The 125875-nt window shown below is 39.2% G+C and overlaps 5 protein-coding genes and 140 non-coding genes across 147 annotated transcripts; 142 read left to right on the top strand and 3 right to left on the bottom strand.

The window, feature by feature from the left end:
- Positions 1–17468: 17468 nt before the first annotated feature.
- On the top strand, positions 17469–17540 carry Trnaq-cug (transfer RNA glutamine (anticodon CUG)). The gene has a single exon. It is a non-coding gene; the product is annotated as a tRNA-Gln (tRNA).
- Positions 17541–21685: 4145 nt separating this feature from the next.
- Positions 21686–28408, bottom strand: LOC136814480 (uncharacterized). The gene is made up of 2 exons (XM_067071034.1): positions 28338–28408; positions 21686–28063 (listed from the first exon to the last, which is right to left on the bottom strand). The coding sequence occupies exon 2, from the start codon at positions 27761–27763 to the stop codon at positions 21707–21709; it is 6057 nt and encodes a 2018-aa protein (XP_066927135.1). The 5' UTR covers positions 27764–28063; positions 28338–28408; the 3' UTR covers positions 21686–21706.
- Positions 28409–29954: 1546 nt separating this feature from the next.
- On the top strand, positions 29955–30026 carry Trnaq-cug (transfer RNA glutamine (anticodon CUG)). The gene has a single exon. It is a non-coding gene; the product is annotated as a tRNA-Gln (tRNA).
- A 4876-nt stretch (positions 30027–34902) lies between these two features.
- On the top strand, positions 34903–34974 carry Trnap-cgg (transfer RNA proline (anticodon CGG)). The gene has a single exon. It is a non-coding gene; the product is annotated as a tRNA-Pro (tRNA).
- Positions 34975–35470: 496 nt separating this feature from the next.
- Trnap-cgg (transfer RNA proline (anticodon CGG)) lies at positions 35471–35542 on the top strand. The gene has a single exon. It is a non-coding gene; the product is annotated as a tRNA-Pro (tRNA).
- A 496-nt stretch (positions 35543–36038) lies between these two features.
- Trnap-cgg (transfer RNA proline (anticodon CGG)) lies at positions 36039–36110 on the top strand. The gene has a single exon. It is a non-coding gene; the product is annotated as a tRNA-Pro (tRNA).
- Positions 36111–36606: 496 nt separating this feature from the next.
- Positions 36607–36678, top strand: Trnap-cgg (transfer RNA proline (anticodon CGG)). Its single transcript has one exon. It is a non-coding gene; the product is annotated as a tRNA-Pro (tRNA).
- Positions 36679–37173: 495 nt separating this feature from the next.
- On the top strand, positions 37174–37245 carry Trnap-cgg (transfer RNA proline (anticodon CGG)). Its single transcript has one exon. It is a non-coding gene; the product is annotated as a tRNA-Pro (tRNA).
- Positions 37246–37741: 496 nt separating this feature from the next.
- Positions 37742–37813, top strand: Trnap-cgg (transfer RNA proline (anticodon CGG)). Its single transcript has one exon. It is a non-coding gene; the product is annotated as a tRNA-Pro (tRNA).
- Positions 37814–38309: 496 nt separating this feature from the next.
- Positions 38310–38381, top strand: Trnap-cgg (transfer RNA proline (anticodon CGG)). The gene has a single exon. It is a non-coding gene; the product is annotated as a tRNA-Pro (tRNA).
- A 496-nt stretch (positions 38382–38877) lies between these two features.
- On the top strand, positions 38878–38949 carry Trnap-cgg (transfer RNA proline (anticodon CGG)). The gene has a single exon. It is a non-coding gene; the product is annotated as a tRNA-Pro (tRNA).
- Positions 38950–39445: 496 nt separating this feature from the next.
- Trnap-cgg (transfer RNA proline (anticodon CGG)) lies at positions 39446–39517 on the top strand. Its single transcript has one exon. It is a non-coding gene; the product is annotated as a tRNA-Pro (tRNA).
- Positions 39518–40013: 496 nt separating this feature from the next.
- On the top strand, positions 40014–40085 carry Trnap-cgg (transfer RNA proline (anticodon CGG)). Its single transcript has one exon. It is a non-coding gene; the product is annotated as a tRNA-Pro (tRNA).
- A 496-nt stretch (positions 40086–40581) lies between these two features.
- Positions 40582–40653, top strand: Trnap-cgg (transfer RNA proline (anticodon CGG)). Its single transcript has one exon. It is a non-coding gene; the product is annotated as a tRNA-Pro (tRNA).
- Positions 40654–40991: 338 nt separating this feature from the next.
- On the top strand, positions 40992–41064 carry Trnak-cuu (transfer RNA lysine (anticodon CUU)). The gene has a single exon. It is a non-coding gene; the product is annotated as a tRNA-Lys (tRNA).
- An 85-nt stretch (positions 41065–41149) lies between these two features.
- On the top strand, positions 41150–41221 carry Trnap-cgg (transfer RNA proline (anticodon CGG)). The gene has a single exon. It is a non-coding gene; the product is annotated as a tRNA-Pro (tRNA).
- A 338-nt stretch (positions 41222–41559) lies between these two features.
- On the top strand, positions 41560–41632 carry Trnak-cuu (transfer RNA lysine (anticodon CUU)). The gene has a single exon. It is a non-coding gene; the product is annotated as a tRNA-Lys (tRNA).
- An 85-nt stretch (positions 41633–41717) lies between these two features.
- Positions 41718–41789, top strand: Trnap-cgg (transfer RNA proline (anticodon CGG)). Its single transcript has one exon. It is a non-coding gene; the product is annotated as a tRNA-Pro (tRNA).
- A 338-nt stretch (positions 41790–42127) lies between these two features.
- Positions 42128–42200, top strand: Trnak-cuu (transfer RNA lysine (anticodon CUU)). The gene has a single exon. It is a non-coding gene; the product is annotated as a tRNA-Lys (tRNA).
- A 73-nt stretch (positions 42201–42273) lies between these two features.
- On the top strand, positions 42274–42345 carry Trnap-cgg (transfer RNA proline (anticodon CGG)). Its single transcript has one exon. It is a non-coding gene; the product is annotated as a tRNA-Pro (tRNA).
- A 338-nt stretch (positions 42346–42683) lies between these two features.
- Trnak-cuu (transfer RNA lysine (anticodon CUU)) lies at positions 42684–42756 on the top strand. The gene has a single exon. It is a non-coding gene; the product is annotated as a tRNA-Lys (tRNA).
- Positions 42757–42841: 85 nt separating this feature from the next.
- Positions 42842–42913, top strand: Trnap-cgg (transfer RNA proline (anticodon CGG)). The gene has a single exon. It is a non-coding gene; the product is annotated as a tRNA-Pro (tRNA).
- A 92-nt stretch (positions 42914–43005) lies between these two features.
- Trnap-ugg (transfer RNA proline (anticodon UGG)) lies at positions 43006–43077 on the top strand. Its single transcript has one exon. It is a non-coding gene; the product is annotated as a tRNA-Pro (tRNA).
- A 174-nt stretch (positions 43078–43251) lies between these two features.
- Positions 43252–43324, top strand: Trnak-cuu (transfer RNA lysine (anticodon CUU)). The gene has a single exon. It is a non-coding gene; the product is annotated as a tRNA-Lys (tRNA).
- Positions 43325–43409: 85 nt separating this feature from the next.
- On the top strand, positions 43410–43481 carry Trnap-cgg (transfer RNA proline (anticodon CGG)). Its single transcript has one exon. It is a non-coding gene; the product is annotated as a tRNA-Pro (tRNA).
- A 92-nt stretch (positions 43482–43573) lies between these two features.
- Positions 43574–43645, top strand: Trnap-ugg (transfer RNA proline (anticodon UGG)). Its single transcript has one exon. It is a non-coding gene; the product is annotated as a tRNA-Pro (tRNA).
- A 174-nt stretch (positions 43646–43819) lies between these two features.
- Positions 43820–43892, top strand: Trnak-cuu (transfer RNA lysine (anticodon CUU)). The gene has a single exon. It is a non-coding gene; the product is annotated as a tRNA-Lys (tRNA).
- An 85-nt stretch (positions 43893–43977) lies between these two features.
- Trnap-cgg (transfer RNA proline (anticodon CGG)) lies at positions 43978–44049 on the top strand. Its single transcript has one exon. It is a non-coding gene; the product is annotated as a tRNA-Pro (tRNA).
- Positions 44050–44141: 92 nt separating this feature from the next.
- On the top strand, positions 44142–44213 carry Trnap-ugg (transfer RNA proline (anticodon UGG)). The gene has a single exon. It is a non-coding gene; the product is annotated as a tRNA-Pro (tRNA).
- A 174-nt stretch (positions 44214–44387) lies between these two features.
- Positions 44388–44460, top strand: Trnak-cuu (transfer RNA lysine (anticodon CUU)). Its single transcript has one exon. It is a non-coding gene; the product is annotated as a tRNA-Lys (tRNA).
- Positions 44461–44545: 85 nt separating this feature from the next.
- On the top strand, positions 44546–44617 carry Trnap-cgg (transfer RNA proline (anticodon CGG)). Its single transcript has one exon. It is a non-coding gene; the product is annotated as a tRNA-Pro (tRNA).
- Positions 44618–44709: 92 nt separating this feature from the next.
- Trnap-ugg (transfer RNA proline (anticodon UGG)) lies at positions 44710–44781 on the top strand. The gene has a single exon. It is a non-coding gene; the product is annotated as a tRNA-Pro (tRNA).
- A 174-nt stretch (positions 44782–44955) lies between these two features.
- Positions 44956–45028, top strand: Trnak-cuu (transfer RNA lysine (anticodon CUU)). Its single transcript has one exon. It is a non-coding gene; the product is annotated as a tRNA-Lys (tRNA).
- An 85-nt stretch (positions 45029–45113) lies between these two features.
- Positions 45114–45185, top strand: Trnap-cgg (transfer RNA proline (anticodon CGG)). The gene has a single exon. It is a non-coding gene; the product is annotated as a tRNA-Pro (tRNA).
- A 92-nt stretch (positions 45186–45277) lies between these two features.
- On the top strand, positions 45278–45349 carry Trnap-ugg (transfer RNA proline (anticodon UGG)). Its single transcript has one exon. It is a non-coding gene; the product is annotated as a tRNA-Pro (tRNA).
- Positions 45350–45523: 174 nt separating this feature from the next.
- On the top strand, positions 45524–45596 carry Trnak-cuu (transfer RNA lysine (anticodon CUU)). Its single transcript has one exon. It is a non-coding gene; the product is annotated as a tRNA-Lys (tRNA).
- Positions 45597–45681: 85 nt separating this feature from the next.
- Trnap-cgg (transfer RNA proline (anticodon CGG)) lies at positions 45682–45753 on the top strand. The gene has a single exon. It is a non-coding gene; the product is annotated as a tRNA-Pro (tRNA).
- Positions 45754–45845: 92 nt separating this feature from the next.
- On the top strand, positions 45846–45917 carry Trnap-ugg (transfer RNA proline (anticodon UGG)). The gene has a single exon. It is a non-coding gene; the product is annotated as a tRNA-Pro (tRNA).
- Positions 45918–46091: 174 nt separating this feature from the next.
- Positions 46092–46164, top strand: Trnak-cuu (transfer RNA lysine (anticodon CUU)). Its single transcript has one exon. It is a non-coding gene; the product is annotated as a tRNA-Lys (tRNA).
- Positions 46165–46249: 85 nt separating this feature from the next.
- Trnap-cgg (transfer RNA proline (anticodon CGG)) lies at positions 46250–46321 on the top strand. Its single transcript has one exon. It is a non-coding gene; the product is annotated as a tRNA-Pro (tRNA).
- A 92-nt stretch (positions 46322–46413) lies between these two features.
- Trnap-ugg (transfer RNA proline (anticodon UGG)) lies at positions 46414–46485 on the top strand. Its single transcript has one exon. It is a non-coding gene; the product is annotated as a tRNA-Pro (tRNA).
- Positions 46486–46659: 174 nt separating this feature from the next.
- On the top strand, positions 46660–46732 carry Trnak-cuu (transfer RNA lysine (anticodon CUU)). The gene has a single exon. It is a non-coding gene; the product is annotated as a tRNA-Lys (tRNA).
- An 85-nt stretch (positions 46733–46817) lies between these two features.
- Trnap-cgg (transfer RNA proline (anticodon CGG)) lies at positions 46818–46889 on the top strand. Its single transcript has one exon. It is a non-coding gene; the product is annotated as a tRNA-Pro (tRNA).
- Positions 46890–46981: 92 nt separating this feature from the next.
- Positions 46982–47053, top strand: Trnap-ugg (transfer RNA proline (anticodon UGG)). The gene has a single exon. It is a non-coding gene; the product is annotated as a tRNA-Pro (tRNA).
- A 174-nt stretch (positions 47054–47227) lies between these two features.
- Positions 47228–47300, top strand: Trnak-cuu (transfer RNA lysine (anticodon CUU)). Its single transcript has one exon. It is a non-coding gene; the product is annotated as a tRNA-Lys (tRNA).
- An 85-nt stretch (positions 47301–47385) lies between these two features.
- Positions 47386–47457, top strand: Trnap-cgg (transfer RNA proline (anticodon CGG)). Its single transcript has one exon. It is a non-coding gene; the product is annotated as a tRNA-Pro (tRNA).
- Positions 47458–47549: 92 nt separating this feature from the next.
- On the top strand, positions 47550–47621 carry Trnap-ugg (transfer RNA proline (anticodon UGG)). The gene has a single exon. It is a non-coding gene; the product is annotated as a tRNA-Pro (tRNA).
- Positions 47622–47795: 174 nt separating this feature from the next.
- Trnak-cuu (transfer RNA lysine (anticodon CUU)) lies at positions 47796–47868 on the top strand. Its single transcript has one exon. It is a non-coding gene; the product is annotated as a tRNA-Lys (tRNA).
- Positions 47869–47953: 85 nt separating this feature from the next.
- Positions 47954–48025, top strand: Trnap-cgg (transfer RNA proline (anticodon CGG)). The gene has a single exon. It is a non-coding gene; the product is annotated as a tRNA-Pro (tRNA).
- Positions 48026–48117: 92 nt separating this feature from the next.
- Positions 48118–48189, top strand: Trnap-ugg (transfer RNA proline (anticodon UGG)). The gene has a single exon. It is a non-coding gene; the product is annotated as a tRNA-Pro (tRNA).
- Positions 48190–48363: 174 nt separating this feature from the next.
- Trnak-cuu (transfer RNA lysine (anticodon CUU)) lies at positions 48364–48436 on the top strand. The gene has a single exon. It is a non-coding gene; the product is annotated as a tRNA-Lys (tRNA).
- Positions 48437–48521: 85 nt separating this feature from the next.
- Positions 48522–48593, top strand: Trnap-cgg (transfer RNA proline (anticodon CGG)). Its single transcript has one exon. It is a non-coding gene; the product is annotated as a tRNA-Pro (tRNA).
- A 92-nt stretch (positions 48594–48685) lies between these two features.
- On the top strand, positions 48686–48757 carry Trnap-ugg (transfer RNA proline (anticodon UGG)). The gene has a single exon. It is a non-coding gene; the product is annotated as a tRNA-Pro (tRNA).
- Positions 48758–48931: 174 nt separating this feature from the next.
- Positions 48932–49004, top strand: Trnak-cuu (transfer RNA lysine (anticodon CUU)). The gene has a single exon. It is a non-coding gene; the product is annotated as a tRNA-Lys (tRNA).
- Positions 49005–49089: 85 nt separating this feature from the next.
- Trnap-cgg (transfer RNA proline (anticodon CGG)) lies at positions 49090–49161 on the top strand. The gene has a single exon. It is a non-coding gene; the product is annotated as a tRNA-Pro (tRNA).
- Positions 49162–49253: 92 nt separating this feature from the next.
- On the top strand, positions 49254–49325 carry Trnap-ugg (transfer RNA proline (anticodon UGG)). The gene has a single exon. It is a non-coding gene; the product is annotated as a tRNA-Pro (tRNA).
- Positions 49326–49499: 174 nt separating this feature from the next.
- Positions 49500–49572, top strand: Trnak-cuu (transfer RNA lysine (anticodon CUU)). The gene has a single exon. It is a non-coding gene; the product is annotated as a tRNA-Lys (tRNA).
- An 85-nt stretch (positions 49573–49657) lies between these two features.
- Trnap-cgg (transfer RNA proline (anticodon CGG)) lies at positions 49658–49729 on the top strand. The gene has a single exon. It is a non-coding gene; the product is annotated as a tRNA-Pro (tRNA).
- Positions 49730–49821: 92 nt separating this feature from the next.
- Trnap-ugg (transfer RNA proline (anticodon UGG)) lies at positions 49822–49893 on the top strand. The gene has a single exon. It is a non-coding gene; the product is annotated as a tRNA-Pro (tRNA).
- Positions 49894–50067: 174 nt separating this feature from the next.
- Trnak-cuu (transfer RNA lysine (anticodon CUU)) lies at positions 50068–50140 on the top strand. The gene has a single exon. It is a non-coding gene; the product is annotated as a tRNA-Lys (tRNA).
- An 85-nt stretch (positions 50141–50225) lies between these two features.
- On the top strand, positions 50226–50297 carry Trnap-cgg (transfer RNA proline (anticodon CGG)). The gene has a single exon. It is a non-coding gene; the product is annotated as a tRNA-Pro (tRNA).
- Positions 50298–50389: 92 nt separating this feature from the next.
- On the top strand, positions 50390–50461 carry Trnap-ugg (transfer RNA proline (anticodon UGG)). Its single transcript has one exon. It is a non-coding gene; the product is annotated as a tRNA-Pro (tRNA).
- A 174-nt stretch (positions 50462–50635) lies between these two features.
- Trnak-cuu (transfer RNA lysine (anticodon CUU)) lies at positions 50636–50708 on the top strand. The gene has a single exon. It is a non-coding gene; the product is annotated as a tRNA-Lys (tRNA).
- An 85-nt stretch (positions 50709–50793) lies between these two features.
- Positions 50794–50865, top strand: Trnap-cgg (transfer RNA proline (anticodon CGG)). The gene has a single exon. It is a non-coding gene; the product is annotated as a tRNA-Pro (tRNA).
- A 92-nt stretch (positions 50866–50957) lies between these two features.
- On the top strand, positions 50958–51029 carry Trnap-ugg (transfer RNA proline (anticodon UGG)). The gene has a single exon. It is a non-coding gene; the product is annotated as a tRNA-Pro (tRNA).
- A 174-nt stretch (positions 51030–51203) lies between these two features.
- Trnak-cuu (transfer RNA lysine (anticodon CUU)) lies at positions 51204–51276 on the top strand. The gene has a single exon. It is a non-coding gene; the product is annotated as a tRNA-Lys (tRNA).
- An 85-nt stretch (positions 51277–51361) lies between these two features.
- On the top strand, positions 51362–51433 carry Trnap-cgg (transfer RNA proline (anticodon CGG)). Its single transcript has one exon. It is a non-coding gene; the product is annotated as a tRNA-Pro (tRNA).
- A 92-nt stretch (positions 51434–51525) lies between these two features.
- On the top strand, positions 51526–51597 carry Trnap-ugg (transfer RNA proline (anticodon UGG)). The gene has a single exon. It is a non-coding gene; the product is annotated as a tRNA-Pro (tRNA).
- Positions 51598–51771: 174 nt separating this feature from the next.
- Positions 51772–51844, top strand: Trnak-cuu (transfer RNA lysine (anticodon CUU)). Its single transcript has one exon. It is a non-coding gene; the product is annotated as a tRNA-Lys (tRNA).
- An 85-nt stretch (positions 51845–51929) lies between these two features.
- Trnap-cgg (transfer RNA proline (anticodon CGG)) lies at positions 51930–52001 on the top strand. Its single transcript has one exon. It is a non-coding gene; the product is annotated as a tRNA-Pro (tRNA).
- Positions 52002–52093: 92 nt separating this feature from the next.
- On the top strand, positions 52094–52165 carry Trnap-ugg (transfer RNA proline (anticodon UGG)). The gene has a single exon. It is a non-coding gene; the product is annotated as a tRNA-Pro (tRNA).
- Positions 52166–52339: 174 nt separating this feature from the next.
- Trnak-cuu (transfer RNA lysine (anticodon CUU)) lies at positions 52340–52412 on the top strand. The gene has a single exon. It is a non-coding gene; the product is annotated as a tRNA-Lys (tRNA).
- Positions 52413–52497: 85 nt separating this feature from the next.
- Trnap-cgg (transfer RNA proline (anticodon CGG)) lies at positions 52498–52569 on the top strand. The gene has a single exon. It is a non-coding gene; the product is annotated as a tRNA-Pro (tRNA).
- Positions 52570–52661: 92 nt separating this feature from the next.
- Trnap-ugg (transfer RNA proline (anticodon UGG)) lies at positions 52662–52733 on the top strand. Its single transcript has one exon. It is a non-coding gene; the product is annotated as a tRNA-Pro (tRNA).
- Positions 52734–52907: 174 nt separating this feature from the next.
- Positions 52908–52980, top strand: Trnak-cuu (transfer RNA lysine (anticodon CUU)). Its single transcript has one exon. It is a non-coding gene; the product is annotated as a tRNA-Lys (tRNA).
- An 85-nt stretch (positions 52981–53065) lies between these two features.
- On the top strand, positions 53066–53137 carry Trnap-cgg (transfer RNA proline (anticodon CGG)). Its single transcript has one exon. It is a non-coding gene; the product is annotated as a tRNA-Pro (tRNA).
- A 92-nt stretch (positions 53138–53229) lies between these two features.
- Trnap-ugg (transfer RNA proline (anticodon UGG)) lies at positions 53230–53301 on the top strand. The gene has a single exon. It is a non-coding gene; the product is annotated as a tRNA-Pro (tRNA).
- A 174-nt stretch (positions 53302–53475) lies between these two features.
- Positions 53476–53548, top strand: Trnak-cuu (transfer RNA lysine (anticodon CUU)). Its single transcript has one exon. It is a non-coding gene; the product is annotated as a tRNA-Lys (tRNA).
- Positions 53549–53633: 85 nt separating this feature from the next.
- On the top strand, positions 53634–53705 carry Trnap-cgg (transfer RNA proline (anticodon CGG)). The gene has a single exon. It is a non-coding gene; the product is annotated as a tRNA-Pro (tRNA).
- Positions 53706–53797: 92 nt separating this feature from the next.
- On the top strand, positions 53798–53869 carry Trnap-ugg (transfer RNA proline (anticodon UGG)). The gene has a single exon. It is a non-coding gene; the product is annotated as a tRNA-Pro (tRNA).
- A 174-nt stretch (positions 53870–54043) lies between these two features.
- Trnak-cuu (transfer RNA lysine (anticodon CUU)) lies at positions 54044–54116 on the top strand. Its single transcript has one exon. It is a non-coding gene; the product is annotated as a tRNA-Lys (tRNA).
- Positions 54117–54201: 85 nt separating this feature from the next.
- Positions 54202–54273, top strand: Trnap-cgg (transfer RNA proline (anticodon CGG)). Its single transcript has one exon. It is a non-coding gene; the product is annotated as a tRNA-Pro (tRNA).
- Positions 54274–54365: 92 nt separating this feature from the next.
- Positions 54366–54437, top strand: Trnap-ugg (transfer RNA proline (anticodon UGG)). Its single transcript has one exon. It is a non-coding gene; the product is annotated as a tRNA-Pro (tRNA).
- A 174-nt stretch (positions 54438–54611) lies between these two features.
- On the top strand, positions 54612–54684 carry Trnak-cuu (transfer RNA lysine (anticodon CUU)). The gene has a single exon. It is a non-coding gene; the product is annotated as a tRNA-Lys (tRNA).
- An 85-nt stretch (positions 54685–54769) lies between these two features.
- On the top strand, positions 54770–54841 carry Trnap-cgg (transfer RNA proline (anticodon CGG)). The gene has a single exon. It is a non-coding gene; the product is annotated as a tRNA-Pro (tRNA).
- Positions 54842–54933: 92 nt separating this feature from the next.
- Trnap-ugg (transfer RNA proline (anticodon UGG)) lies at positions 54934–55005 on the top strand. Its single transcript has one exon. It is a non-coding gene; the product is annotated as a tRNA-Pro (tRNA).
- A 174-nt stretch (positions 55006–55179) lies between these two features.
- Positions 55180–55252, top strand: Trnak-cuu (transfer RNA lysine (anticodon CUU)). Its single transcript has one exon. It is a non-coding gene; the product is annotated as a tRNA-Lys (tRNA).
- Positions 55253–55337: 85 nt separating this feature from the next.
- Positions 55338–55409, top strand: Trnap-cgg (transfer RNA proline (anticodon CGG)). Its single transcript has one exon. It is a non-coding gene; the product is annotated as a tRNA-Pro (tRNA).
- A 92-nt stretch (positions 55410–55501) lies between these two features.
- Trnap-ugg (transfer RNA proline (anticodon UGG)) lies at positions 55502–55573 on the top strand. Its single transcript has one exon. It is a non-coding gene; the product is annotated as a tRNA-Pro (tRNA).
- A 174-nt stretch (positions 55574–55747) lies between these two features.
- On the top strand, positions 55748–55820 carry Trnak-cuu (transfer RNA lysine (anticodon CUU)). Its single transcript has one exon. It is a non-coding gene; the product is annotated as a tRNA-Lys (tRNA).
- Positions 55821–55905: 85 nt separating this feature from the next.
- On the top strand, positions 55906–55977 carry Trnap-cgg (transfer RNA proline (anticodon CGG)). Its single transcript has one exon. It is a non-coding gene; the product is annotated as a tRNA-Pro (tRNA).
- A 92-nt stretch (positions 55978–56069) lies between these two features.
- Positions 56070–56141, top strand: Trnap-ugg (transfer RNA proline (anticodon UGG)). The gene has a single exon. It is a non-coding gene; the product is annotated as a tRNA-Pro (tRNA).
- Positions 56142–56315: 174 nt separating this feature from the next.
- On the top strand, positions 56316–56388 carry Trnak-cuu (transfer RNA lysine (anticodon CUU)). The gene has a single exon. It is a non-coding gene; the product is annotated as a tRNA-Lys (tRNA).
- An 85-nt stretch (positions 56389–56473) lies between these two features.
- Positions 56474–56545, top strand: Trnap-cgg (transfer RNA proline (anticodon CGG)). The gene has a single exon. It is a non-coding gene; the product is annotated as a tRNA-Pro (tRNA).
- A 92-nt stretch (positions 56546–56637) lies between these two features.
- Trnap-ugg (transfer RNA proline (anticodon UGG)) lies at positions 56638–56709 on the top strand. Its single transcript has one exon. It is a non-coding gene; the product is annotated as a tRNA-Pro (tRNA).
- Positions 56710–56883: 174 nt separating this feature from the next.
- Trnak-cuu (transfer RNA lysine (anticodon CUU)) lies at positions 56884–56956 on the top strand. The gene has a single exon. It is a non-coding gene; the product is annotated as a tRNA-Lys (tRNA).
- An 85-nt stretch (positions 56957–57041) lies between these two features.
- Trnap-cgg (transfer RNA proline (anticodon CGG)) lies at positions 57042–57113 on the top strand. The gene has a single exon. It is a non-coding gene; the product is annotated as a tRNA-Pro (tRNA).
- A 92-nt stretch (positions 57114–57205) lies between these two features.
- Trnap-ugg (transfer RNA proline (anticodon UGG)) lies at positions 57206–57277 on the top strand. Its single transcript has one exon. It is a non-coding gene; the product is annotated as a tRNA-Pro (tRNA).
- Positions 57278–57451: 174 nt separating this feature from the next.
- Trnak-cuu (transfer RNA lysine (anticodon CUU)) lies at positions 57452–57524 on the top strand. Its single transcript has one exon. It is a non-coding gene; the product is annotated as a tRNA-Lys (tRNA).
- Positions 57525–57609: 85 nt separating this feature from the next.
- Trnap-cgg (transfer RNA proline (anticodon CGG)) lies at positions 57610–57681 on the top strand. The gene has a single exon. It is a non-coding gene; the product is annotated as a tRNA-Pro (tRNA).
- A 92-nt stretch (positions 57682–57773) lies between these two features.
- On the top strand, positions 57774–57845 carry Trnap-ugg (transfer RNA proline (anticodon UGG)). Its single transcript has one exon. It is a non-coding gene; the product is annotated as a tRNA-Pro (tRNA).
- A 174-nt stretch (positions 57846–58019) lies between these two features.
- Positions 58020–58092, top strand: Trnak-cuu (transfer RNA lysine (anticodon CUU)). The gene has a single exon. It is a non-coding gene; the product is annotated as a tRNA-Lys (tRNA).
- Positions 58093–58177: 85 nt separating this feature from the next.
- On the top strand, positions 58178–58249 carry Trnap-cgg (transfer RNA proline (anticodon CGG)). The gene has a single exon. It is a non-coding gene; the product is annotated as a tRNA-Pro (tRNA).
- Positions 58250–58341: 92 nt separating this feature from the next.
- On the top strand, positions 58342–58413 carry Trnap-ugg (transfer RNA proline (anticodon UGG)). Its single transcript has one exon. It is a non-coding gene; the product is annotated as a tRNA-Pro (tRNA).
- A 174-nt stretch (positions 58414–58587) lies between these two features.
- On the top strand, positions 58588–58660 carry Trnak-cuu (transfer RNA lysine (anticodon CUU)). The gene has a single exon. It is a non-coding gene; the product is annotated as a tRNA-Lys (tRNA).
- An 85-nt stretch (positions 58661–58745) lies between these two features.
- Trnap-cgg (transfer RNA proline (anticodon CGG)) lies at positions 58746–58817 on the top strand. The gene has a single exon. It is a non-coding gene; the product is annotated as a tRNA-Pro (tRNA).
- A 92-nt stretch (positions 58818–58909) lies between these two features.
- Trnap-ugg (transfer RNA proline (anticodon UGG)) lies at positions 58910–58981 on the top strand. Its single transcript has one exon. It is a non-coding gene; the product is annotated as a tRNA-Pro (tRNA).
- Positions 58982–59155: 174 nt separating this feature from the next.
- Trnak-cuu (transfer RNA lysine (anticodon CUU)) lies at positions 59156–59228 on the top strand. The gene has a single exon. It is a non-coding gene; the product is annotated as a tRNA-Lys (tRNA).
- An 85-nt stretch (positions 59229–59313) lies between these two features.
- On the top strand, positions 59314–59385 carry Trnap-cgg (transfer RNA proline (anticodon CGG)). Its single transcript has one exon. It is a non-coding gene; the product is annotated as a tRNA-Pro (tRNA).
- A 92-nt stretch (positions 59386–59477) lies between these two features.
- Positions 59478–59549, top strand: Trnap-ugg (transfer RNA proline (anticodon UGG)). Its single transcript has one exon. It is a non-coding gene; the product is annotated as a tRNA-Pro (tRNA).
- A 174-nt stretch (positions 59550–59723) lies between these two features.
- On the top strand, positions 59724–59796 carry Trnak-cuu (transfer RNA lysine (anticodon CUU)). The gene has a single exon. It is a non-coding gene; the product is annotated as a tRNA-Lys (tRNA).
- Positions 59797–59881: 85 nt separating this feature from the next.
- Positions 59882–59953, top strand: Trnap-cgg (transfer RNA proline (anticodon CGG)). Its single transcript has one exon. It is a non-coding gene; the product is annotated as a tRNA-Pro (tRNA).
- A 92-nt stretch (positions 59954–60045) lies between these two features.
- Trnap-ugg (transfer RNA proline (anticodon UGG)) lies at positions 60046–60117 on the top strand. The gene has a single exon. It is a non-coding gene; the product is annotated as a tRNA-Pro (tRNA).
- A 174-nt stretch (positions 60118–60291) lies between these two features.
- Positions 60292–60364, top strand: Trnak-cuu (transfer RNA lysine (anticodon CUU)). The gene has a single exon. It is a non-coding gene; the product is annotated as a tRNA-Lys (tRNA).
- An 85-nt stretch (positions 60365–60449) lies between these two features.
- On the top strand, positions 60450–60521 carry Trnap-cgg (transfer RNA proline (anticodon CGG)). The gene has a single exon. It is a non-coding gene; the product is annotated as a tRNA-Pro (tRNA).
- A 92-nt stretch (positions 60522–60613) lies between these two features.
- On the top strand, positions 60614–60685 carry Trnap-ugg (transfer RNA proline (anticodon UGG)). The gene has a single exon. It is a non-coding gene; the product is annotated as a tRNA-Pro (tRNA).
- A 174-nt stretch (positions 60686–60859) lies between these two features.
- On the top strand, positions 60860–60932 carry Trnak-cuu (transfer RNA lysine (anticodon CUU)). The gene has a single exon. It is a non-coding gene; the product is annotated as a tRNA-Lys (tRNA).
- Positions 60933–61017: 85 nt separating this feature from the next.
- On the top strand, positions 61018–61089 carry Trnap-cgg (transfer RNA proline (anticodon CGG)). Its single transcript has one exon. It is a non-coding gene; the product is annotated as a tRNA-Pro (tRNA).
- A 92-nt stretch (positions 61090–61181) lies between these two features.
- Trnap-ugg (transfer RNA proline (anticodon UGG)) lies at positions 61182–61253 on the top strand. Its single transcript has one exon. It is a non-coding gene; the product is annotated as a tRNA-Pro (tRNA).
- A 174-nt stretch (positions 61254–61427) lies between these two features.
- Trnak-cuu (transfer RNA lysine (anticodon CUU)) lies at positions 61428–61500 on the top strand. Its single transcript has one exon. It is a non-coding gene; the product is annotated as a tRNA-Lys (tRNA).
- Positions 61501–61585: 85 nt separating this feature from the next.
- Positions 61586–61657, top strand: Trnap-cgg (transfer RNA proline (anticodon CGG)). Its single transcript has one exon. It is a non-coding gene; the product is annotated as a tRNA-Pro (tRNA).
- Positions 61658–61749: 92 nt separating this feature from the next.
- Positions 61750–61821, top strand: Trnap-ugg (transfer RNA proline (anticodon UGG)). The gene has a single exon. It is a non-coding gene; the product is annotated as a tRNA-Pro (tRNA).
- A 174-nt stretch (positions 61822–61995) lies between these two features.
- Positions 61996–62068, top strand: Trnak-cuu (transfer RNA lysine (anticodon CUU)). The gene has a single exon. It is a non-coding gene; the product is annotated as a tRNA-Lys (tRNA).
- Positions 62069–62153: 85 nt separating this feature from the next.
- Trnap-cgg (transfer RNA proline (anticodon CGG)) lies at positions 62154–62225 on the top strand. The gene has a single exon. It is a non-coding gene; the product is annotated as a tRNA-Pro (tRNA).
- A 91-nt stretch (positions 62226–62316) lies between these two features.
- Positions 62317–62388, top strand: Trnap-ugg (transfer RNA proline (anticodon UGG)). The gene has a single exon. It is a non-coding gene; the product is annotated as a tRNA-Pro (tRNA).
- A 174-nt stretch (positions 62389–62562) lies between these two features.
- Positions 62563–62635, top strand: Trnak-cuu (transfer RNA lysine (anticodon CUU)). The gene has a single exon. It is a non-coding gene; the product is annotated as a tRNA-Lys (tRNA).
- An 84-nt stretch (positions 62636–62719) lies between these two features.
- Positions 62720–62791, top strand: Trnap-cgg (transfer RNA proline (anticodon CGG)). Its single transcript has one exon. It is a non-coding gene; the product is annotated as a tRNA-Pro (tRNA).
- Positions 62792–62882: 91 nt separating this feature from the next.
- Positions 62883–62954, top strand: Trnap-ugg (transfer RNA proline (anticodon UGG)). Its single transcript has one exon. It is a non-coding gene; the product is annotated as a tRNA-Pro (tRNA).
- Positions 62955–63128: 174 nt separating this feature from the next.
- Positions 63129–63201, top strand: Trnak-cuu (transfer RNA lysine (anticodon CUU)). The gene has a single exon. It is a non-coding gene; the product is annotated as a tRNA-Lys (tRNA).
- Positions 63202–63286: 85 nt separating this feature from the next.
- Positions 63287–63358, top strand: Trnap-cgg (transfer RNA proline (anticodon CGG)). Its single transcript has one exon. It is a non-coding gene; the product is annotated as a tRNA-Pro (tRNA).
- Positions 63359–63692: 334 nt separating this feature from the next.
- On the top strand, positions 63693–63765 carry Trnak-cuu (transfer RNA lysine (anticodon CUU)). Its single transcript has one exon. It is a non-coding gene; the product is annotated as a tRNA-Lys (tRNA).
- An 85-nt stretch (positions 63766–63850) lies between these two features.
- Positions 63851–63922, top strand: Trnap-cgg (transfer RNA proline (anticodon CGG)). The gene has a single exon. It is a non-coding gene; the product is annotated as a tRNA-Pro (tRNA).
- A 92-nt stretch (positions 63923–64014) lies between these two features.
- On the top strand, positions 64015–64086 carry Trnap-ugg (transfer RNA proline (anticodon UGG)). The gene has a single exon. It is a non-coding gene; the product is annotated as a tRNA-Pro (tRNA).
- A 173-nt stretch (positions 64087–64259) lies between these two features.
- On the top strand, positions 64260–64332 carry Trnak-cuu (transfer RNA lysine (anticodon CUU)). The gene has a single exon. It is a non-coding gene; the product is annotated as a tRNA-Lys (tRNA).
- Positions 64333–64419: 87 nt separating this feature from the next.
- Positions 64420–64491, top strand: Trnap-cgg (transfer RNA proline (anticodon CGG)). The gene has a single exon. It is a non-coding gene; the product is annotated as a tRNA-Pro (tRNA).
- A 92-nt stretch (positions 64492–64583) lies between these two features.
- Trnap-ugg (transfer RNA proline (anticodon UGG)) lies at positions 64584–64655 on the top strand. The gene has a single exon. It is a non-coding gene; the product is annotated as a tRNA-Pro (tRNA).
- Positions 64656–64829: 174 nt separating this feature from the next.
- Trnak-cuu (transfer RNA lysine (anticodon CUU)) lies at positions 64830–64902 on the top strand. The gene has a single exon. It is a non-coding gene; the product is annotated as a tRNA-Lys (tRNA).
- Positions 64903–64987: 85 nt separating this feature from the next.
- Trnap-cgg (transfer RNA proline (anticodon CGG)) lies at positions 64988–65059 on the top strand. Its single transcript has one exon. It is a non-coding gene; the product is annotated as a tRNA-Pro (tRNA).
- Positions 65060–65152: 93 nt separating this feature from the next.
- Positions 65153–65224, top strand: Trnap-ugg (transfer RNA proline (anticodon UGG)). The gene has a single exon. It is a non-coding gene; the product is annotated as a tRNA-Pro (tRNA).
- Positions 65225–65398: 174 nt separating this feature from the next.
- Trnak-cuu (transfer RNA lysine (anticodon CUU)) lies at positions 65399–65471 on the top strand. The gene has a single exon. It is a non-coding gene; the product is annotated as a tRNA-Lys (tRNA).
- Positions 65472–65560: 89 nt separating this feature from the next.
- Positions 65561–65632, top strand: Trnap-cgg (transfer RNA proline (anticodon CGG)). Its single transcript has one exon. It is a non-coding gene; the product is annotated as a tRNA-Pro (tRNA).
- A 10785-nt stretch (positions 65633–76417) lies between these two features.
- Positions 76418–78655, top strand: LOC136814515 (uncharacterized). The gene has a single exon (XM_067071070.1). It carries the CDS (start codon positions 76418–76420, stop codon positions 78653–78655), a length of 2238 nt encoding a protein of 745 aa, XP_066927171.1.
- Positions 78656–94226: 15571 nt separating this feature from the next.
- LOC136814477 (uncharacterized) lies at positions 94227–98862 on the bottom strand. The gene is made up of 6 exons (XM_067071031.1): positions 98398–98862; positions 97898–98282; positions 97288–97405; positions 95945–96146; positions 95145–95624; positions 94227–94733 (listed from the first exon to the last, which is right to left on the bottom strand). The coding sequence occupies exons 1-5, from the start codon at positions 98418–98420 to the stop codon at positions 95408–95410; spliced, it is 945 nt and encodes a 314-aa protein (XP_066927132.1). The 5' UTR covers positions 98421–98862; the 3' UTR covers positions 94227–94733; positions 95145–95407.
- Positions 98863–102155: 3293 nt separating this feature from the next.
- On the top strand, positions 102156–112580 carry LOC136814475 (uncharacterized). Its single transcript, XM_067071028.1, has 8 exons — positions 102156–102233; positions 105076–105460; positions 105763–105880; positions 106954–107155; positions 109720–109878; positions 110891–111013; positions 111807–111985; positions 112354–112580. The coding sequence occupies exons 1-8, from the start codon at positions 102220–102222 to the stop codon at positions 112371–112373; spliced, it is 1200 nt and encodes a 399-aa protein (XP_066927129.1). The 5' UTR covers positions 102156–102219; the 3' UTR covers positions 112374–112580.
- Positions 112581–117773: 5193 nt separating this feature from the next.
- On the bottom strand, positions 117774–125651 carry LOC136814474 (forkhead box protein C2-B-like). 3 transcript variants are annotated; one of them, XM_067071026.1, is made up of 2 exons: positions 125164–125273; positions 117774–119701 (listed from the first exon to the last, which is right to left on the bottom strand). In XM_067071026.1, the coding sequence occupies exons 1-2, from the start codon at positions 125186–125188 to the stop codon at positions 118110–118112; spliced, it is 1617 nt and encodes a 538-aa protein (XP_066927127.1). In that variant the 5' UTR covers positions 125189–125273; the 3' UTR covers positions 117774–118109. The 3 variants fall into 3 exon arrangements, with proteins under 3 accessions (XP_066927127.1, XP_066927126.1, XP_066927128.1); XM_067071025.1 differs by lacking the exon at positions 125164–125273 and adding an exon at positions 125454–125651 and having other exon boundaries at positions 118023–119701; XM_067071027.1 differs by lacking the exon at positions 125164–125273 and adding an exon at positions 120227–120448 and having other exon boundaries at positions 118023–119701.
- Positions 125652–125875: the final 224 nt, after the last annotated feature.

The following is a 125875-nucleotide window of genomic DNA, read 5'->3' as shown; positions in this document are numbered from 1 at the left end:
GATAAGATTGCTCATTTAGAATTGCTCAAAACCGGCACGTTGTTCCGTATACACGATCCGCTCCTCGCCTCAAAATTATGCCTTGGCATATTGGCGTCGTGTACAAGCCTGGCTAGCTCAGTCGGTAGAGCATGAGACTCTTAATCTCAGGGTCATGGGTTCAAGCCCCATGTCGGGCGATTTTCTTTGATTGTAAGATGGTATATTATCAGTAAATGGTCAAAAAATCTTTTACTTTTAACTGTGCAGACAGGTGTTGTCATCGGCTCAATGGTCTAGTGGTATGATTCTTGCTTCGGGTGCGAGAGGTCCTGAGTTCGACTCTCAGTTGAGCCCTGCATTGAAAACATCACGCATTTTTTCAGTTCTAATTTAATAACTCACGGCAAAGTATGTTTATCTACGTACGCAAATATTAAGAATTTTATGGCTCAATGGTCTAGTGGTATGATTCTCGCTTTGGGTGCGAGAGGTCCTGAGTTCAATTCTCAGTTGAGCCCTGCTTTAGCAAAGTCAATCAATGAGATTTCATTTCCAAATGAATTCAACATGATCCCTCAAAACGGTGGATAAGATTGCTCATTTAGAATTGCTCAAAACCGGCACGTTGTTCCGTATACACGATCCGCTCCTCGCCTCAAAATTATGCCTTGGCATATTGGCGTCGTGTACAAGCCTGGCTAGCTCAGTCGGTAGAGCATGAGACTCTTAATCTCAGGGTCATGGGTTCAAGCCCCATGTCGGGCGATTTTCTTTGATTGTAAGATGGTATATTATCAGTAAATGGTCAAAAAATCTTTTACTTTTAACTGTGCAGACAGGTGTTGTCATCGGCTCAATGGTCTAGTGGTATGATTCTTGCTTCGGGTGCGAGAGGTCCTGAGTTCGACTCTCAGTTGAGCCCTGCATTGAAAACATCACGCATTTTTTCAGTTCTAATTTAATAACTCACGGCAAAGTATGTTTATCTACGTACGCAAATATTAAGAATTTTATGGCTCAATGGTCTAGTGGTATGATTCTCGCTTTGGGTGCGAGAGGTCCTGAGTTCAATTCTCAGTTGAGCCCTGCTTTAGCAAAGTCAATCAATGAGATTTCATTTCCAAATGAATTCAACATGATCCCTCAAAACGGTGGATAAGATTGCTCATTTAGAATTGCTCAAAACCGGCACGTTGTTCCGTATACACGATCCGCTCCTCGCCTCAAAATTATGCCTTGGCATATTGGCGTCGTGTACAAGCCTGGCTAGCTCAGTCGGTAGAGCATGAGACTCTTAATCTCAGGGTCATGGGTTCAAGCCCCATGTCGGGCGATTTTCTTTGATTGTAAGATGGTATATTATCAGTAAATGGTCAAAAAATCTTTTACTTTTAACTGTGCAGACAGGTGTTGTCATCGGCTCAATGGTCTAGTGGTATGATTCTTGCTTCGGGTGCGAGAGGTCCTGAGTTCGACTCTCAGTTGAGCCCTGCATTGAAAACATCACGCATTTTTTCAGTTCTAATTTAATAACTCACGGCAAAGTATGTTTATCTACGTACGCAAATATTAAGAATTTTATGGCTCAATGGTCTAGTGGTATGATTCTCGCTTTGGGTGCGAGAGGTCCTGAGTTCAATTCTCAGTTGAGCCCTGCTTTAGCAAAGTCAATCAATGAGATTTCATTTCCAAATGAATTCAACATGATCCCTCAAAACGGTGGATAAGATTGCTCATTTAGAATTGCTCAAAACCGGCACGTTGTTCCGTATACACGATCCGCTCCTCGCCTCAAAATTATGCCTTGGCATATTGGCGTCGTGTACAAGCCTGGCTAGCTCAGTCGGTAGAGCATGAGACTCTTAATCTCAGGGTCATGGGTTCAAGCCCCATGTCGGGCGATTTTCTTTGATTGTAAGATGGTATATTATCAGTAAATGGTCAAAAAATCTTTTACTTTTAACTGTGCAGACAGGTGTTGTCATCGGCTCAATGGTCTAGTGGTATGATTCTTGCTTCGGGTGCGAGAGGTCCTGAGTTCGACTCTCAGTTGAGCCCTGCATTGAAAACATCACGCATTTTTTCAGTTCTAATTTAATAACTCACGGCAAAGTATGTTTATCTACGTACGCAAATATTAAGAATTTTATGGCTCAATGGTCTAGTGGTATGATTCTCGCTTTGGGTGCGAGAGGTCCTGAGTTCAATTCTCAGTTGAGCCCTGCTTTAGCAAAGTCAATCAATGAGATTTCATTTCCAAATGAATTCAACATGATCCCTCAAAACGGTGGATAAGATTGCTCATTTAGAATTGCTCAAAACCGGCACGTTGTTCCGTATACACGATCCGCTCCTCGCCTCAAAATTATGCCTTGGCATATTGGCGTCGTGTACAAGCCTGGCTAGCTCAGTCGGTAGAGCATGAGACTCTTAATCTCAGGGTCATGGGTTCAAGCCCCATGTCGGGCGATTTTCTTTGATTGTAAGATGGTATATTATCAGTAAATGGTCAAAAAATCTTTTACTTTTAACTGTGCAGACAGGTGTTGTCATCGGCTCAATGGTCTAGTGGTATGATTCTTGCTTCGGGTGCGAGAGGTCCTGAGTTCGACTCTCAGTTGAGCCCTGCATTGAAAACATCACGCATTTTTTCAGTTCTAATTTAATAACTCACGGCAAAGTATGTTTATCTACGTACGCAAATATTAAGAATTTTATGGCTCAATGGTCTAGTGGTATGATTCTCGCTTTGGGTGCGAGAGGTCCTGAGTTCAATTCTCAGTTGAGCCCTGCTTTAGCAAAGTCAATCAATGAGATTTCATTTCCAAATGAATTCAACATGATCCCTCAAAACGGTGGATAAGATTGCTCATTTAGAATTGCTCAAAACCGGCACGTTGTTCCGTATACACGATCCGCTCCTCGCCTCAAAATTATGCCTTGGCATATTGGCGTCGTGTACAAGCCTGGCTAGCTCAGTCGGTAGAGCATGAGACTCTTAATCTCAGGGTCATGGGTTCAAGCCCCATGTCGGGCGATTTTCTTTGATTGTAAGATGGTATATTATCAGTAAATGGTCAAAAAATCTTTTACTTTTAACTGTGCAGACAGGTGTTGTCATCGGCTCAATGGTCTAGTGGTATGATTCTTGCTTCGGGTGCGAGAGGTCCTGAGTTCGACTCTCAGTTGAGCCCTGCATTGAAAACATCACGCATTTTTTCAGTTCTAATTTAATAACTCACGGCAAAGTATGTTTATCTACGTACGCAAATATTAAGAATTTTATGGCTCAATGGTCTAGTGGTATGATTCTCGCTTTGGGTGCGAGAGGTCCTGAGTTCAATTCTCAGTTGAGCCCTGCTTTAGCAAAGTCAATCAATGAGATTTCATTTCCAAATGAATTCAACATGATCCCTCAAAACGGTGGATAAGATTGCTCATTTAGAATTGCTCAAAACCGGCACGTTGTTCCGTATACACGATCCGCTCCTCGCCTCAAAATTATGCCTTGGCATATTGGCGTCGTGTACAAGCCTGGCTAGCTCAGTCGGTAGAGCATGAGACTCTTAATCTCAGGGTCATGGGTTCAAGCCCCATGTCGGGCGATTTTCTTTGATTGTAAGATGGTATATTATCAGTAAATGGTCAAAAAATCTTTTACTTTTAACTGTGCAGACAGGTGTTGTCATCGGCTCAATGGTCTAGTGGTATGATTCTTGCTTCGGGTGCGAGAGGTCCTGAGTTCGACTCTCAGTTGAGCCCTGCATTGAAAACATCACGCATTTTTTCAGTTCTAATTTAATAACTCACGGCAAAGTATGTTTATCTACGTACGCAAATATTAAGAATTTTATGGCTCAATGGTCTAGTGGTATGATTCTCGCTTTGGGTGCGAGAGGTCCTGAGTTCAATTCTCAGTTGAGCCCTGCTTTAGCAAAGTCAATCAATGAGATTTCATTTCCAAATGAATTCAACATGATCCCTCAAAACGGTGGATAAGATTGCTCATTTAGAATTGCTCAAAACCGGCACGTTGTTCCGTATACACGATCCGCTCCTCGCCTCAAAATTATGCCTTGGCATATTGGCGTCGTGTACAAGCCTGGCTAGCTCAGTCGGTAGAGCATGAGACTCTTAATCTCAGGGTCATGGGTTCAAGCCCCATGTCGGGCGATTTTCTTTGATTGTAAGATGGTATATTATCAGTAAATGGTCAAAAAATCTTTTACTTTTAACTGTGCAGACAGGTGTTGTCATCGGCTCAATGGTCTAGTGGTATGATTCTTGCTTCGGGTGCGAGAGGTCCTGAGTTCGACTCTCAGTTGAGCCCTGCATTGAAAACATCACGCATTTTTTCAGTTCTAATTTAATAACTCACGGCAAAGTATGTTTATCTACGTACGCAAATATTAAGAATTTTATGGCTCAATGGTCTAGTGGTATGATTCTCGCTTTGGGTGCGAGAGGTCCTGAGTTCAATTCTCAGTTGAGCCCTGCTTTAGCAAAGTCAATCAATGAGATTTCATTTCCAAATGAATTCAACATGATCCCTCAAAACGGTGGATAAGATTGCTCATTTAGAATTGCTCAAAACCGGCACGTTGTTCCGTATACACGATCCGCTCCTCGCCTCAAAATTATGCCTTGGCATATTGGCGTCGTGTACAAGCCTGGCTAGCTCAGTCGGTAGAGCATGAGACTCTTAATCTCAGGGTCATGGGTTCAAGCCCCATGTCGGGCGATTTTCTTTGATTGTAAGATGGTATATTATCAGTAAATGGTCAAAAAATCTTTTACTTTTAACTGTGCAGACAGGTGTTGTCATCGGCTCAATGGTCTAGTGGTATGATTCTTGCTTCGGGTGCGAGAGGTCCTGAGTTCGACTCTCAGTTGAGCCCTGCATTGAAAACATCACGCATTTTTTCAGTTCTAATTTAATAACTCACGGCAAAGTATGTTTATCTACGTACGCAAATATTAAGAATTTTATGGCTCAATGGTCTAGTGGTATGATTCTCGCTTTGGGTGCGAGAGGTCCTGAGTTCAATTCTCAGTTGAGCCCTGCTTTAGCAAAGTCAATCAATGAGATTTCATTTCCAAATGAATTCAACATGATCCCTCAAAACGGTGGATAAGATTGCTCATTTAGAATTGCTCAAAACCGGCACGTTGTTCCGTATACACGATCCGCTCCTCGCCTCAAAATTATGCCTTGGCATATTGGCGTCGTGTACAAGCCTGGCTAGCTCAGTCGGTAGAGCATGAGACTCTTAATCTCAGGGTCATGGGTTCAAGCCCCATGTCGGGCGATTTTCTTTGATTGTAAGATGGTATATTATCAGTAAATGGTCAAAAAATCTTTTACTTTTAACTGTGCAGACAGGTGTTGTCATCGGCTCAATGGTCTAGTGGTATGATTCTTGCTTCGGGTGCGAGAGGTCCTGAGTTCGACTCTCAGTTGAGCCCTGCATTGAAAACATCACGCATTTTTTCAGTTCTAATTTAATAACTCACGGCAAAGTATGTTTATCTACGTACGCAAATATTAAGAATTTTATGGCTCAATGGTCTAGTGGTATGATTCTCGCTTTGGGTGCGAGAGGTCCTGAGTTCAATTCTCAGTTGAGCCCTGCTTTAGCAAAGTCAATCAATGAGATTTCATTTCCAAATGAATTCAACATGATCCCTCAAAACGGTGGATAAGATTGCTCATTTAGAATTGCTCAAAACCGGCACGTTGTTCCGTATACACGATCCGCTCCTCGCCTCAAAATTATGCCTTGGCATATTGGCGTCGTGTACAAGCCTGGCTAGCTCAGTCGGTAGAGCATGAGACTCTTAATCTCAGGGTCATGGGTTCAAGCCCCATGTCGGGCGATTTTCTTTGATTGTAAGATGGTATATTATCAGTAAATGGTCAAAAAATCTTTTACTTTTAACTGTGCAGACAGGTGTTGTCATCGGCTCAATGGTCTAGTGGTATGATTCTTGCTTCGGGTGCGAGAGGTCCTGAGTTCGACTCTCAGTTGAGCCCTGCATTGAAAACATCACGCATTTTTTCAGTTCTAATTTAATAACTCACGGCAAAGTATGTTTATCTACGTACGCAAATATTAAGAATTTTATGGCTCAATGGTCTAGTGGTATGATTCTCGCTTTGGGTGCGAGAGGTCCTGAGTTCAATTCTCAGTTGAGCCCTGCTTTAGCAAAGTCAATCAATGAGATTTCATTTCCAAATGAATTCAACATGATCCCTCAAAACGGTGGATAAGATTGCTCATTTAGAATTGCTCAAAACCGGCACGTTGTTCCGTATACACGATCCGCTCCTCGCCTCAAAATTATGCCTTGGCATATTGGCGTCGTGTACAAGCCTGGCTAGCTCAGTCGGTAGAGCATGAGACTCTTAATCTCAGGGTCATGGGTTCAAGCCCCATGTCGGGCGATTTTCTTTGATTGTAAGATGGTATATTATCAGTAAATGGTCAAAAAATCTTTTACTTTTAACTGTGCAGACAGGTGTTGTCATCGGCTCAATGGTCTAGTGGTATGATTCTTGCTTCGGGTGCGAGAGGTCCTGAGTTCGACTCTCAGTTGAGCCCTGCATTGAAAACATCACGCATTTTTTCAGTTCTAATTTAATAACTCACGGCAAAGTATGTTTATCTACGTACGCAAATATTAAGAATTTTATGGCTCAATGGTCTAGTGGTATGATTCTCGCTTTGGGTGCGAGAGGTCCTGAGTTCAATTCTCAGTTGAGCCCTGCTTTAGCAAAGTCAATCAATGAGATTTCATTTCCAAATGAATTCAACATGATCCCTCAAAACGGTGGATAAGATTGCTCATTTAGAATTGCTCAAAACCGGCACGTTGTTCCGTATACACGATCCGCTCCTCGCCTCAAAATTATGCCTTGGCATATTGGCGTCGTGTACAAGCCTGGCTAGCTCAGTCGGTAGAGCATGAGACTCTTAATCTCAGGGTCATGGGTTCAAGCCCCATGTCGGGCGATTTTCTTTGATTGTAAGATGGTATATTATCAGTAAATGGTCAAAAAATCTTTTACTTTTAACTGTGCAGACAGGTGTTGTCATCGGCTCAATGGTCTAGTGGTATGATTCTTGCTTCGGGTGCGAGAGGTCCTGAGTTCGACTCTCAGTTGAGCCCTGCATTGAAAACATCACGCATTTTTTCAGTTCTAATTTAATAACTCACGGCAAAGTATGTTTATCTACGTACGCAAATATTAAGAATTTTATGGCTCAATGGTCTAGTGGTATGATTCTCGCTTTGGGTGCGAGAGGTCCTGAGTTCAATTCTCAGTTGAGCCCTGCTTTAGCAAAGTCAATCAATGAGATTTCATTTCCAAATGAATTCAACATGATCCCTCAAAACGGTGGATAAGATTGCTCATTTAGAATTGCTCAAAACCGGCACGTTGTTCCGTATACACGATCCGCTCCTCGCCTCAAAATTATGCCTTGGCATATTGGCGTCGTGTACAAGCCTGGCTAGCTCAGTCGGTAGAGCATGAGACTCTTAATCTCAGGGTCATGGGTTCAAGCCCCATGTCGGGCGATTTTCTTTGATTGTAAGATGGTATATTATCAGTAAATGGTCAAAAAATCTTTTACTTTTAACTGTGCAGACAGGTGTTGTCATCGGCTCAATGGTCTAGTGGTATGATTCTTGCTTCGGGTGCGAGAGGTCCTGAGTTCGACTCTCAGTTGAGCCCTGCATTGAAAACATCACGCATTTTTTCAGTTCTAATTTAATAACTCACGGCAAAGTATGTTTATCTACGTACGCAAATATTAAGAATTTTATGGCTCAATGGTCTAGTGGTATGATTCTCGCTTTGGGTGCGAGAGGTCCTGAGTTCAATTCTCAGTTGAGCCCTGCTTTAGCAAAGTCAATCAATGAGATTTCATTTCCAAATGAATTCAACATGATCCCTCAAAACGGTGGATAAGATTGCTCATTTAGAATTGCTCAAAACCGGCACGTTGTTCCGTATACACGATCCGCTCCTCGCCTCAAAATTATGCCTTGGCATATTGGCGTCGTGTACAAGCCTGGCTAGCTCAGTCGGTAGAGCATGAGACTCTTAATCTCAGGGTCATGGGTTCAAGCCCCATGTCGGGCGATTTTCTTTGATTGTAAGATGGTATATTATCAGTAAATGGTCAAAAAATCTTTTACTTTTAACTGTGCAGACAGGTGTTGTCATCGGCTCAATGGTCTAGTGGTATGATTCTTGCTTCGGGTGCGAGAGGTCCTGAGTTCGACTCTCAGTTGAGCCCTGCATTGAAAACATCACGCATTTTTTCAGTTCTAATTTAATAACTCACGGCAAAGTATGTTTATCTACGTACGCAAATATTAAGAATTTTATGGCTCAATGGTCTAGTGGTATGATTCTCGCTTTGGGTGCGAGAGGTCCTGAGTTCAATTCTCAGTTGAGCCCTGCTTTAGCAAAGTCAATCAATGAGATTTCATTTCCAAATGAATTCAACATGATCCCTCAAAACGGTGGATAAGATTGCTCATTTAGAATTGCTCAAAACCGGCACGTTGTTCCGTATACACGATCCGCTCCTCGCCTCAAAATTATGCCTTGGCATATTGGCGTCGTGTACAAGCCTGGCTAGCTCAGTCGGTAGAGCATGAGACTCTTAATCTCAGGGTCATGGGTTCAAGCCCCATGTCGGGCGATTTTCTTTGATTGTAAGATGGTATATTATCAGTAAATGGTCAAAAAATCTTTTACTTTTAACTGTGCAGACAGGTGTTGTCATCGGCTCAATGGTCTAGTGGTATGATTCTTGCTTCGGGTGCGAGAGGTCCTGAGTTCGACTCTCAGTTGAGCCCTGCATTGAAAACATCACGCATTTTTTCAGTTCTAATTTAATAACTCACGGCAAAGTATGTTTATCTACGTACGCAAATATTAAGAATTTTATGGCTCAATGGTCTAGTGGTATGATTCTCGCTTTGGGTGCGAGAGGTCCTGAGTTCAATTCTCAGTTGAGCCCTGCTTTAGCAAAGTCAATCAATGAGATTTCATTTCCAAATGAATTCAACATGATCCCTCAAAACGGTGGATAAGATTGCTCATTTAGAATTGCTCAAAACCGGCACGTTGTTCCGTATACACGATCCGCTCCTCGCCTCAAAATTATGCCTTGGCATATTGGCGTCGTGTACAAGCCTGGCTAGCTCAGTCGGTAGAGCATGAGACTCTTAATCTCAGGGTCATGGGTTCAAGCCCCATGTCGGGCGATTTTCTTTGATTGTAAGATGGTATATTATCAGTAAATGGTCAAAAAATCTTTTACTTTTAACTGTGCAGACAGGTGTTGTCATCGGCTCAATGGTCTAGTGGTATGATTCTTGCTTCGGGTGCGAGAGGTCCTGAGTTCGACTCTCAGTTGAGCCCTGCATTGAAAACATCACGCATTTTTTCAGTTCTAATTTAATAACTCACGGCAAAGTATGTTTATCTACGTACGCAAATATTAAGAATTTTATGGCTCAATGGTCTAGTGGTATGATTCTCGCTTTGGGTGCGAGAGGTCCTGAGTTCAATTCTCAGTTGAGCCCTGCTTTAGCAAAGTCAATCAATGAGATTTCATTTCCAAATGAATTCAACATGATCCCTCAAAACGGTGGATAAGATTGCTCATTTAGAATTGCTCAAAACCGGCACGTTGTTCCGTATACACGATCCGCTCCTCGCCTCAAAATTATGCCTTGGCATATTGGCGTCGTGTACAAGCCTGGCTAGCTCAGTCGGTAGAGCATGAGACTCTTAATCTCAGGGTCATGGGTTCAAGCCCCATGTCGGGCGATTTTCTTTGATTGTAAGATGGTATATTATCAGTAAATGGTCAAAAAATCTTTTACTTTTAACTGTGCAGACAGGTGTTGTCATCGGCTCAATGGTCTAGTGGTATGATTCTTGCTTCGGGTGCGAGAGGTCCTGAGTTCGACTCTCAGTTGAGCCCTGCATTGAAAACATCACGCATTTTTTCAGTTCTAATTTAATAACTCACGGCAAAGTATGTTTATCTACGTACGCAAATATTAAGAATTTTATGGCTCAATGGTCTAGTGGTATGATTCTCGCTTTGGGTGCGAGAGGTCCTGAGTTCAATTCTCAGTTGAGCCCTGCTTTAGCAAAGTCAATCAATGAGATTTCATTTCCAAATGAATTCAACATGATCCCTCAAAACGGTGGATAAGATTGCTCATTTAGAATTGCTCAAAACCGGCACGTTGTTCCGTATACACGATCCGCTCCTCGCCTCAAAATTATGCCTTGGCATATTGGCGTCGTGTACAAGCCTGGCTAGCTCAGTCGGTAGAGCATGAGACTCTTAATCTCAGGGTCATGGGTTCAAGCCCCATGTCGGGCGATTTTCTTTGATTGTAAGATGGTATATTATCAGTAAATGGTCAAAAAATCTTTTACTTTTAACTGTGCAGACAGGTGTTGTCATCGGCTCAATGGTCTAGTGGTATGATTCTTGCTTCGGGTGCGAGAGGTCCTGAGTTCGACTCTCAGTTGAGCCCTGCATTGAAAACATCACGCATTTTTTCAGTTCTAATTTAATAACTCACGGCAAAGTATGTTTATCTACGTACGCAAATATTAAGAATTTTATGGCTCAATGGTCTAGTGGTATGATTCTCGCTTTGGGTGCGAGAGGTCCTGAGTTCAATTCTCAGTTGAGCCCTGCTTTAGCAAAGTCAATCAATGAGATTTCATTTCCAAATGAATTCAACATGATCCCTCAAAACGGTGGATAAGATTGCTCATTTAGAATTGCTCAAAACCGGCACGTTGTTCCGTATACACGATCCGCTCCTCGCCTCAAAATTATGCCTTGGCATATTGGCGTCGTGTACAAGCCTGGCTAGCTCAGTCGGTAGAGCATGAGACTCTTAATCTCAGGGTCATGGGTTCAAGCCCCATGTCGGGCGATTTTCTTTGATTGTAAGATGGTATATTATCAGTAAATGGTCAAAAAATCTTTTACTTTTAACTGTGCAGACAGGTGTTGTCATCGGCTCAATGGTCTAGTGGTATGATTCTTGCTTCGGGTGCGAGAGGTCCTGAGTTCGACTCTCAGTTGAGCCCTGCATTGAAAACATCACGCATTTTTTCAGTTCTAATTTAATAACTCACGGCAAAGTATGTTTATCTACGTACGCAAATATTAAGAATTTTATGGCTCAATGGTCTAGTGGTATGATTCTCGCTTTGGGTGCGAGAGGTCCTGAGTTCAATTCTCAGTTGAGCCCTGCTTTAGCAAAGTCAATCAATGAGATTTCATTTCCAAATGAATTCAACATGATCCCTCAAAACGGTGGATAAGATTGCTCATTTAGAATTGCTCAAAACCGGCACGTTGTTCCGTATACACGATCCGCTCCTCGCCTCAAAATTATGCCTTGGCATATTGGCGTCGTGTACAAGCCTGGCTAGCTCAGTCGGTAGAGCATGAGACTCTTAATCTCAGGGTCATGGGTTCAAGCCCCATGTCGGGCGATTTTCTTTGATTGTAAGATGGTATATTATCAGTAAATGGTCAAAAAATCTTTTACTTTTAACTGTGCAGACAGGTGTTGTCATCGGCTCAATGGTCTAGTGGTATGATTCTTGCTTCGGGTGCGAGAGGTCCTGAGTTCGACTCTCAGTTGAGCCCTGCATTGAAAACATCACGCATTTTTTCAGTTCTAATTTAATAACTCACGGCAAAGTATGTTTATCTACGTACGCAAATATTAAGAATTTTATGGCTCAATGGTCTAGTGGTATGATTCTCGCTTTGGGTGCGAGAGGTCCTGAGTTCAATTCTCAGTTGAGCCCTGCTTTAGCAAAGTCAATCAATGAGATTTCATTTCCAAATGAATTCAACATGATCCCTCAAAACGGTGGATAAGATTGCTCATTTAGAATTGCTCAAAACCGGCACGTTGTTCCGTATACACGATCCGCTCCTCGCCTCAAAATTATGCCTTGGCATATTGGCGTCGTGTACAAGCCTGGCTAGCTCAGTCGGTAGAGCATGAGACTCTTAATCTCAGGGTCATGGGTTCAAGCCCCATGTCGGGCGATTTTCTTTGATTGTAAGATGGTATATTATCAGTAAATGGTCAAAAAATCTTTTACTTTTAACTGTGCAGACAGGTGTTGTCATCGGCTCAATGGTCTAGTGGTATGATTCTTGCTTCGGGTGCGAGAGGTCCTGAGTTCGACTCTCAGTTGAGCCCTGCATTGAAAACATCACGCATTTTTTCAGTTCTAATTTAATAACTCACGGCAAAGTATGTTTATCTACGTACGCAAATATTAAGAATTTTATGGCTCAATGGTCTAGTGGTATGATTCTCGCTTTGGGTGCGAGAGGTCCTGAGTTCAATTCTCAGTTGAGCCCTGCTTTAGCAAAGTCAATCAATGAGATTTCATTTCCAAATGAATTCAACATGATCCCTCAAAACGGTGGATAAGATTGCTCATTTAGAATTGCTCAAAACCGGCACGTTGTTCCGTATACACGATCCGCTCCTCGCCTCAAAATTATGCCTTGGCATATTGGCGTCGTGTACAAGCCTGGCTAGCTCAGTCGGTAGAGCATGAGACTCTTAATCTCAGGGTCATGGGTTCAAGCCCCATGTCGGGCGATTTTCTTTGATTGTAAGATGGTATATTATCAGTAAATGGTCAAAAAATCTTTTACTTTTAACTGTGCAGACAGGTGTTGTCATCGGCTCAATGGTCTAGTGGTATGATTCTTGCTTCGGGTGCGAGAGGTCCTGAGTTCGACTCTCAGTTGAGCCCTGCATTGAAAACATCACGCATTTTTTCAGTTCTAATTTAATAACTCACGGCAAAGTATGTTTATCTACGTACGCAAATATTAAGAATTTTATGGCTCAATGGTCTAGTGGTATGATTCTCGCTTTGGGTGCGAGAGGTCCTGAGTTCAATTCTCAGTTGAGCCCTGCTTTAGCAAAGTCAATCAATGAGATTTCATTTCCAAATGAATTCAACATGATCCCTCAAAACGGTGGATAAGATTGCTCATTTAGAATTGCTCAAAACCGGCACGTTGTTCCGTATACACGATCCGCTCCTCGCCTCAAAATTATGCCTTGGCATATTGGCGTCGTGTACAAGCCTGGCTAGCTCAGTCGGTAGAGCATGAGACTCTTAATCTCAGGGTCATGGGTTCAAGCCCCATGTCGGGCGATTTTCTTTGATTGTAAGATGGTATATTATCAGTAAATGGTCAAAAAATCTTTTACTTTTAACTGTGCAGACAGGTGTTGTCATCGGCTCAATGGTCTAGTGGTATGATTCTTGCTTCGGGTGCGAGAGGTCCTGAGTTCGACTCTCAGTTGAGCCCTGCATTGAAAACATCACGCATTTTTTCAGTTCTAATTTAATAACTCACGGCAAAGTATGTTTATCTACGTACGCAAATATTAAGAATTTTATGGCTCAATGGTCTAGTGGTATGATTCTCGCTTTGGGTGCGAGAGGTCCTGAGTTCAATTCTCAGTTGAGCCCTGCTTTAGCAAAGTCAATCAATGAGATTTCATTTCCAAATGAATTCAACATGATCCCTCAAAACGGTGGATAAGATTGCTCATTTAGAATTGCTCAAAACCGGCACGTTGTTCCGTATACACGATCCGCTCCTCGCCTCAAAATTATGCCTTGGCATATTGGCGTCGTGTACAAGCCTGGCTAGCTCAGTCGGTAGAGCATGAGACTCTTAATCTCAGGGTCATGGGTTCAAGCCCCATGTCGGGCGATTTTCTTTGATTGTAAGATGGTATATTATCAGTAAATGGTCAAAAAATCTTTTACTTTTAACTGTGCAGACAGGTGTTGTCATCGGCTCAATGGTCTAGTGGTATGATTCTTGCTTCGGGTGCGAGAGGTCCTGAGTTCGACTCTCAGTTGAGCCCTGCATTGAAAACATCACGCATTTTTTCAGTTCTAATTTAATAACTCACGGCAAAGTATGTTTATCTACGTACGCAAATATTAAGAATTTTATGGCTCAATGGTCTAGTGGTATGATTCTCGCTTTGGGTGCGAGAGGTCCTGAGTTCAATTCTCAGTTGAGCCCTGCTTTAGCAAAGTCAATCAATGAGATTTCATTTCCAAATGAATTCAACATGATCCCTCAAAACGGTGGATAAGATTGCTCATTTAGAATTGCTCAAAACCGGCACGTTGTTCCGTATACACGATCCGCTCCTCGCCTCAAAATTATGCCTTGGCATATTGGCGTCGTGTACAAGCCTGGCTAGCTCAGTCGGTAGAGCATGAGACTCTTAATCTCAGGGTCATGGGTTCAAGCCCCATGTCGGGCGATTTTCTTTGATTGTAAGATGGTATATTATCAGTAAATGGTCAAAAAATCTTTTACTTTTAACTGTGCAGACAGGTGTTGTCATCGGCTCAATGGTCTAGTGGTATGATTCTTGCTTCGGGTGCGAGAGGTCCTGAGTTCGACTCTCAGTTGAGCCCTGCATTGAAAACATCACGCATTTTTTCAGTTCTAATTTAATAACTCACGGCAAAGTATGTTTATCTACGTACGCAAATATTAAGAATTTTATGGCTCAATGGTCTAGTGGTATGATTCTCGCTTTGGGTGCGAGAGGTCCTGAGTTCAATTCTCAGTTGAGCCCTGCTTTAGCAAAGTCAATCAATGAGATTTCATTTCCAAATGAATTCAACATGATCCCTCAAAACGGTGGATAAGATTGCTCATTTAGAATTGCTCAAAACCGGCACGTTGTTCCGTATACACGATCCGCTCCTCGCCTCAAAATTATGCCTTGGCATATTGGCGTCGTGTACAAGCCTGGCTAGCTCAGTCGGTAGAGCATGAGACTCTTAATCTCAGGGTCATGGGTTCAAGCCCCATGTCGGGCGATTTTCTTTGATTGTAAGATGGTATATTATCAGTAAATGGTCAAAAAATCTTTTACTTTTAACTGTGCAGACAGGTGTTGTCATCGGCTCAATGGTCTAGTGGTATGATTCTTGCTTCGGGTGCGAGAGGTCCTGAGTTCGACTCTCAGTTGAGCCCTGCATTGAAAACATCACGCATTTTTTCAGTTCTAATTTAATAACTCACGGCAAAGTATGTTTATCTACGTACGCAAATATTAAGAATTTTATGGCTCAATGGTCTAGTGGTATGATTCTCGCTTTGGGTGCGAGAGGTCCTGAGTTCAATTCTCAGTTGAGCCCTGCTTTAGCAAAGTCAATCAATGAGATTTCATTTCCAAATGAATTCAACATGATCCCTCAAAACGGTGGATAAGATTGCTCATTTAGAATTGCTCAAAACCGGCACGTTGTTCCGTATACACGATCCGCTCCTCGCCTCAAAATTATGCCTTGGCATATTGGCGTCGTGTACAAGCCTGGCTAGCTCAGTCGGTAGAGCATGAGACTCTTAATCTCAGGGTCATGGGTTCAAGCCCCATGTCGGGCGATTTTCTTTGATTGTAAGATGGTATATTATCAGTAAATGGTCAAAAAATCTTTTACTTTTAACTGTGCAGACAGGTGTTGTCATCGGCTCAATGGTCTAGTGGTATGATTCTTGCTTCGGGTGCGAGAGGTCCTGAGTTCGACTCTCAGTTGAGCCCTGCATTGAAAACATCACGCATTTTTTCAGTTCTAATTTAATAACTCACGGCAAAGTATGTTTATCTACGTACGCAAATATTAAGAATTTTATGGCTCAATGGTCTAGTGGTATGATTCTCGCTTTGGGTGCGAGAGGTCCTGAGTTCAATTCTCAGTTGAGCCCTGCTTTAGCAAAGTCAATCAATGAGATTTCATTTCCAAATGAATTCAACATGATCCCTCAAAACGGTGGATAAGATTGCTCATTTAGAATTGCTCAAAACCGGCACGTTGTTCCGTATACACGATCCGCTCCTCGCCTCAAAATTATGCCTTGGCATATTGGCGTCGTGTACAAGCCTGGCTAGCTCAGTCGGTAGAGCATGAGACTCTTAATCTCAGGGTCATGGGTTCAAGCCCCATGTCGGGCGATTTTCTTTGATTGTAAGATGGTATATTATCAGTAAATGGTCAAAAAATCTTTTACTTTTAACTGTGCAGACAGGTGTTGTCATCGGCTCAATGGTCTAGTGGTATGATTCTTGCTTCGGGTGCGAGAGGTCCTGAGTTCGACTCTCAGTTGAGCCCTGCATTGAAAACATCACGCATTTTTTCAGTTCTAATTTAATAACTCACGGCAAAGTATGTTTATCTACGTACGCAAATATTAAGAATTTTATGGCTCAATGGTCTAGTGGTATGATTCTCGCTTTGGGTGCGAGAGGTCCTGAGTTCAATTCTCAGTTGAGCCCTGCTTTAGCAAAGTCAATCAATGAGATTTCATTTCCAAATGAATTCAACATGATCCCTCAAAACGGTGGATAAGATTGCTCATTTAGAATTGCTCAAAACCGGCACGTTGTTCCGTATACACGATCCGCTCCTCGCCTCAAAATTATGCCTTGGCATATTGGCGTCGTGTACAAGCCTGGCTAGCTCAGTCGGTAGAGCATGAGACTCTTAATCTCAGGGTCATGGGTTCAAGCCCCATGTCGGGCGATTTTCTTTGATTGTAAGATGGTATATTATCAGTAAATGGTCAAAAAATCTTTTACTTTTAACTGTGCAGACAGGTGTTGTCATCGGCTCAATGGTCTAGTGGTATGATTCTTGCTTCGGGTGCGAGAGGTCCTGAGTTCGACTCTCAGTTGAGCCCTGCATTGAAAACATCACGCATTTTTTCAGTTCTAATTTAATAACTCACGGCAAAGTATGTTTATCTACGTACGCAAATATTAAGAATTTTATGGCTCAATGGTCTAGTGGTATGATTCTCGCTTTGGGTGCGAGAGGTCCTGAGTTCAATTCTCAGTTGAGCCCTGCTTTAGCAAAGTCAATCAATGAGATTTCATTTCCAAATGAATTCAACATGATCCCTCAAAACGGTGGATAAGATTGCTCATTTAGAATTGCTCAAAACCGGCACGTTGTTCCGTATACACGATCCGCTCCTCGCCTCAAAATTATGCCTTGGCATATTGGCGTCGTGTACAAGCCTGGCTAGCTCAGTCGGTAGAGCATGAGACTCTTAATCTCAGGGTCATGGGTTCAAGCCCCATGTCGGGCGATTTTCTTTGATTGTAAGATGGTATATTATCAGTAAATGGTCAAAAAATCTTTTACTTTTAACTGTGCAGACAGGTGTTGTCACCGGCTCAATGGTCTAGTGGTATGATTCTTGCTTCGGGTGCGAGAGGTCCTGAGTTCGACTCTCAGTTGAGCCCTGCATTGAAAACATCACGCATTTTTTCAGTTCTAGTTTAATAACTCACGGCAAAGTATGTTTATTTACGTACGCAAATATTAAGAATTTTATGGCTCAATGGTCTAGTGGTATGATTCTCGCTTCTGGTGCGAGAGGTCCTGAGTTCAATTCTCAGTTGAGCCCTGCTTTAGCAAAGTCAATCAATGAGATTTCATTTCCAAATGAATTCAACATGATCCCTCAAAACGGTGGATAAGATTGCTCATTTAGAATTGCTCAAAACCGGCACGTTGTTCCGTATACACGATCCGCTCCTCGCCTCAAAATTATGCCTTGGCATATTGGCGTCGTGTACAAGCCTGGCTAGCTCAGTCGGTAGAGCATGAGACTCTTAATCTCAGGGTCATGGGTTCAAGCCCCATGTCGGGCGATTTTCTTTGATTGTAAGATGGTATATTATCAGTAAATGGTCAAAAAATCTTTTACTTTTAACTGTGCAGACAGGTGTTGTCACCGGCTCAATGGTCTAGTGGTATGATTCTTGCTTCGGGTGCGAGAGGTCCTGAGTTCGACTCTCAGTTGAGCCCTGCATTGAAAACATCACGCATTTTTTCAGTTCTAGTTTAATAACTCACGGCAAAGTATGTTTATTTACGTACGCAAATATTAAGAATTTTATGGCTCAATGGTCTAGTGGTATGATTCTCGCTTTGGGTGCGAGAGGTCCTGAGTTCAATTCTCAGTTGAGCCCTGCTTTAGCAAAGTCAATCAATGAGATTTCATTTCCAAATGAATTCAACATGATCCCTCAAAACGGTGGATAAGATTGCTCATTTAGAATTGCTCAAAACCGGCACGTTGTTCCGTATACACGATCCGCTCCTCGCCTCAAAATTATGCCTTGGCATATTGGCGTCGTGTACAAGCCTGGCTAGCTCAGTCGGTAGAGCATGAGACTCTTAATCTCAGGGTCATGGGTTCAAGCCCCATGTCGGGCGATTTTCTTTGATTGTAAGATGGTATATTATCAGTAAATGGTCAAAAAATCTTTTACTTTTAACTGTGCAGACAGGTGTTGTCACCGGCTCAATGGTCTAGTGGTATGATTCTTGCTTCGGGTGCGAGAGGTCCTGAGTTCGACTCTCAGTTGAGCCCTGCATTGAAAACATCACGCATTTTTTCAGTTCTAGTTTAATAACTCACGGCAAAGTATGTTTATTTACGTACGCAAATATTAAGAATTTTATGGCTCAATGGTCTAGTGGTATGATTCTCGCTTTGGGTGCGAGAGGTCCTGAGTTCAATTCTCAGTTGAGCCCTGCTTTAGCAAAGTCAATCAATGAGATTTCATTTCCAAATGAATTCAACATGATCCCTCAAAACGGTGGATAAGATTGCTCATTTAGAATTGCTCAAAACCGGCACGTTGTTCCGTATACACGATCCGCTCCTCGCCTCAAAATTATGCCTTGGCATATTGGCGTCGTGTACAAGCCTGGCTAGCTCAGTCGGTAGAGCATGAGACTCTTAATCTCAGGGTCATGGGTTCAAGCCCCATGTCGGGCGATTTTCTTTGATTGTAAGATGGTATATTATCAGTAAATGGTCAAAAAATCTTTTACTTTTAACTGTGCAGACAGGTGTTGTCACCGGCTCAATGGTCTAGTGGTATGATTCTTGCTTCGGGTGCGAGAGGTCCTGAGTTCGACTCTCAGTTGAGCCCTGCATTGAAAACATCACGCATTTTTTCAGTTCTAGTTTAATAACTCACGGCAAAGTATGTTTATTTACGTACGCAAATATTAAGAATTTTATGGCTCAATGGTCTAGTGGTATGATTCTCGCTTTGGGTGCGAGAGGTCCTGAGTTCAATTCTCAGTTGAGCCCTGCTTTAGCAAAGTCAATCAATGAGATTTCATTTCCAAATGAATTCAACATGATCCCTCAAAACGGTGGATAAGATTGCTCATTTAGAATTGCTCAAAACCGGCACGTTGTTCCGTATACACGATCCGCTCCTCGCCTCAAAATTATGCCTTGGCATATTGGCGTCGTGTACAAGCCTGGCTAGCTCAGTCGGTAGAGCATGAGACTCTTAATCTCAGGGTCATGGGTTCAAGCCCCATGTCGGGCGATTTTCTTTGATTGTAAGATGGTATATTATCAGTAAATGGTCAAAAAATCTTTTACTTTTAACTGTGCAGACAGGTGTTGTCACCGGCTCAATGGTCTAGTGGTATGATTCTTGCTTCGGGTGCGAGAGGTCCTGAGTTCGACTCTCAGTTGAGCCCTGCATTGAAAACATCACGCATTTTTTCAGTTCTAGTTTAATAACTCACGGCAAAGTATGTTTATTTACGTACGCAAATATTAAGAATTTTATGGCTCAATGGTCTAGTGGTATGATTCTCGCTTTGGGTGCGAGAGGTCCTGAGTTCAATTCTCAGTTGAGCCCTGCTTTAGCAAAGTCAATCAATGAGATTTCATTTCCAAATGAATTCAACATGATCCCTCAAAACGGTGGATAAGATTGCTCATTTAGAATTGCTCAAAACCGGCACGTTGTTCCGTATACACGATCCGCTCCTCGCCTCAAAATTATGCCTTGGCATATTGGGCGTCGTGTACAAGCCTGGCTAGCTCAGTCGGTAGAGCATGAGACTCTTAATCTCAGGATCATGGGTTCAAGCCCCATGTCGGGCGATTTTCTTTGATTGTAAGATGGTATATTATCAGTAAATGGTCAAAAAATCTTTTACTTTTAACTGTGCAGACAGGTGTTGTCACCGGCTCAATGGTCTAGTGGTATGATTCTTGCTTCGGGTGCGAGAGGTCCTGAGTTCGACTCTCAGTTGAGCCCTGCATTGAAAACATCACGCATTTTTCAGTTCTAGTTTAATAACTCACGGCAAAGTATGTTTATTTACGTACGCAAATATTAAGAATTTTATGGCTCAATGGTCTAGTGGTATGATTCTCGCTTTGGGTGCGAGAGGTCCTGAGTTCAATTCTCAGTTGAGCCCTGCTTTAGCAAAGTCAATCAATGAGATTTCATTTCCAAATGAATTCAACATGATCCCTCAAAACGGTGGATAAGATTGCTCATTTAGAATTGCTCAAAACCGGCACGTTGTTCCGTATACACGATCCGCTCCTCGCCTCAAAATTATGCCTTGGCATATTGGCGTCGTGTACAAGCCTGGCTAGCTCAGTCGGTAGAGCATGAGACTCTTAATCTCAGGATCATGGGTTCAAGCCCCATGTCGGGCGATTTTCTTTGATTGTAAGATGGTATATTTTCAGTAAATGGTCAAAAAATCTTTTACTTTTAACTGTGCAGACAGGTGTTGTGTTGTCTATCGGGTGCTTCACAGACTATCACAAATTGGTTAAGTGCTTGGAACCATTTATTGAAAGAGGGTTCAAACTGAAATAGATACAAATGAGTTTATAAATAACTGGAAAATAAATAAAATTGAATAAGTATGAACGAAATCTAAGTCTATGTATAAGTTGAGTCTAAATTGAGTTGAAAAATATGTAAGTCTGAATTCATGAAAAATATCTAAGTCCAAAAGTTTGAAAAAAGTCCAAGTATCTGAAAACATGTCCCTAACCTAGGCTAACCTAAAGTTCATTCAAGGCGAGGCACAATGCAAACAAAGAAACAAAAAGAGAGAAAACATGAAAAACAACGTACCAGAGTGGCCAGAAGTGACAGCTGGAAGCTGACCAAGATGGCTGAAAGCCAAATGACTATGTCCAAACGTAGACAAAGTCTGAATGTGCCAAATTGAATAGACAATTGAAAATTGAGTTCTTATTTAAATAAATTTGAAATTTTGATCCAACATCATGTCTTGACTCTTCAAGGACTTATGAGTGAATGAACTGAGTGAGAAGTGATCCTATATTTATATAAAAATATTGATGATGTCATCATAAATGTACTTGAAATGGTTTGGAAATAATATATGTACAAGAAATGGTTTGGATCTAGCAAAATGGTAGCAAAAATGTAAACAAAAACTAGTCTGCAAAAATGCTAAATGAAAATGGTAGACAAAGTAACAAGAAATTTAAAAGTAAAATTATTCATTATTTTTGGTGCTTTTTAGCTCAAGTTTTATAAATTTTTATCTGGTTATTCAACACTCCCCCAGGGAGGTTTTAAATTTCTTGAAATAAAATCAACAAAACACATTCCAATCAACAAATCATGTACAAAACATAACGAGCAATTAATGTATCGAGCGAACATATCGACCATATGCATAAACATAATCAACCATTGCGTATCGTGAACAAATTGTATCAATATGGCGGGCATCCGAGTGACTAGTATTGTGCTAGTCGGTTTGAGGGTTGTTGTCATGTGTCTCCTCTGCAAAATCCATTTCGTCAATTGATTGTATCAGAACAAGGTTTCTGACTGAGCGGAAAGTTTCACGACTTGAAGATTCATTGGCATTGGTGTACTTGACGCGTACTTTTCGAACAATGCCATCTTTGGAAGGTTCGATTTCAGTGATAATACCATACTGATATGTTGTTGAGATTGGAGAGTCAGTTTTGGTGAAGAGTACGATATCTCCAACTTGAAGGTTCTTGTCTCCTTTAAACCATTTTGGATGTTCCATTAATTTTGGTACATGATTGAGTAGCCAATTCTCAAACCATGCATTGAAGATTTTTGTGTTTGCTTTTAACAGCTTTTGTGGGTTGTCACAAGTAACCATTTCACCTGTTGGACTTCTGTGATTGCTCCTTCCAAGAAGAAGCCTGTTTGGAGTGATAAGATCAAGATTTTCCACATCTGATTTGCTTCCAATGTTGATTGGCAAGTCGTTGATGCTATTGGCAATGATTGAGGCTAATGTTTCCCATTGAAGGATGGACAATCTTTCCTTGTGGGCACTTCGCTCAATGGATTTGTTGATCTCTCGAATTTTTCTTTCAGCTTTGCCATTCATGTTGTGCCCGCCAACCGGGCAGACAGTGAAGTCGACGGATACACGCCTGTGAAGTTGGTGTTGAATGTCGTTAAAATCAAGACGCATCTGGTCACATCCTTTGATCATTTGGCTGCCGCTGTCGCAAAATAGTCGCTTCGGGAAGCCATGGTTGTTGGAGAATCTGACAAATGACAAAATGAATGCTTCGGTTGAGTAGTCATCCATGGTTTTGATAGAAGTGGCTGATGTCGTGCAGCAGCAGAATACAGCTAGCCAAATCTTTACAGTCGTGCGTTTATGTAATGGCGAGTAGGCAAGGTAAGGACCTGAAAGATCAACTTGCGTGCCATAAAATGGTGGTGCAATGGTGATGCTGCATTGAGGGATTGGACCCATTGCTGCTTCAACGGTCTTTTTGGTAAGGTAGCGACATCTGGTGCATTGCTTTCTGATGTTCTTAACAAGTTGACGTCCATCGATGATGTATGCAGATTTGAGAATGAAACGCAAAGTTGATTCAACACCAGAATGTTTACAAACAGGATGGTTCCAGTGTACATCAAGTGCAAGGCTTTGAGCGACTGGGCTGTCCTTGTCCAATACTGGTACGCAAAAGGTTGTACCTGCCAGATCTCGCATTGCTGATGTGAATCTTCCAGTAATGGTGACTTCGTCATCTGGCAAAATTCGACCAGTATAGATGAGAAGATCTCCTTTGCGTGATGTGAACTTCTCATACTTTTTGGGTTCAATAAACTGCACAATTTCTCGAGTTCCCATCCTGAAGTAGTATTGTCTTGATGCTTCAAGGTCTGCATCAGTCAGTGGCTTTGATATTTCAGCTTTCTTTAGAATGATGTTGCAGAATCGAACACAGTAAGCAAAGATTCTGATGACTTTGCTGAATGAATGACGCATGGGGTCGATGTGATAACCAGTGAAAGCGTATCTGTCTTTGACATCTGGCATTTGTTTGACAAAGTGGGCATCAAATTCTTTCTTGGCTTCCAATGAGTCTGCTTCATTAAGTTTGATTTCTTCAGCTGAAAGCATTGGAAAAGATGATTGAGGTAGTGTCATCCAAGGAAATCCGTTGATCCATGTTGAGTTTTGATCAACATCATTGATGGTGGCACCTTTCCTTGTACCAATGTCCGCTGCCATGTCTTCAGATTGAACATAGTACCATTCTTCTTTGGGTGTGAATCTGAGTGTTTCAATAACTCTATTTCTGGTCCAGAGCTTCAATGGTTTTTCGTTGTTTGATAACCAGTGAAGGCAGATTTGACTGTCAGTAAATTTGATGGAACTCTTGTGGTAGTTCTTGAATGATCTTCTGACTATTTCCCCAGTGTAAGCAGTTGTCAGAGCTGCATACAGTTCGGCTCTCGGCAGGCTCATATCTTTGGGAACAACACGTGTGCGAGCAAAGACAAGTTGACATGAGAATGAGCCGTCTCGTCTTTTGAATCTTGCGTAGACACAGGAACAGATCATTGATTTGCTGGCGTCCCCAAAGTTGAGTGTGTTGATGTCAAGGTTCAATGCGTCCTCAGGAACTATTGCACGTTTGAACTTGATGGTGCCAATGCTTTTGATGAGTTCAAAGTTGGACTCCCATATTGGTCTAAGATCTTCAGGAATTGGATCATCCCAATCGAGCTTGCGTAGAACCAGTTGTTGAACGTCTAGTTTCAGAGATGCGATGATTGGGGCGACTTTGCCAGTCAGGTCGAACACTTCAGAGACCTTTGAAGAACAATGACGTCTGGTGAGCTGCTTTGGAATGATGTTGATTGTGTTTGACGGTTTCTTCCCACGTTGCTTCTTGGCGAAGTTGAGATCACCAATGTTGATTGATAATTTATCTTCTTTCACATGCCACCGCATTCCACCAACAAAAATGGTATTTCCATCGTCAGTGAGGTTATCTGGTGGATCTTCCCCTGAGAATGTAACACCTTTTAGTCGGAAGCCTCCTCTGTTTAGGACTAGCTCCAACTCATCTGCTCGTTGGTGGGCGGCTTGTTGGTTGTCTTCCCCAGAAATGCAATCATCCACATAAATGTCGTCCTGGATAGTTTGATTGACATCAGGGTATTCTTCCTTTGACAAGTGACCAACTTTTCGTAAACCGTAGACAGCTTGGTTACCGCTTGATCTGACACCATATATTAGGGTTTTTATGACCTTTTCTTCTGGTATGGATTCAGGATTGAGATCTTTGTTCCAAATGTAGCGTTGGTATGACCATTGGGATCGATCTAGTTGAATGGTGTTGTACATTTTGCTTATGTCTGTGTGTAGTGCGATGCGATGCAAGGACCAACGAATGAGGATCTCCTGTAGCTTGTTGAGTTCGTTTCTTCCTTTGGCAAGCAAGTCATTGAGGCTGTGTCCAGATGGCGTTGCTTGTGAAGCATCGAAGACTACTCTGCATGGAGTGCTGATGGAGTTACCTTTCCAGACAGCTCGCCAAGGAATGTGGTATTTGACGTGACACTTTTGAAGCATGTGTTGGACGTCTTGTGGTAAGTCTTTGACGTATTCGACAAAACCCATTTGCTGTAGCTTTTGTTCTGATTGGATGACATCTTGTTTGTCTTGAGTATTGGCTGGTTGATTGAGTTTTCGAAGCTGCTGGCGATAAACTTTCATAGCCTGGTCTTTGTTTGGAGCAAGTTTGATTACTGGGTTGTCGATGAATGGAAGAGTGGCTGAAGTGGTTGAAGTTTCTAGGTTGACAGAAACTGATGACTCGATGAGGCTCTGTTCAACCTCTTCTTTGATACTGATTGCATGATTTGTTTCGTGGTTTTTACATGAAGTACATATTCGACATGTTGGACATCTGTAGCTAATCTCGCTTCCAGTAGATTCGACTTCCTCGAAGACTCTTTGTAGCTTGGATAGATGTGATTGAGATGAGCAGTCATGATCTTCACATTGAATGATTGATGATCGATCTTCCCCTCCATATCCTAGAAGAGGAACGTTTGAGCTGGATTCTTGAAGTCGGTGGGTAAGGAAGATGGTAGGGAAGTTCTTGTGTGTTTCGGTAAAGACATTATGTGGTCCTCCAACGACACCACGTTCTGCGTTTGGACTGGCAAATGAAGATTCAAATAGTGTGAGTCCAGATGGCAGTTGATGAATTGGTTTTGGTTGATACCTCATGTATTTCACTCCGATCATGAGATGGATCTCCCCTCCCACACAGGACGGAAGTTTTGGAAGGCTTTTGGTTCCACCAGATGACTTGTAGTGCTTGTGGATGTCTTCTTCAACTTGCTTCAACTGATAGATGGGAAACTCTGATGTGATTTGCTTGAGACAGATGCCTGAAAGTGTGGTGGTACGTCCATCGTGAAGTGGTAGATCGACGTAGTATGATCCAAGTGATTTCATAGACATGTTACCAACGCCACCGAGTGGAGTTCGTCTATTGTCCTTCAGCTTGGCGTGTGGTCCAAGGAGTGCTACTGCCTTTTCAGACAATATAAAGTCGCTGCATCCGGAGTCGAAGAAGATATTGAGTTGGTTTCCATTGACTTGAATTGATTGTAAAAGATAGATACCTCTGTTCTGGATGGAGTCTCGTGGAGAAGGTGTTGCCACGTGGGATGATTGAACATGGAAGGAGAGCTGGATTTCTCTGGAGAATGTTGGTAGGTTGGATGACTTCATACATCTCTCCTTGAAGTTGTCAAGAACTTCTTGATTGGCATCATCATCTTTGTGCATCTCACAAACGAGAACATGATTCTTCACAGGATATCTTTGATGGCTTGGATGTGGACATATGTACTTGCGCTGACATCGTCCTTCTTGGTGTTTGCCTTCACTTGCCTTTGCTCCAGGAAGAAGGCATTGATGACACAAACCCTTGTCGCGAATGATCTTCAGTCTTGCGGCTGGTGTCTTCTCAACAAATTTCTGGCATGCGAAATACTGCACCACCTTTGTGTTGTCAGGTCCATAGGTTGCAACATGGTCAGATTCGCCACAGATTTGACAGATGGGTGAGCGTGTTGGCCCGCCAAAGTAGGAATCTCTTGGCTGTCGTTTTGTCTTTGGTTGTGGAGGTGCATCTTTGCGATCAGCTTTGAAGTTATTGACAGTTGATTTTTGCTGTTGAAGATTTTCTTCTCTTTCAAGGAATTTGAGCAGACGTTCCCAAGTTCCCTTTTCATCTGGTTGATCGTCATTGATACTTGACAGGAAACGTGTGAGGCGTGCATCTCCAAGGTGAGCATAGATTGTTGTAAGTGTCTCACTGTAGTAGAGGTTGGGTTCAATCTTGTGACGTTTCGCCATTGACATAACTTCTCGTAGCATGTTGGTGAAGGAGCTGATTGCGACAACTAACTTCTCAGGATCCCTGATCTTTGATAGGTCGGACTTCGTCAACACTTGAATCTTCTTCATTAGCATGATCTTGGTGTCGCCATATGCAACTTTCAATCTCCTCCAGATCTCATCGATGTCGGTGAAGGTTCTCACTAACGTTAGGGCTGGCTCTGCTAAGAAGTTGTTCTTCAGAAGATCAGGCAGAAACTTGGCTGGCGTAGATTGTAGGTAGAGTTTTTCAAAATTATCCTTGAATGTATAGAAGTCAACTGAAGAATCATACCCATGGAATTGGTCGAGTTTGATGTTCAGGTGTTCTTTGTTGTAGTGCAAATCTTTGTCGAGCTTTCTATACGATATCTCCTTGTTGACGTTTGTGATGAAGTTGTGTTTGAGAGAATCTAATTTTACAAATCTCTCACCAATGTTCTTCACTAATAACAATGTCTCTGCTTTTGTGATTGGTGATTGTAGGACTTCTTCATACTTTTGGGATAACTTTTCGAACCTCTTGACGATAGAGCTGTTTTCGTTCTTAAATTGGACAAGTTCAACATCACTTACATCGTCAAGTTTCAGGTCAAACTGTGTCTTGAGCTGAATCATGGTGCGGTCCAGTGTTTCGAGAGCAAAAACAGTAGCAGATTCTTTGGCTGTTGATTCACTTGATTGTTTCACATGGGTTGCAAGGTTGAGTTTCGCTTTGTAGTCGATGGCTTCCTTGATGGCATTTGAGATGGAGTCGTAACATTTGTTGATGGATAAGCGTAGGACATCATCAGCGTTGACGTCTTTGAGTTTTTGGCGGATAGATGTGCGATGACTCTTGTGTTCTTTGATGAGGTCATCAACTTCTTGTGATGTGACACATGCACGAAGTGGACTTTCATTGATCAGGTCATTTGCCTCATCTATCAGGTCTGTTATATCAGAGTTGGTTGTGTCAGACTCTGACATGGTTGGTGAAGGTACGTTTGAAATGTCTGATTGGTCAGTAGGCGCAACTTCAGATTGAGGGTCTGGTTTGTATACGACTTGTCCAGTTGAACCAAGTATATCGTACTTGATTGGTTTGATATTACGTTTAGGTCTTGATGACATAAAGGTTGAATGAAGAAGATAGATTGATGTACCTTGTTGAAGTAATTTGAAGTGGGCGTGTCACGATGATGATCAGCGTGATACAGAAGTTTGATTCTATCGGTTTAGTTGATTGGTCGATAGATACAATTGGTTGAGTGATCGATTAATTCGGTTGAGTGATCGATTAATTCGGTTGAGTTGGATTTGATTGGATTGGTTGGATGATCTGAGTCTGTTTGAATGTTGTCTATCGGGTGCTTCACAGACTATCACAAATTGGTTAAGTGCTTGGAACCATTTATTGAAAGAGGGTTCAAACTGAAATAGATACAAATGAGTTTATAAATAACTGGAAAATAAATAAAATTGAATAAGTATGAACGAAATCTAAGTCTATGTATAAGTTGAATCTAAATTGAGTTGAAAAATATGTAAGTCTGAATTCATGAAAAATATCTAAGTCCAAAAGTTTGAAAAAAGACCAAGTATCTGAAAACATGTCCCTAACCTAGGCTAACCTAAAAGTTCATTCAAGGCGAGGCACAATGCAAACAAAGAAACAAAAGGAGAGAAAACATGAAAAACAACGTACCAGAGTGGCCAGAAGTGACAGCTGGAAGCTGACCAAGATGGCTGAAAGCCAAATGACTATGTCCAAACGTAGACAAAGTCTGAATGTGCAAAATGAATAGACAATTGAAAATTGAGTTCTTATTTAAATAAATTTGAAATTTTGATCCAACATCATGTCTTGACTCTTCAAGGACTTATGAGTGAATGAACTGAGTGAGAAGTGATCCTATATTTATATAAAAATATTGATGATGTCATCATAAATGTACTTGAAATGGTTTGGAAATAATGTATGTACAAGAAATGGTTTGGATCTAGCAAAATGGTAGCAAAAATGTAAACAAAAACTAGTCTGCAAAAATGCTAAATGAAAATGGTAGACAAAGTAACAAGAAATTTAAAAGTAAAATTATTTTTTATTTTGGTGCTTTTTAGCTCAAGTTTTATCAAATTTTTTATCTGGTATGTTTATTTACGTACGCAAATATTAAGAATTTTATGGCTCAATGGTCTAGTGGTATGATTCTCGCTTTGGGTGCGAGAGGTCCTGAGTTCAATTCTCAGTTGAGCCCTGCTTTAGCAAAGTCAATCAATGAGATTTCATTTCCAAATGAATTCAACATGATCCCTCAAAACGGTGGATAAGATTGCTCATTTAGAATTGCTCAAAACCGGCACGTTGTTCCGTATACACGATCCGCTCCTCGCCTCAAAATTATGCCTTGGCATATTGGCGTCGTGTACAAGCCTGGCTAGCTCAGTCGGTAGAGCATGAGACTCTTAATCTCAGGGTCATGGGTTCAAGCCCCATGTCGGGCGATTTTCTTTGATTGTAAGATGGTATATTATCAGTAAATGGTCAAAAAATCTTTTACTTTTAACTGTGCAGACAGGTGTTGTCACCGGCTCAATGGTCTAGTGGTATGATTCTTGCTTCGGGTGCGAGAGGTCCTGAGTTCGACTCTCAGTTGAGCCCTGCATTGAAAACATCACGCATTTTTTCAGTTCTAGTTTAATAACTCACGGCAAAGTATGTTTATTTACGTACGCAAATATTAAGAATTTTATGGCTCAATGGTCTAGTGGTATGATTCTCGCTTTGGGTGCGAGAGGTCCTGAGTTCAATTCTCAGTTGAGCCCTGCTTTAGCAAAGTCAATCAATGAGATTTCATTTCCAAATGAATTCAACATGATCCCTCAAAACGGTGGATAAGATTGCTCATTTAGAATTGCTCAAAACCGGCACGTTGTTCCGTATACACGATCCGCTCCTCGCCTCAAAATTATGCCTTGGCATATTGGCGTCGTGTACAAGCCTGGCTAGCTCAGTCGGTAGAGCATGAGACTCTTAATCTCAGGGTCATGGGTTCAAGCCCCATGTCGGGCGATTTTCTTTGATTGTAAGATGGTATATTATCAGTAAATGGTCAAAAAATCTTTTACTTTTAACTGTGCAGACAGGTGTTGTCACCGGCTCAATGGTCTAGTGGTATGATTCTTGCTTCGGGTGCGAGAGGTCCTGAGTTCGACTCTCAGTTGAGCCCTGCATTGAAAACATCACGCATTTTTTCAGTTCTAGTTTAATAACTCACGGCAAAGTATGTTTATTTACGTACGCAAATATTAAGAATTTTATGGCTCAATGGTCTAGTGGTATGATTCTCGCTTCTGGTGCGAGAGGTCCTGAGTTCAATTCTCAGTTGAGCCCTGCTTTAGCAAAGTCAATCAATGAGATTTCATTTCCAAATGAATTCAACATGATCCCTCAAAACGGTGGATAAGATTGCTCATTTAGAATTGCTCAAAACCGGCACGTTGTTCCGTATACACGATCCGCTCCTCGCCTCAAAATTATGCCTTGGCATATTGGCGTCGTGTACAAGCCTGGCTAGCTCAGTCGGTAGAGCATGAGACTCTTAATCTCAGGGTCATGGGTTCAAGCCCCATGTCGGGCGATTTTCTTTGATTGTAAGATGGTATATTATCAGTAAATGGTCAAAAAATCTTTTACTTTTAACTGTGCAGACAGGTGTTGTCATCGGCTCAATGGTCTAGTGGTATGATTCTTGCTTCGGGTGCGAGAGGTCCTGAGTTCGACTCTCAGTTGAGCCCTGCATTGAAAACATCACGCATTTTTTCAGTTCTAATTTAATAACTCACGGCAAAGTATGTTTATTTACGTACGCAAATATTAAGAATTTTATGGCTCAATGGTCTAGTGGTATGATTCTCGCTTTGGGTGCGAGAGGTCCTGAGTTCAATTCTCAGTTGAGCCCTGCTTTAGCAAAGTCAATCAATGAGATTTCATTTCCAAATGAATTCAACATGATCCCTCAAAACGGTGGATAAGATTGCTCATTTAGAATTGCTCAAAACCGGCACGTTGTTCCGTATACACGATCCGCTCCTCGCCTCAAAATTATGCCTTGGCATATTGGCGTCGTGTACAAGCCTGGCTAGCTCAGTCGGTAGAGCATGAGACTCTTAATCTCAGGGTCATGGGTTCAAGCCCCATGTCGGGCGATTTTCTTTGATTGTAAGATGGTATATTATCAGTAAATGGTCAAAAAATCTTTTACTTTTAACTGTGCAGACAGGTGTTGTCATCGGCTCAATGGTCTAGTGGTATGATTCTTGCTTCGGGTGCGAGAGGTCCTGAGTTCGACTCTCAGTTGAGCCCTGCATTGAAAACATCACGCATTTTTTCAGTTCTAGTTTAATAACTCACGGCAAAGTATGTTTATTTACGTACGCAAATATTAAGAATTTTATGGCTCAATGGTCTAGTGGTATGATTCTCGCTTTGGGTGCGAGAGGTCCTGAGTTCAATTCTCAGTTGAGCCCTGCTTTAGCAAAGTCAATCAATGAGATTTCATTTCCAAATGAATTCAACATGATCCCTCAAAACGGTGGATAAGATTGCTCATTTAGAATTGCTCAAAACCGGCACGTTGTTCCGTATACACGATCCGCTCCTCGCCTCAAAATTATGCCTTGGCATATTGGCGTCGTGTACAAGCCTGGCTAGCTCAGTCGGTAGAGCATGAGACTCTTAATCTCAGGGTCATGGGTTCAAGCCCCATGTCGGGCGATTTTCTTTGATTGTAAGATGGTATATTATCAGTAAATGGTCAAAAAATCTTTTACTTTTAACTGTGCAGACAGGTGTTGTCACCGGCTCAATGGTCTAGTGGTATGATTCTTGCTTCGGGTGCGAGAGGTCCTGAGTTCGACTCTCAGTTGAGCCCTGCATTGAAAACATCACGCATTTTTTCAGTTCTAGTTTAATAACTCACGGCAAAGTATGTTTATCTACGTACGCAAATATTAAGAATTTTATGGCTCAATGGTCTAGTGGTATGATTCTCGCTTTGGGTGCGAGAGGTCCTGAGTTCAATTCTCAGTTGAGCCCTGCTTTAGCAAAGTCAATCAATGAGATTTCATTTCCAAATGAATTCAACATGATCCCTCAAAACGGTGGATAAGATTGCTCATTTAGAATTGCTCAAAACCGGCACGTTGTTCCGTATACACGATCCGCTCCTCGCCTCAAAATTATGCCTTGGCATATTGGCGTCGTGTACAAGCCTGGCTAGCTCAGTCGGTAGAGCATGAGACTCTTAATCTCAGGGTCATGGGTTCAAGCCCCATGTCGGGCGATTTTCTTTGATTGTAAGATGGTATATTATCAGTAAATGGTCAAAAAATCTTTTACTTTTAACTGTGCAGACAGGTGTTGTCACCGGCTCAATGGTCTAGTGGTATGATTCTTGCTTCGGGTGCGAGAGGTCCTGAGTTCGACTCTCAGTTGAGCCCTGCATTGAAAACATCACGCATTTTTTCAGTTCTAGTTTAATAACTCACGGCAAAGTATGTTTATTTACGTACGCAAATATTAAGAATTTTATGGCTCAATGGTCTAGTGGTATGATTCTCGCTTTGGGTGCGAGAGGTCCTGAGTTCAATTCTCAGTTGAGCCCTGCTTTAGCAAAGTCAATCAATGAGATTTCATTTCCAAATGAATTCAACATGATCCCTCAAAACGGTGGATAAGATTGCTCATTTAGAATTGCTCAAAACCGGCACGTTGTTCCGTATACACGATCCGCTCCTCGCCTCAAAATTATGCCTTGGCATATTGGCGTCGTGTACAAGCCTGGCTAGCTCAGTCGGTAGAGCATGAGACTCTTAATCTCAGGGTCATGGGTTCAAGCCCCATGTCGGGCGATTTTCTTTGATTGTAAGATGGTATATTATCAGTAAATGGTCAAAAAATCTTTTACTTTTAACTGTGCAGACAGGTGTTGTCACCGGCTCAATGGTCTAGTGGTATGATTCTTGCTTCGGGTGCGAGAGGTCCTGAGTTCGACTCTCAGTTGAGCCCTGCATTGAAAACATCACGCATTTTTTCAGTTCTAGTTTAATAACTCACGGCAAAGTATGTTTATTTACGTACGCAAATATTAAGAATTTTATGGCTCAATGGTCTAGTGGTATGATTCTCGCTTTGGGTGCGAGAGGTCCTGAGTTCAATTCTCAGTTGAGCCCTGCTTTAGCAAAGTCAATCAATGAGATTTCATTTCCAAATGAATTCAACATGATCCCTCAAAACGGTGGATAAGATTGCTCATTTAGAATTGCTCAAAACCGGCACGTTGTTCCGTATACACGATCCGCTCCTCGCCTCAAAATTATGCCTTGGCATATTGGCGTCGTGTACAAGCCTGGCTAGCTCAGTCGGTAGAGCATGAGACTCTTAATCTCAGGGTCATGGGTTCAAGCCCCATGTCGGGCGATTTTCTTTGATTGTAAGATGGTATATTATCAGTAAATGGTCAAAAAATCTTTTACTTTTAACTGTGCAGACAGGTGTTGTCATCGGCTCAATGGTCTAGTGGTATGATTCTTGCTTCGGGTGCGAGAGGTCCTGAGTTCGACTCTCAGTTGAGCCCTGCATTGAAAACATCACGCATTTTTTCAGTTCTAATTTAATAACTCACGGCAAAGTATGTTTATCTACGTACGCAAATATTAAGAATTTTATGGCTCAATGGTCTAGTGGTATGATTCTCGCTTTGGGTGCGAGAGGTCCTGAGTTCAATTCTCAGTTGAGCCCTGCTTTAGCAAAGTCAATCAATGAGATTTCATTTCCAAATGAATTCAACATGATCCCTCAAAACGGTGGATAAGATTGCTCATTTAGAATTGCTCAAAACCGGCACGTTGTTCCGTATACACGATCCGCTCCTCGCCTCAAAATTATGCCTTGGCATATTGGCGTCGTGTACAAGCCTGGCTAGCTCAGTCGGTAGAGCATGAGACTCTTAATCTCAGGGTCATGGGTTCAAGCCCCATGTCGGGCGATTTTCTTTGATTGTAAGATGGTATATTATCAGTAAATGGTCAAAAAATCTTTTACTTTTAACTGTGCAGACAGGTGTTGTCACCGGCTCAATGGTCTAGTGGTATGATTCTTGCTTCGGGTGCGAGAGGTCCTGAGTTCGACTCTCAGTTGAGCCCTGCATTGAAAACATCACGCATTTTTTCAGTTCTAGTTTAATAACTCACGGCAAAGTATGTTTATCTACGTACGCAAATATTAAGAATTTTATGGCTCAATGGTCTAGTGGTATGATTCTCGCTTTGGGTGCGAGAGGTCCTGAGTTCAATTCTCAGTTGAGCCCTGCTTTAGCAAAGTCAATCAATGAGATTTCATTTCCAAATGAATTCAACATGATCCCTCAAAACGGTGGATAAGATTGCTCATTTAGAATTGCTCAAAACCGGCACGTTGTTCCGTATACACGATCCGCTCCTCGCCTCAAAATTATGCCTTGGCATATTGGCGTCGTGTACAAGCCTGGCTAGCTCAGTCGGTAGAGCATGAGACTCTTAATCTCAGGGTCATGGGTTCAAGCCCCATGTCGGGCGATTTTCTTTGATTGTAAGATGGTATATTATCAGTAAATGGTCAAAAAATCTTTTACTTTTAACTGTGCAGACAGGTGTTGTCACCGGCTCAATGGTCTAGTGGTATGATTCTTGCTTCGGGTGCGAGAGGTCCTGAGTTCGACTCTCAGTTGAGCCCTGCATTGAAAACATCACGCATTTTTTCAGTTCTAGTTTAATAACTCACGGCAAAGTATGTTTATTTACGTACGCAAATATTAAGAATTTTATGGCTCAATGGTCTAGTGGTATGATTCTCGCTTTGGGTGCGAGAGGTCCTGAGTTCAATTCTCAGTTGAGCCCTGCTTTAGCAAAGTCAATCAATGAGATTTCATTTCCAAATGAATTCAACATGATCCCTCAAAACGGTGGATAAGATTGCTCATTTAGAATTGCTCAAAACCGGCACGTTGTTCCGTATACACGATCCGCTCCTCGCCTCAAAATTATGCCTTGGCATATTGGCGTCGTGTACAAGCCTGGCTAGCTCAGTCGGTAGAGCATGAGACTCTTAATCTCAGGGTCATGGGTTCAAGCCCCATGTCGGGCGATTTTCTTTGATTGTAAGATGGTATATTATCAGTAAATGGTCAAAAAATCTTTTACTTTTAACTGTGCAGACAGGTGTTGTCACCGGCTCAATGGTCTAGTGGTATGATTCTTGCTTCGGGTGCGAGAGGTCCTGAGTTCGACTCTCAGTTGAGCCCTGCATTGAAAACATCACGCATTTTTTCAGTTCTAGTTTAATAACTCACGGCAAAGTATGTTTATTTACGTACGCAAATATTAAGAATTTTATGGCTCAATGGTCTAGTGGTATGATTCTCGCTTTGGGTGCGAGAGGTCCTGAGTTCAATTCTCAGTTGAGCCCTGCTTTAGCAAAGTCAATCAATGAGATTTCATTTCCAAATGAATTCAACATGATCCCTCAAAACGGTGGATAAGATTGCTCATTTAGAATTGCTCAAAACCGGCACGTTGTTCCGTATACACGATCCGCTCCTCGCCTCAAAATTATGCCTTGGCATATTGGCGTCGTGTACAAGCCTGGCTAGCTCAGTCGGTAGAGCATGAGACTCTTAATCTCAGGGTCATGGGTTCAAGCCCCATGTCGGGCGATTTTCTTTGATTGTAAGATGGTATATTATCAGTAAATGGTCAAAAAATCTTTTACTTTTAACTGTGCAGACAGGTGTTGTCATCGGCTCAATGGTCTAGTGGTATGATTCTTGCTTCGGGTGCGAGAGGTCCTGAGTTCGACTCTCAGTTGAGCCCTGCATTGAAAACATCACGCATTTTTTCAGTTCTAATTTAATAACTCACGGCAAAGTATGTTTATCTACGTACGCAAATATTAAGAATTTTATGGCTCAATGGTCTAGTGGTATGATTCTCGCTTTGGGTGCGAGAGGTCCTGAGTTCAATTCTCAGTTGAGCCCTGCTTTAGCAAAGTCAATCAATGAGATTTCATTTCCAAATGAATTCAACATGATCCCTCAAAACGGTGGATAAGATTGCTCATTTAGAATTGCTCAAAACCGGCACGTTGTTCCGTATACACGATCCGCTCCTCGCCTCAAAATTATGCCTTGGCATATTGGCGTCGTGTACAAGCCTGGCTAGCTCAGTCGGTAGAGCATGAGACTCTTAATCTCAGGGTCATGGGTTCAAGCCCCATGTCGGGCGATTTTCTTTGATTGTAAGATGGTATATTATCAGTAAATGGTCAAAAAATCTTTTACTTTTAACTGTGCAGACAGGTGTTGTCACCGGCTCAATGGTCTAGTGGTATGATTCTTGCTTCGGGTGCGAGAGGTCCTGAGTTCGACTCTCAGTTGAGCCCTGCATTGAAAACATCACGCATTTTTTCAGTTCTAATTTAATAACTCACGGCAAAGTATGTTTATCTACGTACGCAAATATTAAGAATTTTATGGCTCAATGGTCTAGTGGTATGATTCTCGCTTTGGGTGCGAGAGGTCCTGAGTTCAATTCTCAGTTGAGCCCTGCTTTAGCAAAGTCAATCAATGAGATTTCATTTCCAAATGAATTCAACATGATCCCTCAAAACGGTGGATAAGATTGCTCATTTAGAATTGCTCAAAACCGGCACGTTGTTCCGTATACACGATCCGCTCCTCGCCTCAAAATTATGCCTTGGCATATTGGCGTCGTGTACAAGCCTGGCTAGCTCAGTCGGTAGAGCATGAGACTCTTAATCTCAGGGTCATGGGTTCAAGCCCCATGTCGGGCGATTTTCTTTGATTGTAAGATGGTATATTATCAGTAAATGGTCAAAAAATCTTTTACTTTTAACTGTGCAGACAGGTGTTGTCACCGGCTCAATGGTCTAGTGGTATGATTCTTGCTTCGGGTGCGAGAGGTCCTGAGTTCGACTCTCAGTTGAGCCCTGCATTGAAAACATCACGCATTTTTTCAGTTCTAGTTTAATAACTCACGGCAAAGTATGTTTATTTACGTACGCAAATATTAAGAATTTTATGGCTCAATGGTCTAGTGGTATGATTCTCGCTTTGGGTGCGAGAGGTCCTGAGTTCAATTCTCAGTTGAGCCCTGCTTTAGCAAAGTCAATCAATGAGATTTCATTTCCAAATGAATTCAACATGATCCCTCAAAACGGTGGATAAGATTGCTCATTTAGAATTGCTCAAAACCGGCACGTTGTTCCGTATACACGATCCGCTCCTCGCCTCAAAATTATGCCTTGGCATATTGGCGTCGTGTACAAGCCTGGCTAGCTCAGTCGGTAGAGCATGAGACTCTTAATCTCAGGGTCATGGGTTCAAGCCCCATGTCGGGCGATTTTCTTTGATTGTAAGATGGTATATTATCAGTAAATGGTCAAAAAATCTTTTACTTTTAACTGTGCAGACAGGTGTTGTCACGGCTCAATGGTCTAGTGGTATGATTCTTGCTTCGGGTGCGAGAGGTCCTGAGTTCGACTCTCAGTTGAGCCCTGCATTGAAAACATCACGCATTTTTTCAGTTCTAATTTAATAACTCACGGCAAAGTATGTTTATTTACGTACGCAAATATTAAGAATTTTATGGCTCAATGGTCTAGTGGTATGATTCTCGCTTTGGGTGCGAGAGGTCCTGAGTTCAATTCTCAGTTGAGCCCTGCTTTAGCAAAGTCAATCAATGAGATTTCATTTCCAAATGAATTCAACATGATCCCTCAAAACGGTGGATAAGATTGCTCATTTAGAATTGCTCAAAACCGGCACGTTGTTCCGTATACACGATCCGCTCCTCGCCTCAAAATTATGCCTTGGCATATTGGCGTCGTGTACAAGCCTGGCTAGCTCAGTCGGTAGAGCATGAGACTCTTAATCTCAGGGTCATGGGTTCAAGCCCCATGTCGGGCGATTTTCTTTGATTGTAAGATGGTATATTATCAGTAAATGGTCAAAAAATCTTTTACTTTTAACTGTGCAGACAGGTGTTGTCATCGGCTCAATGGTCTAGTGGTATGATTCTTGCTTCGGGTGCGAGAGGTCCTGAGTTCGACTCTCAGTTGAGCCCTGCATTGAAAACATCACGCATTTTTTCAGTTCTAATTTAATAACTCACGGCAAAGTATGTTTATCTACGTACGCAAATATTAAGAATTTTATGGCTCAATGGTCTAGTGGTATGATTCTCGCTTTGGGTGCGAGAGGTCCTGAGTTCAATTCTCAGTTGAGCCCTGCTTTAGCAAAGTCAATCAATGAGATTTCATTTCCAAATGAATTCAACATGATCCCTCAAAACGGTGGATAAGATTGCTCATTTAGAATTGCTCAAAACCGGCACGTTGTTCCGTATACACGATCCGCTCCTCGCCTCAAAATTATGCCTTGGCATATTGGCGTCGTGTACAAGCCTGGCTAGCTCAGTCGGTAGAGCATGAGACTCTTAATCTCAGGGTCATGGGTTCAAGCCCCATGTCGGGCGATTTTCTTTGATTGTAAGATGGTATATTATCAGTAAATGGTCAAAAAATCTTTTACTTTTAACTGTGCAGACAGGTGTTGTCACCGGCTCAATGGTCTAGTGGTATGATTCTTGCTTCGGGTGCGAGAGGTCCTGAGTTCGACTCTCAGTTGAGCCCTGCATTGAAAACATCACGCATTTTTTCAGTTCTAATTTAATAACTCACGGCAAAGTATGTTTATTTACGTACGCAAATATTAAGAATTTTATGGCTCAATGGTCTAGTGGTATGATTCTCGCTTTGGGTGCGAGAGGTCCTGAGTTCAATTCTCAGTTGAGCCCTGCTTTAGCAAAGTCAATCAATGAGATTTCATTTCCAAATGAATTCAACATGATCCCTCAAAACGGTGGATAAGATTGCTCATTTAGAATTGCTCAAAACCGGCACGTTGTTCCGTATACACGATCCGCTCCTCGCCTCAAAATTATGCCTTGGCATATTGGCGTCGTGTACAAGCCTGGCTAGCTCAGTCGGTAGAGCATGAGACTCTTAATCTCAGGGTCATGGGTTCAAGCCCCATGTCGGGCGATTTTCTTTGATTGTAAGATGGTATATTATCAGTAAATGGTCAAAAAATCTTTTACTTTTAACTGTGCAGACAGGTGTTGTCATCGGCTCAATGGTCTAGTGGTATGATTCTTGCTTCGGGTGCGAGAGGTCCTGAGTTCGACTCTCAGTTGAGCCCTGCATTGAAAACATCACGCATTTTTTCAGTTCTAGTTTAATAACTCACGGCAAAGTATGTTTATTTACGTACGCAAATATTAAGAATTTTATGGCTCAATGGTCTAGTGGTATGATTCTCGCTTTGGGTGCGAGAGGTCCTGAGTTCAATTCTCAGTTGAGCCCTGCTTTAGCAAAGTCAATCAATGAGATTTCATTTCCAAATGAATTCAACATGATCCCTCAAAACGGTGGATAAGATTGCTCATTTAGAATTGCTCAAAACCGGCACGTTGTTCCGTATACACGATCCGCTCCTCGCCTCAAAATTATGCCTTGGCATATTGGCGTCGTGTACAAGCCTGGCTAGCTCAGTCGGTAGAGCATGAGACTCTTAATCTCAGGGTCATGGGTTCAAGCCCCATGTCGGGCGATTTTCTTTGATTGTAAGATGGTATATTATCAGTAAATGGTCAAAAAATCTTTTACTTTTAACTGTGCAGACAGGTGTTGTCACCGGCTCAATGGTCTAGTGGTATGATTCTTGCTTCGGGTGCGAGAGGTCCTGAGTTCGACTCTCAGTTGAGCCCTGCATTGAAAACATCACGCATTTTTTCAGTTCTAGTTTAATAACTCACGGCAAAGTATGTTTATTTACGTACGCAAATATTAAGAATTTTATGGCTCAATGGTCTAGTGGTATGATTCTCGCTTTGGGTGCGAGAGGTCCTGAGTTCAATTCTCAGTTGAGCCCTGCTTTAGCAAAGTCAATCAATGAGATTTCATTTCCAAATGAATTCAACATGATCCCTCAAAACGGTGGATAAGATTGCTCATTTAGAATTGCTCAAAACCGGCACGTTGTTCCGTATACACGATCCGCTCCTCGCCTCAAAATTATGCCTTGGCATATTGGCGTCGTGTACAAGCCTGGCTAGCTCAGTCGGTAGAGCATGAGACTCTTAATCTCAGGGTCATGGGTTCAAGCCCCATGTCGGGCGATTTTCTTTGATTGTAAGATGGTATATTATCAGTAAATGGTCAAAAAATCTTTTACTTTTAACTGTGCAGACAGGTGTTGTCACCGGCTCAATGGTCTAGTGGTATGATTCTTGCTTCGGGTGCGAGAGGTCCTGAGTTCGACTCTCAGTTGAGCCCTGCATTGAAAACATCACGCATTTTTTCAGTTCTAGTTTAATAACTCACGGCAAAGTATGTTTATTTACGTACGCAAATATTAAGAATTTTATGGCTCAATGGTCTAGTGGTATGATTCTCGCTTTGGGTGCGAGAGGTCCTGAGTTCAATTCTCAGTTGAGCCCTGCTTTAGCAAAGTCAATCAATGAGATTTCATTTCCAAATGAATTCAACATGATCCCTCAAAACGGTGGATAAGATTGCTCATTTAGAATTGCTCAAAACCGGCACGTTGTTCCGTATACACGATCCGCTCCTCGCCTCAAAATTATGCCTTGGCATATTGGCGTCGTGTACAAGCCTGGCTAGCTCAGTCGGTAGAGCATGAGACTCTTAATCTCAGGGTCATGGGTTCAAGCCCCATGTCGGGCGATTTTCTTTGATTGTAAGATGGTATATTATCAGTAAATGGTCAAAAAATCTTTTACTTTTAACTGTGCAGACAGGTGTTGTCACCGGCTCAATGGTCTAGTGGTATGATTCTTGCTTCGGGTGCGAGAGGTCCTGAGTTCGACTCTCAGTTGAGCCCTGCATTGAAAACATCACGCATTTTTTCAGTTCTAGTTTAATAACTCACGGCAAAGTATGTTTATTTACGTACGCAAATATTAAGAATTTTATGGCTCAATGGTCTAGTGGTATGATTCTCGCTTTGGGTGCGAGAGGTCCTGAGTTCAATTCTCAGTTGAGCCCTGCTTTAGCAAAGTCAATCAATGAGATTTCATTTCCAAATGAATTCAACATGATCCCTCAAAACGGTGGATAAGATTGCTCATTTAGAATTGCTCAAAACCGGCACGTTGTTCCGTATACACGATCCGCTCCTCGCCTCAAAATTATGCCTTGGCATATTGGCGTCGTGTACAAGCCTGGCTAGCTCAGTCGGTAGAGCATGAGACTCTTAATCTCAGGGTCATGGGTTCAAGCCCCATGTCGGGCGATTTTCTTTGATTGTAAGATGGTATATTATCAGTAAATGGTCAAAAAATCTTTTACTTTTAACTGTGCAGACAGGTGTTGTCACCGGCTCAATGGTCTAGTGGTATGATTCTTGCTTCGGGTGCGAGAGGTCCTGAGTTCGACTCTCAGTTGAGCCCTGCATTGAAAACATCACGCATTTTTTCAGTTCTAGTTTAATAACTCACGGCAAAGTATGTTTATTTACGTACGCAAATATTAAGAATTTTATGGCTCAATGGTCTAGTGGTATGATTCTCGCTTTGGGTGCGAGAGGTCCTGAGTTCAATTCTCAGTTGAGCCCTGCTTTAGCAAAGTCAATCAATGAGATTTCATTTCCAAATGAATTCAACATGATCCCTCAAAACGGTGGATAAGATTGCTCATTTAGAATTGCTCAAAACCGGCACGTTGTTCCGTATACACGATCCGCTCCTCGCCTCAAAATTATGCCTTGGCATATTGGCGTCGTGTACAAGCCTGGCTAGCTCAGTCGGTAGAGCATGAGACTCTTAATCTCAGGGTCATGGGTTCAAGCCCCATGTCGGGCGATTTTCTTTGATTGTAAGATGGTATATTATCAGTAAATGGTCAAAAAATCTTTTACTTTTAACTGTGCAGACAGGTGTTGTCACCGGCTCAATGGTCTAGTGGTATGATTCTTGCTTCGGGTGCGAGAGGTCCTGAGTTCGACTCTCAGTTGAGCCCTGCATTGAAAACATCACGCATTTTTTCAGTTCTAGTTTAATAACTCACGGCAAAGTATGTTTATTTACGTACGCAAATATTAAGAATTTTATGGCTCAATGGTCTAGTGGTATGATTCTCGCTTTGGGTGCGAGAGGTCCTGAGTTCAATTCTCAGTTGAGCCCTGCTTTAGCAAAGTCAATCAATGAGATTTCATTTCCAAATGAATTCAACATGATCCCTCAAAACGGTGGATAAGATTGCTCATTTAGAATTGCTCAAAACCGGCACGTTGTTCCGTATACACGATCCGCTCCTCGCCTCAAAATTATGCCTTGGCATATTGGCGTCGTGTACAAGCCTGGCTAGCTCAGTCGGTAGAGCATGAGACTCTTAATCTCAGGGTCATGGGTTCAAGCCCCATGTCGGGCGATTTTCTTTGATTGTAAGATGGTATATTATCAGTAAATGGTCAAAAAATCTTTTACTTTTAACTGTGCAGACCGGCTCAATGGTCTAGTGGTATGATTCTTGCTTCGGGTGCGAGAGGTCCTGAGTTCGACTCTCAGTTGAGCCCTGCATTGAAAACATCACGCATTTTTTCAGTTCTAGTTTAATAACTCACGGCAAAGTATGTTTATTTACGTACGCAAATATTAAGAATTTTATGGCTCAATGGTCTAGTGGTATGATTCTCGCTTTGGGTGCGAGAGGTCCTGAGTTCAATTCTCAGTTGAGCCCTGCTTTAGCAAAGTCAATCAATGAGATTTCATTTCCAAATGAATTCAACATGATCCCTCAAAACGGTGGATAAGATTGCTCATTTAGAATTGCTCAAAACCGGCACGTTGTTCCGTATACACGATCCGCTCCTCGCCTCAAAATTATGCCTTGGCATATTGGCGTCGTGTACAAGCCTGGCTAGCTCAGTCGGTAGAGCATGAGACTCTTAATCTCAGGGTCATGGGTTCAAGCCCCATGTCGGGCGATTTTCTTTGATTGTAAGATGGTATATTATCAGTAAATGGTCAAAAAATCTTTTACTTTTAACTGTGCAGACAGGTGTTGTCACCGGCTCAATGGTCTAGTGGTATGATTCTTGCTTCGGGTGCGAGAGGTCCTGAGTTCGACTCTCAGTTGAGCCCTGCATTGAAAACATCACGCATTTTTTCAGTTCTAGTTTAATAACTCACGGCAAAGTATGTTTATTTACGTACGCAAATATTAAGAATTTTATGGCTCAATGGTCTAGTGGTATGATTCTCGCTTTGGGTGCGAGAGGTCCTGAGTTCAATTCTCAGTTGAGCCCTGCTTTAGCAAAGTCAATCAATGAGATTTCATTTCCAAATGAATTCAACATGATCCCTCAAAACGGTGGATAAGATTGCTCATTTAGAATTGCTCAAAACCGGCACGTTGTTCCGTATACACGATCCGCTCCTCGCCTCAAAATTATGCCTTGGCATATTGGCGTCGTGTACAAGCCTGGCTAGCTCAGTCGGTAGAGCATGAGACTCTTAATCTCAGGGTCATGGGTTCAAGCCCCATGTCGGGCGATTTTCTTTGATTGTAAGATGGTATATTATCAGTAAATGGTCAAAAAATCTTTTACTTTTAACTGTGCAGACAGGTGTTGTCACCGGCTCAATGGTCTAGTGGTATGATTCTTGCTTCGGGTGCGAGAGGTCCTGAGTTCGACTCTCAGTTGAGCCCTGCATTGAAAACATCACGCATTTTTTCAGTTCTAGTTTAATAACTCACGGCAAAGTATGTTTATTTACGTACGCAAATATTAAGAATTTTATGGCTCAATGGTCTAGTGGTATGATTCTCGCTTTGGGTGCGAGAGGTCCTGAGTTCAATTCTCAGTTGAGCCCTGCTTTAGCAAAGTCAATCAATGAGATTTCATTTCCAAATGAATTCAACATGATCCCTCAAAACGGTGGATAAGATTGCTCATTTAGAATTGCTCAAAACCGGCACGTTGTTCCGTATACACGATCCGCTCCTCGCCTCAAAATTATGCCTTGGCATATTGGCGTCGTGTACAAGCCTGGCTAGCTCAGTCGGTAGAGCATGAGACTCTTAATCTCAGGGTCATGGGTTCAAGCCCCATGTCGGGCGATTTTCTTTGATTGTAAGATGGTATATTATCAGTAAATGGTCAAAAAATCTTTTACTTTTAACTGTGCAGACAGGTGTTGTCACCGGCTCAATGGTCTAGTGGTATGATTCTTGCTTCGGGTGCGAGAGGTCCTGAGTTCGACTCTCAGTTGAGCCCTGCATTGAAAACATCACGCATTTTTTCAGTTCTAGTTTAATAACTCACGGCAAAGTATGTTTATTTACGTACGCAAATATTAAGAATTTTATGGCTCAATGGTCTAGTGGTATGATTCTCGCTTTGGGTGCGAGAGGTCCTGAGTTCAATTCTCAGTTGAGCCCTGCTTTAGCAAAGTCAATCAATGAGATTTCATTTCCAAATGAATTCAACATGATCCCTCAAAACGGTGGATAAGATTGCTCATTTAGAATTGCTCAAAACCGGCACGTTGTTCCGTATACACGATCCGCTCCTCGCCTCAAAATTATGCCTTGGCATATTGGCGTCGTGTACAAGCCTGGCTAGCTCAGTCGGTAGAGCATGAGACTCTTAATCTCAGGGTCATGGGTTCAAGCCCCATGTCGGGCGATTTTCTTTGATTGTAAGATGGTATATTATCAGTAAATGGTCAAAAAATCTTTTACTTTTAACTGTGCAGACAGGTGTTGTCACCGGCTCAATGGTCTAGTGGTATGATTCTTGCTTCGGGTGCGAGAGGTCCTGAGTTCGACTCTCAGTTGAGCCCTGCATTGAAAACATCACGCATTTTTTCAGTTCTAGTTTAATAACTCACGGCAAAGTATGTTTATTTACGTACGCAAATATTAAGAATTTTATGGCTCAATGGTCTAGTGGTATGATTCTCGCTTTGGGTGCGAGAGGTCCTGAGTTCAATTCTCAGTTGAGCCCTGCTTTAGCAAAGTCAATCAATGAGATTTCATTTCCAAATGAATTCAACATGATCCCTCAAAACGGTGGATAAGATTGCTCATTTAGAATTGCTCAAAACCGGCACGTTGTTCCGTATACACGATCCGCTCCTCGCCTCAAAATTATGCCTTGGCATATTGGCGTCGTGTACAAGCCTGGCTAGCTCAGTCGGTAGAGCATGAGACTCTTAATCTCAGGGTCATGGGTTCAAGCCCCATGTCGGGCGATTTTCTTTGATTGTAAGATGGTATATTATCAGTAAATGGTCAAAAAATCTTTTACTTTTAACTGTGCAGACAGGTGTTGTCACCGGCTCAATGGTCTAGTGGTATGATTCTTGCTTCGGGTGCGAGAGGTCCTGAGTTCGACTCTCAGTTGAGCCCTGCATTGAAAACATCACGCATTTTTTCAGTTCTAGTTTAATAACTCACGGCAAAGTATGTTTATTTACGTACGCAAATATTAAGAATTTTATGGCTCAATGGTCTAGTGGTATGATTCTCGCTTTGGGTGCGAGAGGTCCTGAGTTCAATTCTCAGTTGAGCCCTGCTTTAGCAAAGTCAATCAATGAGATTTCATTTCCAAATGAATTCAACATGATCCCTCAAAACGGTGGATAAGATTGCTCATTTAGAATTGCTCAAAACCGGCACGTTGTTCCGTATACACGATCCGCTCCTCGCCTCAAAATTATGCCTTGGCATATTGGCGTCGTGTACAAGCCTGGCTAGCTCAGTCGGTAGAGCATGAGACTCTTAATCTCAGGGTCATGGGTTCAAGCCCCATGTCGGGCGATTTTCTTTGATTGTAAGATGGTATATTATCAGTAAATGGTCAAAAAATCTTTTACTTTTAACTGTGCAGACAGGTGTTGTCACCGGCTCAATGGTCTAGTGGTATGATTCTTGCTTCGGGTGCGAGAGGTCCTGAGTTCGACTCTCAGTTGAGCCCTGCATTGAAAACATCACGCATTTTTTCAGTTCTAGTTTAATAACTCACGGCAAAGTATGTTTATTTACGTACGCAAATATTAAGAATTTTATGGCTCAATGGTCTAGTGGTATGATTCTCGCTTTGGGTGCGAGAGGTCCTGAGTTCAATTCTCAGTTGAGCCCTGCTTTAGCAAAGTCAATCAATGAGATTTCATTTCCAAATGAATTCAACATGATCCCTCAAAACGGTGGATAAGATTGCTCATTTAGAATTGCTCAAAACCGGCACGTTGTTCCGTATACACGATCCGCTCCTCGCCTCAAAATTATGCCTTGGCATATTGGCGTCGTGTACAAGCCTGGCTAGCTCAGTCGGTAGAGCATGAGACTCTTAATCTCAGGGTCATGGGTTCAAGCCCCATGTCGGGCGATTTTCTTTGATTGTAAGATGGTATATTATCAGTAAATGGTCAAAAAATCTTTTACTTTTAACTGTGCAGACAGGTGTTGTCACCGGCTCAATGGTCTAGTGGTATGATTCTTGCTTCGGGTGCGAGAGGTCCTGAGTTCGACTCTCAGTTGAGCCCTGCATTGAAAACATCACGCATTTTTTCAGTTCTAGTTTAATAACTCACGGCAAAGTATGTTTATTTACGTACGCAAATATTAAGAATTTTATGGCTCAATGGTCTAGTGGTATGATTCTCGCTTTGGGTGCGAGAGGTCCTGAGTTCAATTCTCAGTTGAGCCCTGCTTTAGCAAAGTCAATCAATGAGATTTCATTTCCAAATGAATTCAACATGATCCCTCAAAACGGTGGATAAGATTGCTCATTTAGAATTGCTCAAAACCGGCACGTTGTTCCGTATACACGATCCGCTCCTCGCCTCAAAATTATGCCTTGGCATATTGGCGTCGTGTACAAGCCTGGCTAGCTCAGTCGGTAGAGCATGAGACTCTTAATCTCAGGGTCATGGGTTCAAGCCCCATGTCGGGCGATTTTCTTTGATTGTAAGATGGTATATTATCAGTAAATGGTCAAAAAATCTTTTACTTTTAACTGTGCAGACAGGTGTTGTCACCGGCTCAATGGTCTAGTGGTATGATTCTTGCTTCGGGTGCGAGAGGTCCTGAGTTCGACTCTCAGTTGAGCCCTGCATTGAAAACATCACGCATTTTTTCAGTTCTAGTTTAATAACTCACGGCAAAGTATGTTTATTTACGTACGCAAATATTAAGAATTTTATGGCTCAATGGTCTAGTGGTATGATTCTCGCTTTGGGTGCGAGAGGTCCTGAGTTCAATTCTCAGTTGAGCCCTGCTTTAGCAAAGTCAATCAATGAGATTTCATTTCCAAATGAATTCAACATGATCCCTCAAAACGGTGGATAAGATTGCTCATTTAGAATTGCTCAAAACCGGCACGTTGTTCCGTATACACGATCCGCTCCTCGCCTCAAAATTATGCCTTGGCATATTGGCGTCGTGTACAAGCCTGGCTAGCTCAGTCGGTAGAGCATGAGACTCTTAATCTCAGGGTCATGGGTTCAAGCCCCATGTCGGGCGATTTTCTTTGATTGTAAGATGGTATATTATCAGTAAATGGTCAAAAAATCTTTTACTTTTAACTGTGCAGACAGGTGTTGTCACCGGCTCAATGGTCTAGTGGTATGATTCTTGCTTCGGGTGCGAGAGGTCCTGAGTTCGACTCTCAGTTGAGCCCTGCATTGAAAACATCACGCATTTTTTCAGTTCTAGTTTAATAACTCACGGCAAAGTATGTTTATTTACGTACGCAAATATTAAGAATTTTATGGCTCAATGGTCTAGTGGTATGATTCTCGCTTTGGGTGCGAGAGGTCCTGAGTTCAATTCTCAGTTGAGCCCTGCTTTAGCAAAGTCAATCAATGAGATTTCATTTCCAAATGAATTCAACATGATCCCTCAAAACGGTGGATAAGATTGCTCATTTAGAATTGCTCAAAACCGGCACGTTGTTCCGTATACACGATCCGCTCCTCGCCTCAAAATTATGCCTTGGCATATTGGCGTCGTGTACAAGCCTGGCTAGCTCAGTCGGTAGAGCATGAGACTCTTAATCTCAGGGTCATGGGTTCAAGCCCCATGTCGGGCGATTTTCTTTGATTGTAAGATGGTATATTATCAGTAAATGGTCAAAAAATCTTTTACTTTTAACTGTGCAGACAGGTGTTGTCACCGGCTCAATGGTCTAGTGGTATGATTCTTGCTTCGGGTGCGAGAGGTCCTGAGTTCGACTCTCAGTTGAGCCCTGCATTGAAAACATCACGCATTTTTTCAGTTCTAGTTTAATAACTCACGGCAAAGTATGTTTATTTACGTACGCAAATATTAAGAATTTTATGGCTCAATGGTCTAGTGGTATGATTCTCGCTTTGGGTGCGAGAGGTCCTGAGTTCAATTCTCAGTTGAGCCCTGCTTTAGCAAAGTCAATCAATGAGATTTCATTTCCAAATGAATTCAACATGATCCCTCAAAACGGTGGATAAGATTGCTCATTTAGAATTGCTCAAAACCGGCACGTTGTTCCGTATACACGATCCGCTCCTCGCCTCAAAATTATGCCTTGGCATATTGGCGTCGTGTACAAGCCTGGCTAGCTCAGTCGGTAGAGCATGAGACTCTTAATCTCAGGGTCATGGGTTCAAGCCCCATGTCGGGCGATTTTCTTTGATTGTAAGATGGTATATTATCAGTAAATGGTCAAAAAATCTTTTACTTTTAACTGTGCAGACAGGTGTTGTCACCGGCTCAATGGTCTAGTGGTATGATTCTTGCTTCGGGTGCGAGAGGTCCTGAGTTCGACTCTCAGTTGAGCCCTGCATTGAAAACATCACGCATTTTTTCAGTTCTAGTTTAATAACTCACGGCAAAGTATGTTTATTTACGTACGCAAATATTAAGAATTTTATGGCTCAATGGTCTAGTGGTATGATTCTCGCTTTGGGTGCGAGAGGTCCTGAGTTCAATTCTCAGTTGAGCCCTGCTTTAGCAAAGTCAATCAATGAGATTTCATTTCCAAATGAATTCAACATGATCCCTCAAAACGGTGGATAAGATTGCTCATTTAGAATTGCTCAAAACCGGCACGTTGTTCCGTATACACGATCCGCTCCTCGCCTCAAAATTATGCCTTGGCATATTGGCGTCGTGTACAAGCCTGGCTAGCTCAGTCGGTAGAGCATGAGACTCTTAATCTCAGGGTCATGGGTTCAAGCCCCATGTCGGGCGATTTTCTTTGATTGTAAGATGGTATATTATCAGTAAATGGTCAAAAAATCTTTTACTTTTAACTGTGCAGACAGGTGTTGTCACCGGCTCAATGGTCTAGTGGTATGATTCTTGCTTCGGGTGCGAGAGGTCCTGAGTTCGACTCTCAGTTGAGCCCTGCATTGAAAACATCACGCATTTTTTCAGTTCTAGTTTAATAACTCACGGCAAAGTATGTTTATTTACGTACGCAAATATTAAGAATTTTATGGCTCAATGGTCTAGTGGTATGATTCTCGCTTTGGGTGCGAGAGGTCCTGAGTTCAATTCTCAGTTGAGCCCTGCTTTAGCAAAGTCAATCAATGAGATTTCATTTCCAAATGAATTCAACATGATCCCTCAAAACGGTGGATAAGATTGCTCATTTAGAATTGCTCAAAACCGGCACGTTGTTCCGTATACACGATCCGCTCCTCGCCTCAAAATTATGCCTTGGCATATTGGCGTCGTGTACAAGCCTGGCTAGCTCAGTCGGTAGAGCATGAGACTCTTAATCTCAGGGTCATGGGTTCAAGCCCCATGTCGGGCGATTTTCTTTGATTGTAAGATGGTATATTATCAGTAAATGGTCAAAAAATCTTTTACTTTTAACTGTGCAGACAGGTGTTGTCACCGGCTCAATGGTCTAGTGGTATGATTCTTGCTTCGGGTGCGAGAGGTCCTGAGTTCGACTCTCAGTTGAGCCCTGCATTGAAAACATCACGCATTTTTTCAGTTCTAGTTTAATAACTCACGGCAAAGTATGTTTATTTACGTACGCAAATATTAAGAATTTTATGGCTCAATGGTCTAGTGGTATGATTCTCGCTTTGGGTGCGAGAGGTCCTGAGTTCAATTCTCAGTTGAGCCCTGCTTTAGCAAAGTCAATCAATGAGATTTCATTTCCAAATGAATTCAACATGATCCCTCAAAACGGTGGATAAGATTGCTCATTTAGAATTGCTCAAAACCGGCACGTTGTTCCGTATACACGATCCGCTCCTCGCCTCAAAATTATGCCTTGGCATATTGGCGTCGTGTACAAGCCTGGCTAGCTCAGTCGGTAGAGCATGAGACTCTTAATCTCAGGGTCATGGGTTCAAGCCCCATGTCGGGCGATTTTCTTTGATTGTAAGATGGTATATTATCAGTAAATGGTCAAAAAATCTTTTACTTTTAACTGTGCAGACAGGTGTTGTCACCGGCTCAATGGTCTAGTGGTATGATTCTTGCTTCGGGTGCGAGAGGTCCTGAGTTCGACTCTCAGTTGAGCCCTGCATTGAAAACATCACGCATTTTTTCAGTTCTAGTTTAATAACTCACGGCAAAGTATGTTTATTTACGTACGCAAATATTAAGAATTTTATGGCTCAATGGTCTAGTGGTATGATTCTCGCTTTGGGTGCGAGAGGTCCTGAGTTCAATTCTCAGTTGAGCCCTGCTTTAGCAAAGTCAATCAATGAGATTTCATTTCCAAATGAATTCAACATGATCCCTCAAAACGGTGGATAAGATTGCTCATTTAGAATTGCTCAAAACCGGCACGTTGTTCCGTATACACGATCCGCTCCTCGCCTCAAAATTATGCCTTGGCATATTGGCGTCGTGTACAAGCCTGGCTAGCTCAGTCGGTAGAGCATGAGACTCTTAATCTCAGGGTCATGGGTTCAAGCCCCATGTCGGGCGATTTTCTTTGATTGTAAGATGGTATATTATCAGTAAATGGTCAAAAAATCTTTTACTTTTAACTGTGCAGACAGGTGTTGTCACCGGCTCAATGGTCTAGTGGTATGATTCTTGCTTCGGGTGCGAGAGGTCCTGAGTTCGACTCTCAGTTGAGCCCTGCATTGAAAACATCACGCATTTTTTCAGTTCTAGTTTAATAACTCACGGCAAAGTATGTTTATTTACGTACGCAAATATTAAGAATTTTATGGCTCAATGGTCTAGTGGTATGATTCTCGCTTTGGGTGCGAGAGGTCCTGAGTTCAATTCTCAGTTGAGCCCTGCTTTAGCAAAGTCAATCAATGAGATTTCATTTCCAAATGAATTCAACATGATCCCTCAAAACGGTGGATAAGATTGCTCATTTAGAATTGCTCAAAACCGGCACGTTGTTCCGTATACACGATCCGCTCCTCGCCTCAAAATTATGCCTTGGCATATTGGCGTCGTGTACAAGCCTGGCTAGCTCAGTCGGTAGAGCATGAGACTCTTAATCTCAGGGTCATGGGTTCAAGCCCCATGTCGGGCGATTTTCTTTGATTGTAAGATGGTATATTATCAGTAAATGGTCAAAAAATCTTTTACTTTTAACTGTGCAGACAGGTGTTGTCACCGGCTCAATGGTCTAGTGGTATGATTCTTGCTTCGGGTGCGAGAGGTCCTGAGTTCGACTCTCAGTTGAGCCCTGCATTGAAAACATCACGCATTTTTTCAGTTCTAGTTTAATAACTCACGGCAAAGTATGTTTATTTACGTACGCAAATATTAAGAATTTTATGGCTCAATGGTCTAGTGGTATGATTCTCGCTTTGGGTGCGAGAGGTCCTGAGTTCAATTCTCAGTTGAGCCCTGCTTTAGCAAAGTCAATCAATGAGATTTCATTTCCAAATGAATTCAACATGATCCCTCAAAACGGTGGATAAGATTGCTCATTTAGAATTGCTCAAAACCGGCACGTTGTTCCGTATACACGATCCGCTCCTCGCCTCAAAATTATGCCTTGGCATATTGGCGTCGTGTACAAGCCTGGCTAGCTCAGTCGGTAGAGCATGAGACTCTTAATCTCAGGGTCATGGGTTCAAGCCCCATGTCGGGCGATTTTCTTTGATTGTAAGATGGTATATTATCAGTAAATGGTCAAAAAATCTTTTACTTTTAACTGTGCAGACAGGTGTTGTCACCGGCTCAATGGTCTAGTGGTATGATTCTTGCTTCGGGTGCGAGAGGTCCTGAGTTCGACTCTCAGTTGAGCCCTGCATTGAAAACATCACGCATTTTTTCAGTTCTAGTTTAATAACTCACGGCAAAGTATGTTTATTTACGTACGCAAATATTAAGAATTTTATGGCTCAATGGTCTAGTGGTATGATTCTCGCTTTGGGTGCGAGAGGTCCTGAGTTCAATTCTCAGTTGAGCCCTGCTTTAGCAAAGTCAATCAATGAGATTTCATTTCCAAATGAATTCAACATGATCCCTCAAAACGGTGGATAAGATTGCTCATTTAGAATTGCTCAAAACCGGCACGTTGTTCCGTATACACGATCCGCTCCTCGCCTCAAAATTATGCCTTGGCATATTGGCGTCGTGTACAAGCCTGGCTAGCTCAGTCGGTAGAGCATGAGACTCTTAATCTCAGGGTCATGGGTTCAAGCCCCATGTCGGGCGATTTTCTTTGATTGTAAGATGGTATATTATCAGTAAATGGTCAAAAAATCTTTTACTTTTAACTGTGCAGACAGGTGTTGTCACCGGCTCAATGGTCTAGTGGTATGATTCTTGCTTCGGGTGCGAGAGGTCCTGAGTTCGACTCTCAGTTGAGCCCTGCATTGAAAACATCACGCATTTTTTCAGTTCTAGTTTAATAACTCACGGCAAAGTATGTTTATTTACGTACGCAAATATTAAGAATTTTATGGCTCAATGGTCTAGTGGTATGATTCTCGCTTTGGGTGCGAGAGGTCCTGAGTTCAATTCTCAGTTGAGCCCTGCTTTAGCAAAGTCAATCAATGAGATTTCATTTCCAAATGAATTCAACATGATCCCTCAAAACGGTGGATAAGATTGCTCATTTAGAATTGCTCAAAACCGGCACGTTGTTCCGTATACACGATCCGCTCCTCGCCTCAAAATTATGCCTTGGCATATTGGCGTCGTGTACAAGCCTGGCTAGCTCAGTCGGTAGAGCATGAGACTCTTAATCTCAGGGTCATGGGTTCAAGCCCCATGTCGGGCGATTTTCTTTGATTGTAAGATGGTATATTATCAGTAAATGGTCAAAAAATCTTTTACTTTTAACTGTGCAGACAGGTGTTGTCACCGGCTCAATGGTCTAGTGGTATGATTCTTGCTTCGGGTGCGAGAGGTCCTGAGTTCGACTCTCAGTTGAGCCCTGCATTGAAAACATCACGCATTTTTTCAGTTCTAGTTTAATAACTCACGGCAAAGTATGTTTATTTACGTACGCAAATATTAAGAATTTTATGGCTCAATGGTCTAGTGGTATGATTCTCGCTTTGGGTGCGAGAGGTCCTGAGTTCAATTCTCAGTTGAGCCCTGCTTTAGCAAAGTCAATCAATGAGATTTCATTTCCAAATGAATTCAACATGATCCCTCAAAACGGTGGATAAGATTGCTCATTTAGAATTGCTCAAAACCGGCACGTTGTTCCGTATACACGATCCGCTCCTCGCCTCAAAATTATGCCTTGGCATATTGGCGTCGTGTACAAGCCTGGCTAGCTCAGTCGGTAGAGCATGAGACTCTTAATCTCAGGGTCATGGGTTCAAGCCCCATGTCGGGCGATTTTCTTTGATTGTAAGATGGTATATTATCAGTAAATGGTCAAAAAATCTTTTACTTTTAACTGTGCAGACAGGTGTTGTCACCGGCTCAATGGTCTAGTGGTATGATTCTTGCTTCGGGTGCGAGAGGTCCTGAGTTCGACTCTCAGTTGAGCCCTGCATTGAAAACATCACGCATTTTTTCAGTTCTAGTTTAATAACTCACGGCAAAGTATGTTTATTTACGTACGCAAATATTAAGAATTTTATGGCTCAATGGTCTAGTGGTATGATTCTCGCTTTGGGTGCGAGAGGTCCTGAGTTCAATTCTCAGTTGAGCCCTGCTTTAGCAAAGTCAATCAATGAGATTTCATTTCCAAATGAATTCAACATGATCCCTCAAAACGGTGGATAAGATTGCTCATTTAGAATTGCTCAAAACCGGCACGTTGTTCCGTATACACGATCCGCTCCTCGCCTCAAAATTATGCCTTGGCATATTGGCGTCGTGTACAAGCCTGGCTAGCTCAGTCGGTAGAGCATGAGACTCTTAATCTCAGGGTCATGGGTTCAAGCCCCATGTCGGGCGATTTTCTTTGATTGTAAGATGGTATATTATCAGTAAATGGTCAAAAAATCTTTTACTTTTAACTGTGCAGACAGGTGTTGTCACCGGCTCAATGGTCTAGTGGTATGATTCTTGCTTCGGGTGCGAGAGGTCCTGAGTTCGACTCTCAGTTGAGCCCTGCATTGAAAACATCACGCATTTTTTCAGTTCTAGTTTAATAACTCACGGCAAAGTATGTTTATTTACGTACGCAAATATTAAGAATTTTATGGCTCAATGGTCTAGTGGTATGATTCTCGCTTTGGGTGCGAGAGGTCCTGAGTTCAATTCTCAGTTGAGCCCTGCTTTAGCAAAGTCAATCAATGAGATTTCATTTCCAAATGAATTCAACATGATCCCTCAAAACGGTGGATAAGATTGCTCATTTAGAATTGCTCAAAACCGGCACGTTGTTCCGTATACACGATCCGCTCCTCGCCTCAAAATTATGCCTTGGCATATTGGCGTCGTGTACAAGCCTGGCTAGCTCAGTCGGTAGAGCATGAGACTCTTAATCTCAGGGTCATGGGTTCAAGCCCCATGTCGGGCGATTTTCTTTGATTGTAAGATGGTATATTATCAGTAAATGGTCAAAAAATCTTTTACTTTTAACTGTGCAGACAGGTGTTGTCACCGGCTCAATGGTCTAGTGGTATGATTCTTGCTTCGGGTGCGAGAGGTCCTGAGTTCGACTCTCAGTTGAGCCCTGCATTGAAAACATCACGCATTTTTTCAGTTCTAGTTTAATAACTCACGGCAAAGTATGTTTATTTACGTACGCAAATATTAAGAATTTTATGGCTCAATGGTCTAGTGGTATGATTCTCGCTTTGGGTGCGAGAGGTCCTGAGTTCAATTCTCAGTTGAGCCCTGCTTTAGCAAAGTCAATCAATGAGATTTCATTTCCAAATGAATTCAACATGATCCCTCAAAACGGTGGATAAGATTGCTCATTTAGAATTGCTCAAAACCGGCACGTTGTTCCGTATACACGATCCGCTCCTCGCCTCAAAATTATGCCTTGGCATATTGGCGTCGTGTACAAGCCTGGCTAGCTCAGTCGGTAGAGCATGAGACTCTTAATCTCAGGGTCATGGGTTCAAGCCCCATGTCGGGCGATTTTCTTTGATTGTAAGATGGTATATTATCAGTAAATGGTCAAAAAATCTTTTACTTTTAACTGTGCAGACAGGTGTTGTCACCGGCTCAATGGTCTAGTGGTATGATTCTTGCTTCGGGTGCGAGAGGTCCTGAGTTCGACTCTCAGTTGAGCCCTGCATTGAAAACATCACGCATTTTTTCAGTTCTAGTTTAATAACTCACGGCAAAGTATGTTTATTTACGTACGCAAATATTAAGAATTTTATGGCTCAATGGTCTAGTGGTATGATTCTCGCTTTGGGTGCGAGAGGTCCTGAGTTCAATTCTCAGTTGAGCCCTGCTTTAGCAAAGTCAATCAATGAGATTTCATTTCCAAATGAATTCAACATGATCCCTCAAAACGGTGGATAAGATTGCTCATTTAGAATTGCTCAAAACCGGCACGTTGTTCCGTATACACGATCCGCTCCTCGCCTCAAAATTATGCCTTGGCATATTGGCGTCGTGTACAAGCCTGGCTAGCTCAGTCGGTAGAGCATGAGACTCTTAATCTCAGGGTCATGGGTTCAAGCCCCATGTCGGGCGATTTTCTTTGATTGTAAGATGGTATATTATCAGTAAATGGTCAAAAAATCTTTTACTTTTAACTGTGCAGACAGGTGTTGTCACCGGCTCAATGGTCTAGTGGTATGATTCTTGCTTCGGGTGCGAGAGGTCCTGAGTTCGACTCTCAGTTGAGCCCTGCATTGAAAACATCACGCATTTTTTCAGTTCTAGTTTAATAACTCACGGCAAAGTATGTTTATCTACGTACGCAAATATTAAGAATTTTATGGCTCAATGGTCTAGTGGTATGATTCTCGCTTTGGGTGCGAGAGGTCCTGAGTTCAATTCTCAGTTGAGCCCTGCTTTAGCAAAGTCAATCAATGAGATTTCATTTCCAAATGAATTCAACATGATCCCTCAAAACGGTGGATAAGATTGCTCATTTAGAATTGCTCAAAACCGGCACGTTGTTCCGTATACACGATCCGCTCCTCGCCTCAAAATTATGCCTTGGCATATTGGCGTCGTGTACAAGCCTGGCTAGCTCAGTCGGTAGAGCATGAGACTCTTAATCTCAGGGTCATGGGTTCAAGCCCCATGTCGGGCGATTTTCTTTGATTGTAAGATGGTATATTATCAGTAAATGGTCAAAAAATCTTTTACTTTTAACTGTGCAGACAGGTGTTGTCATCGGCTCAATGGTCTAGTGGTATGATTCTTGCTTCGGGTGCGAGAGGTCCTGAGTTCGACTCTCAGTTGAGCCCTGCATTGAAAACATCACGCATTTTTTCAGTTCTAATTTAATAACTCACGGCAAAGTATGTTTATCTACGTACGCAAATATTAAGAATTTTATGGCTCAATGGTCTAGTGGTATGATTCTCGCTTTGGGTGCGAGAGGTCCTGAGTTCAATTCTCAGTTGAGCCCTGCTTTAGCAAAGTCAATCAATGAGATTTCATTTCCAAATGAATTCAACATGATCCCTCAAAACGGTGGATAAGATTGCTCATTTAGAATTGCTCAAAACCGGCACGTTGTTCCGTATACACGATCCGCTCCTCGCCTCAAAATTATGCCTTGGCATATTGGCGTCGTGTACAAGCCTGGCTAGCTCAGTCGGTAGAGCATGAGACTCTTAATCTCAGGGTCATGGGTTCAAGCCCCATGTCGGGCGATTTTCTTTGATTGTAAGATGGTATATTATCAGTAAATGGTCAAAAAATCTTTTACTTTTAACTGTGCAGACAGGTGTTGTCATCGGCTCAATGGTCTAGTGGTATGATTCTTGCTTCGGGTGCGAGAGGTCCTGAGTTCGACTCTCAGTTGAGCCCTGCATTGAAAACATCACGCATTTTTTCAGTTCTAATTTAATAACTCACGGCAAAGTATGTTTATCTACGTACGCAAATATTAAGAATTTTATGGCTCAATGGTCTAGTGGTATGATTCTCGCTTTGGGTGCGAGAGGTCCTGAGTTCAATTCTCAGTTGAGCCCTGCTTTAGCAAAGTCAATCAATGAGATTTCATTTCCAAATGAATTCAACATGATCCCTCAAAACGGTGGATAAGATTGCTCATTTAGAATTGCTCAAAACCGGCACGTTGTTCCGTATACACGATCCGCTCCTCGCCTCAAAATTATGCCTTGGCATATTGGCGTCGTGTACAAGCCTGGCTAGCTCAGTCGGTAGAGCATGAGACTCTTAATCTCAGGGTCATGGGTTCAAGCCCCATGTCGGGCGATTTTCTTTGATTGTAAGATGGTATATTATCAGTAAATGGTCAAAAAATCTTTTACTTTTAACTGTGCAGACAGGTGTTGTCATCGGCTCAATGGTCTAGTGGTATGATTCTTGCTTCGGGTGCGAGAGGTCCTGAGTTCGACTCTCAGTTGAGCCCTGCATTGAAAACATCACGCATTTTTTCAGTTCTAATTTAATAACTCACGGCAAAGTATGTTTATCTACGTACGCAAATATCAAGAATTTTATGGCTCAATGGTCTAGTGGTATGATTCTCGCTTTGGGTGCGAGAGGTCCTGAGTTCAATTCTCAGTTGAGCCCTGCTTTAGCAAAGTCAATCAATGAGATTTCATTTCCAAATGAATTCAACATGATCCCTCAAAACGGTGGATAAGATTGCTCATTTAGAATTGCTCAAAACCGGCACGTTGTTCCGTATACACGATCCGCTCCTCGCCTCAAAATTATGCCTTGGCATATTGGCGTCGTGTACAAGCCTGGCTAGCTCAGTCGGTAGAGCATGAGACTCTTAATCTCAGGGTCATGGGTTCAAGCCCCATGTCGGGCGATTTTCTTTGATTGTAAGATGGTATATTATCAGTAAATGGTCAAAAAATCTTTTACTTTTAACTGTGCAGACAGGTGTTGTCATCGGCTCAATGGTCTAGTGGTATGATTCTTGCTTCGGGTGCGAGAGGTCCTGAGTTCGACTCTCAGTTGAGCCCTGCATTGAAAACATCACGCATTTTTTCAGTTCTAATTTAATAATTCACGGCAAAGTATGTTTATCTACGTACGCAAATATCAAGAATTTTATGGCTCAATGGTCTAGTGGTATGATTCTCGCTTTGGGTGCGAGAGGTCCTGAGTTCAATTCTCAGTTGAGCCCTGCTTTAGCAAAGTCAATCAATGAGATTTCATTTCCAAATGAATTCAACATGATCCCTCAAAACGGTGGATAAGATTGCTCATTTAGAATTGCTCAAAACCGGCACGTTGTTCCGTATACACGATCCGCTCCTCGCCTCAAAATTATGCCTTGGCATATTGGCGTCGTGTACAAGCCTGGCTAGCTCAGTCGGTAGAGCATGAGACTCTTAATCTCAGGGTCATGGGTTCAAGCCCCATGTCGGGCGATTTTCTTTGATTGTAAGATGGTATATTATCAGTAAATGGTCAAAAAATCTTTTACTTTTAACTGTGCAGACAGGTGTTGTCATCGGCTCAATGGTCTAGTGGTATGATTCTTGCTTCGGGTGCGAGAGGTCCTGAGTTCGACTCTCAGTTGAGCCCTGCATTGAAAACATCACGCATTTTTTCAGTTCTAATTTAATAATTCACGGCAAAGTATGTTTATCTACGTACGCAAATATCAAGAATTTTATGGCTCAATGGTCTAGTGGTATGATTCTCGCTTTGGGTGCGAGAGGTCCTGAGTTCAATTCTCAGTTGAGCCCTGCTTTAGCAAAGTCAATCAATGAGATTTCATTTCCAAATGAATTCAACATGATCCCTCAAAACGGTGGATAAGATTGCTCATTTAGAATTGCTCAAAACCGGCACGTTGTTCCGTATACACGATCCGCTCCTCGCCTCAAAATTATGCCTTGGCATATTGGCGTCGTGTACAAGCCTGGCTAGCTCAGTCGGTAGAGCATGAGACTCTTAATCTCAGGGTCATGGGTTCAAGCCCCATGTCGGGCGATTTTCTTTGATTGTAAGATGGTATATTATCAGTAAATGGTCAAAAAATCTTTTACTTTTAACTGTGCAGACAGGTGTTGTCATCGGCTCAATGGTCTAGTGGTATGATTCTTGCTTCGGGTGCGAGAGGTCCTGAGTTCGACTCTCAGTTGAGCCCTGCATTGAAAACATCACGCATTTTTTCAGTTCTAATTTAATAATTCACGGCAAAGTATGTTTATCTACGTACGCAAATATCAAGAATTTTATGGCTCAATGGTCTAGTGGTATGATTCTCGCTTTGGGTGCGAGAGGTCCTGAGTTCAATTCTCAGTTGAGCCCTGCTTTAGCAAAGTCAATCAATGAGATTTCATTTCCAAATGAATTCAACATGATCCCTCAAAACGGTGGATAAGATTGCTCATTTAGAATTGCTCAAAACCGGCACGTTGTTCCGTATACACGATCCGCTCCTCGCCTCAAAATTATGCCTTGGCATATTGGCGTCGTGTACAAGCCTGGCTAGCTCAGTCGGTAGAGCATGAGACTCTTAATCTCAGGGTCATGGGTTCAAGCCCCATGTCGGGCGATTTTCTTTGATTGTAAGATGGTATATTATCAGTAAATGGTCAAAAAATCTTTTACTTTTAACTGTGCAGACAGGTGTTGTCATCGGCTCAATGGTCTAGTGGTATGATTCTTGCTTCGGGTGCGAGAGGTCCTGAGTTCGACTCTCAGTTGAGCCCTGCATTGAAAACATCACGCATTTTTTCAGTTCTAATTTAATAATTCACGGCAAAGTATGTTTATCTACGTACGCAAATATCAAGAATTTTATGGCTCAATGGTCTAGTGGTATGATTCTCGCTTTGGGTGCGAGAGGTCCTGAGTTCAATTCTCAGTTGAGCCCTGCTTTAGCAAAGTCAATCAATGAGATTTCATTTCCAAATGAATTCAACATGATCCCTCAAAACGGTGGATAAGATTGCTCATTTAGAATTGCTCAAAACCGGCACGTTGTTCCGTATACACGATCCGCTCCTCGCCTCAAAATTATGCCTTGGCATATTGGCGTCGTGTACAAGCCTGGCTAGCTCAGTCGGTAGAGCATGAGACTCTTAATCTCAGGGTCATGGGTTCAAGCCCCATGTCGGGCGATTTTCTTTGATTGTAAGATGGTATATTATCAGTAAATGGTCAAAAAATCTTTTACTTTTAACTGTGCAGACAGGTGTTGTCATCGGCTCAATGGTCTAGTGGTATGATTCTTGCTTCGGGTGCGAGAGGTCCTGAGTTCGACTCTCAGTTGAGCCCTGCATTGAAAACATCACGCATTTTTTCAGTTCTAATTTAATAACTCACGGCAAAGTATGTTTATCTACGTACGCAAATATTAAGAATTTTATGGCTCAATGGTCTAGTGGTATGATTCTCGCTTTGGGTGCGAGAGGTCCTGAGTTCAATTCTCAGTTGAGCCCTGCTTTAGCAAAGTCAATCAATGAGATTTCATTTCCAAATGAATTCAACATGATCCCTCAAAACGGTGGATAAGATTGCTCATTTAGAATTGCTCAAAACCGGCACGTTGTTCCGTATACACGATCCGCTCCTCGCCTCAAAATTATGCCTTGGCATATTGGCGTCGTGTACAAGCCTGGCTAGCTCAGTCGGTAGAGCATGAGACTCTTAATCTCAGGGTCATGGGTTCAAGCCCCATGTCGGGCGATTTTCTTTGATTGTAAGATGGTATATTATCAGTAAATGGTCAAAAAATCTTTTACTTTTAACTGTGCAGACAGGTGTTGTCATCGGCTCAATGGTCTAGTGGTATGATTCTTGCTTCGGGTGCGAGAGGTCCTGAGTTCGACTCTCAGTTGAGCCCTGCATTGAAAACATCACGCATTTTTTCAGTTCTAATTTAATAATTCACGGCAAAGTATGTTTATCTACGTACGCAAATATCAAGAATTTTATGGCTCAATGGTCTAGTGGTATGATTCTCGCTTTGGGTGCGAGAGGTCCTGAGTTCAATTCTCAGTTGAGCCCTGCTTTAGCAAAGTCAATCAATGAGATTTCATTTCCAAATGAATTCAACATGATCCCTCAAAACGGTGGATAAGATTGCTCATTTAGAATTGCTCAAAACCGGCACGTTGTTCCGTATACACGATCCGCTCCTCGCCTCAAAATTATGCCTTGGCATATTGGCGTCGTGTACAAGCCTGGCTAGCTCAGTCGGTAGAGCATGAGACTCTTAATCTCAGGGTCATGGGTTCAAGCCCCATGTCGGGCGATTTTCTTTGATTGTAAGATGGTATATTATCAGTAAATGGTCAAAAAATCTTTTACTTTTAACTGTGCAGACAGGTGTTGTCATCGGCTCAATGGTCTAGTGGTATGATTCTTGCTTCGGGTGCGAGAGGTCCTGAGTTCGACTCTCAGTTGAGCCCTGCATTGAAAACATCACGCATTTTTTCAGTTCTAATTTAATAACTCACGGCAAAGTATGTTTATCTACGTACGCAAATATCAAGAATTTTATGGCTCAATGGTCTAGTGGTATGATTCTCGCTTTGGGTGCGAGAGGTCCTGAGTTCAATTCTCAGTTGAGCCCTGCTTTAGCAAAGTCAATCAATGAGATTTCATTTCCAAATGAATTCAACATGATCCCTCAAAACGGTGGATAAGATTGCTCATTTAGAATTGCTCAAAACCGGCACGTTGTTCCGTATACACGATCCGCTCCTCGCCTCAAAATTATGCCTTGGCATATTGGCGTCGTGTACAAGCCTGGCTAGCTCAGTCGGTAGAGCATGAGACTCTTAATCTCAGGGTCATGGGTTCAAGCCCCATGTCGGGCGATTTTCTTTGATTGTAAGATGGTATATTATCAGTAAATGGTCAAAAAATCTTTTACTTTTAACTGTGCAGACAGGTGTTGTCATCGGCTCAATGGTCTAGTGGTATGATTCTTGCTTCGGGTGCGAGAGGTCCTGAGTTCGACTCTCAGTTGAGCCCTGCATTGAAAACATCACGCATTTTTTCAGTTCTAATTTAATAATTCACGGCAAAGTATGTTTATCTACGTACGCAAATATCAGAATTTTATGGCTCAATGGTCTAGTGGTATGATTCTCGCTTTGGGTGCGAGAGGTCCTGAGTTCAATTCTCAGTTGAGCCCTGCTTTAGCAAAGTCAATCAATGAGATTTCATTTCCAAATGAATTCAACATGATCCCTCAAAACGGTGGATAAGATTGCTCATTTAGAATTGCTCAAAACCGGCACGTTGTTCCGTATACACGATCCGCTCCTCGCCTCAAAATTATGCCTTGGCATATTGGCGTCGTGTACAAGCCTGGCTAGCTCAGTCGGTAGAGCATGAGACTCTTAATCTCAGGGTCATGGGTTCAAGCCCCATGTCGGGCGATTTCTTTGATTGTAAGATGGTATATTATCAGTAAATGGTCAAAAAATCTTTTACTTTTAACTGTGCAGACAGGTGTTGTCATCGGCTCAATGGTCTAGTGGTATGATTCTTGCTTCGGGTGCGAGAGGTCCTGAGTTCGACTCTCAGTTGAGCCCTGCATTGAAAACATCACGCATTTTTTCAGTTCTAATTTAATAATTCACGGCAAAGTATGTTTATTACGTACGCAAATATCAAGAATTTTATGGCTCAATGGTCTAGTGGTATGATTCTCGCTTTGGGTGCGAGAGGTCCTGAGTTCAATTCTCAGTTGAGCCCTGCTTTAGCAAAGTCAATCAATGAGATTTCATTTCCAAATGAATTCAACATGATCCCTCAAAACGGTGGATAAGATTGCTCATTTAGAATTGCTCAAAACCGGCACGTTGTTCCGTATACACGATCCGCTCCTCGCCTCAAAATTATGCCTTGGCATATTGGCGTCGTGTACAAGCCTGGCTAGCTCAGTCGGTAGAGCATGAGACTCTTAATCTCAGGGTCATGGGTTCAAGCCCCATGTCGGGCGATTTTCTTTGATTGTAAGATGGTATATTATCAGTAAATGGTCAAAAAATCTTTTACTTTTAACTGTGCAGACAGGTGTTGTCATCGGCTCAATGGTCTAGTGGTATGATTCTTGCTTCGGGTGCGAGAGGTCCTGAGTTCGACTCTCAGTTGAGCCCTGCATTGAAAACATCACGCATTTTTTCAGTTCTAATTTAATAATTCACGGCAAAGTATGTTTATCTACGTACGCAAATATCAAGAATTTTATGGCTCATTTTTAGTGGTATGATTCTCGCTTGGGTGCGAGAGGTCCTGAGTTCAATTCTCAGTTGAGCCCTGCTTTAGCAAAGTCAATCAATGAGATTCATTTCCAAATGAATTCAACATGATCCCTCAAAACGGTGGATAAGATTGCTCATTTAGAATTGCTCAAAACCGGCACGTTGTTCCGTATACACGATCCGCTCCTCGCCTCAAAATTATGCCTTGGCATATTGGCGTCGTGTACAAGCCTGGCTAGCTCAGTCGGTAGAGCATGAGACTCTTAATCTCAGGGTCATGGGTTCAAGCCCCATGTCGGGCGATTTTCTTTGATTGTAAGATGGTATATTATCAGTAAATGGTCAAAAAATCTTTTACTTTTAACTGTGCAGACAGGTGTTGTCATCGGCTCAATGGTCTAGTGGTATGATTCTTGCTTCGGGTGCGAGAGGTCCTGAGTTCGACTCTCAGTTGAGCCCTGCATTGAAAACATCACGCATTTTTTCAGTTCTAATTTAATAATTCACGGCAAAGTATGTTTATCTACGTACGCAAATATCAAGAATTTTATGGCTCAATGGTCTAGTGGTATGATTCTCGCTTTGGGTGCGAGAGGTCCTGAGTTCAATTCTCAGTTGAGCCCTGCTTTAGCAAAGTCAATCAATGAGATTTCATTTCCAAATGAATTCAACATGATCCCTCAAAACGGTGGATAAGATTGCTCATTTAGATTGCTCAAAACCGGCACGTTGTTCCGTATACACGATCCGCTCCTCGCCTCAAAATTATGCCTTGGCATATTGGCGTCGTGTACAAGCCTGGCTAGCTCAGTCGGTAGAGCATGAGACTCTTAATCTCAGGGTCATGGGTTCAAGCCCCATGTCGGGCGATTTTCTTTGATTGTAAGATGGTATATTATCAGTAAATGGTCAAAAAATCTTTTACTTTTTTAACTGTGCAGACAGGTGTTGTCATCGGCTCAATGGTCTAGTGGTATGATTCTTGCTTCGGGTGCGAGAGGTCCTGAGTTCGACTCTCAGTTGAGCCCTGCATTGAAAACATCACGCATTTTTTTCAGTTCTAATTTAATAATTCACGGCAAAGTATGTTTATCTACGTACGCAAATATCAGAATTTTATGGCTCAATGGTCTAGTGGTATGATTCTCGCTTTGGGTGCGAGAGGTCCTGAGTTCAATTCTCAGTTGAGCCCTGCTTTAGCAAAGTCAATCAATGAGATTTCATTTCCAAATGAATTCAACATGATCCCTCAAAACGGTGGATAAGATTGCTCATTTAGAATTGCTCAAAACCGGCACGTTGTTCCGTATACACGATCCGCTCCTCGCCTCAAAATTATGCCTTGGCATATTGGCGTCGTGTACAAGCCTGGCTAGCTCAGTCGGTAGAGCATGAGACTCTTAATCTCAGGGTCATGGGTTCAAGCCCCATGTCGGGCGATTTTCTTTGATTGTAAGATGGTATATTATCAGTAAATGGTCAAAAAATCTTTTACTTTTAACTGTGCAGACAGGTGTTGTCATCGGCTCAATGGTCTAGTGGTATGATTCTTGCTTCGGGTGCGAGAGGTCCTGAGTTCGACTCTCAGTTGAGCCCTGCATTGAAAACATCACGCATTTTTTTCAGTTCTAATTTAATAATTCACGGCAAAGTATGTTTATCTACGTACGCAAATATCAAGAATTTTATGGCTCAATGGTCTAGTGGTATGATTCTCGCTTTGGGTGCGAGAGGTCCTGAGTTCAATTCTCAGTTGAGCCCTGCTTTAGCAAAGTCAATCAATGAGATTTCATTTCCAAATGAATTCAACATGATCCCTCAAAACGGTGGATAAGATTGCTCATTTAGAATTGCTCAAAACCGGCACGTTGTTCCGTATACACGATCCGCTCCTCGCCTCAAAATTATGCCTTGGCATATTGGCGTCGTGTACAAGCCTGGCTAGCTCAGTCGGTAGAGCATGAGACTCTTAATCTCAGGGTCATGGGTTCAAGCCCCATGTCGGGCGGGCGATTTTCTTTGATTGTAAGATGGTATATTATCAGTAAATGGTCAAAAAATCTTTTACTTTTAACTGTGCAGACAGGTGTTGTCATCGGCTCAATGGTCTAGTGGTATGATTCTTGCTTCGGGTGCGAGAGGTCCTGAGTTCGACTCTCAGTTGAGCCCTGCATTGAAAACATCACGCATTTTTTCAGTTCTAATTTAATAATTCACGGCAAAGTATGTTTATCTACGTACGCAAATATCAAGAATTTTATGGCTCAATGGTCTAGTGGTATGATTCTCGCTTTGGGTGCGAGAGGTCCTGAGTCAGTTTTCTGAGGGATGAAATCAAAAACAAAAATAAGATTATCGAAATTTTGCTGTCAGACAGAGATCACACACACTCCTCTCAAACACAAGTCTCGTTAAAACAAACAGATAAATCGGCGAAAATGTTCGATAACTGTTTTGAAATTCCCAAGCGATATGCTAACAGTCAATTACAGAAACAAAGCAACTTCATACATCAAAATCAATTTGACGCGTTAATTCCTTTTCATGAGACATTTAATGACGATGATCATAATGACAACAACGAATTGATAAATGAACCCAACGATCAAACAAAAAATAACCAACAAAGAAACAACGGTGTCACTATTCGTAAGAGAGGAAAGAAAAAATCCGATGAAAACAAAAACACTGAACCGAAAAGAGTTGTAGCTATTAATGGTGATTTAATGATTAAATATATTCAAGGTAGAAAACTTTCATCAGATAAACACTTTGTCGTTTCAAAACATTTTTCAGGAGCTAAGACTAAATGCATGCACCATTACGCATTGCCGATTATCGAAAGGAACCCGGACGAGCTAATCATCCACTGTGGTACCAATGATTTGAAATCCGATACTCCAGCCCATCAAAAAGCGTTGGATATTGTCAATCTATCACAGCTTGTTAATGTAGACACAGCAGTAGTCTTCTCCAGCTTGATCCACCGAAATGATGATCTTGATCCTAAAGTTAATGAGGTTAATGTTGAACTTGAGAAATTATGTCATGAACGGAATATTGGCTTTCTCAACAACGACAACATTAAACCGGATATTAATCCCAACAACAGTCGTATCCATCTCAACAAACAAGATACATCGTAACAAATATTCTTTTGAAATATGAAAACCACGCAAGTGTACTAAAGATTAAACAAACTGTCGATTTAAACCACTTTCAATTCACCCCTATCTCAGAGGATGACGTCGAAAAAGTTATCAAAAATCTAAACCCGAAGAAAAGTGTCCATGGTAATATCCAAATGAAATTTGTTAAACTTGCAAGTTCTATTATTATACCCTGGTTGACAAATTTCGTGAATGCTATGATAATCAATGCAAGTTTTCCCTCGAGTCTTAAACTGGCTGAGGTCTCTCCAGTTTTTATCTATAATCAGCTGGAAGGTTTTTTTCAAGATAGTTTTTCTGTGTTTTTGTGCGATTTTCGATCAAAGCATAATACACAGCATGCCCTTCTTCGTCTTTTTTCTGAGTGGAAAAAATCCCTTGACAAGAGGAGAAAAGTTGGAACCATTTTAATCGATTTATCCAAAGCTTTTGACACTCTAGATCACGACCTACTTATTGCTGAATTATCAGCCTATTGCTTAAATTTTCATAGTTTACGTCTTATAAAAAATTATCTAAGCGACAGACATCAAAGGACAAAAATTGAATCTTGTTATAGTGGCTGGCTAGAAATGTCTCTTGGAGTCCCACAAGGTTCTATTCTTGGCCCTCTTTTATTTAACATATTTATTAACGACCTTTTATTTTTACTTGCAAGCATCTGTAACTTTGCGGATGATAATATAGTCCAGTAGAACTTCATCAAAAATAGGGTCAACCTAGAAAAGTTTGAAAGGTTTCTATATACCGTTGGAAAGATAATTCTATTAGCTTTCGAATGAGGGGTAGAGTCAATTTGTATGTGTTGGGGAAAAAAAGTTATGGACAAAAGGGTGACAGGTGGTAAAAATCTCAAATACCGAAAATGAGTTTTTAACGGTTTTCGAAAATCTTTCATAAAATCGCGATATGAATATGGTACAGCCCTCAAACTTTCCAGAAAGCTTTTAAATATTATGCTAAAGAACTATGAAATTAAAAAAAAAGTCAAAAATGACGATGACGTCATCAAATATGACAAAATGTGACCAAAAGTGACCAAAAAGGATTTTTAAAAATTTTTTTTGATCCAAATCGTAACATTTCTATATACTATCAGAAAGATAATTTTCTTAGTTTTCGAATGAGGGGTATGAGTCGGGGAAAAAATTATCGACAAAAGAGTCAAAGGTGGTAAAAATCTCAAATACCGAAAATGAGTTTTTAACGGTAAAAATGGCTGCAACTTTTGATGTAAAGATGATACGACCTTCAAACTTTTTTTTCTCAATAAATAAAGTATTATTAGGAATATTAAAAATCCATAAATATTCGTACAATGTGATGACGTCATTATCAAAAGACAGTTTTTTAATTTGTTTTAACTTTTAACTTGTAAAATACGGGAGTAGAATTTGATTAAACGTCCTAATTTCTTCCGATTTGTATTAAATTATCTCAAATAAGCAATAAGTTAATAAATGATATCTTAAATCAAAATGACCAAGGCGTGATAACGTCATCGGAAATGGCAGAAAAATTAAAGGTATGGTAAAGAATCATATTGTTAACGATTTTTGGAATATCATGTTTATATCAAAATAATTGATCAATAATTTGAATTTCTTTCTTCCTAAATTAGTCTACCTTTCTTTTAACACTTTACTTAATAATGTCAATTACAAACTTTTTAAAGTAATAAAACACCAGTTTTTTTTAAAATCGTGTAACTTGTATTAATTTTTGAAGGCCTCGATTGTTGAATTTGAAAGCAAGCAAATAAGTTTTCTCGTTTCTTTAGGGGTAATTTCTGACATACATATTGACTTTAACCAATAGATACTTACTTTTCAGAGTTTGTATATTCATGAGAAAAAAAGGTAATGGTAAAACGTAATGATGGACATGGACGTGGATATTAACAAGTTGTGTATAATATGTGGTAAAGGAGAAACTGATGGTGATAGTTTAAGCCAAGCTGGCAGATTTTGGAATCAAGAAAACCAAGCGGAGCATCCCTTGAATTCACTTATAACACTAGCCAAATAATGTGACCTGATAGAACTGTCAGTTAAGCTCATCAGCAATGGACAAAAGAATATAAAAACGTACAATCACAAAACATGTCGAACAAATTTGAGGAACCAAAGTCGAAAAAGAAAGTCGTCAGACGAAACCCAAACAACAAGGTAAAGCAAGCGTATATCGGGCAATGCATTTGACTTTAAGAAGTTCTGTTTTTATTGCGAAAAACCATGTCAATACGATAACAGACACCCTGATCGATTCAAAGTGTACTGCAAGGTTCAGACCTTAGAGACAGACATACATAAGGAAACTCTAGATTTGTGTAAATTAAGCGATGATGAAAAAGCTAAGGATATTCAAAGACGTGTGCTTTCTGTTAAAGACCTCGTTGCGCCAGAAGTACGCTATCATATCGCATGCAGAACTGCGTTCGAGCGTTCGTGTGTAAGTAAAACACCAGGGCGTCCAGTTTCTTCAGAAAAATACGAATTATTCGAAAAAGCGTGCTTAGACTTTCTCGAAAACGACATCGAGTTGTACACAGTGACAGAATTTCATAAATTGATGTCTACCTTTGACGGAGAAGTATACTCTGTGAGAATGACCCCCAAAATAAATTAGAGGAAAAATACCAAAATTGCATTGATTTTGTTTCCAGAGATGGCAAAAGTAACATTATATTACTGGATAGGTCTGCGAAGGTGCTATCAGAGAAATGGTATGCGGAAAAACGAAATCGAATTGGTGACGAAACAGTTCGTATAGTCCAAACAGCTGCATTATTGTTGAAAGAAGCCATTAAAAACCATGATACTGATTCAACAACTTACCCAACATGCGACGATATACGATCACCAATGAATTACATTCCAAACCTTTTAAAAACATTTTTAAACGGACTTTTCACGTCTGACATCAAGCAAGTCACAAGCAATCGTCGCTGCAACAAATACTCTAGGGGCTGAGTTAGGTCTCGTATGCCCATCGGCGTATACAGTATGTGGCCCCCAAAACGGCGATCAAATTTAAAATTTCTCTCAAATCTAGAGGAAAAGAGGTTTTACAAAGATTTTTGTTGCATGAAAACCTTTAACATCTCTACTTTATTTCCTGGAAGTTCTTTTTCTAAATTTTCAATTTCAACAATACTTTTCAATCGCTTAAAGATACGTAGCTTTTTTCTAATGGCCCCCAAAACGGAGGTTTGAAATTTTAGCGATTTCCCGAGATATCTTTAAGATATGAATACAAAATTTTGACCATAGTTTTGAAATATGATTTAGAGGGTATTGGGCATAAATTTATTTGATAAATTTTTTACAGTATACCCCTGGTTGTCAAAATGCAGGTTTGGGGCCCCCAAAACGGAGGTGTAGTTAAAATCAAATTATTAAGCCCAGTGGTAATAGGGGGAAAAACTATGAACATATTTGTGTTTTCCCTTAAATTTACGACCGGATGGATGTATAATTTATGATTTTTATGAAATATTTCAAGATTTTCGATATTGCAAAGTCCAAACTGAAAATTTAGAAATTTTCAAAATGACAATTTGATTTAACAACGTCTTAATCAAGTTTTTGAAAACAAATCTCTTTTGAAAATAGTTCCATTCATGTATGGAATAACCTGTGAATATTTTAGAAAAAAAGCTTAACTGAAACTGAAAATATTAACCTTTAACGATATTTTTCTCCTATATTTTGCAAAAAAATGACAGAATTTGCCGTTTTTGCTGATTCAGCGAAAAATTTTATATAAAATGTTAATTTTTTGTTATAAACTATTAACTCAAGGTGATAGGAATAGAATTCCAAGATTTTTTCTTTTTCTCATATTTAGAATTTTCGGTTTTGTCAATGCTGATTCTAGGTCTCCAAAATACTGGTTGACCTTCAAGATGCTATATCTTTTACCCAGCCTCTAAAGTCACCGATGTATTTGCATTTTCTGAACGGCATTAGGTGTAGAAAGTTTCCTATACCCCGTTTTGATAACTTATTGCGGAACGAGCGTTGAGCGCGCGAAGCGAGTGGAGCATCCTTTCTCTAGATCTGCGCATGCGAGATGTGGGAATTTTGTTGTATATGCTTGAAAAATCAAAAAGTCAATCAGGTTACCACGTGAAATATCTCCTTTGCTAAACGAAAGCCAAAAAGATCTCTTTTGCTACTAAACGATAGCCAAAAGCTGAATGTATCAACCAAATCGTAGTAGTAGTAGTTATTTTCTTATCGACAAGAGAAGGAAATAACAAGTACTAAGTGTTACTGTTCGCTTCTGGAATAGGAAGAATATAAACAATCAAAGAAATCATTGGAAAAGAAACACAGGAAAGTATTTTGATAAGTATAATTTTACTATTATCTTTTGTAATTTTTCTTGGGAGTTTTTCCCAAAAAGTTTAAGGCATGTTTATCCCAATCGATATAAAAAAGATTAAGGGGTTTATCAAGGGCACCGAAGTCTCCCATCAAGGGATTAAAACTAACCCAGCTGTACCTACATCGTGGTCAAATCATAGCACTGTGCCACGAATCTTGGCAACTGCTCGTAGCTTTGGTTTGAATGTTTATTGTCTGAACGAAACTCCCGGGGATGGTAACTGTTTTTACCATGCTATCATTGAACAAATTTGCGATCGCATTGATTTAGGAGAGGTTTCTGTTGAACTAAGGTTGCGTTATCCAAACCATCATATTCTAAGGCAGTCTGTAGTTGAATTTGTAAGGACTCAAAGTGAACTTGATCAGCCTCCATATTATTTAAATCATTACAAAATGCTATTTGAAGGGGGGGTAATAGATGTTCCTGGTGCACAAGGTTTCACTTGGAATGAACTGTTAAATCAGCAGGCACGTGATACAATTTATGCAACAGAGGTATTCATTAAAGCAACTGCAGTTTTGTTACAGATAGATATTTGTGTAAACTCACCAAGTTGTGACGCTAATAGTCCATTCAACAGAATAAGTTGTTTTTGGGATAGGCAGTTGCCGTTTGATGCTAATATGAATTTGTCTTCTTACTTTTTATTAGCAAGTGTCAATAACAATCACTTTCAATCACTTTTGCCATGTCGTCAAGGTCTTTTTGCTAATTCAGATAATGCAACAGATATTGATTTTACAATTGAGTCTCGGGGGATAAAAAAAAAAAAAAGAACTTGCGATATTGCGAACGAGTCTCAAAAATTAAAAAGAAAACGACTTGCTGAGGCCAGTTCTGCTGACCACAAAAAAGCTAACAACAACACGAAATAGCAATTACAGTTGTCAAATAATCAGAAAATTAAAGCCAATGAACTTGAAATAAAAAGATTATGCCTTGCGTCGAAAATTGATTATGTTCAGCCCTGTAAGAATGAATCTTCATCTGAAAGAACAAAAAGAATAAAACGGCTTAAAGTGCAGATAACTTGGAAACGTAAGGCACAATTGGCAGAAAAAGAACTCGAAAAGTCGTGTATATTAAATGGAATAAAATATTGCACCATTAAACAATGAGTCGCTGCGTGATCGCAGAAATAGGAAAGGCAAATTAAATCGTTTGTTGAGATTAAATAAGGGTAGAAGTAAGAAACTTGATAATAGTCACAGCTTACCTTCAAATTCCGTTTTTGAAGCTCTTGAAGAAAAAAATCAAGGGGTTCATGACACTGATGCCGCTAGCCTGCATTCTAATCCTCGAGTTGTTGAAGCTGCGCGTTTATTTGAGGAAGGCGAGTTGAAGCATGATATAGCGCAATGTAGAATTTGTAACGAAACAAGACCTGTATTTTACAAAACTGATCACGTCGAACCTAAATTAAATGACAATGATATGTACTTTCCTAAATCATGGTCAGTTGGAAAGGATGGTAAGTGTAATAGGTGTTGTCAAGAAGAAAAGGACAACAGGAGAAAGAGAAATCCTGCTTTTGTTCCCAAATTTTCTGGAATTTTTTCACAAAATAAAAATGAGGGTGAAGATGAAGGTGTCGTCGGATCTCATCATAATAACATGCATTTTTTGGAGATTCCACCTTACTTGAAAAACCTAAGTCTTCTTGAAATAGCCATGATTTCAAAAATCAATATTATAACTAATATTACTATTATGAAATATGGCATGTTGCGGGGGAAGGGTCATTCCATTGCAGTACCCAATGACATGACAATTGCAAAAACATTGCCAAATCTTCCTCAAGAAATTGCCATTATTTTGTTGAGAAAGAAAGGTGAAAATGAGGAGGTCTTAAAAGATTTTGTTGTCAATAGAAACAAGGTTGAACAGGCATTAAACGGACTTGTCTTTGGGTACCCATATGGGGGTTCAGAATTACAATTCCCGAATTACAAAGTGTATGAGGGTCCTGACCATGTAAGCACTGCTCTCAAGGGACGTTTCTTTATTTGGCCTCCAAATCCTTATTATTTTGATGTTATAATTGACTTTTCTAGATTACAAGAACTGCCTGTTAATGATAACAAACTTTGTCCCGGTGTCCCAAATTTAGAATTTACGACTGATATTCCTAATTAAAAAAAAAATCTATCGGAAGGGCAATCTGGATGTTCTGAGTTGGAAAATAGCTACTCTGGCATTGTAACACCGCTTGAACCTCATGATGTAAATAAGAGGCTTAAAAAAATGTTGGAGCAATTTATTGACGATGAAGAGACCGTAGAGAATATTGTACGTCTCCAAAGGGTTGGAGTTGCACAATTGAGTAATAACAGGCTTGACCTTATTTCAGAACGAAAGACATGTGGATTTTTTGCTATGGCATTCCCAACAATTTTTATCAATGGTTCGGCCGATATCACAATTCCTCAGTTTACAACTCCTGACTACCAAGAGTGGGTTGACCATATCTATCATACTGGTGGTAATCGCGTCAGTTCTCATCCAACTCTTCGATTTTTTCTTATGAATCTTGGTTTGAGAGAAAGGGCATTGACGCAAGGCTCATTCATTGTTGCCCAGCAACTGCATGATGCACATCTTTCTGTTGAGGAATTGCGTGAAAATTTAGAAAATGGTGATAGCTCAGTGCCACGAAAATTAATTAGTCTTGGTGCAAAATTTGCCAACAGTGATCCATATTGGAGAGATCGTAAAATTGAGCTTGACAGTCTTGCCGTGTTTAGAAAAATTGAATATGGGGATCTGCCTGCCTATTTTGACACAAACTCTATGGCAGAACACCATTGGGATCCCCTTAAACAATTACTTGCCAAGTATGAGTCTTTAGTGAAAGGTGTGACCTATGAATCTGTTATTGACCAAATTGATAACGATTTTTTATACCACAGAAAATTAGTGTTAAACAATCTTCACATTGTCACTAAATACTTTGAATCTAGAAGCTTGAATTATTATCATACTTTAGGGAAGGAACTTTTCCAAACATCTGATATGTGGATAAGATATGAATTTGCAAAAGGTCGTTGGGAGATACACAGTCATGCTATTGTTTTTAGTCAGCCGCATGCACAGAAGATTGAGAGTGCCATGTCATTGATAACTGATGATGGAAAAGGCAATAAAAATACATCTGAAGCTGCTGCTGAACTTCACAATTTACTTCAGACTGATCTTTTGAATACAAATGATTTTCATTCTCCAAATTTTATCTCAATGCATCCTGCAGGTGGTCAAGTGGATATTGATGAAGAGGGTAAAAGGGTATGGATCCCCAACAAAGGCGAATGGGCTAAACCTTACGGTAATTATGAACCTCCAAATTACAATCCTTTGTCAGAAAAAGTCTTTGACCATTTAAACCAAGACATCCTGAGAGACTTTCATATTGCATTGACAAATAAGGTTGGTTTACATAAGTGTAATAATACATGTTTAAAATATAACAAGCTAGATGCTGAATGGACCTACCTGATGATGAAAGTTGGATAGCAATGCGAGGAGAAAAAAATCAGTCAAAAAATATAGCGTTTAGCGAAAATGCATAACGCAATAAATTCATCAATGATTGTTGTTGGGGGGAGAGAGAAGGGTTGTAGGGGAAAAATAAATAGAAAGTTCTGGTCGCAAAAATCAGTTTTATTGACAATTGAATCATGCTTGATGGTGAGCATTGTTATCAATAATGTTTTTGTGTGAAAAACATAGAAATACAAGGAAAAAATCTAATGAAAATCTTCAAAAACGGCGATTTCCGGCATTTTCAACCGAAAAAAAAAAATTTCTAAAAAATCAAACTCAGCCATGTTTTGAGCATTGCGAATACGCATCTTTTCTGCAAAAAATCAGAAAAAACTTTTGATGAAAATTCGAGAAAATGTAGAAAAGCCGGTTTTTTTCGAGAAATTCAAGAAATACTGTCTTTCCGGCAAAAATAAGTTGTTCCGGCGATTTTTAAATAGCTCCGGCTTCAAAAATCAATTTTATTGAAAATTGAAACATGCATGATGGTGGGCATTGCTATTAATAATGTTTTTGAATGAAAAAACAACCAATTGTAAGGAGAAAGTCCAATGAAAATCCAGAAAAACGGCGATTTCCGGCATATTTCCGGCATTTCCGGCCGGAAAAAATGTTTTTCGAAAATCGGGCTTCGTCACTTTACACCAGTGTGCAAAATTTCATACAAAAATATAAAGTACAGCTCGAGAAATTCAAGAAATACTGTTTTTCCGGCGAAAATCGGCTGTTCCGGCGATTTTTAAAAAGTTCCGGCTTCAAAAATCAGTTTTATTGACTATTGAACCATGCTTGATCGTGGACATTGCTATTAACAATGTTTTTGTGTGAAAAAACAACATTATAATTATATTATAACGAAAAAGTCCGATGAAAATCTGCAAAAACGGCGATTTCCGGTATATTTCCGGCATTTTCGGCCGGAAAAAAATTTTTCTCAAAAATCGGACTCTGCCATGTTGTGGACATTGCTAATACGCATCTTTGTGCAAAAAATCTGAAAAAACTAATGATGAAATCTCGAGAAAATGCCAAAAAACCGGTTTTTCCGGCATATTTCCGGCATTTTCGGCCGGAAATGATTTTTTTTCGAAAATCGGGCTCCGTCACATTTTGGGCATTACCATTTTGCATCATTGTGCCAAAAATCAGAAAAAACTAATGAGCCAATCTTGAGAAAAGCTGGTAACAGACGGACGGACGAACGAACGAACGAACAGACGAACGGACGACCGGACATCGGTTAATTTATAGGACCTCCAAGGTGGGTCCAAAAAAGGTTTGAAAGCAAAGGATTGTCGCTTCCACTTTGGTAAAATTGATATTGAGACCAAACTGTCAGAGGGTAAAGAAACGCATCCTTTCAATTCTGTAATTACGCCGGGAGAGCATCCACGCTTTGAAGGTAATAGAGATCACCCATTTTTGATTGCTCATATAAAAGCTCGATTGTTAACATGGCTAGCCAATTCAGATACACAAGCTATTATTGATCAAGACTTGATGGCTTTGTTACGGTACATTACTCAGTATGCATGTAAAGGTGCAATGTGCACCGATGATTTTGTACGGTTGTATAAACATTTGTTAGATATCAATAGTGATGTTGCATCTGTTAGAAGCATTGCTCAACAGCTACTTTATGAAAATGATTGGCCTGATTGATATGCCAGCAGCTTCGGTTGATTTTTTGAATTGTGGTGGTCGTTTGTTTCATTGTACGTGACAATTCAGAAGAATAGGTCTTAGTGGCTACCGTGTAGTAAATTCAAATCCATTCAATGGGAATGTAACAAGGGAAACACCTCTAGAAATATTTTTAAGTCTGAAACGTAGAAAAATATATCCAAACATGACTTTGTATAAATGGGCTCAACTTTGTGTTTGCTCCCCAAATTGTAATAGAAGTCATGTACCAGTCTTTACTGGCCTCCCAACGCTTCCTGTGTGGCCTCTAGAAGACAATTATTGTAAGGTGCAGTTAATGATTCATTCACCAGGCACATGGGAAAATGTTGATGAGCTTAAGCAAGGCAAAGAATCGTTTTTAGAAGCATTCTTTGAATTTTTAGATACTGACTTATGCCCAACTACTGTGAAAGAACTTGTCAGTAATGCCAAATCGGAACATGACAAAAAGGTACAAAGAGAGGAGCAGAGCACAAACAAGAAAGCCCAAGATCCTGATGAAAGCTCTTCTGAACATGACTCTGAATCTGACAATGAGTTTGAAAGCGACATTAGGAATGAAAATTTATATCTGCAGTATTTAGTTGAAAATAATCCGCAAGCATTTGAAGATTTGCATGTGTTCAAGAATCTGCCTGACGATGGAGAAAGTTTTGATTGGCATCTTTATGCGACTGAATGCTTTGGAGGTAATTGGTCTGACAGCACCTCAAATTGGCTTCAGAATGTGTCAAATGTGGCTGAAGAAAGACATAGGGCACTGAATCAGCAATGTGATTTACCACCCAATATGGATTTATTGAAAGCAAACACTCTGCAGCGAGTCATAATTGCAATCAATATTCTAAATCTAATGTCTGCTGTCAGCAATGATAAGCATGATCATGTGCGTCTCCTGATACAAGGGACGGTGGGAAGCGGTAAAACATTTACTATTGTTGCCCTTACATGTCTGTCACGGAGAATTCGTAACCGCAATGATGCCGTAATGAAATTAGCACCTACAGGAGCTGCATCTGTTCTTCTTCCTTTAGGAAGAACAGTTCACTCCACAACCAGTATTCCAAGAATGAAGAAAAACACAAAAACAGTGCAACTAACTGATAAGCCCTTGAATAGTACAGCTTTGACTAATTTGCGCATACTCACTGGTAGTACTCTTGAGGGTGATACCATGAAATTAATGACTTTAAATTTAGATGAAAGAGGAATGTATAGCCCACGCGTGCTGGCATGGTGTAGTCAACGTTTCAAAGAGGCCACATGTGACTTCTCCAATAACTTTGGTGCGATCCCAACGGTAATTTTTTTTGGGGATTTGGGTCAATTGGGACCAGTCGGGTCAAAAGACTTACATGTAGAGCCATTATCTTCTGCTGCGCCAGATAAGCTTGCTGGCTATGGAATCTACCGTACATTTTCGCATTATGTTGTTTTGAATGAAACAATGCGTCAGGGACCTGACCAATTATCTTTTTTGGAAATGTTACTGAGAATCAGAGAGGGTAAACTTAATGTCGATGATTGGAAAACAATCAACTCGAGGTATGAGGGTGAGCTTTCTGAAAGTGAAAAAGAATATTTTAAATTAGAAACTTGTCTAACTGTCATGGAAACATGGCAGGAAGTGAATGTTGAAAACCACAACAAGCTTGCAGATTTGGAAGTTCCTGTTGCTACTATACCAAGCAAAGGAAAAGGGCGTCATCACACTCAATCAGTCAATCAAATGGGCCAAATACCTGCAACTTCACATATTGCTGTTGGAAGTCGTGTACTTTTGACTAAAAATCAATTTAGTCTCACACCTTTTGGTTTGAATAATGGTGCCATTGGAAAAGTGATTGCCATTTTGTTTGGCAGGGGAAAAGCCCCTCCTGAATTTCCAGAAGCAGTAGTTGTAGATTTCCCAAGGTACAAGGGCCCAGCTTGGCTACCAGAACATCCTACTTGGGTTCCAATACCAGTAAATGAGTCACGTTGTGAAAATAACTGTTGTTCTAGAACAGGACTTCCTTTGATGCCTGGATATTGTATACCAATTTCTAAAAGCCAAGGTATGACCATAGGTCCTAATGAACCTTGTACTCATATTCGAATAAAGCTTAATAAAGAGATTTTCATGGAGAAACTTAACCTTGGTATCACATACACTGCCCTAAGCAGAGCATCCAAATTGGAAAATGTTGCTTTAGTTGAAAAAGTGCCATTTGATAGGTTAAATTACATAAACAACCATCCTTGGATGCCTCAAAGAAGGGAAGAAGAAAAAAGATTAAAGATTTTAAGTGAGGAGACACTTAAAACATATGGCCATTATAGTGATATTATTAATTACAGAGAACTTCTTCATCAATTTGATTGCTTTGTGAATGATGGCCTACAATGTTTTAACGAGTGAAGTGTAAAGCTGAGCTTTCACATATCAAAATTAAGAGGGTGAAAAAAGATAATTATCATAATTATCAAAGCTTCTGTTGTTGCTGAGTATAAAAAGCTGAACCTGGTTTCCCAGTGTTCTAAAAACGGTGTTTGTTACATCTTTGCATCTTGTCGATGCATGCACTGCATCTTGTTGATGCATGCACTGCATCTTGTTGATGCATGTACGTCATTTAGACATACAAGAATTGTTTATACCTTAAGGGAAGAACTTGATGGCAATTTAATTTAGAGGTTGACCAAACAATCTTTTACAGTCGGACCTTACTTTTCACTAAATTGAAAATCTAAATTTTGCAGGAAATTATTGTAGGCGAATAAAGGACATTTAGTCTTAGAAACACTATGAAAGATCCGTCAAAAGTTCTTCCATTAGGGTATTTATGTAACTTCTTTACATTTTGTTATCCTTCGTATTGGGTGGGTTGGGTGGGGTGCAAAATCCGATGGCTTACCTTCCCGCTGGTGCACCCTGTTACGCATTTTCAAGGTTTTCAATTCTTTGAAAGTGCAAACGAAAAGCCACGGTGTCTCTCCTATTCGACATAAGAAATAACGTTTCATATTACTTATCGTTACAGACAAATAAATAAGTTATGAGTGACATCAGCCTTCACGGAGACAATGAAAACGATGAATATATTGAGTCTGGTCAACGGTCACCAGCAAGAGAGTCCGACGAAGATCCTGATGTGGTAAGCCTGTTACACTTACTTTGATGCATTTCAGACCTGCAAATACTTTGATTGCCTAATATTTTTGTTCTTGTATGTGCGCCAGTTTTTAGATGTGGAGGGTTTCGAGTTATGTTCCTTTGCGTATCGAGATGAATTTATTTATTTTTCTTTCAGACTTTGAATTATGCTCATGTAATTTTTTTTTGCTTTTCAGTTACTTACGTTCCAAGCATTTTTGGTATACAGACGAGATAACCCAGGAAGTAAATCCAAGAATGCGTACCTTTATTGGAAAAAGAATGGTGGGGAAGATCATCCCGGGTACGCTGAGAAGTGGAAAGCCAAACAGAAAAGAAGAATGAAAAAACGAATAAATAAACACAAGATGAAGAAAGACTGCACAAGTGGTGCTAAACACTATCATATCCGGGTTGAAAGGGGGGCAACTGTTAACATGAGCTAACAAATTTGCTTGTTTGTTAGCTCTCGACCTCAAATTCAAAATTCAAGCTCGCATCGTTTTTTAAACTTCAAGTCTTGTTTTAGTTGACAGTTGCCCTCCTTTTGAGTTATTTAATTGTTGTTGTTGTTGTTATGTTGTTTGTTTTTTTTGGTGTTTTTTTTTTCTTTCGTTTGTTTGATACTAGATTTTAAAGTTGTCAAGTTCTTTCCTCACAATCCATGATTGTCTTAATTGGTTCTGGATTGATAAATAGTTTAAACATTGCAAATTCTTTCAGGGCTCAGACTTAAGCCCAGCAACCTAAATCTCTTGTGTCCTGAATTAGATTCATCTACAAACTTTCAACTTTTCAACAGGAATTGTGAGGGACCTATTTTGTGTGATATCTATGATATCGATATTTAGTAAAATGAGTTGTGTTTTATACCACTACTCTCGAGTGAAAAATTCCGAGAGTAAAGGTAGATTGTTGATTTTTATCTTTTATTATATATTTTTATTATATTTATTATGCACAGTAAAAAAAGAAATTTGTAGTTTTTTAAATTATTATACTAGATAATATTCTATTAAAAAATGTAAACAATATCATAACAGAAAATTTTGATATCAAGAATAATTCAATACATCTCATGCCCATTGCTAAGACCTAGCCGTTTAAAACTCTGTCAAGCTTAACATAAGGGGTATAACTAATGAAGTATAAGCCCGGAGGGATAGAATTAGGCTTATACTTCATTGGGTATAACGTATTTTTTAAATGGTCCAATTTGTTACGTTGTCGAATTTGAGGACTTCTTTTTGCAAAATTGATTTGAAGAAAAGCTACCCTATTTCTATTAACCTATACTAAACATCACCCACGGTACGAGATAAAAATCCCGCTTTTTAGTGAAGTGCTCGATACCTTAGTACACTCATTTTTTTATAAGCATACATTGAGGCTGAGCCAAAGAAATTTTTAGAACCATAATTTTCATAAATTTCTTACCTAGCATAGCGTTAAGCATAACTCGAGGCTCAAAATTGAGCTTTAGGCATAGTAAGCTTCAGCCGAAATTTATCGTATGCTTATAAAAAAAATTAGTGTATTAGAATTTTTACTTTCTGCGTCTTCGAGTTGTGAAGGAATTCTTGCGTTTTACAAACTACACGTTTTTGGTGTGGATCGAATCCGTTAGGTAATCTTTGGCAATTTTCTCATTCCTTTTCTTATGTAAATCGAAAGTATTTTTACATTTTTGGAAGATTTGTCAATAACCTTAGCCAGGCAATCAAAAGTATGTTTTTTTATCGCTTTTAGCAGCGAGCGCAGCGAGCGCTGAATTTCCTGAGTCACAAAACTTCGCTTTGCGAAAACGGAACGCTCGTTCCGCAACCCCTTTCATGTTGATTTTCAATATCCAAGGAGCTAGAGTGAGTTATATGCAATTTTTATCTAATTTTGGTGTTAAAATATTTCCTTTAGACGCAAATATGTTATTTTGAATCTGTCTCAAACCAGCAAAAACATGCTCATTTTTAAGTATAACCATTATTCTTTCAAAATAAACAAAAATCGTTTAATTCTGATAAATCTACAAGTCAGAATCTTCATTTTAATGAAAACCTCCGTTTTTTGGGGCCGTCTCCGTTTTGGGGGCCATATACTGTAGTCATTTTTTCTTTTAATCATGAAAGTATAGTCCTTGAAGAGTCAGAAAACGTGTGTGGCGTTATTTGGATCAGGCACAAATTTCCATAATGGCGGATTTTAGATTTTCAACCCTTTTTAGCCCTCTTGCTTGGAATAATTTTTTTTTTGACTTTAAACACAGACTTATTATATACCGATCGATCACAATTTTTTTGCTGATTAAGAAAAAGGTCAGAATCATGGTCTGAAAATTTCGTTATCTGGAGGTATGAAGCACTTTCGATTTCGATTTTTTGAAATGACTACTTTTGGTTCAAGATTTGTGTGGCGAGGTCAAAACCATGGTCTGAAAATTTCGTTATCAAGAGATACGAAGTACTAACGTTTTCTAAGTTTTGAAAAAGAAAGTACTTCATAGCTCGAGGTAGCAAAATTTTAAGACCATAGTTCTGACCCTTTTCTTAATCAGCATAAAATTTCTGATCGATTGGCATATAATATGCAGGGTTTTAAGCTCAAAAAATATTTTTCTTGGGCTAGCAGAGCCTAAGAGCCCATGTGACGAAAGAAAGTTTTGAATCCGCCATTAGGGATTTCGAAATTAATGTAGAAAAATAAATTTTCCTGAATTTTATTATTTGAACGGTAGGCAAGACCCTCCGAAAATTTCAAGTAAATTAAGTAAGCCAATCAAATGTTACAGCCACGCAAATTTGGAACCAAAAGTAGTCATTTCAAAAAATCAAAATCGAAAGTGCTTCATATCTCCAGATAACGAAATTTTCAGACCATGGTTCTGACATTTTTCTTAATCAGCATAAAATTTGTGATGGATTGGTATATAATAAGTTTATGTTTAAAGTTTAAAAAAAAATTTTTTCAGGCAAGAGGGCTAAAAAGGGTTGAAAATCTAAAATCTGCCATTATGGAAATTTGTGCCTGGTCCAAATAACGCCACACACGTTTTCTGACTCTTCAAGGACTATACTTTCATGATCAAAAGAAAAAATGACTATACGCCGATGTGCATACGAGACACAACTCAGCCCCTAGAGTATAATGCCACTACAATTTGGACTTGCAATCGCAACAGACAACCAAGTTGGATCAAAATGGCTAAACATCCTTTTATCAAAATTGGGCTTAGCAGTTAGCTATGATGAGGTAAATGATTAGTAAGTCGCCTTTGTCTGTATATCTCTTCGATGATGGCTAAATGTATATGAGGCTTTGCAAATAGACGTGGACCAGTAAAATTGAATGTTCTGAGTTTACAGGAAAGTAACTCGTATATATTATATTTACATTATTCTTTTTGGCAGGTAATACGATTCAAACAAAATGTTGTCAAACACAACAAATCTCGTGAAATCATGGCACCGGAAGCAACAACCTTCATGCAATATGTGTCAGACAACTCCGACCAACAATTAGCTACTAAACAATAGTGTCTTTCTTAGTACTTTTTTATATATTTGTATAAGAATGTTGTAACTAAAAGAAAGAACAAGATAAAATATAATACTATTCTACATCTCCCTTCCCCTAATGGTTGGTAAGGAAAACGACAAAACTACCTAAGGTGCATAAAATAAACGTAACAAACCAAAGTGGGTAGCATATAAGGCAAATGCCTCAAAGTTCATGAAGTCTTTTACATGCTTGTAGCAACAAGTAAACAACACAATAACAACCAAGATAACAGTCTCATAAAGTTCATAAAAGTTCTTTAAATGGATTTCTCACGGATTTAGATCTACATATCTCCCTGTTTGGGGATCATAAAACTTTGTAGGACGATGTTCACGTGTGGATCGACGAGGTGGGCACGTTTCAACTCGATTCTTGTCTTGATATGTGGGCACAACGATGTGCTGGGCAGGAACCGTGACTTCAGTGTCAGCTGGGTTGGATCGACGAGGTGGGGACGTTTCAACTCGATTCTTGTCTTGATACGTGGGCACAACGATGTGCTGGTCAGGAACCGTGACTTCAGGGTCAGTTGGGGTTGATTGAGCAGGCGGGTCAATCTTGAATGGAACCGAGGGGGGTGCTGGAAATGAAGGGGGAGGGATTGTTGGCTGTCGTCCGACGAGTGGATGAGGTTCAAATTTCTTGATAAATTTACGGTTGCTCAGTGTAATTCTACCACTTCCTGATACGTTAACAAGGTATTGGTCAAAGTCTTTAACTTCAACAATTACTCCACTACGATCCCACTTGGTTGGCCGACTTCCGGTTTGATTTTGGATAAACACATTATCCCCCACTGCCAATGGTGGTAGCAATCGAGAATTTTCGTTTAGACGTTCCATTGACTTCATATACCTGGCTTTAAGGGCCTCCTCCTTCTGTTTCCATGCAGTGCGCCAGGTGTTGGAGAGTTGAGGGTTGTGGTAGATATCAACTTTCTTCTCGATGCTTGGTAAAGAATCACGGAGTGGATGGCCGAACAAAACTTCAGCTGGCGACAGCTTGCAACCTGAATCGGGAGTATTGCGTTTCATCAATAAGGCTCGAACCACTTTGTCGGTGTTGAGGTCGCCATTTTCATTGATGTTGTCCATCAAAAGGCGCTTGGTTGATTTAACCGCTAACTCAGCACGACCATTTGAGGAAGGTAAGTAGCTTGATGATATTCGATGTTTAACCCCCCATCGCTCAAGGAAATCATTTGTTGACTTTGCAGAAAACTCTGGCCCACCATCGCTTGTAAGCTCGGAGGGAACACCGAATGTTGAGAAGAGTGTGCGAAGCGATGCAATCAAGCCACTGGCACCAGATTCTGAAGTACCGGGGCGTACACGAGATTGTTTGGTCCAGCCTGACAAACGATCTGCTGCAATAAAGTAGTAATGTCCCTTGTAAAAGAAATAGTCGGAACAGATTGCTTCAAAGGGTGTCGTTGGAATGTGTGGCTCATACGGTGGCATTCGTGGTTGGGAGGGGGCGTTTTTGTTGCAACTAAGGCAGCTTCGTCTGGTGTGTTCAATGTCGTTGTCAATCCTTGGCCAATAAACTGATTGTCGGGCACGTTCCCCCATAGCTGTTTCACCTTGATGTGCTGAATGGAGTACTTGCAGGACCTCTTTCCGGAGACGCTCTGGTATGACGATTCGATGTTGCATCATAACTACGTCATCAATGATATGTAAAGCATCTCTACATCTCCAAAAAGACTTAAGATTAAGAGGTAGATCGGACGGTTGCTTAGGGAAGCCTGACTGAATGAGTTCCATCAGGTCCTTGGTTTGCTGGTCGGAGAGTGAGTGTTTCTTCACTCTTTCCCAGGTAATTGTTTGAAGATCATTGACTTGATTGGCAGCAATTTCTAAAAGTTCTGAGTCAATGTCATCATCATCAACTTCCTCTTCGATGCGGATGCATGACAATGCGTCGTTAACTGGATGTCGGGACGTTGCATCAGAGAAGGGACCTAACTTTCCTGGTGAATGCTGGATGGTGAATCTCCACATCAAAGTGCGCTGCTTTAGTCTGAACAAGCGAGGATTTGTGATTTCATCCAATGTTCGGTCGGAGAAAAGCTGAACAAGTGGTTTGTGATCGGTAACCACTAGCAGCTCGTCACATCCTTGGGTAAAATGTCTAGTTTGTTCAAGTGACCACGCAATAGCTAAAGCTTCTCCTTCGACAGGAGCATAACGACTTTCTGAAGGCTTCAAAAATCGGGAGCCAGCGAGCGTAATTTCCCAACCCTTTAGGCAACAGTCGTGCGACACGGTGGTGCATTCACAATGCCTCTGTGATAGGTAATAGCCGATACCGATCTTTGACCAATCAGGACGAAGGCATGTTGGGAGAGACATATCGTAGATTTCAACTCCATGTTTAATGGCTTCAACGATAAGCTTTTTGGACTCACGGAATGCTTTGTCAAGTTCGTCGGTCCATTCAAATTTGGATATCGGGCTTAGAAGATGCTTAAATGGTGACATGAGTTCGGAAAGTTTATCGTAATGTGACACCTGGTTAACTAAACCAAACCATGAGCGAACGTCGGTTATCTTGGATGGAGTGGGGAAATCGTCAATGGCATTGATGAATTTCTGGAGTGGTTTGACTCTTTTCTCTGAGATAGTGAAGCCAGCGAAATCAGCTGTTTTATTTGCAAATTGAAATTTCTCGATGTTGGCAATTATGCCATTGTGTCCGATGAGATCTAAAAAGTCAATTACCCTCCACCAGTGGTCTGCAAGAGCGTTTTCAGAATCCCACATCAGAGTGTCGTCAACAACCTTTGTTTTACGTTCTACGTCAGCGATTATTTCGTCATAGCGTCGAGAATAGCCGTCTCCACTTGCCAAGAACCCTTGTGGGGCCACCTTGTAACGATATCGCCCCCACGGAGTTATGAAGGTGGTATAGTGTCGATCTTCAGGAGCGATGGGGACGGAATGAAAGCCGTTCCAGGCATCGATAACCGTTTTCCATGTATTTCGAGGAACTGATTTGGCCTGGTGGAAAGGGGATTTGACGTGATGTGTCTCACGAAGGCAATGTGGATTCAATGGTGAGAGGTCCACGGTTCTTCTCGGACTGCCATCTGGTTTGCGGGTGAGAACCATGCGATGACACCATAAGGATGGCTCTCCAAATGGTACCTTTTCAAGCACTCCAAGGTTGACATCATCATCCAGCTGCTTCTTGACGGTGTCTTGCCAGTGAATTGGAACTGGGAGCGGTGTGTAGATTGAATGGGGTGTGGCGTCTGGGTTTACGTCGAAAGCAGCCGGCGAGGCGACCTTTTTTTTCGATGTGTTCTGAGAGCATGTTTCAGCTAGAAATTTTGATCTGTTCTGATCAGATCTTCGAAAATTAATCAGCTAGAAATATGATGTGTTCTGACGAGACAGGGGTGTAATCAAAGTCATCTAACTGTCATCTAACGTGTTCTTGTTGTCTAGGTAACCCTAGAAAGCTTCAGAACACACTTTTAAGGAGACAGGGGTATAATCAAGAGAAAATTGATGTAATCTTGTTGCCTAGTAACCCTAGAAATGTTCAGAACACATCTTTCGTGGAGAAAAACAAATATCTTACAAGTTTATCTTGGCAAACGGTTTTTCCTAGATTTTAGAACACATCAAACCATAAAGTAGTGATAAGTTTAGGGAGACAAATAGTGCGGTAAAGGTTTCCTAGAAATAAGAACACATCATTTGTATAAAAAATTGAAAGGTCATAACATTTGGTCTCCTAGAAAATAAGAACACATATTTCTAAAAAATCTCTCCGCCGGCTGCTTCTGTTACGTGGAGAGACATGGCCGGTCCAGTCATTCCAGGTAAAGTCTGATGAGTGCATTTGTTGAAGGTTGATGTTGAGTAACGTTCTATCAACCAGTCTTTCATTTCCTGATTGTTTTCCGGACAGCACTCAAAAGGTAACTCATCAGGTCGAGGAGGGGGTGTTGTTCGTTTAGGGCAATCACACTGATGCGTCTCGATTGATGCATTCTCCACAGTTGTTGCAGCGCCAACACAAGGGAAGTCCTTTGGGATTACTTTCAACTGAATCAATGCATCTTTTGACAAATAGAATCGATTTGTTGATGGGCTAATGTATACCATAACTCCAGCTGAATGAAGACTACCGTCTGGTGAATTGCCTGATAATCTAAGCAAGATGGCACCAACGACAGGTATCTTTTCTTTATTTGCAGCTAAGAGTTTATGTCTCACTGGAATCAAATCAGTCTCTTTAAACCCACATTTCAAAAAGTTCTGAAGGCCCCACAAGCACGATTGGGCTCCGGTGTCGGTTACAACCTCGACGTTGGTTGGCTTTATGGTTGGTGGATCTCGACCGAGAGAGTAATAGTCATCTGGTGTAATACTGGCGGTAAGCTGAAGAGTTGGATGCTTCATGGATTGCATTTTCTTCCAACTGTTTTCAGAAAAGATGAGATGATCAATCGGTGGTGATTGTTGGGTGATTCCTCCAATGATTGAGATGGCTCCTGTCTCATCGTCGATTGCATTCACTTCCTTTTGGCTAGGCTTTTTGTTGTTAGCCCAACATTTAGAACAAAAGTGTCTTTCGACCATTTGCTTTCGTCGCCTACTCCAAACGGAAAATTCAATCTCTACTTTACACTCTTTGCATCTCCCTGTTTTGCGGTTAGGTGGTGAGCGCTGAGGAACTTGTTTGTTATGTTTTCTGTAGGTGGATATCGAGGCAGTTGTGGACCCTCTGTTCAAAGCCTCACGGGCCATCTCTTTTTGCCTCCACAAAAGCTACAGTTTCCTCGATAGATTTCCGGTCCAAGTCACTCCAGCCAAGGACCTCACGTCTTATTTCATCATCTGATAGACCAGAAATGAAAACGTCTTTGATAATAATGTCTGTGAAATCTACAGATTGGTTACACTGGGCATCACTGCATTCAATAGCATAAGCACACGTTGCTGCCTTTCCTCTAATACGTGCGTAAAAAATTCTAGCACTTTCGTCGTTACATTGCGAAAATGACAGCAGATCAGAACGTCTGACACTCACCGCAACTGGGGTGACAGCCAAACGTTTAATTAACACTAAGAGTTCATCTTCAGTGATTCCAACTAAATCGGTGTTGGAATTTTTCAAAATGTCATCCCCAAGTTCCTCATCACAACACTCGAATAGTTGCTGACAGGCTTCATTGGGTTGGAGTGCGGTGCCACGTTTGAAGAGTCTCCATCGTGCAAGAAAGGAGTTCCACGTCTCTTCCATGGAGGATCCACATCATCAGTTTGATAATCACATCCATTGATTGGGCACTGGATAACAGGCATGATAAGTTACCACATAAACAATAGTGTCTTTCTTAGTACTTTTTTATATATTTGTATAAGAATGTTGTAACTAAAAGAAAGAACAAGATAAAATATAATACTATTCTACTTTGATGGTAAGAAAACTCACCACGGTTTAGGCTCCTTGGCAATCGCCAATGGGGATTTCACCGATAAAAATTTACCTTCCCATTGTATTCCACGGGACAAAAGGGAGAATTGGAGTGACGTCGAAGGAAACAATGGCATCGAAATTCATCAATACTTTGACCCTGAAATATCTGCATTATCAAAGACAATTTTCAAACCAATACAAGTAATGAAATTGCTATCTTTAATCCATGTGTCTGTGTTTTTGTTTGTTTTACTTGCTCATTCGTGATGCCCAATTTCATTTATTTATGCCATCGATCATGTCTTTGTTCGGTTGTTTTTTTGTCATTATGTTTACAGCTGGTCTGGACGAAGACCTATTATTATGCCACATACCTATTGTACTTAGTTTGACCAGCTTTTAAATCTAAATAAATAATCTCTGTAGGCAAAATTGCCAACTTTTCAATTCATCGACGTGCTCTGGACATCAAGCTACCTTTTTAAAGACATGTGTCCCAATTGGTCTGGATATATGAGCTCAACATACAGTGGACAAACGCAACAATAACCATTTCAAAGGGTCCCGTCTAATTGTCGAGAAATAGAGATTTTCTTATGACAATTACGTCGAAAAATAATTATTTGATAAACACTAGAGAAAATACTCGCAATAACTTTCTTACGGGATACGAAAATAATTCTAATGGTTTTTTAAGTGTTAAAATATTTCTCGCAACCGTACGTTAGGAAGATTAATTATCGCGAAATTTTTGGCAGACAGGAATAACCGCGAGCTTTTATTTTAATCTCGACCATCGAAGATAACAGACCTACAAGAACAAGAAACAAAAAGTCCGCATCAGCCAAAGAATGAATAAGTGTTCATTCAATTTCAATGTTTTTGTACAAACTTATGGGTCTGTGACAAGGTTTTCTAGATTTTTACTATTGCATTCAGTGCATTTTTTAATGATTGGACTTGATTCAGTAGAGAAAGTGGTCAGAACAGAACAGAACATTTGGTCATGACAAACCTTCCCAGGCAATTTTGGATCTTTCGATATTGAGTTTCAGTTAAAACAAAGAATAAAGTTTCCTGTTCTATTTTTTTCTTCAGGATTACAGTATAACTTCTGAAGGCGAGAAGATACAACATTCTTCAACCAAAAATGACACATCTCAACTATCGCCAGTACCCCAAAAATAAGTCTGATTACAAATAAACAATCTGATTTCTAAAAAAGTCTTAGCATCTCTTTGAGCTTTGGTGAAATTGACGCTGTTTTCACTTTGTCCGCCCATATTTCTTGGACATCGCTAGCCTGAGCTTAAACTGTGTGTCATTGATCATTGTGATTCTTCATTTAATACGCGAAACGACTAAAATCCCCGTTCTTTTTAGCAAAACTGATGATTTATCTCTTATTTTGTCCCTTTTTTGCTGAATAATAAGAATTGGAAATTTTAAACAAACAAAAGTCAATTCTGAACATTCATTAGTTTCGTATTAACTTTTTTAGAGTATTTTAATTTTTATGTATTTTTAACATCTAAAAAATTTTGATGTAAACTCATTTGAAATTACAACCTGTGAAGATGTAAATAGTGAAGCAATCCTTTGTACGACACATCCTTAGATATTTTTTTTATTGATAAAAAGACGCATGCTACATTCGAAATTATTTGGTCAAAAATGGCGGACCACTAAACAGTAAAATTCTTCTTTTGCTCTTTTTGTAATCTGGGAAAGCAAATATTCTCTTTTGAGAATTTCTGTCGAGAAGTACGAATTAAAAGTCGCTTTTTTCGGGAATGGGAAAATATTTGAGTCATTCCAGGTTACGAAATTACATTCTTTTCGAGAGATTTAATAGCAAAATCGACTCTCTTAAAAGAAGAAAATGATTAAACAACGAAGAGTCCGCCTTTTTCTTGCAATTTAAGCACTTATTTAGTCCTTATCCTGGAATATAATATATTGTGAAAAGTTGCTCTATCCATGAAAATTGAGCCCAGAAAACTTTTTTATTTCCGTGAATTTTCGTCGTCTAACAGAATTACTTTTCGAACACCTAATTAATAAATTTAGTCTTTCCATCAAAATAGATCAGAAAATTAATCCTTTCTCTGCAATATCGAGTTCGTAAAGCTTTCCTATCCAGGAGCTTCAATGAAAATATGTCCATGTAAGAAATGTTTTATCAAAAAATTAGTTCTTTTCGTGTACTTTCCTGTTCTGATAGTCTTTCTTTTCGGAAAGTTTGATGAAAATTTACTCGTTTTATATAAATTTACAAGCAGAATATTATTTTTCTTCGTGAATTTTCGCTGTCTCATAGCAGTTCTTTTCGGACAATTATAAAATAATTCAGGCTTTCCATTAAAGTGAATCAGAAAATTAATCCTTTCCCTGCAGTTTCAAAACCGAAAAGATATCCTTTTCGTAAATTGAAAAGAAACAGGTATTCTTTCCAGTACTTTTCGGAGCAGAAAATGATAACTTTTCGGTTACAGAAAAGAATGGAAATATAATCTTTTCGGAAGGCTTCAAAAGGATACTTTTCGTTCTTATCGTGCACTCGAAAAGAAATCCTTTACGGTGCACGAAAATACCAAGAAAGAAATCCTTTTCTCCCTCTATCGGACATATGAAAAGATGATTTTTCATGCAGTGAAGTTCACTCTCGTTTTGGCACTTTTCGATAATAGTTTTAAATGGTTTCCTATGGAATGGGCCCGGGGGGGGGGAATAGGTTTGCGAGGTGACGGGTATGTCCGAGCCGAAAATCGAAAATCGACCCTTTGAGAGAAAAAATTTTGGTGATTTTGGGACCCTTTGAGAGACTTTTTCCTAAATTTTGGTCCATTTTCACCAAATTTTGGTCAAAATTCTTGGAAATCGTGACCCTTTGAGAGAGAAATTTTTGATTTTTGTGATTTTGGGACCCTTTCAGAGACTAACTTTTGAATTTGTACCCCTTTGAGAGACTTTTGAGGAATGAGAAAAGGTACCCTTATGGCTCGCACATACCCGGCACCCATTTTGCCTAAGTACCCCCCCCCCCCGGGGAATGGGATAACCTGCTCCATCTACTCTATCGTTGCCCAACTATTTCTCGAAATTAAAGTTTCTAAGTCAAGGTTTCTTGTGCATTCAAAGTTCTTTTGTTTGCCCAAATTTTCCCTGGCTCTTCTAAGATAAACTTCTGTAACGGTAAAACATCTTAAATCATCATCAGAAACACCTTGAGATTTCCGAAAATCTAACATATCCCCAATGGACTTGATATAATTCAAAGGCGCTGATGAAGATAATTTCCAATCATTCTCCAAAATTTGCAAAAAGTTTATCAAAATGTTCGGGGACCCTAGACAACAGTCTACATACTCGTTTGTCAGTTCTTTGCCACAGTCATTGTTTCCCGTAGCTTGCATAAAAAATTCTATGGCTCTTTTGGCAATTTGTACAGCCCCCTTGTTGTTCTTTTCGCCACCACGAGTTGTGCTAAGCCAAAGAAAAAATGTTTCTCCGATTCCCTCGTCTATCGAAAACGNAAATTTCAAAGTGAGTCTTTCCAGCGAGATTTTAAGCGAAAAAGTCAAAATGCAAAAAATTGACAAAAATTCACTTTTTGAGATTCTGACCGTTTTTTGACTATTTTTGGTCAACGAGTGATCCAAGAACCTCCAAATTTGGCCCTGTTTTACTTTATTCTGTCTTCTAGTGAGTCGATTTGAAGTTTTACCACTGGGCACCTTTCCATCAGTTCAGTCAGGTCCCCCTTGGCCGCCGCCCACCACGCCCTTCCTAAATCGGGCGGCGCCGAAGGCGCATAAAAGAAAGAGGAGACTCTAAGCTATCCAACGAGCTATATACGAGCTTCTAATTCATTCTAGATCAGAAGATATAAGCCCTTAAAGTTTGAACTAGCAATTTTTAAAAAAAAACTTAGAAAAAAGGACCCTGGCACTCAAAGGGTTAAAGAAAAATTGCAAAAATTATTTTTTTTCTTAAATTTCTCAATTTTTGGCCTAAAATCACTCAAAAATGCTGAAAAACACCAAAAAATCACATTTTCAAATTTTTTTTTCACTTTGTTTAACCCTTTAAGTGCCGATGTCGTATATATACGACATGGGCTATATAGGAGGGCGAAGCCCTCCTGTAATGCCCAGTTTGATTTAGAAATCGTTATTTTTGGTCGAACTCGTAGGAATTAGATTGTCCTTTATGGTCAAGCAAAAAAAATTTCAAAAGTGAGTCTTTCCAGCGAGATTTTAAGCGAAAAAGTCAAAAAAATGCAAAAAATTGACAAAAATTCACTTTTTTGAGATTCTGACCGTTTTTTGACTATTTTTGGTCAACGAGTGATCCAAGAACCTCCAAATTTGGCCCTGTTTTACTTTATTCTGTCTTCTAGTGAGTCGATTTGAAGTTTTACCACTGGGCACCTTTCCATCAGTTCAGTCAGGTCCCCCTTGGCCGCCGCCCACCACGCCCTTCCTAAATCGGGCGGCGCCGAAGGCGCATAAAAGAAAGAGGAGACTCTAAGCTATCCAACGAGCTATATACGAGCTTCTAATTCATTCTAGATCAGAAGATATAAGCCCTTAAAGTTTGAACTAGCAATTTTTAAAAAAAAACTTAGAAAAAAGGACCCTGGCACTCAAAGGGTTAACCTCTACAAACTGGTGTGACGGTGTTATCATTTTTTTCAATATTCGGGATTCGGGGATTCGACCAAAGTTTTGACGGCAAAATGTTAGAAACCCTACAACCCCGCCACCCTTCCACAGGGCTCACACCAACGATATGAAGAGCAGAGGGACATTTTCATTGCACAGTAGTAATTTTTCATTCTTATTTTTCATCGTCCGCCCGTCTGTTACAAGGTTTCCTCGGGATTGGCTAATTCGTTTTTTCTGATGTCTTGCACAACCCACAATGAGGCAAAATGGGAATACAGTACCTAAAATGTGAAGGAGGCCGATTTTTGAGAATTCTTTTTGGGGTCAATTTGGGCAAAAGACTGATCTCGGATCTATAAGAGATGGCCAAATTTTATTCATCGTTAAATACAGATTTTCGTATTTAAGGAAATTCCCTTTTTAAAATCAATTATCACTCAAAGAAGGAATGAAATCAATCGTGTCATTTCTATTGCATTTCTTAATTGAATATCTCCTAGATGGTAGATGTAAACCCCCCCCCTTAATTTCCCCCATAAATGAATGGACTCATACAGGTGATAAAAATCCAGAAGCTATCAAGGCTAATCTCATTGAATTATAAGCCCGAAGGGCTAGAATCGAATCTCCTTCGTAGGATTTGAACAAATCCTACCAAAGTTGTGCGGCCTTGAGCGACCCACCTGTTTTTTATACAAATGACGGATTGAAACTAAAATTTTCCATTAAATTTCAGAAAAAATATCACTCGAAAACAAAGGAATCATCCATCCATCATCAAAAATACGGCGCATATTTTAAGGCTTCACTTTTTCTTGCCTGAGAAAGGTTAGAGATTCAATTTTAGCCCTTTGTGCTTATACTTCAATGGCTAATCTCCTCTCATCAATAAAAAAGAGATGAGGCATGCGAACAAGAGGACAAGTTTATTTGAGGCGTTTAAGATGGCGAAATCGAAGAAAAGAATTCTGATTGATTCATCAATTGATTTGAACGAATTACTGCATTTACTGCATATATATTCCACAAAATAAATGAAGACATTTAAACTGAACGAAAAAATTAAGAATTCTAATACACACAAAATATGCATTTATTCTCCGACATAAAAATTAATACACGAATTTCCTATTAGCAGATTCATGTAAAAGAGTCGCCGAAAAACGTCGAGTAAAGCTCTGATTGGCTAAAAATTGCACACATAAAAATATTTTTCTCAAAATGTCCAGAGTATGAGGTAGTCTTTACATGTCTCAGCCAATCAGAGCTTTACTCGACGTTTTTTTCATGACTTTTTTATATGAATCTGCTAATAGGAAATTCGTGTATTGCTTCAATTCCAGCAGCTCCATCGAGTGTAATTATCGAATGTTCCGAAGACTGAATTATTTCAATCCAGTCAATCATGGTGTTTAAAATTCAGAACGCCACGAGATCAATGCATGAAATCATATGATCCGGGCTTCCACGGCAAAAACGCTTGAAATTTTCACTCTGTCCTGATTGCATTTTTTGAAAAAAGCCATCAAAATTACCACGAGTCAAACAGGGAACGTAAATTTTTCCACTCTTAACCGTCCATTTTCCCAGCAAACACATTATTCGCAGCTGGGCATAAAATGATAATCGGCCATGAGATTGTCACACGTACAATTTCTTCGTAACATATGATATTCATTTCGCTAGAGGTAAAATAAAGATACAATAGAGTTTCCATAATTCTAACAGAAGGAGAAAAAAACCTTCCCCATTTGTGCCTTCAAAGTAATAAATCCGGGTAGTGCAATTCCAATGAAACAAAAAGTATGAGTTTGAGGTAAGCCGTGAGTACTACAAGTAGTATCTCTCAAGGCTCACATTCAAATCATTTCAAATTTAAAATATAATATACTTAAGTTTGAAATGCGAATTAATGGAAATTAAACACTTCGAGTAAACTCCCATCCAATTTATCCAATTTATTCACCGTTTGAAAATCTCAGGAGGATAATCATATTTCATAAATTTTCATCTAAGACGGATAGCAACAGGCAGAAGTGGGCAAAATTTAAAAACTTCTTGAAATCAAGAATAAAAAATGCGTAAAACCTTACTTTGGTTGTAAAGCACATTGACAGCTTCTTGGTTTGAAAACGCTGGGATGTAAATGATGTCATCCAACAAAAATATATTGTTGGTGTTTTGGTCGTTGCCGAATCTGAGCGGTCTTCCTTGAATGGATGACGGGTCCAAACGAGGTTCCATCTCTATCAATTGGTCATCAAAAATGCAGTAATATTGCTTGTAGATGGATCATAAGTCGTTCCAATGAAAGTCCATTCTTTCCAAAATCTGCCATCAGATTTAGAGATCGTACCTAAATCAAAACCGCAAAAGTATCCAGCGGCCATTGGTTCCAGGTAGATATCAAGCCGTATGTCACCAGAGGCAGCAAGTCGCCATGATTGTACGGTGAATCCAGCAGCACCTGATACTCCCTGGCTGCAAATGTGTACGGGAGTTGATGGGCTTTGAATGGTCGAAGCCAAAATGCGAAAGTGACTCCTTTCTGGCAATAAGGTGCATCATAATTTCTGAAAAGTAATTTATCACACGATTTAGCTAATTTCAAATGGTAAATTTTGTGTTTTAGGAGATACATTTTGACCACCCGCACCGGACTCTGGACATGAAGCTTAGTAAATATAGCGTATCATAGGCAATGTATAGTTTTATCTTGTGATTGGTTTGATCTCTATCTAGGTCATTTAGCTTTTTATTTTTTACTCCCAAATGAGAGACATCATTTATTAAAACGTGTAACATCTTGATATAAGCCCTGCTTGTCGCTGATGGGGCGCAGTGTAACCCGCCCTAACATTGACAGATACACCAAGGAAGGTTTTGTCCTTACTTCAAACAAGGCATGTTGGTGTTGTCGATGGTCAAACAATTTGTTGATTTGCATTGAAGAACAGGAGAATCTCTTTCAAGAGTTTCCAGTACAATTCCATCACCACTCTCACTGGTAGCAAGTGTATTTGCGCCAAGTCCAGTATTGGATAAAGTGTAATCATCGAACGTCCAATGACCTGCTTCTTCATGGTGCAACGGGTCTATGGTTGAAAGAAATCACAGATCTTCATGAAAAACGAATGAAACAAATTGGAATTGTAGATCCTTTCAGTTTTTCCTCATTCGGACCATTGTCTACACACGAGGATACGGGTGTACGGGTTTGGCTTTTTCATCAGCCTCTAGGTGTTTAAGGGCTCTGGACATAGTGAAAAATCAATTTCAGAATTTGAAGATAAAACCTTTTGTTTTCGCTGCTTTGACATGTTTAAGAACAAACTGCTTTGAAAAAATAAATTTGAGTAATTACATCATGAGTAATTGAGGAATAAGTGTGGCATGGACCTTAACGTCATAACGACGCTATTCGTATACTTTTCACAAAAAAAGCCTAATCTCCTTGGGGAAATCATTTTATTGTTTCAAACTTTTTTTAAGTAAATGACCAATAATTTCTTTATTTATATATTTTCGGAAATTTTTTTGGCTACATCCCAAGGCCAAAAATGAGGTTTTTTGGAGATTTTAAAGGAAAGATACTTCCACTAAAATTTTCCGAAATTATATTTTTAGATACTAAATAGATCACCTGAACCAAAAAGAATTCCAAAATGTATGATTTTTACCGAGATTACGGCTCTGAAAGGTGAAATACTCTTCTTCGAAAAACTCTTCGTTTTCTTCTTCATTTAATTTTTTCATTTCAATTTTTCGATTTTTAAATTCTAAACAGGTAGGTTTAACAGGACATATAAAAAAAGTTATACATTAATCTTTTCAAAATTCAGAAATTGCCATTTAAGTTGATGTAAAATCGAAAGATTGGGTATGTCCAGAGCTCTTGAGTGTCACTTAGGGAGATGATAAAATGGAAATTTTAAACACATCTAAAACAAGGCTCTACATCTTTAAACAAGTTCCTCTTTCTTTGCTCCCAAATGTCCTGTATTACGCTTTATTCGCCTTATTTTGGTGGTAAAACAGTTTTTTGAGTGATATCAGATTGGCCCGGAAGAAAAACAGAAAGCGAGAAGATACTCAAAAATTATGACAGAGAGCCTTTTTTTTGTTCTTACTCCTTTACAGGAATAATTGCTCTCCATAAGAATTCTGTAACCGCTGGTGGGTCCTCCGAGGTGTTTTTTGGCTATCCAAGGTGCAGTCAAAGACAAAGGAGCTTACCAAGAGTTTGACAGAGTGTTCCAGAGTAACCTGTGCATTTGCAATAACCTTTATCGGTAGAGAAATTCGGATTACAAATTCCTCCATTCTGACATGGATAGCCTTCACAAAACGAATTCTATAATAAAAAAGATCCAATTCATTTCACTCCCCTCCATTACAGCAATTACCACCACTTTCCAACTTCAAAATGAAACAATATATAAAAAACAAGCAATCTCATATGATGCCAGTGGTACTTAATGGGTTCTTTTTGGCACTACAGAAGTGGTCTAAATTAATTTTGCCAATGGAAAACAAGCACGAGGGGTTCGTAAGAGACCCCATGTAAAACCAAGGTGAAAAATTGTAATAGATTTACACGTTTTTTTATAAGAACAAACTATATAAGAACATGGCTTGAATGGCCAAAATGTTAAGAGCAAGTTAAGAACATTTTAAGGCTTTGCAGACCCTACAACACCCAACTTCTTAGGAAAATGGGTAAAAATACTTAAAATGGTGAAAATAAAAACATGTTAAGAATATTTTTAGGCTTGAAACTCGAAAAGTAAAGAACATCCTAAGGCTTCAAAAATTTTGGATTTTCTTATAATAAACGTGTACTTACAAATAAGTGAAAAGAAGTCCATCCTGTGCTCACTATACGCAAAAGTGGAACCCAATAAGTACTATGAGCGTAAATATCATATGTAAACAAATCACATGTCGACGGCGCATTTTCTTGATAAGGGCTCAGATCTCCACTCCTGCAGCCATGTATTCCTATCTTTGTGCATCTTTCGGTACACGCTCTTATGCGTTCTTCTTGTGTTCCTGAGACTTGTAACGTTTCGTTGATCGGCCAAGTAACGTCAATCTTTTGATCGGAAACTTGAGTGAAAGACGCGTGATTTATGGTAAGCGAATCAGAACTCACTTCTTTTTTGCAGTTTGATCGAAAACAAGTTTCTTCAGCTATTGTTTGGTGAAGAAGCAATACCAAAACGGCAAATCTATTTTTAAGAGTAGGAGAGAGTACTTTTCATTTGAATACCATGTCAGCATAGTCATTATGAAGAAAACCGGATCGGATCAAAGAAACAGGGATGTTACATAATACATACTTACATCAGTGGTTTCCTGCTATCCATATCCAAATAATTCTCCACGCTTCAAGTCTGTCTGCTTTCAACCAAACGGGGAATTTTTAGGCTCCCAAAATTTACCTTTCAAAGCAAGTGCTAGTTCGAAAACTCTCTTTAATTTTAAAGGTAAATTGTTGTCTTAGGTCAAGTTTTTAGCTAAACTATCCTGTATATACACAGTATTATGGTGATATAATAGTTGAAATAGTTGAATAGTTCAAATTTGAAAATAATATAATTTTTCAACAATTCCAGCCGCAATTTCATCCATTAGCCAATCAGAGTGAGGCTGTGGTATCAACAATTCAATCAAAGTAGAACCGAAAAACTATACATTGTCATGGAGTCAAAATAAGGGTCTGAATCAAGAAAAAAGAAATATTTATTTCTGATTCATCTGATTTCTCACGGCATCCTCATCACGCTATCAGGCTAATTTTTGCTTTCATGACGATAATCACGAAAATTTCTAAAATTAGAAAATTACTTTATGACACAAAAAAGAGGTTGCACTCTTTGAGAATTATTGATCGTATATTAAAAACGGTAGCAAAAATGTTCATGTTGAATTTTAGAACAGAATTAATTTCACAATGCCATCATTTAAATAAATTCATTGGCTGCGTTTAGACCAACTGGCATTTGTAATTTGGCATTTGCTCATGAGGGATTCGATTTTAATAGCTTTTCCATTGTATTTTCTGTCATGGCATTTAAGGAATCGTCTTTTTAAAGTCATTACTGAAAAGGTGATTCCCTCAAGTTCAACTTTGACAGATCAAACAATGAAAAACATGGAATTTCTCAAAAACTGCAGTCATTAAGACTGAAACTTTTTGCCGTAGGGCTAGGCAATAGCAAATCTTGCAAATTTTACAATCTATAAAAAGATCTGAATAAAAAACGTGCAAATACTTTAAAAAATCAAAAATGTCATTTTTTCTCTTTGTTTTGGTTCCTTTGTTTGATTTGAAATGCCAGAAAAGGGGATTCCTTTGCTCAAAATGGCATTTCAAATGCCAACGAAATGCCAACACGCTGGCATCATTAGGCATTTGACAAACCGAACAATTGCGTGGAACAATAGAATTCAAAAGAATACTGCAAGCAATTACAAATGCCAGGCTGGTCTAAACGCAGCCATCATTGACAATTGTAAAGCGACCCCTCCAGACTAATAATTACCGTAATTTCACCTGTTTATTGTTTTGTATCTCCCAAGAGCATTTTTAATCACTTTTTTTTAAACTTTTTACAGAATAAGTATTTATACCACAGATATCTGTAAAGCCCGAAGGGCTAGATAGGCAACTTTAAGCTTTCTCCAGCAAAAAAAAAGTGAAGCAAAAATTTGACTTTTTAAATTTCGTGCCGATGGATAGGATCTAGCATTTTAATTGTTTTCGGAGCGCGAGATCAAAAAAAGTAGGCGGCAATCGCTATTTCACATCTCTCAAACCGGTGAAATTGCATATTTTAGTCACGTGACTTTGGTAGGAAATCCTTCCAAACCTAGGCTTCACTTTTCGATAAAAGCATCTAGCCCTTCGGGCTTTACAGATCTGTGATTTATACCATCTTGTACAGAGGAATTTTTATACAGGGCGTCCCAAAAAAAGTATAGAGTTCGAACATGATTCTGAGTAGAAGTTTGCTGCGTGTTTAACTAAATTTAACAAAATATATGGACTCCGTGGTGTACAAACGAATTCCTTCTTTTATCGAACTATACCAACCTGGAATAAATTGCCAAAAGATGTCGCTGAGGCAAAGACAGTCAAAGTCTTCAAAGAAAGACTCAATACTGCATGGAGTAAATATCCGAAAAGATTCAACACAAGACAATTGTAAAATACGTATAATCACGATCAGTTCCAGAGGCCCTCGTGCGACTAGAGCTTTGTTACATTATAATAATAATATATACCTACCGACACAATAATGTTTTAATAATAATTTTCAAAACAGTACAATTTTCATGACGTTAAAGTTATTCACCCAGTCATGCTGAATAAGCCGGTCCTTTACATACTATCATGTCCAAGTCCTTCGTAGAAAGTAAACTACCTGATGATTGGAAGACTACACATGTGTCCCCGATCTACAAGAAAGGAAAAAAGAACCTTGCAGAAAATTAAAGGCCCGTTAGTTAAATAACACTGAAGATGAAATTAGACTTCAGCACGATATCGAGGCAATGGAAAAGTGGTCTGATGACTGGTTGTTGAAATTCCATCCTGACAAATGCCACGTGTTGACACTAGAGAAATTCTGGAACATACAACATGCACATCCTTACGAAACCGCTGTCCTAGAACATGTTGATCTCGAAGCGATTATTGATAGTGAATTGAATTTCAACGAGCACATCTACACCAAGATCAAGAAGGCTAACTCGATCGTTGGATTTTGATTAACATGAGCTTCGACTTCCTTTCTCCCGAGATGCTCCGCACACTTTTCTTTGCGTTTGTAAGACCTCATCTTGAGTACGCACAAGCAGTTTGGTCTCCACGGCTGATCAAACACTCTGGTGCAATTGAAAGTGTCTAACGTCCAACGTAGGGCCACAAGACTTGTCGGTGGTTATAGAAACCATTTATTTGAAGAACGTTTACAAGTCGTGAACCTACCCAGCCTCAAGATCTGGCGTAGAATCGGGGATATGGTGGAAGTATATAAGCATCTTAATGTCTATAATAAATCTTCCCTATGTCAGAACTCGTTCCTCGAAATCGCCCTCAACGTCTCGAATTGAAGAGGAATTTTACTGAAGACGGCATTAGAGGATACCAAACGAATTCACTTTACTATAGGAGCATTGATACTTGGAACAGTTGGGCAACCAATGTTGTAAATGTACCGTCCGTAGGGAAATTCAAACTAGAATTGACAAACGAATAGAATGATAAGATCTATAAATTGTTAAGATGTAAGATTGTTTCATAGAGTTCAATAGACATGAGAAATACACTCCTATAAATTAAGTTATTGAGAATTGTTTATAGTAAAAGTTATTCATAAAAGATGTCCCATGACAATTAATATGACACATAGAGAAACTTGATAAACATAAAATTTACAGATTTACAGTAGTGAAACACACACAAGACCTTTCTTTCTATAGAAGGGGTACGAATCGACACTTTTTTTCCGGACACCCTGCACACTACCTGACGATCGCATCAAGCGTGAAACTGGAAGCAGTGTGTTTTTTAATTTTTAACAAATGGAAATATATATAGTACTCGATAGTAGACGTGATAAGTTATTTTCAAATTTGAAAAAAAAATATCAATTTTTCAACAATGGCAGCCGCAATTTCATCCATTAGCCAATCAGAATGAGGCAGTGAAATCAACAATTCAATCAAAGTAGAACCGAAAAAGCATACACTGTCATGGAGTCAAAATAAAAAATAGAAAATAGATTTTGTTGAATGGTCTATAAGCATCTAAGTGAAGAGCTTAATCGACACTTGAAGAACTTATTCATCAGATATGCATGATTGTTATTGCAACAATAACAACTCAAAAGAAATACGCATGAAAAGAAGTTGCGTCCCAGCTGGCACACAACGTTGTTTCAACGTTCATCTAACGTTATATGGACGTTATGAACGTTGTATGGACGTTGAAATAACGTTGTGTGCCGGCTGGGATAAGCTCAATTTCTTCAGTTTCTAAGGTTCTAAGCAAACTCAAAAAAAATATTTTTTCTTCGTCTATTTAGCTATTTATCTTCTATCCTCGATTTTTTTCTGCAGTACCTTCTGGACTTTTTACATCGTTGAGAATTCGAGAAGATGGTCAGAAAAATGTAAGATTTTTAAATTTTTCGCTCGATTACCCTTTAGAATAATTTACAAAAATTCATAAGTCACAGCCATAACAAATTAGTTGATTCTGTCTGTAGACCTTATCGGAGTTTTTCATTTTTCTAAAAAAGCGATGCACTGTGGGATTGTTTCGAGTGTATTACAATAGAATTCCCTCGAGGAATTCCTATAGATTTCTATTGTAATAAACTCGAAATAAAACGTTAGACTCTATCAAAATTGTGAAAAAATCTCAGTTTGTGACGTCAGTGTTCGAGTCGTATGTAAAGCAAACCATTATAAGGGTGTATTCGATCAGTGTGTAACACAACGCTGAAATGCTGAAATGCTAAAAAAATGATAGTGGTGACGCCATAACCTGAACCTTTTATGATATTGATGAAGTCCAAAATCATTCACTATTAATTTGAAGACTTTTTAAGCTCCCTTCAATGTGTTTAAATGATCAAAATAGATGAAAATGGGCAAAAATAGCAATTTTTACCCCCTGAAACCCTGAAAATTGCCAATGATGACGTCACAAACTGAGATTTTTTCACAATTTTGATTGAGTCTAACGTTTTCCATATTTTTAAGGAGTTTTTAAAGATTTTGAAAGTTTTCAAATTGGTTTAAATGGTCAAAACAGGCCAAAAATAGGCAAAAATGGCTGTTTTTTGCCCATTTTTGTTCAGACAAACCCCCGGAAATTTCTTTTCGAAAAAATTAATTTTTCAAATAGTTGTTCTACTTATTTTGAGTATTTCTGCAAAATTTCAAGTCATTTTCTTGGCTAGTTCAAAAGATATTGTCTGATGTTGTTGACAGGAAAACGGCTTCTCCATAGTATTTCTTACCCTGGCGCTTTAGGACCCCCTACTTCAGACCCTCTGGAGACCAAAAGCCCCCTCTAAACGCTATTTACCTTTCGATTCCATAAACAAGTGAAGTTAAGCAACACGAAAATCGTATTGTAATTTAGGACCCCCCTAGGTGGTGCTACCCCGCACTCAGGAGCTGGTCTATATTCTGTTCTATTTTTTAATTTCTCGTTTGCTTTTTTTTCCGATCGGTCGAATCACTACCCCCTGGTTTTAACAATCTTTAAACCGAGCGATTTTCAACATTTTCAGAGCGGGTTACAGAAAAAAAATTTATAGTTATTAGTGCTCTTGACAAATAACAATTCAACATTACATCTTGTTAACCGGTTACTTTTTCGAAGCGGGCTACATGGCTTTTTGCGCAATGCAATTGGTTCGTTTCGCATGACGACGGGCCTACATTGTCCAGAGTTGCCCGTCGTTAGGAAAATTCATTGTGACGTCACTTTTTCAAAGGAAAATGAACAATGCGTTGACATCATTTCTCTCATTTTTTATTTCTGACGTCAGAAATTATAGCAATTTTTTATCTCTTTTCGCTTGTTTTTTCTGCTTTATTTCGCTATTTTTCCTGGATAAAGCGCTAAAAATCAATCAAAGTTGAAGGAAACGGTTAACAAATACAATAATGACCGGTTTTTTCGGGCTGTACTGAAAATATTGCCCTCGGTCCACGCAACAACCTCGCAAGCTCGGTCGTTACTTGACCTCGGGCAATATTTCTCAGTACAGCCCTCACTAACCGGTCATTATTGTATTAATAATCATTATAAAAAAACCCTGGTCTGATAATGCATTTTTTTAGCTTTATTGTCAAATTTTCTTTTATTGTAAATAAAAGGCGAGTTGCGATTTGCATACTTTTTGATCACGTTACCATTTTTGACTCTTGGGATTGGTTTATTTCCTAGTCGCATGATCAAAAACTATACAAAAACAATCTATTTAAGGGCTCTGACCATAGTGAATTTTTCATAATTGCCGTGTTTAAAATGTGTTTTCTGACTGATGTAACCAACAAAACTATGACATGTTATACATTTTCTGTTAGACAAACTATTCTTGAATCTGAAATTTCAAAAATTGCATTGAAAAAATTTGATGAAGAAGAAAATGAAGACTTTTGCGAGGAAGATTATTTCAACTTTGAAGAGCTTAGTTTCGGCAAAGAAAAAACATTTTGAAAATTTTTTCGCAGTAGATGGTGTATCTTTTACCGAACAATAAAAACTTTTGCTGAAAATTTTTGTAAATGCTTCTTTGTCTCGAAATCTTCAAAATAGTGGTTTTTCATCAATTTTTCATCTGGATTTTGCTTAAAAAACAGTCATAACTTTTGACACATCTTTTTAGAAAAATTTTCCGCAAAATTTAAAATAGTTCAATTCTTTGCGGACAGTGTAAAGACATTTTGAAACAAAAAGTTTAATTACCCATTAAAACTTAGCACTTTTTATAAAAGAAGGTGATGCAACATATTATCAACGTCTTTTTAAAGTTCATAACGTCATTTCTACAATTAAATTCTTAATTACTCTGCAATTTATAAATGTAATTCTTTGTTGAAAGTGTTGAAAGAACCTAAAACATAACTTTTATGTTCAAATACTAAAATCAATTTTCCGACTATGGTCAGAGCCCTTAAGGGGAAAAAACTAACTTTTATAGCTGTTACTTTAATGGGATAAACGACAAAACGACGATAGAAATTTTGAATTTTTGCGAATCGAAAAAAGATTTCAAATTTTTCGCAGGTATTTGATTTCACAGAGGCCCTTCCGAAATTTCCATTGGGACTTATTAATCTCACAGATTTTCGCGAAATTTAATCTTCGCGAAAGTTTATCCCATTAAAGTAACAATAGAAAGAAAAAAAGCACTCCAGACCGGTTTTTTTTCATAATGACTATGCTGACATGGTATTCAAATGAAAAATACTCTCTCCTACTCTTAAAAATAGATTTGCCGTTTTGGCATTGCTCGTTCACCAAACAATAGCTGCAGAAACTTGTTTTCGATCAAACTGCAAAAAAGAAGGGAGTTCTGATTCGCTTACCATAAATCACGCGTCTTTCACTCAAGTTCCCGATCAAAAGATTGACCCTGCTTGGCCAATCAACGAAACGTTACAAGTCTCGGGAACACAAGAAGAACGCATAAGAGCGTGCACTGAAAGATGCACAAAGATAGGAATACATGGCTGCAGGAGTGGAAATCTGAGCCCTTATCAAGAAAACGCACCGTCAACATGTGATTTGTTTACATATGGTATTTACGCTCATAGTATTCATTTGGTTCCACTTTTGCGTATAGTGAGCACAGGATGGACCTCTTTTCACTTGTTTGTAAGTAAATCTATTGCAGTTTTTTTTCACTTGGTTTCACATGTCGTCTCCTATGAATCCTTCGTTTTTGTATACCATGGGCAAAATTAATTTAGACCACTTATTTAATGTTTGGACCGTGGTTCAATTTGCTAAGAAGTAACTAACTAAGAATGTACTTCTGTAGTGCCAAAAAGAACCCATTAAGTACCACTGGCATCATAATGGGATTGCTTGTTTTTTACATATTGTTTCATTTTGAAGTTAGGTGGTGATTACCATAATGGAGAGAAGTGAACTGAATTTGATCATTTTTACCGTAGAATTCGTTTTGTGAAGGCTATCCATGTCAGAATGGAGGAATTTGTTATCCGCATTTCCTCACTGATGAAGGTTATTGCAAATGCACAGGTTACTCTGGAACGCTCTGTCAAACTCTCGGTAAGCTCCTTTGTCTTTGACTGCACCTTGGATAGCCAAAGAACACCTTGGCTTTCATCACCCTAAGTGAAATTTAACCCTATTACTCTCGGGTACCTAATAGCCTGGGGGGGGTGGGGGTTCGGAATAAGCGAAATTAGGGCAAAAGAGGGAGCTTTCAAAAACATTTTCCCAAAAATTAATAAGCGGGGGGGGGAGGGTTGGAATAAAAATGTCCTGGGTGGAAAATTTTCGAAAAATTAATTAGCAGGGGGACGGCTATTAGGTACCCGAGAGTAACCCCAGGGGGGTAGAATCTACACATTTATGTATATCTCAGAGCCATTTTTTTAAACGACTTGAAACTTTTTGACTTTCAATAAAATCTTATTAAGAGTACATGTGTAAAATTTTAGGGTGAATCAGGATTTATCAGGTTTTATGACTTATATTGTGAAACATGACATAAAACCTAGCTAAAATCGCTTAAAACACAATATTTCATATTCAATAATTTTCAAATTTTGACACGTGATAGGCATTAATAATATAAATTTGAAAAAATAAAATTTCTTGTTTGAAAATCATGACGTCAACATTTATGACGTCATCAAATTTTGAAAATCTTACTCATCTTCAGCATAGATTTTTAAGAAAAAATCTTTATGGAGAATGCAAAACTGGCAATTATGTTAAAGGGCAGCCTTTTATCTTTCAGAATCTTCAAACAAAATGTAAATACCTTCATTGTTCGACTGTGACAGACACTTTTGTAAACCATATATTTCGATTTTTTCCGACAGGTGGAAATTTTGTGACGACGCCATCACTTTTTGAGTTACGTTATGGAATTCTTTTTTCTTCCTTGAAATTTGTGTCATGATGGAAAACATCCGTACTGTAATTTCATGACCATAGCACTTCTAGATAAAAAATAATCAAGGAAAATCATAAAGACTGATGAAAAAACCAAACTTTTACGCCCGTATACTCGTGTGTAGAATATGGTTCAAATGAGGAATAAATAAAAGGATCTACAATTCCAATTTGTTTCATTCCTTTTCATCAAGATCTGTGATTTCTTTCAACCATAGACCCGTTGCACCATGAAGAAGCAGGTCATTGGACGTTCGATGATTACACTTTATCCAATACTGGAATTGGTGCAAATACACTCGCTACCAGTGAGAGTGGTGATGGAATAGTATTAGAAACTCTTGAGCGAGATTCTCCTGTTCTTCAATGTCAAACAACAAATTGTCTGACCATCGACAACACCAATATGCCTTGTTTGAAGTAAGAATAAACAGGCATTCTTTTAAATGGAAATGTCATACTTATAAGAAAAGTAGTAGCGTTTTGGTAAACTATGATTCGGGGCGAAACTGTTTATGTAACAAAACATTTTAATGAGTTAAACTCAGGGGAAAGGGGGTTCAATCAAGAAAAACGTTCTGCTGGCCAGGGTCCGATATAGAATCTGAGAGGGTCAACTTTTGATTATTTCGGACAATTTTCAGGGTGGAAATTAGGAAATTTTTTGATTTTGCATCTTCTTATAGTCAATTTTGACTACTTTTATAGGGTGAAAATTGGATTATTTTAGCTTGTTTTGATAGGGTCTCTAATTTACCAAACATGTACATTTGACAGGGGGTACAATCAAAGTGATAACTCTGAGTTCTAACGCTAGACTTAAGACTTAAGGTGCTTAGGATCTGAGGAACTAAAAGTCCAAGAATGGTTCAATAGGGCTCAGAATATAGCCTGGAAGTCTATAAACCCTCCCGAATTGACATATTCGAATAAACTTATCAATTTTTCCGAAAGCAATTTTTTCGCCCGAACTTTAAATTGCTGAAAACGAGGAATTAACCAAATTCGAACCAAAATTCCCAATATATTTTGACCGAGATTGTACTTTCCAAACTCTAGAGGCACCTCTCCGTCGGCTTTTAAGGTCGGTTACCCCATCCCCCAGTGCCTGTGTATCTCTTAAAATGATGTAATTTATGCATTTTATAATTTTTCATTCTGATGAATAGCATACCGCAGTAATTCTAAAAACAAACATCAAAATTACTGTGGCTGTTTTTCCGGCGGCTTAAACTAACAGGATTAACAGGATTAACAGAAGGTGTAATAAAACGCTGAATAGCCCAAAACTAGTCATATAAGCTGTGGATGAAAAGAGATAGTTATACACGTTTATGTTTTCTTTTGTAAAAAATAATTTCATCTCCCACGGCAAATCTTTTGTATTTCCTGATCCACCTATCCTCGCTCTTTTTTTCTCTCATACATGCCCTCGACCATGTATTAGTGGATTAGAAAATTATATGAATAGTTTGGGGTATTTTTCCACTGACGGCTTAAGCTAATTGGATTAATGTAACTTTTTGATAAAATGATGAATAGCCAAACCAGCTCAAACTTATTCATAAAAATTTTGGACGAAAAGAGATGGTTACACGTTAATTTTTTTTTTAAGAAAAATATTGTATTTCCCAAAGCAACACAGAAGAAAAACCGTTCGTGTCCGGAAAAAAGTATCGAGTCGTATCACTTCTACAGGGTGTCCCTAATTAAAGTATCGAGTCGAAACACAACTATGAGTAGCAAGTTTTATGTGCATGTTCACAAAATTGTATTTTAAGCTCTCCCTCTTTTTTCTTTGTCATTACGATTAATTTATACGTTGTAACTACCTTTTGTAATAAGCCTGTGTGATGGAGAACGTTCTTATATTTTAGCGATAACACACACAAACTTTTCTACTCAATCGCATGTTCAGACTCGATACTTTAATTAGGGACACCCTGTATAAAAAGAAAGTTCATATATGTGTTTCACTAAATTTGCAATGTTTATCAAAGTTTATCTTTTTGTCATATTAATTGTCAGGAGACATATTTGATATGAATAACTTTACAAAATACAATTCTAAATAACTTTAACGTCATAAAAATTGTAAAGAAAGTAAATTCTTTTTAATCATAATGACTGTTGTAAAAACAATTATTGTGTTGGTATATATTGTCTTACATTTTGTTAAACACAACAACAACCTTCTACTCCGAATCATGTTCGAACTCGATACTTTTTTGCGGACACCCTGTACATGGTCGAGGGCGTGTATGAGAAAACAAAAGAGCGAGGATAAGCGGATCAGGAAATACAAAAGATTTTTCGGTTTTCTCATGTGGCTGCATTTAGACCAGCCTGGCATTTGTAATTGCTGGCAGTATTCTTTTGAATTCTATTGTTCCGCGCAATTGTTCGGTTTTTCAAATGCCTAATGATGCCAGCGTGTTGGCATTTGAAATGCCATTTTGAGCAAAGGAATCCCCTTTTCTGGCATTTCAAATCAAACAAAGGAACCAAAACAAAGAGAAAAAATGACATTTTTGATTTTTTAAAGTATTTGCACGTTTTTTATTCAGTTCTTTCTATAGATTGTAAAAGTTGCAAGATTTGCCATAGCCTAGCCCTACGGCAAAAAGTTTCAGTTTTAATGACTGCAGTTTTTGAGAAATTTCATGCTTTTCATTGTTTGATCTGTCAAAGTTGAACTTAAGGGAATCACCTTTTCAGTAATGACTCTAAAAAGACGATTCCTTAAATGCCATGACAGAAAATACAAGTAATAACTTGCACGAATCAAGACGAAAAGGATTGTGGGATTGAATTTCGGTCAACTGTTAAAAGTAATAATTATGACGTTTGTATAGCGGTGTGCTATTGAAATCTTTCTCATATGACATATGTTAGAGTGTTCTGTGGGTCACATATACTTCACGCACAAATAATTCGAAAGAATATAACACTCAAAAAGAGCTCTCTTTATCCTTTTACAATAGGGATTACACATCCCCGTATGGATGCACCACTGGAGTGACTTTTGGTTTCTGGTTGCGACCTCTCTGGAAAACAACAGGAGGATCATTCAATTACCTCATTCAGGGAAAAGCAACCAAACAAGGATTAACTTTTAATTCAGTTACCAACAGTGACATCCGGTAAGATATCAAGATTCCCTAAAATTCCTACAGCAAGTATCACAAGTATACTACACTGTGACGACGAACCACGATTCTTTTGAGCACGCATCCAACAAACGAGATTAAAAGTCAGTCCTGGCAGTTTAGATTTCAGGTATCCCCTTTGTTGAGTAGGTCTATTTTGGGAAAATAAACCCTCTGGATTGTTTTTTCATTTTTTCACATGAATTAGTTTTTCTCATTCTATGACTACCTTGGATTTTTCGACCTTGTTTTACTGACCACCCTGGGTTTTCAACCTCATTTTACTGACATCCCTGGACTTTTACACTTGAAAAACTACCCCTTTGGATTTTTAAGAACACTCTACTCGTCACACCTCCTCAACATAGGAGGGTACCAGACTATTTCTCAAATAACCCATTATGTGTCACAACACTTTGCAACTAACACCATGGATTTCTAAATTCAAGGACGGTAGCAGATGTCCTTTGACGTAAAAATCCTATGGCCTCAAAATATAGATGTCCCTGAATTGTGATGTCAATTGGTTTACAAATATCTAATTTAAATCGGCATGATTTTTATCACAGATAGATGTTGGTACAATACTTAAACCCTAATGGCAACCCCATTGCAAGCAGTATTAGCATCGTCAAAAGAGAGCCAAGGGACAAGGTCCGAGTTTGTGAATTTCAAAGATATTTTTGTTGGGTGATTTCGGTCATCGTTTATTAGGGGAAAAATTGACGAAATGACGTAACCAAATCCCAGCTGACATGTCCATCTAATGTCAACTTGACGTCCCTAACGTCCATATAACGTTAAATGAACGTTCAAACAACGTTGTGTTATTGTTGGGATTGAAACTCCGCTACTCTATACTTACTTTGTACCAGAGTGTATCTCAAGTATATCGCTTGGTACTCTTGCATTGTCTTTCTGAAAATAATTTCCGTACGGAAACCTCTGTGCTGAAGTAGATATCGGGTCTGTGTACGGACTACTATACACTAATTCTGTTTCATAGTCTTCATATCGAAACATCAAGCACACGACACATGTGTACCTTACCATTTGCAACCTATAAACCCAACTGGTTCAAAGAATGGACTTTTATTGCAGTGACCTGGGACCCTACAAACAGAAAATGGTGAGTGATTTTGGAGACGTCAGGTTTAGCAATAACAACAGATAGATACTTTAACAAGATAAATTTTAAGAGGTTTAATTTTGCGTTTTGGCGGAAATTAATTACAAGTAAGTAATTTTAGTAGTAGCCTTATAAAGCAATGCGAGTGATGATGATTCTCGTCATGATATCTTCACATCACGCAAAATGTACCTCTCACAGTTAAGGATTATACATTTCACGCTAGAAAAAATTAACTCCAGTCGGAATAGACACTCGATCTGAAAACTACCATACACGTTTTTTGTTTATAAGAACATCCAAAATTTTTGAAGCCTTCGGATGTTCTTAACTTTTTTAGTTTTAAGCCTAAAAACTTTCTTAGCATGTTCAATATTTTTTAGGCATTTTTGTCCCATATTCCTAAGAAATTGGGAAGAGCTCCAAAAGCCTTAAAATGTTCTTCACTTGTTCTTAACATTTTGGCAATCGAAGCCTTATGTTCTTATATAGTTTGTTCTTATCAAAAAAAGTGTATGTGCGAATAAAAAAATGAGAATGTATTTTTAGAGTAGCATTTCGTTGTTTCTAAATAGTGGTTATAAATAGACCTTATCGGAGTTTTGATTTTTCTAAAAAAGTGATGCATTGTGGGATTGTTTCGAGTGTATTACAATAGAAATCTCCTAGGAATTCCTCGAGAGAATTCTATTGTAATACACTCGAAACAATCCCACAATGCATCGCTTTTTTAGAAAATCAAAAACTCCGATAAGGTCTATTGTCGGACTTTCTTTCTTTTTATGTCAATCAGGGAATGCATCATGGACAATCACATCATTCAAATAACAAGTTCATCAGTGACCTCATCTTCGAATGGTCCGATCGTTTTCGGCAATCAAGGAAGCGATGAAACTAAATTTTTGATGGACGATGTCGTATACTATCCTATGTATTCAACTCCCGAAATGATTTCTGCTGTAATGGATTTGAGTAAGTAAATAATTGGCCATCCCAGTTCCTTAGTTCACTTACGAAAATTTATATCGCAAATTAAATTGCATCAGCCCCCCCCCCTTAAAGGGGTTTTTTAAAACCAGAACATTTTGAGAAACTTTGAAGTTAAGAAAGCAGAATTAAGTCTCTAAGTTAAACATTTCGCAATCACAAACCTACACTATTTTCCAATTGTGCGCCTTCAGGCCCGAGACTTCAGCCTCCCAACTTTGAGAAAATGAATTTTTTTTCTCAAATATCTAGCGAATTTATCTCGTTTTGAGCCTTCAGCCTTCCAAATTTTATGGTTGTACCGCTGGGTCTGGGCCTTATACTTATCTAATTTATTTCCTTGTCATTTTCAGCGAAATCAGGACGAAATTAATGGTAACAAGCTAAATGAAGCGGCATAAAGGAAATTCTTTGAAACAATATACCAGAAAAAGTTCATTTGAAGTCATCCAATAAGCTGGATGAAGGAGAAAACATTAGAGCGATTGTTACATTTGTTTTGGACAGAAAGAGGCCCATCTGATTGGGCTTTTCCAGCCGTGTCAAAAACCGTTAACCCCCTAGATATCCGATATCCTCAACAGGGGGGGGGTGGTGGGGTATCTAGAGGTTAACGATTTTTGTTCAAAAGTGGATAACCAGGGGGTTAAGTATCTACAAGGGAGCGGATATCCAGCGGGTAAAGCGTCTTTTCAAGTAAAAAATACGATATCCAGGGGTAAGCATCTGTATAAGACAGGATATCCAGGGGGTTGAGCATATTTTTAAGAGTTGATCTTTACTAATAAAGTAGGATATCCAGGGGGTTCGATACTTCGAAAAATCAATATCCTCAACAGTCTGCAACAGTGGGAGTAATTATTTTTCTCTGGAAAAGCCCATCTGATTATTTTGACTACTGGACTCTAGCGTTTGATCAGTTGCTCAAAAAATGCTAAATGAGACAGGAAAGTTATTGGTTAAAATGGAGCGATGAAATCCCTATTACGATAATTTCGTCAGCATAGAATATTCATACATGTGAAATAATTTATTATATTGCACATATATAAACCATACACCTGAAATGCACCTGCAATGCACCAGAAATGATTACTTTAGGCGTAAAACTTTCGCGAGCAGAAACTTTCGCGAATTTGAGGAAAGAATGTTAATCGCAAGCATAAACTTTCGCAAACCGTTGGATAAAAATGAGAATTTTCGAATCAAATTGCCTTCAAAGTGAAGAATTTTCCTTAAATCCGATAAAAACTTTAAAAGGGCATTAAAATGAGGTTAGAAAGATTTTTAATTTTTTTGAGAATTTTTCGCGAGCATAAAATTTCGCGAATTTGTTAAGAATTTTTAAAGACATTTGCTTTCGCGAAAACGAAAATCTCCAAAGTTTCTGCTCGCGAAAGTTTATACGCCTAAAGTAGTTTTAAACTAAAGTCTATTCACGATAAGTGTACACTCTTTTTTACCTGTAACTAGCACTTCTCTACAACATCTTCATTTTTTTCTTCTTCATTTTCATCTTCGTTTTTAGAATTCTTTTAAAGACTTTTTTACTTCAAATTGTTCCACTCACAAATATCTCTACAACGATACTAAATTTATAAAGATTGAAGAATTCCCTCAAAAGTTATAAGTAAAAGAAAACAGAGTGCACACTTATCGTGAACAGACTTTAGTTAGTTCGTTTATCTTAATTGAATGTTGACAAAAAAACCTTGGTTTCCTGTAACGTCTTCCCCCATTATAAACCTGCAGAATATTTTGATAATGAGTTAGGGACGTTACACTCACACACCTAGATATCATGCTAATGCACAAAAAATATGACCTTGTAAGATTTATAAAATTGTACAATTTTTTCAAAAAATTTCAAGAATTACAAGGCTCAATTTTATCCTTCAGCGACACCATAGGCTGCTGGCATCTACAAACAGATTCATGCTCTCTAATCTTTTCCTGAAAAATCAACATTTTGGAGCTGGATTTCGGCATTTGACTTTTCGGGATAAATTCGGAAATTGTTGGAATAAAGCATTCCGGCAAATCCAATTTCGATCCTTTTGTGAAAAGGTTCGATGACGTCGTTAAATGTCTATTAATTTTCGTTTTGGAATTGGTCTTAAGTCTTGAGAGATGCCCCCTTGAAGCAAGACCATCAGAGATATCTGTTTGCATGACTGCTTTTGAAGGACCTGAATGACCAGGTCGTGACTTTATTAAATCGCAGGGCATCACATCTACAATGATGGTCGAAATATATTGAGATTTTAGTGCATTTTAACGTTTTTCAGAATTTAAAGTTCAGGCGAGAATTGCAGTTTCAGTACTTCCACTTGCTTTTTATTGAATATTTCGATTTTGGAGGGGTTCGGTGGCTTCTAGGCTATATTCCAAGCCTTATTAATTTGAGCTTTTAAATCCTGAGATCCTAAGGTCTTGAGTTAAAACTCTACTTTCCAACTGTAGTTTAACGCGCTGAAAAATCATTTATGATGTTTAAAATTTGTCTCAAGTATTTTGTCCATTATTGTACCGAAACTGTTTTCACATTTTGCAAATTTTGTTAATTTGGTGAATTAATTGACACAACTTTTTAGTATTATAAGATACTTTCGTGCCTAGTGATCGATGACAAAAAAACTTATACAGGTTTAATCCTGTTTCTTAAAGTATTTAGTCTACGAGAAACAATCATTTCAAGGGCTTAGAGAAAATTTAAAAGGATATATCAAGAGAATCAGAATACGGCATCGGGCATCATTTACATAATCGAATTCTTGTAGTTCAAGGGGAGAGCTTGTCGAGACGTAAGGAGTTGATTCCATTACTTTATGTAGTAGAGGGAATCAGCAGGTTTTGGAATAGTAACCCTTTTCCTTGATTTTGACTGTATTGGCCAAAAATTCATGGGAACGAACAAAACTAAACTATTTAGTTCTATTACATGCCTTAGAGAACCTTCCTGATCCCTCATTTTTGCTATTCCCACACCTCCAGCACTCATTTTCGCTTGTCAGTCCATCTGACCACTAATACAGGCCCTTAGATCTCCTCTCCATCCCTTTGGTTTTGCTATGTCATAACTACCCTTAGTTTTGCTATGTCATAACTATTTTTCGTTAAAACAATTCTAAAAGGATAACGACCCTGGTAAAAATTATTGAAATGATCTGAAAAGATCGTTGAAGATCTTTCAAGATCTTTAATAAGTAAGAATCTTAAAAAATCTTTGTAAGATCTTACAACGATTCTTATGCAATCTTGAAAATTTCTTCCAACAAAAAGATCTTTAAAGATCTTGTAAAGAAATTGTTAAGAATTGTCAAGATTCTTCCCGCATATTTATAGTAAGAAAGTTTATTATTTCTTATTTAAGTTCTTAAGCAGAATCTTACGAAATCTTGAGCCATAAAATATTTCAAGATTGTTTGCGTAACTTATAAAGTTTTTATAAAGAGAAATCTTAAATAACTATTATGTGCAAAGAAGCTTAAAGATTCTTAGTGGTTCTTATCAAGTTCGGGTTAAGAATCTTAAAAACACGTAAATTTCTGGTTATGATTGTTTTTCATAAGAAGGAGTCTTTAGACTCAAGGAGAGCAATCTCTTAGGATAGTATTTACAAATCAGTTTTTGGTCAGCTTCAAAATACGGTAAGTGGTTTTTCTTTTGTGTTTGTTATCATTGGATGTATTAATGAAATAGTTGATTAATGGGAAGTATTCCCGAGGTCATCAGTTGAATACTGTCACTCGAGCGAAGCTTTCGGCCCTTATTCAATAACTGAAGAGGGATAGTAGTAAGATTTCGTCAGCGGCCGTAGTGCAATGGTAGAGCATTCAACCCCCAGCCGGGTCGTACCAAAGATTCCCAAAATGGTACTTGATACCTCTCTGCTTGATGCTCAGTAATTAAGAGAAGGATCAAGGTTAAGTGGAGCAATCCAGGGAGAAAGAGTGGCGCCCTCCCCTACCTTCGGGTAGAACTGCGGTCGCAGTCTTACTTTTACTTAAGATTCTGTCAAGATTGAATCACTGTAAGGGACAAGAATCTTATTCAAAACTTATAAAAAAGTCTTATTAGATCGTTAAAGATCTTGAAAGATCTTGGCACGTTTTTAGTAAGAAACTGAAAAAAGAATAAGCAAAGTTTCTTGATAAGATCTTTTCAAAAACTTTTCAAGAATTTTTACCAATGGGAGGCTAAAAAACGTTAAAGGTAAGCACGATTTAAGAGCAGCTTTTCTGAGTTTGAAATGACTGAATTTTTAAGGTATCGGTGTACAAAGGAGACTAAAGCCTAGATTTCTTCAATTTTCCCTAAAAATGAGAGGATAAGAACAATTTGAGCCTCAAATTAAAAGAAAACAACAAAAAACAGCAATCAAGTCTTATCGAAGATTTGCCGGTTCTTATAATAAGACGAAAAACGCATCATTTTTCGGACCTTATATCAGAAAGAGTTTTCTTCTAACCCAATGTTTACGATTTACCATAGAGAGGATAATCCAAACTTTCATTCTGTAGCCAACTATTTACATATAAACAACAGTTTTTTACTTTAGTTTAAAACCCTTATAATACCCGATCTTAAACGATGTCGAGGTTTTTAATTTTTTGCTGTGTCCAAACTCGTCATTTTAGAATTAACACAGTTAGTACGTTCATTTTTAATCCAAATACGGCGGCGAAATTTAAATTCGAATAAAAAAATTAGGAAATGTCAAAACCAACTATGCAAAGTAAATCACAGAAATCAGAAGTTCTGGAATAGAAAATCCAGAAAAATGTCAGCATCAGGCGAAAATAAAGATCATTTGTTGATAATTTTAGTTACATTATTTTCTCATAAAATTTCTTTCGTCAAATTTGTTTAAGATAATATATTACAAAAAAGTATACGGTAGCAACAAAAATATTGTTTAAAACTCTTATGCGGGAAATTGTGTTATTTTTTTTCATTATATCCTCTATGTAATAAATAAAAAATATAGGTAAGTGTAAAAATCGTACAAAATGAAAAACTTGAAGAACGACTTTTTTTTAAGTAAAATTGAGTTAATAAAAATGAGCTATGTTGTCAAAATCGAAATTTTGAAAAAAAAATCTTGGACGTCAAGTTAAAGCAAAACGATTGAAAATATTAAAAATAATCTCCTTTTAAAAGACCCAATTAAAAAAACAAATGAAATTCTTTCAAATTTTACATTTTTGAAATTGTAAACCTCAATATGAAGAAAAGTCTATCCTCATCTAATTCCTCGTCTAGCCTTTCTGAAAAGTAATGTTGTACTGATTTTCTCTAGCTTGTGTATATTGCCTTTTCTAATGTTTTTGTTACTCTTTTCGCTGCTCAAATAAATAATATTGGTTGCAAAAACACAAAAACAAAGCTTTCCTAATTTGAGACTAAACAAATGTAAGAGGCCAACATTTTTAAACAAAATAACATTTCCCTTCTAAGAGGACCTTAAAAAGGCCTGTTTTTCGTTGAGTTAAGAATATTTTTTGAGTATGTACAGTAAAAGTCTGAGTACAAAAAAAATCGTTTAAGGCAGAAAATGAACTGTTCTAAATTGGTGAGGGGTAAAAAAAATTTTGTATTCTGCAAAGTTGGAAACAGGGTCTTAAATTAATCGTATGACCTTTTAAACTGGAGTTGTTTTTGTTATTTTGAAAGACTAAGCACTTACTTAAGCCAACCCTGAAAACGACGACTAATTTGGGTATCAGAGTTGTTCTAGGGTTTAAGAAAGATAAGGTTTTTGACAAGAGAGTAAAGTTTACAAAAAAATCTAATTCAAAAAATATATGCAAAAAGTTTTTTTTACTATTATATTCTAGGTATAAAGCTTCCCATGTGGGCTTTATTAAAATAAATAACATTGTAGGTAAAATATATATATAAAATTGCTGCGGAAAAAAATATATTGTTTTCAAAAAAAAATATAAAGAAGAAATTATTCTAAAAAAGTAAAGAAACAGTTGCGGATCTAGCATTTAAAAAATGTCGTTTCAATCCTGAGCTTAAATTTCTCTTTTTTGTATAAATTTTAAATAAATTTCATCTATATGGAATGAACAAGTTCATTTAGTTAAAGTGTCTCTTAGCATTAATACTGTTGGTAGGCGGATGTCGTTGATGAGCGATAGGGAGAGTAGAAAGATGTAATACGGTCTTGGTCAGTGGTCCCCGGTACTGCGTTGAACGTGCTGTAAGCTGAGGCTGCAGCGGCCGCATTTAGGTAGAAGTCTCGACTCTCACCATTAGGGAAAGGACTGTTGGGTGGTGACATGAATCGAGAGGTTGATACAGAGTAAAGGTCTGTGGTAGATGATGATGCAAGTTCGGAGAGACGAGATGCTGCCGATCCTGTGCCTTCCATACCACGAGGTTGTACAACGCTTGAAATATCGGTTGGTGCTCCACGAGTTATAAAATCAAGAGGTGGCGGAGCTCCCGTGAGACCTCGTTCAGCCGCGTAACGTGCAGCCGTCACTGAGGTACTCGTGTCTGCAAAACTATAGTTCAAGTTATTATAACTTAAAAAGTTCGAGTCTAAATTGGTATATGTTAAGGTACTTTCCGGATAAGTGGTCCGTTGTCCGTTTTCGTATAAATGAACGGATTGTGGTGTCGCTTTATCCTTGTCTTGATTCAGTTTATCTTCTTCTGTGACTTCCCCGTTCTTAGGAGTTGTTTCAGAATGCTCCAAGTCTCCTTCCTGGTCTGTGCCCTCAGGATGAGGTTGTTGTGTGTTCATCTTAGCTGCAGGGTGGATGGCAGGTTGTTCCTGGCCTAAAGTAATGGTCTGCCCACCACCGGGAGTTGCCTCTTGTAAGGATGGTGAGGTTGGGAGACTCTGTTGATGTGAATGCATGATTTTCTTTTGATGGTCTTCTTTAGGTGGAAGAAATTGTGGTTGTCGTCCTTCTCCTACTAGATGAAGGGTTTGTTCAGGATGTGGATGCATACGACCATGGGTAGTGTTAGCCCATACCTTGGCTTCTTCTTCTTCATCAAGGAGGTCATCTCCCTCTCCCATATCCTCCTTCTTGATATCTTTCTTCCTAAATCGCCTGCGTCGTCGTAAGTAACTCCCATTCTCAAACATATTGATGGAATCAGGATCCAAAGCCCAATAACTACCTTTCCCTGGTTTATTATCATCTCTGGGAACTTTCAAAAAACATTCGTTCAAGCTGAGATTGTGACGGATAGAATTCTGCCAACCTTGTTTGTTTTGACGGTAATATGGGAAGCGATCCATAATAAATTGATAAATGCCGCTGAGTGTTAGTTTTTTTTCTGGCGAGCTTTGGATAGCCATTGAGATGAGAGCGATGTATGAATAAGGTGGTTTGACTAACTCTTTTTGTTGTGTGTTCATGTTGAGCATTTGATACTGGGAGTAGTAATGGTGGTGGTAATGAGGATCCGCGTACGGAGCGGCGTAATACGGACTAGCGACGTTCGCGTACTGACTCGAAGGAGGCGGTACGTTACGACTAGCGTAAACACTAGATCTGTAGTAATCAGTGTAGGACGAAGGGTCTTGGCTGTATGTGTAATACGGAGCTGCGTTAGCGGTGGAGGTGGCGGAGTCAACCACCGTGGTGGAGGCAGCGCCGGTGAAAGGGACTTGTTCCATGGTTGTCGCAGATGTCGTAGGAGTCGTCTCTGGCGCTGACGATGCAGGGGCACCTGAAAATTAGAACAAATTAAAATTGAAAATATTTAGACGATATCGTTTTTAATACTGATCAAACAAAAAAAAACACAATTAATTTGAATAGATAGCACCTAACAAGCGCGCAACTATAATGACAATGCCAAAACTTAACAAGATTTGCTCAATCTTTTAAAGTTATTTAACGTCGTTCGAGTGAGTTTTAAAAGTTTGTGGTGATTTTATAACTTGATAAAAATGAAAAATTATAGAAAAAAATACGAAGCGGGAAATGTTAGTTTTAAAGTAATAAACTTTTGACATCAATCAGTCAGAATCTCGATCATTTGGTTCAAGATTATTAAGAATGAAAACAAGAAGTGATATTGAGAACCTTCTGACACTGAAATGTATTCTTTGAAAACATGCCCTGTGTTTTGAATTTAAGTTCAGAAAAAAATTAAGAAAAAATAATCAGTCAGAATTCTATACGTGGTAGAATACAAGTTTAGCAAGAATAACAAAAAACAACTTCTGTTTTGAAAATTAAATGATCTTACTCAAAAGTTAGTTTTTCTTTCCAACCAGCAATCACAAGTTAAATTTAAAAGTGATTTCAATGTGCAAAATTCTAGTGATTCATGTGAGTGAAGCAACACAAATTAAGTAAAATTATCAGTTGATTAATGATGAAGAGCTCAATGTGTGAGTTCCTTTATCACTAAAAGCCCTTTCTTTTCCTCCGCCAGTATATAAAAGTGTGAGTTGAATACTCAGTTCAGATTTATGTGTAAGCTGTGTGAATACGGCTCTCAGTGTGAACTAGCCTTTTTGATATAGCGGAACTTAGATGACACTGACAAAAAGCCGACGACGCGTGAAGGAAAAAATTAACACCCCACAAAATGGAAGTCATTCTTATTGATTAAAAATGAGTCTTGTTGGTTTTGTGTTATTCGTTACTTTCCCCTTATTTCCCCCTCTTTCTTATTTTGCCATTTTTCAGATCATATATTTAATTTAATATTTTCTTACTTTAATTATGTTTAATTACCTAATTGACACTTTGATAATAGGTTTTAATATCAGTTTTGTTTACCTATACTATTCGCACCTTTTCTCTCTTGATTCCGCGTCCCGCAAAAACACAAAAATTGGTCAAATAGAAAAAGTTAATAATTTGTTTTGACTGATTATTGATTCCGAGTTGACAATAGTGTTAAGGAGTATTACAAGTTTTATTATGTTCACATTCCCGTATTTAACCAATGACTTATAATGCATTAATCTGTGATTTAAGAGTGTTTAATATTATCCCGTTGATCTTAAAGTAGGATATTTACCATAAGTCACGGATCTGAGCTTCCATGGACTGGCGCGTTCTCAAGAATTTAAATGTGCGTAAATTTTGTTTATATTAGTGACGTGTTTATCCCTTTGAGTGCCAGGGTCCTTTTTTCTAAGTTTTTTTTAAAAAATCGCTAGTTCAAACTTTAAGGGCTTATATCTCCTGATCTAGAAGGAATTAGAAGCTCGTATATAGCTCGTTGGATAGCTTAGAGTCTCTTCTTTCTTTTGGGCGCCTTCGGCGCCGCCCGATTTAGGAAGGGCGTGGTGGGCGGCGGCCAAGGGGGGGGGTAGGTTAGGGAATTAAAGCAGTCAGGCCCGCTGCGCGGACCTGACTGAACTGATGAAAAGGTGCCCAGTGGTAAAATTTCAAATCAATTCACTAGAAGACAGAATAAAGTAAAACAGGGCCAAATTTGGAGGTTCTTGGATCACTCGTTGACCAAAAATAGTCAAAAAACGGTCAGAATCTCAAAAAAGTGAATTTTTGTCAATTTTTTGCATTTTTTTGACTTTTTTGCTTAAAATTTCGCTGGAAAGACTCACTTTTGAATTTTTTTTTGCTTGACCATAAAGGACAATCTAATTCCTAAGAGTTCGACCAAAAATAACGATTTCTAACTCAAACTGGGCATTACAGGAGGGCTTCGCCCTCCTATATAGCCCATGTCGTATATATACGACATCGGCACTTAAAGGGTTATAGAAGTTGACGTGACGTTTTTTCACCTGCAAAGGAGTGTTCCATGAGACATATCTGGTATACACAGTGGAAAAGGTGCATACCTTCGTTGAAAATATTTCCTAAGCCGACAATGCCATTCAGACGCTTGACTTTTGACGTGATTTTTTTTCGTTAGAGGAATGTCTCACAAGTATCCTGAAATAATCTAGATAATTGACGGAATAAGATATTTATGGTAGGAAAATACAAAATCAAACTGCCATAATTTCTGACTTAAATAATTCGGGTTAATTCAATATGTGATGGAGTAGATAACGAAAAGTGAAATAGAAAAGTCACGAAAAGGTAAAACTGCCAAAAAGTGCGGTAAGACAAGAAAAGACGCGTAAATAATCCACAGGATTAAGTAGAACATTCCAATTCTAGTGTCGTCTCTTTTCACACCCATTTCCTTTCTAAAAGATTATCTTCCTTGAATTTTGTCTCGCTTCGTAGACGATGGATAAGGCATTGAAAGTTTGGCGTTTAATTTCGATCATTTTTCATATCAAATTTAGACAAATGTTTATATGTATAGAAATTCTCGAAAGCTTGGAAGTTGTCCACTTATCATTTACTGGCCTGTAGTAAAAAGGGCTAAATGGCAGTGTAGTAGTATAGTAAATGGTCCCGAGGAAAAAGGTTGGAATGGGACAAAATTTACCTAGAACTGCATATACTATTTGCATCAATTTGTCAGTGGTATAACAAATAGATACAACATTAATAACAAGCATACGATAGTATTATATCAAGTGTTTGTTATATGGGTCATAATACGAAAGTATGCTATGTTTTCAAGTGTTTTCCCCGTATTAGTGTGAATCAACAAACTTGTCTACATTTTAATCATCATCCAATTTTTAGATTCCCCTTAAATTTTTCAGAATAAAAAAAGACCCCTTATACTTTCAGCAAAATTTTTCCGGGTAAAATATTTTCCATTAGAAATTTAAATGACTTGTATTTCTTTCATGTTTACAATAATCTTATATATCGTGACCATTGCAAAGCTAAATACCCTGAAGCTACCAGAGAGAAAAATAACAGAAATCTAACTTTTTCATATCAGAGAAGCCCGGTAAAAGTCAGGGTGGCACTTGGTGGCATCTTGCTCAAGCAAAATATTAATTAAGATTCTAATTATTGCTCAGTGAGGAATTATTTAAATGACCTCATATCAAAATATGATATTCTTAAAATACAATGGAATTTCCATATAACTCATCGAGCACGCATGGGGAACACAAATTTGTTCGATTTAAGGAAACTTTCAAGTTATTGAGTATGGTTTATAAGGCGTTGTTAACTGAAGGGACCATAAAGCCTGTTCGAGTTGAGGAGGCATTCGAGTTATAGAGGTTTGAGTTAAGGAGAATGGTCTGGGTCCGAAAATTAAGCAAAACGCGGCGTGACTTAAAAAAAAACGGAGAAAAAAATACATACACGATTCCGAATGACGTTTCAATGAAAGTTCAAAAGATTTCTTACGCCCTCCTAAAAATAGCTTATCACCATTTCTTGTGAAGTACTTTTACAACTTTTAAGAAGTTTGGCTCGTTCCATAAGGATAATTTTACAAACTATTTAGACCTTTTAAGGGGATGAAAATTCCTTTCTGAAACAAATTTAACATGACCAATCATTTTTAATGCGATGCCAACTACTGTAAAAGGGGCTCTATATAAGAATAAATTTTGGTAAATTTTAGCGAGTCCAAATTCCTTTGAGTAAATCATATTCGCCAAAATTAAAATGCTTCCTCGCAAAAATAATTTGTCTTCAAAATGAAATTTTTTAAGTCATTCGAAATTTAGTCTAAATCGCTCATTTTTATTCTGTCGTTCCCTAAAATAAGCTCTCACCAAAATTAGTTTTTCTTTACAATTTTCTTACGGTATTCACGTATTCAATCAGGAGACGTGTGGAGTTTTGAAAGTATTTACATGAAAAATCTTTATCAATGGTCTTTGAGTGAAAGATCGATCTGCGTAACGAGCAGTCAAAATCAGTACAGTAGCAAAAAAAAATCACAAAATTGATGACGAAGACCCGAAAAAGACAGACACGCACAGAGAGGACGTTTGAAAGACACAACTCGTTGCATTTAAGGAAAAGAATTTACAAGCCATTAGAGAGTCGAATCAACCGAACACACAACACGCATGGAATGAAAAAAATTCTCTGTTTCCGAGGAGAAAGAAATACGATAGCGTCTTAAAGAAAATCACATGAGCGAAAGAACGCGCGTTAAGAAAGTTTGTGAGAATGTGGTCTCGGTTTTTCTATATACGACAAACTGAAATTGGTTTTATATATTGAAGGATTTCTTATACACTTGTAGAAATCGTAATTTGTCCTTTCATTTATGACTTTATTTATATAGTCAAGATATAGGATGGTTTATTATAAAAAGGGGTAGTAGAAAGGCAATCGATCGTAAAGTAAACACAAAAATATAGAGAAACGTATGAAACACAAAACTAAAATAATATTTTGGTTGAGGTGTATAAGATAGTGTTAAAACATCGAAAAATCATGTTTAAAAACATCACCAGACAAAAGGATTGGTCCTTGCAAAGACCTGGATAACCTTTGTATACATGGTCTACAAGAATGCAACATAAACATTATTATCCATTATAGTTTAGAGTTTTGTTTTTCTAAGGTATAATTTAAATGTCAAAATTCGTTGACAGAACTATTAAATCTAACGTGCCTTCATAACCTACCAGACTTAAAGATAACATTTTATATTTATCTTATACTATTGAGCTTAAATTATATGTTTATTTATTTATTTAATGTAAGCAATGCTCTTTGTGAGGGACTATATAGCATCGATGAAAGGAGCATGTTGATTTAATATTATACTTTGTTTTGATTATAAACTTTGAAAGCGTGTGATACAACAACTTGGCGAATACTATCTTAAAATGGAGCACTTTCCATAAATTCGATACTTTAATATATTAAAAGGTTGGGACATTTGAAAGTGTCAAAAAAGTCCATCCCCATTTCACTTTATCGTCAATCAATAACATGATTAAACCTCACAAAAGGCTCCAAAAACATCTAGAGTTAACAAATAAACAATTTAAAATCCAAGAAATTGAAGTTTATCGAAACAATATTTGAAAAGTTTTAAGTTCTTAAATAGTAAACTTGATTTAAGAGTCAAACGTTAGAAAGATCGAGAGTTGAAAAAAAAGTTTCCTTAAAAAACACTGATGTTAATTTTATGGGAAAATAAAATTCTGATTGAAAATGCAACAAGAAGGAATTAAAGTTTATCCAAATTTAATAATACGAAAATAAAATTTTGGGACAAACAAAAACAACAGATTTCTCGCAAAAAAAAGGGAGCCGATGTATCAAAAATAAACATCTGGCGAAAAAAAAAATATGAACAGAAAAATCTAATACCCTTTTCTGTGTTTTCTTTGACCATCGTTCTTGTTTGGTGTTGTTACAGATCGCGTTTAAGAAAATTCTTTATTTGTATGCTATGGTCATTTCCTAATACATATGCAAATGGCAATAAACAAGACTCCTTTAACAAAAAAAGAAGACAGGGTTGGCCACTATACACAAACAAACAATCGATGCGTAGACAATAAAAAAATAAAACAAGTCGCGCGCGTGCGCTTGATGCGTGCGCGGTAAAATAGAAACAAAAAAACGAGAATAAGAAAAATGAGCTGTTAAGAACATACCTCTAATCTGTCGATTGGAATCTTGGGTAATGTGATCGTTGTGTGGTAGGATCATATGTCTTTACTTCGATCCTTTCTCTCTTCTCTTCCAAAAGACCCTGTTTCTTTCTTTATTGAAAAATAACAAAAAAAAAGAGAGCGAAAATAAAAATAAATGAGAATTCGCTCGTCACAGTAAAAGTTCGATGACCGTCCATCGATTGAAAAAAATAATTTTTCTCAACGTTTTGCGTTTGTGAGCTGTGGGAGATCGTGCTGAGAAGCGCTGCTTTTGACCGTGGTTAAAATAACACCAAGGTTGTCAATCAAACGAGAAGCAGAAAAAAATCGCATTATTTTTTGTTTTCTTTGTCTTAGATGTTGACAATGACGTCAGTAACGAAATTCTTTTTTTTCAAGCGCGCGAAAAATCGCTTGAATTG

Source organism: Clytia hemisphaerica, unplaced genomic scaffold, assembly GCF_902728285.1.
Source record: "Clytia hemisphaerica strain Z4C2 unplaced genomic scaffold, Clytia hemisphaerica genome assembly, whole genome shotgun sequence".
Classification (NCBI taxonomy): domain Eukaryota; kingdom Metazoa; phylum Cnidaria; class Hydrozoa; order Leptothecata; family Clytiidae; genus Clytia; species Clytia hemisphaerica.
Note: the sequence above shows the minus strand (reverse complement) of the source record. Positions and strands in the feature narration are given on the sequence as shown.

Excerpts from the sequence above, each read along its gene's own strand:
- LOC136814477 (XM_067071031.1), bottom strand. The coding sequence starts at position 98,420 with ATGGATAGCAGGAAACCACTGAT. Across the intron at positions 97,406-97,897 it reads GGACTTCTTTTCACTTATTT|AATTCGTTTTGTGAAGGCTA; the intron begins GTAAGTACACGT and ends TTTTTATTATAG. Across the intron at positions 95,625-95,944 it reads ACCAACATGCCTTGTTTGAA|AAATTATGATGCACCTTATT; the intron begins GTAAGGACAAAA and ends ATTACTTTTCAG.
- LOC136814515 (XM_067071070.1), top strand. The coding sequence starts at position 76,418 with ATGACTTTGTATAAATGGGCTCAACTTTGTGTTTGCTCCCCAAATTGT.
- LOC136814480 (XM_067071034.1), bottom strand. The coding sequence starts at position 27,763 with ATGTCATCAAGACCTAAACGTAATATCAAACCAATCAAGTACGATATA.
- LOC136814475 (XM_067071028.1), top strand. Across the intron at positions 107,156-109,719 it reads ACCAATATGCCTTGTTTGAA|GGATTACACATCCCCGTATG; the intron begins GTAAGAATAAAC and ends CTTTTACAATAG. Across the intron at positions 109,879-110,890 it reads GTTACCAACAGTGACATCCG|TCTTCATATCGAAACATCAA; the intron begins GTAAGATATCAA and ends TCTGTTTCATAG.
- LOC136814474 (XM_067071025.1), bottom strand. The coding sequence starts at position 125,508 with ATGATCCTACCACACAACGATCACATTACCCAAGATTCCAATCGACAG. Across the intron at positions 119,702-125,453 it reads TTCCAATCGACAGATTAGAG|GTGCCCCTGCATCGTCAGCG; the intron begins GTATGTTCTTAA and ends TCTAATTTTCAG.